The 142,768-nt window shown below is 39.5% G+C and overlaps 11 protein-coding genes, 4 long non-coding RNA genes, 2 other non-coding genes and 1 pseudogene across 20 annotated transcripts in view; 7 read left to right on the forward strand and 11 right to left on the reverse strand.

Annotated features, from left to right (window-relative positions):
- The first annotated feature begins 30 nt into the window (after positions 1-30).
- On the forward strand, positions 31-918 carry LOC133712971 (uncharacterized). Its single transcript, XR_009847685.1, has 2 exons — positions 31-153; positions 291-918. It is a non-coding gene; the product is annotated as an uncharacterized LOC133712971 (long non-coding RNA).
- Positions 919-27,914: 26,996 nt separating this feature from the next.
- On the forward strand, positions 27,915-28,615 carry LOC133708170 (uncharacterized). The gene is made up of 2 exons (XR_009845619.1): positions 27,915-27,950; positions 28,099-28,615. It is a non-coding gene; the product is annotated as an uncharacterized LOC133708170 (long non-coding RNA).
- A 12,287-nt stretch (positions 28,616-40,902) lies between these two features.
- On the reverse strand, positions 40,903-57,584 carry LOC133711241 (mogroside IE synthase-like). Its single transcript, XM_062137396.1, has 3 exons — positions 56,886-57,584; positions 45,813-46,175; positions 40,903-41,277 (listed from the first exon to the last, which is right to left on the reverse strand). The coding sequence occupies exons 1-3, from the start codon at positions 57,582-57,584 to the stop codon at positions 40,903-40,905; spliced, it is 1,437 nt and encodes a 478-aa protein (XP_061993380.1).
- LOC133710956 (uncharacterized) lies at positions 41,551-44,146 on the forward strand. Of its 2 annotated transcripts, none has more exons than XR_009846976.1 (3): positions 41,551-43,362; positions 43,745-43,798; positions 43,968-44,146. It is a non-coding gene; the product is annotated as an uncharacterized LOC133710956 (long non-coding RNA). The 2 variants fall into 2 exon arrangements; XR_009846975.1 differs by having other exon boundaries at positions 41,551-41,886.
- A 3,105-nt stretch (positions 57,585-60,689) lies between the features above and the next one.
- Positions 60,690-63,579, forward strand: LOC133710611 (DNA replication complex GINS protein SLD5). Its single transcript, XM_062136720.1, has 6 exons — positions 60,690-61,245; positions 61,584-61,706; positions 61,988-62,070; positions 62,162-62,271; positions 62,982-63,081; positions 63,170-63,579. The coding sequence occupies exons 1-6, from the start codon at positions 61,078-61,080 to the stop codon at positions 63,282-63,284; spliced, it is 699 nt and encodes a 232-aa protein (XP_061992704.1). The 5' UTR covers positions 60,690-61,077; the 3' UTR covers positions 63,285-63,579.
- Positions 63,580-63,678: 99 nt separating this feature from the next.
- Positions 63,679-67,170, reverse strand: LOC133710610 (B3 domain-containing protein Os01g0723500-like). 3 transcript variants are annotated; one of them, XM_062136718.1, is made up of 6 exons: positions 67,031-67,170; positions 65,468-65,609; positions 64,670-65,003; positions 64,522-64,581; positions 64,275-64,363; positions 63,679-64,084 (listed from the first exon to the last, which is right to left on the reverse strand). In XM_062136718.1, the coding sequence occupies exons 2-6, from the start codon at positions 65,576-65,578 to the stop codon at positions 63,851-63,853; spliced, it is 828 nt and encodes a 275-aa protein (XP_061992702.1). In that variant the 5' UTR covers positions 65,579-65,609; positions 67,031-67,170; the 3' UTR covers positions 63,679-63,850. The 3 variants fall into 3 exon arrangements, with proteins under 3 accessions (XP_061992702.1, XP_061992703.1, XP_061992701.1); XM_062136719.1 differs by lacking the exon at positions 67,031-67,170 and adding an exon at positions 65,693-65,833 and having other exon boundaries at positions 64,522-64,575; XM_062136717.1 differs by lacking the exon at positions 67,031-67,170 and adding an exon at positions 65,693-65,833.
- Positions 65,856-67,082, reverse strand: LOC133710609 (uncharacterized). The gene is made up of 2 exons (XM_062136716.1): positions 66,100-67,082; positions 65,856-65,990 (listed from the first exon to the last, which is right to left on the reverse strand). The coding sequence occupies exon 1, from the start codon at positions 67,080-67,082 to the stop codon at positions 66,105-66,107; it is 978 nt and encodes a 325-aa protein (XP_061992700.1). The 3' UTR covers positions 65,856-65,990; positions 66,100-66,104.
- Positions 67,171-71,307: 4,137 nt separating the features above from the next.
- LOC133710583 (uncharacterized) lies at positions 71,308-73,013 on the reverse strand. The gene is made up of 4 exons (XM_062136689.1): positions 72,438-73,013; positions 72,286-72,367; positions 72,063-72,179; positions 71,308-71,630 (listed from the first exon to the last, which is right to left on the reverse strand). The coding sequence occupies exons 1-4, from the start codon at positions 72,557-72,559 to the stop codon at positions 71,580-71,582; spliced, it is 372 nt and encodes a 123-aa protein (XP_061992673.1). The 5' UTR covers positions 72,560-73,013; the 3' UTR covers positions 71,308-71,579.
- Positions 73,014-73,579: 566 nt separating this feature from the next.
- On the reverse strand, positions 73,580-75,508 carry LOC133711242 (aldehyde dehydrogenase family 3 member H1-like). The gene is made up of 2 exons (XM_062137397.1): positions 75,421-75,508; positions 73,580-75,190 (listed from the first exon to the last, which is right to left on the reverse strand). The coding sequence occupies exons 1-2, from the start codon at positions 75,506-75,508 to the stop codon at positions 73,641-73,643; spliced, it is 1,638 nt and encodes a 545-aa protein (XP_061993381.1). The 3' UTR covers positions 73,580-73,640.
- A 1,163-nt stretch (positions 75,509-76,671) lies between these two features.
- On the reverse strand, positions 76,672-79,215 carry LOC133710989 (uncharacterized). Its single transcript, XR_009846991.1, has 3 exons — positions 78,627-79,215; positions 77,876-77,951; positions 76,672-76,950 (listed from the first exon to the last, which is right to left on the reverse strand). It is a non-coding gene; the product is annotated as an uncharacterized LOC133710989 (long non-coding RNA).
- A 7,311-nt stretch (positions 79,216-86,526) lies between these two features.
- On the reverse strand, positions 86,527-87,332 carry LOC133710571 (calcium-binding protein CP1). The gene has a single exon (XM_062136676.1). The coding sequence runs from the start codon at positions 87,259-87,261 to the stop codon at positions 86,776-86,778; it is 486 nt and encodes a 161-aa protein (XP_061992660.1). The 5' UTR covers positions 87,262-87,332; the 3' UTR covers positions 86,527-86,775.
- Positions 87,333-91,080: 3,748 nt separating this feature from the next.
- LOC133711244 (GDSL esterase/lipase At4g16220-like) lies at positions 91,081-91,916 on the reverse strand. The gene is made up of 3 exons (XM_062137398.1): positions 91,682-91,916; positions 91,533-91,597; positions 91,081-91,182 (listed from the first exon to the last, which is right to left on the reverse strand). Exons 1-3 carry the CDS (start codon positions 91,914-91,916, stop codon positions 91,081-91,083), a joined length of 402 nt encoding a protein of 133 aa, XP_061993382.1.
- A 3,140-nt stretch (positions 91,917-95,056) lies between these two features.
- On the reverse strand, positions 95,057-97,236 carry LOC133712510 (GDSL esterase/lipase At4g16230-like). The gene is made up of 6 exons (XM_062138617.1): positions 97,168-97,236; positions 96,618-97,078; positions 96,403-96,533; positions 96,060-96,305; positions 95,631-95,886; positions 95,057-95,552 (listed from the first exon to the last, which is right to left on the reverse strand). Exons 2-6 carry the CDS (start codon positions 96,850-96,852, stop codon positions 95,323-95,325), a joined length of 1,098 nt encoding a protein of 365 aa, XP_061994601.1. The 5' UTR covers positions 96,853-97,078; positions 97,168-97,236; the 3' UTR covers positions 95,057-95,322.
- Positions 97,237-116,448: 19,212 nt separating this feature from the next.
- Positions 116,449-127,820, forward strand: LOC133711245 (uncharacterized; annotated as a pseudogene).
- Positions 127,821-130,657: 2,837 nt separating this feature from the next.
- LOC133713263 (small nucleolar RNA R66) lies at positions 130,658-130,730 on the forward strand. Its single transcript, XR_009847929.1, has one exon. It is a non-coding gene; the product is annotated as a small nucleolar RNA R66 (small nucleolar RNA).
- Positions 130,731-130,837: 107 nt separating this feature from the next.
- On the forward strand, positions 130,838-130,925 carry LOC133713216 (small nucleolar RNA snoR118). Its single transcript, XR_009847887.1, has one exon. It is a non-coding gene; the product is annotated as a small nucleolar RNA snoR118 (small nucleolar RNA).
- A 3,945-nt stretch (positions 130,926-134,870) lies between these two features.
- On the reverse strand, positions 134,871-141,008 carry LOC133710695 (uncharacterized). The gene is made up of 16 exons (XM_062136829.1): positions 140,658-141,008; positions 140,344-140,538; positions 140,177-140,251; positions 139,909-140,076; positions 139,569-139,732; positions 138,611-138,829; positions 138,321-138,447; positions 137,959-138,147; positions 137,527-137,613; positions 137,210-137,364; positions 136,776-136,895; positions 136,004-136,229; positions 135,781-135,840; positions 135,533-135,706; positions 135,338-135,447; positions 134,871-135,199 (listed from the first exon to the last, which is right to left on the reverse strand). The coding sequence occupies exons 1-16, from the start codon at positions 140,847-140,849 to the stop codon at positions 135,034-135,036; spliced, it is 2,427 nt and encodes an 808-aa protein (XP_061992813.1). The 5' UTR covers positions 140,850-141,008; the 3' UTR covers positions 134,871-135,033.
- A 932-nt stretch (positions 141,009-141,940) lies between these two features.
- The window catches only part of LOC133710458 (probable protein phosphatase 2C 42), a 2,905-nt gene continuing 2,077 nt past the window's right edge, over positions 141,941-142,768 (reverse strand). The window contains exon 3 of the mRNA XM_062136523.1: positions 141,941-142,455. Within this exon, the coding sequence (XP_061992507.1) occupies positions 142,243-142,455 (213 nt within the window). The 3' untranslated portion in view covers positions 141,941-142,242. The remainder of the gene's footprint in view (positions 142,456-142,768) is intronic.

Here is a 142,768-nt window from a genome sequence, read left to right on the forward strand (position 1 = left end):
ATATATGCATGATCTGTTCTAATTATAGTGCTCAGAGCTGGTCCTAATTATCTCAGTCTCCATTCTCCAATTCCCTATAAAATGCAAACTTTGGAATCCCTTCTGTCGTATAGTTGTTTCTTCAGACACTGGACATTTCTCGAAACCAGCACGGTTTGTTATATCCTGAAGAACCCTAGATCTTAGATTGCGATATTTTTGCTGATAATTGTATTTTAATTTCTTGATTAATACCAAATAATGTTATTCATTAATATTGATTTACTAACATGTACTTGTGATATGTGCAGATTCATTACGTACCATCATGAGGACCATACTTGTCATATGCGCTATTGGCTTTGTGTTGATGGTGTCATCTCTGCAAGCCGATGCTAAACGGTTTGTTTTGAATGACCGTCACTTGGTTCAAGTTAAGAATGAGCCAACTCTTGCTAGTGGCGGTGCAAAAGATCAGTCTCAGTCTCAACCCCGGACCACAAACAAGGGTAGCAGCAACAGCGATGCTAAATATGATGATCTTGCCGACGATGATGCAAACGAGACTTATGGTAAGCATGGACATGGCTCTTCCGAAAGTGACTCTCACCGTTATTTTACCGACGATACATTCAGGCCCCATTAATTATCCACTGATCTGGAGCCTTAATTCATAAATCAAGGTCGTGGTGCAATATGTAAAATATGTATAGCTTGTATCTGAAGTGTTTAATAAAGTGAACCTCAATAGCATGTAGCCAGATATCCAAATTATCTCAGAGGGCGCATGTTTGATTTCACCAGAATCTAATATCTGCTTTTTACTATGTATGTGTGTTTGAATTGTACCGTTTATGCTCATCTATTGATCACATCGTGTATCATATAATAAAAACGCTATGACTACATGCATGGCTAGTGTGCTTACCATTGTGTTTATGACATATCCATAGTTATATACAATATACATAACATTGCAAAGTTTGAGAAGATTGTTGAACTATTAGCTAGAGCAATTAACCAAACTAAATTTGAGCTTTTCATCCATAGTAAAGAAAATCTTAACTCCGACTCACTTACTTGGTATACTTACTAATCTATATATGCTTTGACATCTAATTTTATCCAATGCATGTATATGCCAAAGCTTTGTGAAAATTTTGTTGTTGTTGTTTTTCTTTTTTGGAACAAGTTGTGAATACTTTGCTGAACCCAACAAGTTTTCAACCTTTATGTGTTTGATAATAGAGTTATAGTTTTAAAAACAATTGTGTACCAAACAATTCAGGAAATCTGAGACCTTATTTATCCTTGTAATTTTTGAATTCCTATTTTACATTTCTCTAAATTTTATGAGGTATTTCTATAACACTGACTCTTTTAACTACTAAAAGTACTGATATCAATCAGTAGTACATATATTTGCATGAACGTCTGTATTCAGCTGAAATAACAACTGAATAGAAACTGAAAGAACTAATAATGCCTTTACTAAATGAAGTATCACTGATCCCTTGAAACTAAGAGTAGTAGAAGTACATGCCCCAAATTTCTCAACGTATTAATGAATCATGCAAGTTTGTTTTCCTGTCAAAAATATGAATCATGCAACTGGCCACGTTGCAAACATGGAATCGAAGTTGGCCAACTTCGATATTTTGAATGTTTATGGTGTTAATCAAAACCTTCCCAAGATAAATCTAAGCATGAACAAACACGCAGTTATATATAATATATAAATAATTAAATACGGTTTAGAAGAAGGAACCCTAAACAGTAACACTTGGTTTACATATGTATACAGTATACCCTAAACCCTAAAACGTAATCTCTGCTGAAGTTTTGATGGAAATGAAGAAAGGTAGAAGACGAAGAAGAAAGGTAAAGATGAAAGCAAAGAAGAGCTATTGGTATATTTCTCTGAATGTTTACAATGAGCTAGAACACACTAAAAAGGCTAATCGTACTTATTCTACTACTTATAGTGATTATGCCTTAACTAACTCCATACTGACCATTAGATCAATGACAAGTGTCATGAATCTGTGCATTATCACAACAACTCTAACAACTAATGAACAAACTTGTAACAAACACTGTACTCGAATCTTCTAACCCTTCCAGCTGTTAATTGGTTATTCTTTGCATCAATTACAGTCTGATCCTTCACTTTCACCTGAAGTAAATTGGTCTTGCAGTAATATTTGACTTTCACAGGTTTGAGAACTTCTTTGACCTTCATTGACCTGTACAACTTGATCTGCTTGATTTTGTACTATAGTCTCTATATCCCCCCTCAAACTAGTGCTGGGAGTCCCAAGCACTAGGTTGCAGCACAGGTATGAAAACTGAGCAGTACTAAGCCCCTTGGTAAATATATCAGCGAATTGATCAAGGGAAGGAACAAACTGTAATGTTAAATCTCCTTGTAGTACCTTTTCTCTGGTAAAATGCACATCCACTTCCACATGCTTGCATTTGGACTTATGGACTGGATTGGAGGCCAAGGCGAGAGCAGAAACGTTATCACAGTGAAGAATGGGAACATTAGAAAGCTGAATGTTGATATCTTGCAGTAAATGCCGAAGCCAAAAGATCTCAGAGGCAGTATCAGCCATGGCGCGATACTCGGCCTCAGTTGAGGACCGAGAAACGGAATGTTGCTTCTTAGAACACCATGAAATTGAACAATTACCAAAATAAATCACAAATCCGGTGGTTGACCTTGTAATACCCGGTTGTTTTCTTTAATCAAAATAAAAAAACATAATTATGGCATTGCTTTACTTTACATGATGGCAGCGCTTTACCTTTCATGATGTCAATGCTTTAACTTTCATGATTAAGCATAATTGTGTTTTACGGCTTTTTGACCCGTCCTTAGCTAGAGTGAAGCTCCGGTGCTTAAGCCTTAAGCAATTCATTTTCTCTCCAAAAAAAAAAAAGAAATACGTATCTTTCTCTCTCTCTCTCCCTTCCAAGCCACCGAAACAGAGCAAGTTTCTCCATCCTTGTTCTCCCTTCATCGACCATCTCTAGACGTCGGACCACTCCCCTTGGCTTCGCCTTGGGCCGCTTTACCTGCTGGACGTCGTCATTCCCTCCGGCACAGCCTCAAAGTCCGGCAAACCAGCTCGATCCGGTTGCACCCGAAAACGAACCAACTCATCCTCCTCGTGTTTCCGGCCACCAATTCCCCCCAAACTTCATCCTCGAGCTCGCCTCAACGTCCTGAGGCTCCCAGAAGTGGTCTTGCACGGCGGCGCTACTCGTGGTGGCGGCTGGAAGCCAGACCCGATCAAATCGAAAACCGAAGCTTCGATCGATATATCTCACACTACAGGACGTTGTTTTGAGTGTTTCTTGAACTGGTGAACTCAGAGTGAGGATCTGAACAACTTTCCAGAAGGTATCGAGGCCTGAAGTTGCAGTTTTTACGTCGAACTAGGAGCTCGCCGGTTTCTGGGTTTTTTTCCGGCCAACCGACTGGTTTGAGGTAATTTCTATTCCTTCCGGGCATTTTCAGCTTACATGCTAGTTAGGAAAATCATTAGGCATGATGAGATGAAGAAGGGCAGCCCGGCCCCGACACCATTGGCGGTGGTCGGCGGCGGCTCTGCCACTAACTCCGGCGGCCATTTCCGGCCACCTCCGGGGATCAAAAATATGGTTTCTGTACATTTTTAGATTCTATATTTCAATACGATCATTTTGATATATTATACACAATTTTTGGATATCATATGATTAAGTTATGAATTTTATGATTTCGATCGATTTCGATCGTTCGATTTGTGATATGTGAAGATCGGACCGTCCGATGGACTTGTAGTTTTGATATGTTGATCTTATGACTGTCCCAGTGGCTTTGTGTGGTCATGGGCGAAGATCCGACCGTTGGATCTTCGTATAATTGCTAAACAGTGATTAGGGAGGCGATTCGTGAGAATCCGTCCGTTGGATTTTCGTATAAATTAGCGGAGATGTTAGTAAGGACGATTCAGGAAGATCTGACCGTTGGATCTTCGTAATGATTTTTGGAGGATGATCCTAAAGGCGATCTGTGAGGATCCGACCGTTGGATCATCATTTAATTTCGATCCGACCGTTGGATTGTCGTTTGATTTTGTCTTTGAGTTATTGGCTAAGTTAAGGTCATGTTTGATTAGGTGATCGACGGTTGGATTTGGCGGACGATTCGTGAAATTGTATTTTGAGCTGTTAAGAAGACGCAGCGGGAATTTAGAGGTGAGTAAACCTCACGTGGTTCATATTACGAACCGAATAAATTTAATTACCTTATTTTGTCGTAATTGCGTGAAAATATTTATGGAATAAATATTTGTTTTAAAATCATATGGACTTGATCAACTACGGTCCATGGGTAAGTAAAATGATTTTTACTATACAAATGAATTTCTCGGTTTTATTGCATGTGAACTATAGTTGGTATTAGTGATTATCCCTGAGCGGATAATTACGTATATATATACTTACGTGATTATATGTGAATGGTGTGACATTGAAGAGTGTGGAATTGGGATGATTAAATTATTATGAATTGACATGTGACTTACCATAATTATATGTGATGAACATGATTGATGAGTTCTTGTTAATATTCATGATTTACATTGGAGGATGTATAGAGTTAGAGAATGTAGGGTTCTGAGGATGAGGTGTCCGAAGTTCGACGGTTAAGGATAACCGGAGTGTTTGTGTACTGAGGACGGGGATGTCCAAGGTGCGACGGTTTATTATTAACCGAAGTTGTGTGCTGAGGACGGGGATGTCCAAAGCGCGACGGTTTATTATTAACCGAAGTATGTCGCATTACTTGCACCTAGGCCAAGGTGACTGGTAGCGATGTGGTTAGAGCTCTAACGTGCTGTTGGGATGGACCAAAGTGGTGTTATGTGGGTTGGGTTTTTGCAGGACCAGTGTGGTGTATTGTGATTTGAGGATTGTGAAAATGTATTCCTTGTGGTTTTACATGAGTGGTTTGATGTCTCTTTGCAGACGTAATACTGTTGAATTTTACTTGAACTGAAATTTAATAAATCAACAGTTCTTTCTTTTTACTCATACGGGCTGTCAAAAGCATACCGGGTTTTGTGTTGTTGCAATCCCGGTACACTATTCAAACGGTGTAGCGGATAACCCTGCAGGTCAGGAGAACCAGGACGGTGATCGGGCAGCTTAGAGTAGTGTTATGTGAATTACAGCATTATATTGTGAGGTTTGTTATGCTCATTTAGAGCTTTACAATTTTACTTTGTAAGAGTGAATTGTAATAATTAACTCGAGGTTTTCGAGTTTTGTGTTGAGTGGCGAGTGGTGTGTTTGTTTCTGAGAAAAAAATTCAGAACGTTATTTGTATTAATTGTTTATTCATGTTTCGGATTTGAATTGGTTATTCAAAATTCGGGGCGTGACAGTTTGGTATCAGAGCGTAAGGTACATATTTGGTGATATGTCAATACTTACCGAGTGATGGCCCGTCTGCAGCGGATCCCCATCATGTGCTCTCCGGTATTGGCAAAGTCATTGGGTATGTGTGAGTGTTAGGAGTTGTTTAGGCCGCTAAGTCGTCTTAGGAACGTGAATACTTTTCTTGTAGTATCGACTTGGTTAATATGGACTAGTATTGACTTATACTATGTTGAGTGTTATACATGTATTAACCAAACATACTATGCTTCCTAGGTAATGGAAATTCCGAGGGGTGGGCCTAGACGTCGTGGTGGGGGTGTAAGAGAAGGTAGAACTGGTGATAGAAACAGGTTCCGTCCCATAGAGGAGCTTTATGACGATGATGTAGAGTCTTCTATCGGTGTGCAACCTACTCCGCCCATGGGTGAAATGGCTGACCCTGGTCGTCTGTTGAGATTGGCTAGAGACATTAATCATCTGGGAGCAGCCAAGTTTCATGGAAGCATGGATTACATGGTGGCTGACCAATGGGTCGAGGATATGGAGAATTATTTTGAGATGATGGACTGTAATGAGATCGAAAAGAGGAAGTTAGCCACTTTCATGCTAAAGGGTGAGGCTAGGGTGTGGTGGAATTGTATGCAAAAGACCATTGATGTGACCACCCTGACTTGGGATGGTTTTGTGAGACTATTCCGAGAGAAGTACTTTCCAGCTTCAGTGAGAGAAAAATTGGAACGGGAGTTCCTCTCACTAACACAAGGGAAGATGACGGTGACAAAGTATGAGGCAGAGTTCTCTAGGCTATATAGGTTTGTGAAATCAATGGATGCTGAGGATTTGGCCAAGAAGTTTCAGCGGGGGTTGAATGCTTCCATTGAGCGTGATGTGGCCATTTTGGAACTGAAGGTCATGAAGGAAATTCTAGCAAAGGCTCTGATCATTGAGCAGCAGAACTTGATTCATAAGGAGAAGGAAACAGCTGAGAGGGATTTTCAGGGAAAGGGAAAGGCAGTGGCAGGTAACAGTGGATCCAGAGACTTTAGGGGTGGATCCTGGAAGAGACAAAAGACTCAGTTCCACCATCAGGCCCCAGCTAGAGTAGCAGCAGCTCCTCTTCCTCCTATTCGGGCCGTACCTGTCAGACAAGTTGCAGCTGCAGCGCCTGTGAGATGTTATAACTGCGATGAGTTGGGTCATCTCTCTAGGGCTTGCACTAAACCCAGGGCTAAGGGATGCTTTCGTTGCGGACAGACTGGACACTTTGCCAAGGACTGTACTCGACCCCATATTGGAGGACGGGGTAATCAGCAAAGGCTCTTACCTCCAGTACCAGCTAGAGTCTTTGCAATCGGTCAGAGAGGCACTGGGGTGGAAGGTACCTTATCTGTTTATAACTATCTTGCTAGAGTATTGTTTGATACGGGAGCCTCCCACTCTTTCATATCTAGTTCAGTAGTGGATGTGTTGGGATTGATTGTCATGCCTCTTACTAGATCATTATGTGTTACATCACCTCTGGGTGTGTCTCTTGAGCTAGATATGTTTTGTGATGATTGCCCTATTGGGATAGGTGGTAGAGAGTTCTCTGCATCATTGATTGTGATTCCAGATCACACATATGATGTGATTTTGGGTATGGATTGGTTGAGCCCGAACCATGCATTGATTGATTGCTTTAGGATGATTGTGTCCTTCCGTATTCCTGGACAACCGGTGTTTCATTACCGTTGTCTGAGGTCCGACGTTGCCATGAGGGCAGGGATTTTGGCTCATATTGAGTCAGGGAGTAGTATTTCTGAGATTACAGGGATTCCTGTAGTTTCAGAATATGCTGATGTGTTTAAGGAGATACCAGGGTTGCCTCCAAAAAGGGTAATGGACTTCTCCATTGATGTGATACCAGGTACTGCTCCTGTATCGAAAGCACCCTATCGGATGGCTCCAGCTGAACTTCAGGAGTTGAAAGTTCAGATTGATGGATTACTGGCTCAGGGGTTCATACAGGCTAGTGTATCTCCTTGGGGTGCACCAGTGCTGTTTGTGAAGAAGAAGGATAATTCACTTCGATTATGTGTGGATTATCGACAGCTGAACAAGGTGACCATCAAGAACAGGTACCCTTTACCTAGGATTGATGACTTGTTCGATCAGCTTAGAGAGGCTACTGTGTTCTCAAAGATTGATTTGAGATCTGGATATCACCAGTTAAGGGTGAAGGATGAGGATATTCCGAAAACGGCGTTTAGGACCAGGTATGGACATTTTGAGTTCCTTGTCATGCCTTTTGGCCTAACTAATGCACCAGCAGCATTCATGGACTTAATGAACCGTACGTTCAGTCCTTATTTGGATCAATTTGTTGTAGTGTTCGTGGACGACATCTTGATTTATTCAAGGTCGTCTAATGAGCATGAGGAGCATTTGCGGATTGTACTACAGACGCTGAGAGAGAAGAAATTGTTTGCCAAGTTTGAGAAGTGCGACTTTTGGCAGAAGGAAGTCAAGTTCCTTGGTCATGTAGTTTCGAAGGATGGAGTTTCGGTAGATCCTTCGAAGGTGGAAGCGGTGATGAGTTGGAGTCGCCCTACCACCGTTACGGAAATCCGTAGCTTCCTTGGATTGGCAGGGTATTACAGGCGATTCATTGAGGGGTTTTCTGGTATTGCTTCAGCTTTGACCAAATTGACAAGGAAGGACGCTCAGTTCTTATGGACGGATGAATGTGAGAAGGCTTTCAACGAGCTGAAGACCAGGTTGACTACAGCACCAGTGTTGACTATTCCTACTAGCGGTGGTGGTTTAGTTATTTACAGTGATGCATCTCATCAGGGTTTGGGGTGTGTGTTGATGCAGAATGGTGGTGTTGTTGCTTATGGCTCTAGACAACTGAAGGTTCATGAGCGGAATTACCCCACTCATGATCTAGAGCTAGCTGCAGTGGTGTTTGCCTTGAAGATTTGGAGACACTATTTGTATGGTGAGAAGTTCGAACTCTTTTCTGATCATAAGAGTCTGAAATATCTATTCTCCCAAAAGGAGTTGAACATGAGGCAGAGGAGATGGATGGAGCTCATCAAAGACTATGATTTCACTTTGGAGTATCATCCTGGAAAGGCCAACGTAGTGGCAGATGCTTTGAGTAGGAAGCCCCGAGTAATCATGGCATCGCTTATGGTACAGGAGTGGCTCATGTTGGAAGCTGCATCCGAATTTGACCTTATGCCCACAAGAGGTGGACATGAAATCTTTCTCGGTAGTATGACCTTACAGTCTACCTTGATTTCCAGGATCATTCAGGGGCAGACACTTGATGAATTTGCCCAGGCGAGGATTGCAGAGATGACTGCTAATCCTAATGTGGAGGGCCCTTCTGAGTGGGCTACTAGAGCAGATGGGGGGTTGAGATTTCGAGGAAGATTGTATGTTCCAAGTGTTGATAACCTCAAGGAGGAGGTCATGCGGGAAGCTCATAGATCTCGATACACGATACATCCAGGTGGTACTAAAATGTATATGGACCTACGAAGACAATTTTGGTGGTATGGAATGAAGAGGGATGTGGCGGAACATGCATGTGTCGAAGTGTCTTACATGTCAGCGAGTGAAGGCAGAACATCAGAGGCCTGCAGGGATGCTACAACCATTACCAATTCCGGTGTGGAAATGGGAAGATATCTCCATGGACTTTGTGACTGGATTGCCTAGGTCCAGGCAAGGTTATGACTCAATTTGGGTGATTGTGGACCGATTGACGAAGTCTGCACACTTCCTTCCTGTGGCAAAAACTTACTCAGGGGATGCGTTGTGTAAGTTGTATGTGAATGAGATAGTAAGGCTGCATGGAGTGCCTGTTACAATTGTTTCTGATCGGGATGCTCGTTTCACTTCAGAATTTTGGCGTAGATTCCGTAAGGCATTGGGCACAGCTTTAGCTATGAGCACCGCATTTCATCCACAGACAGATGGGCAAACTGAGAGAGTGAATCAGGTGATGGAGGATATGCTTAGAGCTTGTGTGATGTACTTTAAGGGAAGTTGGGCGGATCATCTACCATTGATAGAGTTTGCCTACAACAACAGTTATCACGCCAGCATCGGCATGGCCCCGTATGAGGCTCTTTATGGTAGGCCATGTAGAACTCCTATCTGTTGGACAGAAGTAGGAGAGAAGGGACTCTTTGGTCCTGCACTTGTTCTGGAGACTACAGAGAAGATCACTACTATTCGGGATAGGATCCAAATAGCACAAAGTAGACAGAAGAGTTATGCAGACTTGAAGAGGAGACCGGTTGAGTTCGAGACGGGTGATTACGTATTCTTGAAGGTCTCACCTATGAAAGGCGTAGTGAGATTTGGCAAGAAGGGAAAACTCGCACCAAGGTATGTTGGACCCTTTGAGATTCTAGAAAGGGTTGGGAAAGTGGCATATCGTCTTGCCTTACCTGTTAGCATGTCTGGTGTACACAATGTCTTTCATGTGTCTATGCTCAGGAAGTACGTCCGAGATGAGTCCCATGTAATTGATCATGGTACGATTGAGGTAAACACGGATGTAACCTTTGTGGTTGAACCTGTTCGTATCTTAGATAGGTCTACGAAGAAGCTTCGTAGGAAGGAGGTTAATCTTGTGAAGGTGCTGTGGAGTCATCATGACGAGGGTGATGCATCATGGGAGTTAGAGTCTGACATGAGAGTGAAGTATCCACAGCTCTTTGTGGAATTGGGTGCTTGAATTTCGGGACGAAATTCCTTTAAGGGGGGTAGATTGTAATACCCGGTTGTTTTCTTTAATCAAAATAAAAAAACATAATTATGGCATTGCTTTACTTTACATGATGGCAGCGCTTTACCTTTCATGATGTCAATGCTTTAACTTTCATGATTAAGCATAATTGTGTTTTACGGCTTTTTGACCCGTCCTTAGCTAGAGTGAAGCTCCGGTGCTTAAGCCTTAAGCAATTCATTTTCTCTCCAAAAAAAAAAAAGAAATACGTATCTTTCTCTCTCTCTCTCCCTTCCAAGCCACCGAAACAGAGCAAGTTTCTCCATCCTTGTTCTCCCTTCATCGACCATCTCTAGACGTCGGACCACTCCCCTTGGCTTCGCCTTGGGCCGCTTTACCTGCTGGACGTCGTCATTCCCTCCGGCACAGCCTCAAAGTCCGGCAAACCAGCTCGATCCGGTTGCACCCGAAAACGAACCAACTCATCCTCCTCGTGTTTCCGGCCACCAATTCCCCCCAAACTTCATCCTCGAGCTCGCCTCAACGTCCTGAGGCTCCCAGAAGTGGTCTTGCACGGCGGCGCTACTCGTGGTGGCGGCTGGAAGCCAGACCCGATCAAATCGAAAACCGAAGCTTCGATCGATATATCTCACACTACAGGACGTTGTTTTGAGTGTTTCTTGAACTGGTGAACTCAGAGTGAGGATCTGAACAACTTTCCAGAAGGTATCGAGGCCTGAAGTTGCAGTTTTTACGTCGAACTAGGAGCTCGCCGGTTTCTGGGTTTTTTTCCGGCCAACCGACTGGTTTGAGGTAATTTCTATTCCTTCCGGGCATTTTCAGCTTACATGCTAGTTAGGAAAATCATTAGGCATGATGAGATGAAGAAGGGCAGCCCGGCCCCGACACCATTGGCGGTGGTAGGCGGCGGCTCTGCCACTAACTCCGGCGGCCATTTCCGGCCACCTCCGGGGATCAAAAATATGGTTTCTGTACATTTTCAGATTCTATATTTCAATACGATCATTTTGATATATTATACACAATTTTTGGATATCATATGATTAAGTTATGAATTTTACGATTTCGATCGATTTCAATCGTTCGATTTGTGATATGTGAAGATCGGACCGTCCGATGGACTTGTAGTTTTGATATGTTGATCTTATGACTGTCCCAGTGGCTTTGTGTGGTCATGGGCGAAGATCCGACCGTTGGATCTTCGTATAATTGCTAAACAGTGATTAGGGAGGCGATTCGTGAGAATCCGTCCGTTGGATTTTCGTATAAATTAGCGGAGATGTTAGTAAGGACGATTCAGGAAGATCTGACCGTTGGATCTTCGTAATGATTTTTGGAGGATGATCCTAAAGGCGATCTGTGAGGATCCGACCGTTGGATCATCATTTAATTTCGATCCGACCGTTGGATTGTCGTTTGATTTTGTCTTTGAGTTATTGGCTAAGTTAAGGTCATGTTTGATTAGGTGATCGACGGTTGGATTTGGCGGACGATTCGTGAAATTGTATTTTGAGCTGTTAAGAAGACGCAGCGGGAATTTAGAGGTGAGTAAACCTCACGTGGTTCATATTACGAACCGAATAAATTTAATTACCTTATTTTGTCGTAATTGCGTGAAAATATTTATGGAATAAATATTTGTTTTAAAATCATATGGACTTGATCAACTACGGTCCATGGGTAAGTAAAATGATTTTTACTATACAAATGAATTTCTCGGTTTTATTGCATGTGAACTATAGTTGGTATTAGTGATTATCCCTGAGCGGATAATTACGTATATATATACTTACGTGATTATATGTGAATGGTGTGACATTGAAGAGTGTGGAATTGGGATGATTAAATTATTATGAATTGACATGTGACTTACCATAATTATATGTGATGAACATGATTGATGAGTTCTTGTTAATATTCATGATTTACATTGGAGGATGTATAGAGTTAGAGAATGTAGGGTTCTGAGGATGAGGTGTCCGAAGTTCGACGGTTAAGGATAACCGGAGTGTTTGTGTACTGAGGACGGGGATGTCCAAGGTGCGACGGTTTATTATTAACCGAAGTTGTGTGCTGAGGACGGGGATGTCCAAAGCGCGACGGTTTATTATTAACCGAAGTATATGGTGCTGAGGACGGGGATGTCCAAAGCGCGACGGTTTATTATTAACCGAAGTATGTCGCATTACTTGCACCTAGGCCAAGGTGACTGGTAGCGATGTGGTTAGAGCTCTAACGTGCTGTTGGGATGGACCAAAGTGGTGTTATGTGGGTTGGGTTTTTGCAGGACCAGTGTGGTGTATTGTGATTTGAGGATTGTGAAAATGTATTCCTTGTGGTTTTACATGAGTGGTTTGATGTCTCTTTGCAGACGTAATACTGTTGAATTTTACTTGAACTGAAATTTAATAAATCAACAGTTCTTTCTTTTTACTCATACGGGCTGTCAAAAGCTTACCGGGTTTTGTGTTGTTGCAATCCCGGTACACTATTCAAACGGTGTAGCGGATAACCCTGCAGGTCAGGAGAACCAGGACGGTGATCGGGCAGCTTAGAGTAGTGTTATGTGAATTACAGCATTATATTGTGAGGTTTGTTATACTCATTTAGAGCTTTACAATTTTACTTTGTAAGAGTGAATTGTAATAATTAACTCGAGGTTTTCGAGTTTTGTGTTGAGTGGCGAGTGGTGTGTTTGTTTCTGAGAAAAAAATTCAGAACGTTATTTGTATTAATTGTTTATTCATGTTTCGGATTTGAATTGGTTATTCAAAATTCGGGGCGTGACAGACCTCCTATAATTTGGGTCCCCTGCCCAATCGACATCTGAAAAAGCCCGCAACTCAAGAGAGGCAGACCGATAAGTAAGACCAAAGTTGGTGGTACGAATGAGATACCTCAGAATCCTTTTCACAGCAGCATAATGAGCCTCAGTTGGAGCTTGCATAAACTGACACACTGTATTTACACTATAAGCCAAATCTGGTCTTGTAAAGGTCAAATATTGTAAACAACCAACAATGCTTCTGTAGTGTGTAATATCAGAATATGGAGGACCTTCATCTCGAAGCAATTTTGCATAAGGTAAGCAGGGTGTGGAGCAGGACTTGCTGCCATGCATACCTGCCTTCTCAATAATTTCCTTTGCATACTTAGACTGTGAGATAAAGATACCACCAGATGATATATATTGAATCTGCAGCCCAAGAAAATAATGCAGAAGCCCCAAATCCTTCATTTCAAACTCTTGTTGGAGAGAGTGCTTAACATATTGAATCTCATCTTCATTATTACCAGTTATGATTATATCGTCAACATAAAGCAGCAAATAAACCATTGTACCTTTCTCAGATCTTATAAACAAAGATGGGTCAGAATGAGAACTTCTAAACTGTAGAGAGGGAAGAAAAGTGGTAAACCTTTCATTCCAGGCCCTTGGTGCCTGTTTTAAACCATAGAGAGACTTAATGAGTTTGCGCACATGAGTGGGACATGACGAATCTTCAAAACCAGGAGGTTGGGACATATAAACCTCTTCTTTTAGTACGCCATGCAGAAATGCATTTTTCACGTCTAGCTGATGCAATTTCCAGTTAAACTGAGCAGCAAGAGCAAGAAAAAGTCGCACTGTAGTATGTCGAACTACTAGACTGAATGTTTCATCATAGTCGACACCCTCTTCTTGACTAAAGCCCCAGGCAACCAACCGAGCCTTGTGTCTGGCAATAGATCCATCTGCATTTTTCTTCAACTTGAAAACCCATTTGCAACGTACTAGATTCTTCTGTGGTGGAAGAGGTACCAAAATCCAAGTATGTTGATGCAGGAGAGCATCATACTCTTCTTGCATAGCCATTTTCCACTCAGGAACCTTCATACCTTGCTTATAGGAAACTGGTTCAATATCAGAAGAAGCTGGTTCTGAAGATGCAGCTGCAAAGAATACCTTTTTCTTGTAAATTCCATGCTTGCTTCTGGTGATCATGGGATGGTCATTCACAGTCAAGTTTGAAGGTGGAATAAAAGATCTCATTCTGTCAAAAGAAGCTAGACTCGGTGGATTAGTATCAATCACAATATCTGAGATAGGAATATAGGTGACAGGACCCGCCCCGGATTTCACCCTGAAATCCGAAGTGACCCTGCGGGGCCCACCTTAGAAGAAATTCTACCAAAAATTTGGCGGAACTTCCCCTAAAATGGGCAACCCAAACCTGTAGGGAACATTTACACTTCTCAATCGAATCATCCTTATGCTCCTGGAGCCACCCTGCTCCCCAAATCAACATCAATCTCCAATTCACAAAACACATATCTCAACTTGAATAACATAAATCCCATAGGTAATCAGAGCAATTCAAACAGAAAGGTATATGAGGAAAACCTAATTCAAAGGCAGATGCGGAAGCCATGCTGCTGACTATGCCTCAATTTCGTGTACGCCCGACCTCAACTAATTCGCCTGCAAACTGGGCATTTGAAACCGAAAGGCCCAGGGGAAAAGTATTGGAAACACGTTAGTGTGAGTGGACAAAAATAAACAATTCTAAACGAAAGAAATTTTATACTTTCCCCATTTATTTCCTTAAAAACTCTCGATGCATGCAACGATTTAGAAAACAAATCACGAGAAGCTCCGCTCAAGAAAAACCGACTAGCCCCGCTAGTCAGAAACAACTGAGAAAAAAGATCGAAACTCCAATACTCAACAGGATAAGACCAACCCCGCTGGTTACACGGAAATCAGACTAGGCCCCGCTAGTCGAGAAATGATAGGATATGGGGAAGAGATATCACCATACGGGAAATGGAGCCTCCCAGGCTCTACCTACCCTCAACTGCCACTCACACATAGATTGTGCGAGGAGGAGAACTAATAACCTCGACTGCCACCCACGTGAGGAGGAGAATAAATCACCTCTACTGCCACTCACCAACACAAAGTAGGTGAGGAGGAGAACAAGCTACCTCAACTGCCACTCACCAACACAAAGTCAGTGAGGAGGAGACCTAATCACATAACCCGCGTATGGTGAGGAAAAATCATCGAAAACCAGTAAATCCATGTAGCTTCCCCATATTTCTCACGAGATAGAAACCATGTATTCAACGACGTGACCCCGCACGCCAAGATTACTCTCAATCTCAAAATGGATAAGTGAGAAATAGGAATAAATCGACGGCATGTCCCACACGCCCAAATATTCTCAAATCCGTGACCAAAACCGGAAATTAGTATAGGTAAATCCCATTTCCAAAAAATCTCTCAAAATCTCCAAGAAACCAACCCAATCCAAAATCCTTAATTAGGCATTCCCAATGCTAAAACCGAAAGTCAGTAAACAATTGAGAATATCCAACCCCATTGAAACTCATCTTAAAAATCTTTCAGGAGCTTAACTCGGTGATTAGGGATATGCTTAATTCTGGAAATTTACCTCGGAAATTAGGGAATTCATCAAATAATAATATAAATCAAAACCAACCTTTGAAACTCATTATTGAAAGCAAATCCATGATATAATTCGAAATCAATTTCCTCAAAAAGTAATATGAATAATCACTAGAGCATTATTTTAAGAAAATAAATGCATGCATCGTTATTTAAAACAAAAGTCCACTCACAGTACTATTTAGTCGTTCACGCGTACGAGTTCTTTCACCAAATAATAATTCAATACGTCACCCTGAGCAATTAAAATCCGCAAACGAATGAATATTGAATGGAAATTCAATTTACGATAAATAGGAATTGAATCTAGATCCTCTCCTCTATGACCAAAACCTTCGATTCTCATTGGATTCTTTCCAAATTTCACCAAAATCACAAATACAAACTCTTCATCAATTATGTGATTAAACTAGCTAAAAACAGAAATTAAGTCACTGTTCACCCACCGACTATTCACTCGTCGGCACTGTTCACTCGTCGGCCAACTCCTCCGATGGTCACCAAATTTTGAAAGCGGCTTCATCTCAACATCCTTAACACTTCTTTCAACTACCATCAAGCCAGAAAACAACCAGAACTACCTCAACAATTAAGAAAACAGTAAATTCAGATTTGTGAATAGTACCCGGATTTCCAATCTCTAAAATCCTCTAATATATATGCAATATTACACTCAAAAGAAAGGTCATGAGGTAATGAACAACTTTATACCTTGGGGTTTCTCCAAAATGTCGATGGTTTGGACGGATCTCTCTCCCTTTCCTTCTTTCCTTCTTTCTCTCTCTCCCCCTCTCTCCCCCTCTCTCTTCCTTCCTTTCTGGCTCTGATCGTGAAAACAATAATAGTAGAAGAAGATGGCTGATTTAATTAAGTTAGGGACAAGGTGAAATGACTAAAATGCCATTAAAACGAAAATACCCATAACTTCTGCATACGAACTCCGATTTTAGCGTACCACCTATGCACACGCTCGGTTTAATGTCCTCTACAACTTTCATGAAGGAACTTTTCTCAAATTTTGGCCCGATCAAAAAGTCAACTTTTAGGGCCACTAAAAAAAACTGAATTAGGGTAAAAAGTGAAAGTAGTTGTCGTTTACCGTCCAAATAACTAGTAAACGGGTAAGTGAAAATACAGGATGTTACAATAGGGTTCATCTATGTACACAGTCCCAGATGATATATTAGTATTGGAAACATCATCAATATGTAGATTATGATTTGATGTATCTGAGATAGGATTCAGATTATCAGGGATGATAGGAATAACCTGAAATGAAATATCTGCACATTGTGTATTCAGATTCTCAAACTGAGATGATAAAGATGTGCTTGGTGTGGACATAGATGCAGTAGTTGTCGCTGCAGGCTCTTGTGGTTCTTGGACAAGGTGAGGCACTGTGGACTGTGTGTGACAAGGCAAAGAACACGAAGCTGAAACTGAAGGCACCACTGAAGCCGGAGAAGTCTGAGAGGAAGTACGCTTATAGTAGAACTGATCTTCATCAAAGATAACATTTCTGGAAATTATACACTTGCTGGTTACAGGGTTATAACATATGAAGCCTTTATATCCCAATGCATATCCAATAAACACACAAGGAGTAGTCTTCGCTTGCAGTTTGTTATCATTGTAAGATTTCAGTAATGGGTAGCAAAGACAACCAAAAACTCTGATATGTTCAATTGCAGGTATCTTAATTATGAAACAATAACTCAAATGGAGATTTCATATCCAAAGTGGCACATGGCATTCTGTTTATAAGATAAACTGAAACTGCACAGGCATGGTACCAAAAGCTAGGTGGTAAGGAGGCATTATTGAGTAATGTTAAAGCAGTTTCTACAATATGCCTATTCTTTCTCTCAGCAAGTCCATTTTGCTGAGGTGTGTATGGGCAAGAAATCTGATGAACAATTCCATTTTTGTTCAAAAATTCTTTAAATGCATTGCTGGTCTATTCTCCTCCTTCATCAGTTTGGAAAATCTTAACAGATGCTGAATATTGATTCAAGATAAATGCACAAAAGACTTGAAACAAGAGAAGCACTTCTCTTTTATTACTCAATGGAAAAATCCATGTAAATCTGGTACATTCATCAATGAGAGTCAAATAGTACTTGAAACCCTCAAACGACATACTAGGTGAGGGACCCCAAAGATCAGAATGGATCACCTCAAATGGTATACTAGATTTTTTTGAACTACTATGAAAAGGTAACCTAGTGAACTTCCCAGCTAAGCATGACTCACAAACCAGTTTACATGAATCAGATGGTTCAGAAATCTTAGATTTTGACAAAATACTAGAAACTACTGCATTAGAAGGGTGACCAAGCCTTTGATGCCAGAGAGAGTGTGAAACCTTGCTTCCAAGAAATGCCTTGGGTGTTGATGTAGAAAGAAACTTTGATGCAACTGAAACTGGTATTGGATAGAGCCCCTTGTCACACACTCCTTCATATAGAACCTTGCCTGTCACCTTGTCCTGTATCAAGAATTCAAACGCATCAAAAATCATCCTAACATAGTTATCTTTGCATAGATTATACACAGATAGAAGATTCGCAGCTAAATCTGGTACATATAGAATATTTTGCAAAGAAAGAGAACCAGATTTAGTAAGAATGTTGTTTGAACCCTGTTTCACAATGGGAAGACTTGTACCATTACCAAACTGTACCCCATCATCAGAGGTATAAGTTGTGACATTTTGCAGATTCTGAATATTGGATGTCATATGATTGGTAGCCCCTGAGTCAGTGAGCCACACTTCATGCTGAACAGGTGTAGAATTGTTGTTACAACAAGCCACCATTGCTGTATTTCCATTGTGAGAATTGTTGTTGTTGTTACAATTCTGTTGCCTGTAGAAACAGTTTTTGGCTACATGTCCAGGCCTCTTGCATATCTGACAATTCACAGATGATAATGATGCACCATTTTGAGATTGCTGTGAGTTCCTTTGAAAGCACTTCCAAGCACCATGCCCTGGCTTCTCACAGATTTGACAAACAATGAGATTGTTGTAATTCCCTTTTCCATTGCTCCTGTTGTTGTAACTTGTATCCCTATTTGTTGGAAAGTTTGGGTATCCTCCATTGTCATCTGAGTAACCCCCATCGTTGTTCCCTGAGTATCCATTTGAACCACTGTAGTTGCCTGCATTTCCATTTCTGCCACTATTGTTTTGAGAATAGCCATTGTGTTGTCCACCTGTGGAGTTGAAGTTATGCTGAGAGGGTCCTTGTTGAGAAAAGCCACCATTATTGTTAGCCAGAAAGCCAACAGAAGATGTTGGATAACCACCATTATTGAACTGAGATGTCTCAGAGGCAAATCCATTGTTGAACTGAGAATTGAAGTCGTTGCCAAGATTTGTACCACTTGAAAAGCCAACTGTCGTACTCATTGTGTTTGAAGGAGGTACAAGTTGAGTAGTAGCAGAGCTGGGAGTAGCATTGAAATGGTTCATGGTAGTCATATTAGGCATCATTGCAGAAATACCATTCATATTAGGCATTACTCCAGTATACATGCTTTGATTCTGAGCAAGATTAGGTATATAAGATGGTACATAACACCCATTCATATAGGCAGAGTTGTATAACCCTTGATTCTGATTAAAAGGCATGCTCAGTTGACCATACTGTGATGAGTTATTGACTGATCCACTCTGAGCAACTATTGTAGTTAGAGATGATAATGGTGCAACCTTATGCTCTAATTCAATCTCAATTTCAGCAGACAACAATAAGGATCTAACTTCTTCCATATCTATATGACTTTTGCCTCTGATAATTTGTCTAGTATGACCATATTCACTAGGTAACCCTGCTAGGATTAACACCTTAACATCTTGATCTGACATCCTAACACCAACAGCAGCCAATTGATCTCTAATATGCTTAAACTTCAACAGGTATTTTTCAATAGAATCTGACCCTTTCTGTATATTTTGCATAGCTGATTTCAACTGCATCACATGTGATTCTGAAACTGAAGCATATCTATTCTTGAGTGTAAACCATACCTCCATTGCAGATTGGCAGCCAATTACCAGAGTTAAAGCTTCAGATGAAAGAGTGTTTGAGATCATGGAGATTAGGGCACTATCTTTCTCTAGCCACTTTTCATAGGCACCTGAGTTGTTGGTAGGACCAGACCCATCTTCAGTGATGATGAACTGCGGTGGACAAGGATGGGATCCATCCACAAACTTGAGCAAACCATGGCCTCGGAGATGATGTTGCATTTGGAACAACCAGGTTGGATAGTTAGACTCATCGAGCCTCACTGATACAACATTGCAGATCTAAGAGTTAGAGACCGCCATTGTTGATAAAGATTGGATCTTGAAAAAAATCTTGAAGAACACAGAAAAAGAAATTCTTGAAGAAATGAATAGAGAGGACAAAGACACTCTCAGTTTTCTATAGTAATGAGTAGAGAGGACAAAGACACTCTCAGATTTTGACGATTTTGTTTTTTCTAGGGTTTTGATTTGGGTTTCTGGATTTTGACTGATTTTTGTGATTTTTGACAATTCTAATAGAAACTAGAACAAGATTTGCAGCGGAGAAATAGTGGTGAAGCAATGGTCAGGCCACCATGGGCTCTGATACCATGCTGAAGTTTTGATGGAAATGAAGAAAGGTAGAAGACGAAGAAGAAAGGTAAAGATGAAAGCAAAGAAGAGCTACTGGTATATTTCTCTGAATGTTTACAATGAGCTAGAACACACTAAAAAGACTAATCGTACTTATTCTACTACTTATAGTGATTATGCCTTAACTAACTCCATACTGACCATTAGATCAATGACAAGTGTCATGAATATGTGCATTATCACAACAACTCTAACAACTAATGAACAAACTTGTAACAAACACTGTACTCGAATCTTCTAACCCTTCCAGCTGTTAATTGGTTATTCTTTGCATCAATTACAGTCTGATCCTTCACTTTCATCTGAAGTAAATTGGTCTTGCAGTAATATTTGACTTTCACAGGTCTGAGAACTTCTTTGACCTTCATTGACCTGTACAACTTGATCTGCTTGATTTTGTACTATAGTCTCTACAATCTCCTACACTATCCCCAATATAGCTAGTCCCATGTTGGGTTTATACAAGGACATGTCCAGTATAGTGTTCATACAGGCCTCCCTTAATTGTATAGTAATGTCTGAAGAAGCAATTATGGGTGTGTTTGTTACAGGGATATATTGGATGGAATTAGACATCTTTATCTAGTGAAACACAAGTTAGCCCGTGTTTGATAACAATAGGGGGACTCTCTTAAATGAGACTCTAGAATCCTAAAACAGGTCAGCACCTTCTTCCACAATGGTCGCTGGCCAAAAACCATCAGACTGTGGAAGTCAAAATCTCACTCTTCTACTCTTTGCTCTAGCTTCATGATTTTCTCTCACTTTGCTACTCGTTCAATTCGGTCCTTCCATCTCTTCTTCAGGTTCAATTTCTCTCCATCAACCCATCATCATTATTTCACTAATGAGTGAATTAAAGCACTAAACTTTGATTCATTTGCGATAAGTCGTTGGGTTTTGGGAGGTTGAGAAAGACCCAATTGATATTTGGTTGTTGGCTGCGAGAATTGAAGAGTTTGAGACAGACTCGATTAAGTTCCAGATCTGGGAGTAGGAGTGAAATCATTTGATCCTCTTTATTGAAAAAAAAAAAAAAAAAGTTCCAGATCTGGGAGAGAGTTTTGCAGTCATTTGTGTTTATTGATTTACTTGCTTTTGCTTCATTTATGAGATTCAGAATTGTGTGTTGTGAATTCGGATTGTGCATAGACATTTGTCATAGAAAAACATTAGGGTATGTTTAACTTCCGAAACCCTAAACGATAGGCTATGTCATACTTCCAAAATTCCTACTATATATGGCTCAGTTGGCTAAGTTGGTATATCGTTAACGGTGGAAAGTTAGTAAGTCAATACCACCGTTTCATACTTCCAAAGTTCAACAGTGAAATAAATTAAAAAACCTAAACGATAGGCTATGTTATACTTCCACAGTATAAAATGCGATCTTTGAGTTCTTCATCTTATAGATGCTGCTTCAGATCCATTAAATATTTCTAGAATTGCAGGGTATTATATATCTTCCACAACCGTGATTGATCTTAGTTTCAATCTTTTCTTAGTTTTGATCTTTCATTAGTATTGACTTACTAACTTTTACTCGTCATATATACGTGTAGATCGATTACCATCATGAGGACCATACTTACCATATGCTTCGTTGGCTTTGTGTTGATGGTGGCATCTCTACAAGCCGATGGTAAACGGTTTGTTTTGCACGATCGTCACTTGGCTCAAGTTACAAATTATCCATACATGGATGAAGCCCCTGAGGTTCTTGCTAGTGTGATGCAAAAGATTAGTCTCAGCCCCAGTCCCAGACCACAAGCAAGGGTAGCAGCAACAGCGATACTAAGCATGATGATCATCATGAAGATGATATGAACGAGAGTTATGGCAAGTACGGACATGGCTCTTTTGAAAGTAACGGTCACAGTGGATATGGACCCGAATGCAAACCAGATAATGAGATAAGATGGGGCGCATTGTTAATTATCTACTGATCCTAAAGCCTTCATGAATCAATGACGTTGTGTAATATGTATAAGGGTTAATTTCATTAACAGAAGTTATCAAACTTACCAAAGAATCAAGTACTAGATCAGAGTTAAATAGCAGTACATCATTAGTGTGATACCCGCAATTGATTATTAAATAATTAAGTTTAACAGTGAAATTAATTAAAATTATTGTAATCATAATTACTTCTTTGATGCTTAAGCCTGTCGATTGACATGCATGGTGCCGGTCACAGCGTTCTGAATGTGATCCCACCATTTCATCCATGCTCTATCAGATCCCACCATTTCATACATGATCCATGTAGACTATGACAATAATCGAAGTCAAGGTCAAGGTCAAGGTCAAGGTCAAACATCTGAGTCAACAAACTCAACTAGTCTTACACTTGCCAGATGTCCAAAGGTGATTGGTGACCAAGAAATGGATGTTAGAGAAATTGGTTAAGTCTAACAGAAGGTTGGTTTAGTATGGCTTATGCCTTAAGCAAGTAGTTACGGTTAGCTCTATATAAATCAATGTAATGAAAGCTCTGTAATGGATCCCAGCACAACTCTTAATGAGAAATACCATCATCTTCTTCCTCTAGCTTTCTGCTCTCAATTTCTCTTTCTCAAATCCCTAGATCTTTGATTTCAGCAGATCCCACATGTTATACTTCTAAAACCCTAAAATGTTATACTTCCAAAACTGTAAAAGCTAGTGTATGTAATACTTCCAAAGCCCTAAATTAACCTGAGTTAATTTGGAACACAGTGTATATAATTTACTATTTAACTGGCTAATATAGATTCTCTCTACTTGATCCATACTATTCCAAAACTGTGGCAAAACTTGTTGGGTTGTTTCTAAAAATAAGCATCAAATTGTTTGGTGCCAACTTAGCTATAGGCTACTTTATTAAACAGATTATATAAATAAAAAAAAACACCCATTCAATAAAAAAAAAGAGGTAATTATAATGAAAATAATGTACATCCATTTAGAGATAAATATTAGCAGAGTCAAAATGATTTCAATATGTACTCTTTATTTAATATACATCATAACAGAACACGAACTTCAGAGTCCAAATCTATCTAAATAACCAAAACTTCTTAAATTAATACGTAAACTACCTATACAACCTGTTGAGAAAGACTGTGTAATTGTAAAATGTCTATAATGATGCACCTCTGATTTGATGGATTGTAGTCTGGATTGGTGGGATATTGGTGACGACAATAATCGCAAAATTCTAAGCAAAAATCAAATAAATCAGTTCATTTTTAAATATATCAAATCAACAAGTTCTGAGATGATTATGGAGAAAGCAGGAGGAGAAAGAATCATTTTCCCTCTACAATTGACAGTCCAACATACACAAAGTTGCAATATTGAGAATCCGACAAGTCCAAAGGTGCATTATTTCTTAACTTGACTTTATTACCACACTTATCAACCACCAAAATAAATTCCATTCCTGTAAAATTGTGTATTAACTTTCATGTATCAGCAAGTTTTACTTCTAATATCAATTGCTACAGGTCTCACAACATACATCGGACATGATAAAATTGGAGTTGTTAAGGGCATTATTCACTATATCAACACTCAATAGTTTGCATCATACCTCTTTTTAAGTAATGTAAGGTGGTTTTCCTAGGCCTGGGATCTGGAACCGTAAAACCGGCTAAACCGCACCGAACAGGACCAAAAAATCCGGTTCGGTTCGGTTCTTCAAAATATTAACATGCATGTTTTTCGGTTCGGTTCTTTATATGGTAATAACGGTTCGGTTCCGGTTTTCATTTTTTAAACTTGTGCGGAACCGAACTACTAGATATCAAATAATAGGTATATATTATTATCCACCAGACCACCACTCAAAATCCTATCTTTTATCCACTCAAGACCTTCTTCTTTTTTGTCTGCTCCACTCAGCCTTGTCCCCTCCAAATGATCTATTAAAAATATGAATCCTAAAAAACTGACACTCTCTCTCCCCCCTCTCCTCTCGATGAAAACCCACATATTCACCTACCTATTGTTTATTAATCTCTTCTTTTCTTCTCATCTTTTTGAGAAAACTATTCTTTTTCTTTCTTTCTTTTCTTCGTTCTCTACAAAGAAAACATTAAAGCAGATTGGTTTTGTCGGTGGGTGGACAAAAGGTGCAGCAGCTGGCAGATTATATGTGGAAGAGGTCTAGGCGGCAGCTTCTTCTTCAACTCTCTTCTTCAAATCCGATGGCGCCGCCAGTGGTTCTCCTTGGCAATAAGCAGTCCGGCGTCTGAGGTCCGAGCTGCTGTGGTTCCAAGGTTCAAGCTGCAGTTCGGTCTGGGTCGAAGGAGAATCTGAGGGTCGAAGTAGCAGTTTGGTCACTGATAGGATCTCTAATTCTTCAATCTCCTCTCTCAATCTCGAGCTTCTTTTGGCTTGATTTCTAATTCTAATTCTGTTTGGGTTTGCTTGATTTCTTTCGGATAAGCATCGAAGGGTTGGAGCTGAGAAATTGGGGCCTAGAAAAGAGACGGTTCCCAGCAAGTATTAGATTGTTTAGGAACCGAGAAAAAGGCACAAACCGAACCGATTAGAAACGGTTCGGTTCTAGTTCGGTTTTGAATTTTTTTTCTTTAAACCCGAACCGTTTGTGGTATGTAGTTTTCGGTGTCGGTTCCTAAGTTTTTTAACAGGAACCGACCCGGTCCCAGGCCTAGGTTTTCCTGCCAACCCACATAAAAAGCAATGGTTTGTTGACAGCGGATGTGACATAGTGGCTGGATTGTAAATATTAATCAAAACTACATTTGGGCCACTGATGATCGGTGCTATCTCTGCTCAAACTCACCGATCTAAGTCATCTAACATAACGGAGATATATCGAAAGAACAGCGAAACAAATTGGTGGGCTGTGTCGGTGCCCTATGGCCCTAATTGTAGAAGTGGTGTCATATAATAAAACATTATGACTTCGTGCATGGCTGGTGTGTTGTGTCGAATGTTTTAATGAAATATCTGCAGTTATATACATAGCATTGCTGTGAATTCTTAATCAACCACCTAAATTGAGAAAGGACCAAAATTAATGCCCCAGAAAAAAAGCCACGTGATAGCTCAAGTGATTTTAATTGACATGTTATCAACGTGGGGTATAAAAACTGATAAGTGAAAGTAATGAGTTGAGGTATCAAAATGATATTTTACAAATTTGAGGTACTAATATAAAGTGTGAAATTGTCTTAAGTTGGACTGTTGGAGTATTCTTTGTGACATTTTCTCTAATATATATTTAGTATTTAGAAGAAAGAACCCTCTTGGTTTACTTATGTATACCTTAAACCCTATGTGTATGTTTGTTTTCTGGGACTAAGAAGTATTGTGTTAGATAAGGAGTGTAGATTAGTTTGGTGGGAAAGGGTACAAAGATACAAGCATGGGACAAGATACCACCTGTTTTTGCTTTCAATCTCCTTAGATATAGTGTACGTTATCTTGAGTACTCATATTTGGTATCTCTAGATAACACATAATTCTCTCTCATCTTCACTTATGCTCGCCCGGGTCATGATTCTCTTCTACCTCCTCATCGCTACCCATGGCTGTGACTCAACAGATCGATGTCCTCATTTCTCTTCCTCAGTCCTTAAGTGATTACAAATTCTCCACCTAATTAAGGAGACCCAAACCGTAATTCACTCTTGTGATTTCTGTGATTCAATCCCTAAGCTGATTATTAGTTGGGAATTGCAAGAACTCTTGCAGCAACCCAACCTTTGTTTGGTTAAATATGAGATTGTTGATGGTTGAGATATTCCTTTCATTCTATTTTGCAGCAACCTAATTCTAGGCTTCTCACTCATGTTTTATTCTCAATCTTTTCTCTAAAATTTACTGGGTTTCTATTCTTATTCATCAATTTACTCTTCCCTTTTATATATGGATTTATTTTCTTTCAACTAGATCAATCAATGATGTCACAATAATTAAAAAAAAAAAAGTACTTCTGAATTGATCTCACCCCTTCTTTAATAATTTCAATTCTTCTTTGTTGAGTAATAACTTAATTCTTCAATAAAATATAAGATGCATATTTGTGTAGCAAAGGATGTATGTTTCATAGCCGAGATGTCTTGCATACCAACAGCATACTAGTACAGGTTGGTTTGTTTTAATTATATACGCAGCTTCTTAGTCCCCGCATGAGTAAACATGCATAATTGCTTATGACTAACTTGGCCCCAGTTTAATTTAGCTTACTTTAGCTTAAGCCAACTCAAGAGAGGCCAGGACAGTGAGGACCTAAAGAGGTCTAGTGGAATCCAGCGTAACAAACGACCCCTATAACTCTCCAGCACGGCTGACTATTCCCAGTGTAGCTAGTCCCATGTTGGTCTTATACAAGGACATGCGCCTAAATTTATATACGGCAGCTGTTCATACAGCCCTCTCTTAATTATATAGCTGTAACTACAAATGGACCTTTTAAGTAACTTCATTGCGTTTATTATGACAACATATTAATTTGATCGTCTGGTTCTTTGTGTTGAACGCAATATTGCAGTATTCGTAAGAACCCTAACACGTACAGATGCGGTTTTTACACTTCTCTCTTTAGGGTTGATCAAATTTTTCATTAACAGAAGTAATCAAACTCACCAGAGAATCAAGTACTAGATCAGAGTTGAATAGTAGTCATTAGTGTGATAACCGCAATTGATTATTAAATAATTAAGTTTAACAGTGAAATTAATTAAATACCCTAATTATTGATCATAATCATAATTACTTCTTTGATTCCTAAGCCTATCGATTGACAGGTATGGTGCCACAGTGTTCTGGATGGGATACCACCATTTCATACATGCTCTATCTTATCTATCAGTTAGGGATGTTCATTATCTTAGCCTCCTGTTAATAATCTGATCCTGAGACTAACCGAAAATTGTCTATATAATGCCACCTTTCGAAACCGTTAATTGTGCAATATATAATTGCTTTTTCAGACAGACATTTCCCATAGAAAACCGCTAGGGTATGTTATACTTCTAAAACCCTAAAATGTTATACTTCCAAAACTTTAAAAGCTAGGGTATGTAATACTTCCAAGCCCTAAATTAACCTGAGTTAATTTGGAACACAGTGAATATAATTTACTATTTAACTGGCTAATATAGATTCTAAACTTGATCCATACTATCCCATTTGCCCATACATGGGCGCAACTTTCCTTCTACAATTCTACTGCAAACGGACCTTCTATCTCTAGCTATTTTTAGGGTTATCTCTTAAGCGTTTATGAAATTCTAAGAACAATCGTGCAGAAATAATTAAACCTAATATAGTAATAAGTACTGGAGCAGTCAATATTGTTATACCCATTTATACCCATAATTCATGATCAAGTGATTAAAGTCAAGAACGAAATTCATTGGGTACATTAATTATCAGTCCGTAGTCAAATTTACTTCTTTGGTGGCCTTGCATCCTCTCGACAGACATGGTGCCACAGCATTCTGAATGTGATACCACCACCTTCACTTCTTTGGTGGCCTTGTATACTCTCGATAGACATGGTGCCACAGTATTTTGAAAGTGATACCACCACCTTCACATATGCATGATCTAATGAAATAGTGCATATCAATTGGCTATAAATTGCAACTTTTCCGTTCTTCACATTATAAATTCTGCTTCAGATAGATATTAAAAATACCTAAAAGTGCAGGGTATTATTCTATACTCCCACAACCCTAATTGATCTTAGTTTCAACCTTTTCTTAGGTTTGATCTTTTTGTTGATGATTGGCTTGTGTTGATAATAGCAATTATTTTCATTAAAATTGACTTACTTACCTTTACTTTTCATACGTGTAGATTGATTACCATCATGAGGACCATACTTACCCTTTGCGTCGTTGGCTTGGTGTTGACGGTGGCATCTCTAGAAGCCGATGCTAAACGGTTTGTTTTGGTTCAAGTTAAAACTGATCCAAATATGGATCAAAACCCTGAGGTTCTTGCTAGTGGTGGTGCAAAAGATCAATCTCAGTCTCTGTCCCATACCGCAAGTAAGGGTAGCAGCAGCAGCGACGCAAAGCATGATGATCATGATGACGATATTCTTGGTAAGTACAGTAATGGCGCTACAACCCAATGCATGGCAGATAAAAAGAGGCCTCATTGTCGTTAACTACTGAGCCTAAAAGCCTTCATACATGAATCAATGATGTTGTGTAATATGTATAGTATGTTTAGCTTGTATGTACTTTTGGTAATAAGTAAAGGGAAACTCAATAGCATGTGGCCAAAGTATCCAAAATAATTATAAGGCAGATGTTTGTTTTACCCAGAATCTTAATAATATATTAGATGGTAATCAGCTTTTACTATATATGTGTTTGTCTGTTTGAAACTTTGAATTGTAACGTTTAGGCTGTATCATATAATAAAACGTACGTTATGACTTCGTGTCTTCGTGCATGGTGTTAAGAATCATGGTGAGGTAGAAAGCATGAAGAAAATGGCTATGGTGATGTGAATCAAGAACCCTAGAACCAGTGGAGGTGAGGAAGAAGACGAAGAAAGAGAGAGCTAAACAAACTTGGATATTTCTCTGAGAATTTGTTACAATTGCCTAGCTGAACTAATTACAAAATGCTAATTGGGTTTTATACTATTCATGCATAACAGGTTGCCTATAATTTCCACTAACTAATTCTTAACAGAACGGTTGGATTAATGACACGTGTTTACTGGCTCGTTGATGCAAATAGTATCAGTAGCTGACTTTCATAATTTGAGTCATGTCTTGAACGTGTAACACGTGTAATCTCTTGATCAGATTGCAAAGTTGTACGTTGATCTGGTTGACCTTGAGTCTGACTGGCTGCACTCTTCATCTTAACACATGGCTGGTGTGCTCTGTCGAATGTTTTTATGAAATATCTGCAGTTATATCCATAGCATTGCTGCGAATGATTAATCAACCGCCTAAATCATTTTGCAGGTTAGAGAATGAGTTATATATTATTATATTAGAGAAAAACCAACAAAATTTGAGATTTTCATCCATTGCAAAGAAATATTAACTTTGTTATATGCTTCATGTCACCTCAAATTAATTAATTAATTAATATTATATATATATATATATATAGATTGCTGAGAATCTCAAACTCTAGTTTCAAGATGTGATACTTTGCAGAACCCAATTATTTCCAGCAACCTTACCGTGTGTGATAATTCACTTTGAATACAGGTTTAAATAGAAAATTCACTTCGACGGAAATTATCCGTCGTCTGATATGTAAAAAATCTATTGTCTAGGTGGCTGCCGTCTCTCAGCTACTCAGACGACGGAGAAACCCTGTTGTTGGATAAAGTTCAAACGATAGAAACAATATAAGAAACCGTCGTCTGAATCACCCAATATTGGAGAAATGGGGACTATATGTCGTCTGAAACAAAGTACAACGACATATGAATGTTTTTACAATGACATTTCAACCACTTATATGGTTAAATCACCGTCATTTTCATTACTCTCAGATGACACATATGTGTAACAAAAGTTTGTTGTCTGATTCATTATTCATGACAGTTTTATGTTGACATAGTTTGTACAGAACAACATTACTATAATGAGTTTTGTTGTTTGAGAGCGCTTGGACTATAGAAAGTTATATTTTTTGTGGTTGGATAGGATTTCCAACTACTGAGTTACTTGTTTTCCATTATTTGAAGTGCAATCGAAGTATGATCAGAACTGTAACTTATGTTGTCTGATGTTGTATTCAATGTGGCTTTAATGTATTTTCTTTGGACTTTCAGCCATTGTTTTAACTATTTTCTGGTGTGTAGATATTAGCAATACATGTAACCAAGTACTTTTGTTGTTAATTTAAGAGTGATTTCAACTCCATTTTTTGTTGTCCGATAGTGTTTTCAATGGAACTTTTGTCTTTTGTTTTGACTTTTATGTTGTTTCAATTTGCAATATTTCAATTTGGTTTATTTGTTCCTTTTCCAGTTGAGACAACAAATATTGGTAATTATGTTCATAGTATAGCTTTTGTCAAAATCAATTGTACATTGCATTTCAAAGTTGATACAAATCAAGAAGGTGTCTTTTATAGATAATTACAATGCATCAGACATTATTTCACATTGCAACTATACAGTGCTTAGAACTATCAAGGATGGGACGATTCTAGTATACAAATCCCATTATTATATCATCATCTCATCATGATTAGGATGGAGTCTCTATGCAATTAGCAATCTCGGCTTGAAGCAACAATATATATGTACCTAAAAACTTGGGTTGGTGTGATCTGAAGTAAATGAAAGGCCAGAGGAACAAAAAGTGTCCTTTGAAGATGATCTGCCTTGATGTTTTACACCAAGCATATATCGCCTAAGTTCGTTTATAATTAGCAACAATAAAATTTTTTAAAGATTGAAGTGAATCAAATCCAATCAGAGGATAATGTAGAGGACTTATTCAGTAAGTCGTTACCTAAATCTATCTTCGAGAAACTTGTGCAAAGTATTGGAATGAGGAAATTATCCGAACTCCCATGATTGTAGCAATCAAGGAGAGATGTCGATATCAGAGGGAGGTATGATGTCTGTATGTTTTGATCTCGAAAAGTGAATGACGTATTGTACTCTTTTTCTTCTCCTCGAGGTTGTTTTTGTCCCACGTGGTTTTTATTACTCGAGCAAAGTTTTTAATGAGGCAACATTTGAAGCGTCATCACCAAGTTTGAGCGGCACAAGGGGGAATGTTGAAGAATGTTAACTTTTAGTGTGCTTGTCAAACTAAGATTACTTTATATTGTTGTAATATGAGAGAAGAGGTTCTAGATTCCCAATTTAAGTTAGAATAGGAATCCTTGTACTCCAAGATATTGTACTTTGTAATCCCTATATGTAGGGCTCTTATTATCAATGAAATATAGACCAATTCTGTCTACAATTATCTCCAAATCTCATATCCTAAAACAGCAGTTTAATAGACTCTAACTAAATAAGTGATATGAGAAGGGTCTAGACAGTGATATCAAGATAATCACTTATAAGTAGAAAATACAAGTATGGTAATGCCTTTTTTGGACAAAAACATTATATATGTCTCTGTCTCTACGATCCCCTCAGGATGCTATCTCACTTGCAGCTTGCAATAAGGAATATACTGAAGCTTGAAAAATTCATGACTTTCAAATAGCCAGGTATATATCATTCTTCAGCCTAAAATATATCCACCGCTTTCTCTCTCTAGAAACTTTTCCTCTGCCTTCTCTCTAGAAAACCCTCCAGTATAGTTTTCCTCCTCCTCCCCCCTCTTTGGCTCGATCTAGATCTTTTTGATCTGGATCTTGGCCTGAGAGTTGGGGGAGTCTTTAATTTCCAGCTTTTCTCGGTTTTTTTCTTTCCGTTTAGTTCCAACCAGCGGGTTTTGCCCGGAGTCTATCTCCGTTCTGGCCCTATCTGGTCTTATCCTTCCTCTATGAAAGCCTCTGAATCAATCTTGGCAAGCTTTGTCGAAACCTCTCGTTTCCATCCTTGGATCGACGCCCTTGGGTATTTTCCTGAGGTTGATTCTCTCTGCTGCAGTTCAATGCATTGCGATGCACTTTGTGAAATGGAGGTGTACAGAGCAATGTCTCCGGTGCATGCACCGACACTTCTGTCCCGTTACTTCGTGCTCTCTGATGGTTCCTTTGATGTTCGTCTTGCGGCGGTGATTTTCGATGTCGTTCTCTTCTTGGTTGTCTGTAATTTGGTTTCGATTTTGCTTGGTTTGTTTGATTTTGTGGCTTTCTGGAGTGGGTATTTCGGATCGGGATCGGTTTTTTGTCATCGGTACAAATTTTCTCCTCTGCCGGGGTGGCAGGAGCTGCGGCTTTGGCTCGTGGCGGCGCTGTCTTCTCTGGCTTGTCGTAGGTTCAGCAGGGTTTGTCTTGCTTTGGGCCGGTTGTTGGGCTTTTCTGTTTGCTTGTTTAGTTTGGGCCTACCTTTGGGCTAGTTTGCTTTGTATTTCCTGCCCTTTTGGGTGTTCAATGAAATGTCATTGTGTCCAAAAAAAAAAAATAGCCAGGTATATAAATACAGATATACTTATCATTTACTAATCAAATCCTAACATCTGCAACACCAACTTAGCACATTATGACCATGTATTGATGACATAAAATTAGCTACTTTCATAAGTTCTAGTAATAGTAATAGTAATAGTAATAGTAATAGTAATGACAAATGGAAGACATACTACCTTGTAGGAAACATAGGCTTTTTCGTAATACTTTTTTGCAACCTCAACACTTCTGGCATCTCTTTCACAAGCTACTAACCTACCTAATTTTCTGGAAGGACAAAATGCAATAGCCAATGATGAATAACCCTGAAATAACCATCTTACACCCCTCTACTTCAACCCATAAATTCTCTTTCACAAGCTACTAACCTTCCTCCTCTTACCACGTCTGGCCTGATAGTTTTGTAAATGGAAAAGATATTTTGAGAGAGAAAATATATTGAATCTATTACTGAGGGAGCAAATCGTTACAGAATGAGAAGGAGAGGTTCCTATTTATACACCATGTGAGCTACTGAAAGACAAACACGTGTATGTGAGCTGTAAAGCATGAGCAACCTAATCATGCAGCTAATGTAGATTAGTTGCTAATTAACTAGAAATTGACAGATAGAAGTAATTAACCCTGATGTGACAGGGAAAGACCAAATTGAGCCCCCATATACTATTCTAATATTCTAACAACAGATTATCCCCATTGGTAGTAACAAAGATTGGGAGATGATCTGACGGTCCAAAATCCACATGGAACACCTGCAACCTGTTATAGAACCTGAAGGCTACATCGTTACCAAAAGCACGATTAGTCCTCTCCAATATTGATCCATTACTCCAAGTGTAGGCCGGTCCTTCAAAGGTCACCTCTGTAAGATTGCATTGACCAATTACCTCCCTGAACCGATCGATCTAAGCAGACGATCTCTCCCCTCCCTCAACTTTCTCATTCACCTGCATAATCTCGTTGAAATCACCAAACACCCGTAGCGGACCCGAGACCATACTAGAAATCCTCTGAAGCAAATCCCAAGAAAACCGGCGCTGGCTCGCCCCCACCTCCGTATTATTTTCCAAGAGTAATGCATCAATATGTCCAGTTGAAAACCCTATTATGCTTATGTTTAAATGGGACTTCCAGGCCAAAGCCAGACCCCCACTATGGTGCTTCTGTCTCTCAACCACATAACACTTAGGAAAGCCCAAGTCATTGCAAATTCGAGCCATTTCCATCTCCTTTTTCTTAGTTTCCATAATAAACATCACGTCAGGGTTACGGGCTTCTAGTAGATTGCTTAACGCATGGAACTTGTGCAGGTCCCCCAATCCCCGCACTTTCTAACTCAAGGTGATCATTTTTTGAGATGGGCCCTAGCACCGGATCCCATCATGGTTTTCTTAAAATGTGACACCTTGCTTTTAGATTGAGCCAAATAAGCAACCTTCGAGCTTCTAGTACCTCCCACAGGGAAGCCCCTTCGCTTCTCCACCGATTTCAAGCTAGTTCCATCCCCTTTTTTCCCCCTTTTTGCACCTTTTTTACCTTTAAAACCCCATCAACTGACTTGAATTCTCTTTACCCTCAATCCTCGACGGCCCCAACCTAACATCCAAGAGGTCTGGCCTAAGAGCAACTCCAACAGCTTCTCTATAATTTTTGTATTATAGGGAAGCAAAAGTCAAAGCTTTAAGCAATTTTTCTTCTTCAACTCCAACAGATTCCCTAGTTTACAGCAATCTTTAAAATCTCCAAATTCTTCCTTAAAATTTTAGAGATTGCTGTAAATTTAGGGAATTTTGTTTTCTCTCTCCTCACTTTCCCTAAAATGGAGAAAGTTATAGGGAATCTGTTGGAGCAAAAGAGGCTCATTTTTCCCTAAAATAGAGAAAAACTAAAATATGGGGAAGCTGTTGGAGTTGCTCTAATACCATCATATAACCGACATCCCTTCTGACCCAATAGATGGGCCAAAAATACTAATTATTTCTTTCCCTTTCGAACCAGAATCTCCCCCTCTAATCCTGCCTAATTTGAAATTCCCCAAATCCCGCCAAACTCCGTCGAATCCTCCATCAACGCTTCATCAGCGGCCATCTCATTACTCTCCGATAAAACAATACCTTTTCAGGAACCTTCCAAAATTTGCGTCTCTATCCCCGTCGAAGTCCTCTGATACCAATCCCGCCTTACCGCCGCCGAGATCCTCCATGGCCTCGGAAATTCCAGCTTCCTTCCTTCATTTTCGTTAATTTAAAACATTCCTTTTAAGCTATTTTGTTTAATTTATAAATACATTTAAACTAGTTTTTATTTATTAAAAAATAACATAAATTCATAACTAGTTAAAATAGATATAACTGATGAAGAAGTATATTAAAATTGGCTTTGACGAAGTGGTGTTAGCTCAGCGGTTAGAGCACCCACTACCTATGTACGAAGTCATGAGTTCGAGTCACCATGGAGGCAGGAGTGAAACCCTTTGATCATCTTCTGTGAAAAAAAAAAATTAAAATTGGCTTTTCAAAATGACTTTTTAACTACTTTGGTTAAAATTTGACTAAAAAATGGCTAGTATTGCTAAAGATAAGCATTTTTAGCAGACTCTCTATTTTCACTCTTTAGCTATTTTGAAGAGCATGTTTAGAACATCTTTAGCAGACTCTCTATTGTGGTTCCTTAGCTATTTTGGAGAGCATGTTTAGCTTTTTATCTATTTTAGCAGCTGCACCAGTCTCCTAAGTGGTTCTCCATTATAGCTTCTAACTATCACTCTCCTAAATATAGAGAGCGAGATGAGGCTCTCTATAATTTAAAACATTTATTTTGAGTTATTCTATATAATTTATAAATACATTTAAACTATTTAATATTCATTCAAAAAATAATAAAAATTCAAAAATAGCTAAAATAGAGAGCATTGATGCAAGCGTAATTTTAAAGTGGCTAGTCAGAATGACTTTTTAGCTACTTTAGCTAAAATTTAACTCAAAAATGGCTAGTATTGCTAAAGATGCTCTAAATGGTGAAAGTTTAATTTATTTTTTTATGAAAAAAAATAATTATATGCACATCCCTAAATGTGTAGTATACACCGCTTGCTTAATACATCACCGATTGATTTCTTATTCTATCATTTTATTAAATACAACACTCAAACTAAAATACCCTTAAATTTCATAAGTACAAATCAATATCAAAATTATAGAGTTTTCATTTTTTCTATATATATATATATATAAAGGCCCGATCACAGGCGGACGTCCGCAACTGATGCAAAAGTGTGGATGCCGCTCACATAGGCTCGGGGCGGTGACGATGGCGGCTCTGGTTCTGTCCTCAGGGCTGTGCAAAAGTGCGGACGCCACTCACTGAGTTAATTGCCTACCTAGAGCAGACATGTTATTACCACTAAGAGGTTGCGACCTTCTGCAAAAGCAATGAACTCGCCTCCTACCTAGAGCAGACAAGGCACATAATAGATCGGGACCAAGCCCACATCCAAACCATAAAGTGGTTGGAAGTTATTAAAAACGATAAACAAAAAACAACTAAAAGCACAAAGTAAATAAAAACTAAAATCAACACAGCCCAGATCCAAGGTGTGAACCCAGGCCCAAATCCGAGCACCTGCCAAAGGAGTCAAACGATCGCAACCCACTAGCAAAGTCCGACTCAAACCCAACTCAGCCACCTCCAAACAGCCACCCTCTCCGTTGCACGGCCAGCTCTACCGGACCACCGCCATCCCCACTCTGACATCATCCTCACGCGAGTGAGAAGAACCGCACCACCCCCTCCCTAGATAGGACCTTTTTGACCCAAAACAGATCGGAACCATCCGACCAGAGTGAAGAAACTTAGCAACCAATCTCGCAGCCATATGGTCGTCAGAATCCGGCGATCTCCGAACCAGTACCACCCAATCATCCTGCCCACCAGGCCTGTCAGGAATGAATCAGGGTCCGCCAGCCACAACGGTCTCCTCCTACCTTAACCAACCAACACCCACCACGGTCTCTCCAACCAGCTTCAGGTTGGGCAGATTGAGCCACCCACCCCACACAGAATCAGAAACGACAAAACGTCGTACGAGCGTGTCGCCGGACAGGGAGTGAAAAGCCTCTTTTTTTCTCAAGCGCGTGTAAGTGCGTTCTAACCTAACTCTAAATATAAATCCACAAGGTGAGGATTTTTTCGATGAAAATAGGTCAGCACATTATATATATATTTAACAAGGAGTACAAAAATGAAACACCCCTATGGGGTCAACAGAAAGAATTGTTCCTTAGGGAACCCTAAAAACCTATTCTACAAAAGAATAAGACTCAGGAAACCCCTAGTACACCCACCTTTTAAGGAAAATTACGCATCATTATTCCCAACAAAGATCATAAACCTTCGAAGCAAATAGTAAAATGAATCCTCAGAGGAATTGATCCTTGTGACCTGTAAATAAAATTAAATAACATGTGAAATAAGAGGAGGAGACTCCCCTTCCATGACACCTTCCTTCTCTATACCATCCACCTCAGAAATCTCCGTGTCAATGGCCTTCTCTAAAGCTCCAATATCACCAATTTTGTCCCCCTAACACTTCCATTTTCGAGGTTTCTTCACTTACTTCCACGAGGTCGTCCAAGTTTCTTTTTCTTGGGAGAAACTATAATTTTTCCATTCTTATGCTGCAGCATCAAAGTTGTGTTTTCATCAACTTGCAACTCAGAAGAGGGAAGAGCAAGATATCTTTTCCCAACCTTGGCAAGTTCAAAGGCAGCCTTACGTTTCGAGCCCACAGGAACTAAAGCCAAATCCGACAAACCCAATGCCATTTTCTTCTCTATCTTCTTAGCAGCCGAACCATTTTGCAAATGTATCATTTTAGGCATTGAAGATGATGGCACCATGGAAGCCCAATTCTTGAAGCAATCAACCCCACCCAGTTCTGGAAGAAAATTTTCAACACATATAAGAACACCCGAGATCGGGGACGGAGTCAACCCTACATCACGCAATGATGCATGGGCTTCCACGACCTCATGCAAACCACGCTGCACTTTTGTATTCACGTGCATCCCTACCAGCTCTGGAGACACCACCAACTCTATACCTGCATCAATCCTATCATTCTATAACAGAACATCCCCCGAAGCAGATCCAGAGCCCGAGTCTGCATGGTGTCCCTCCAACGACAAACTGGTCATCGCCACAGCCGGTGGCCTTCGAAGCAACTCCTCCTTCTCATTCATGAGGAAGCCATCACAACCCATGGCATCATGCTCAAACAAGCCACAATCTCTGCAGAAACCCTTCACTTTCTCATAAATCAATATGATCTCAGGTTCAACTGTGGAGGAGAATTCAAACAACATCCAAGTACGAATCTGAGGTCGTGGATCCAACGTCAGGCGAATTCTTTGTCCTCCTCCTTCCTGCGAAGATCCGTTTGATCAAACCGGATCACCTAACCAATAGTTGAACCAATTAGGGTTAGGGTAGCCTTGTTACGGAGGCCTACCGGCAGACCTTTTACAGCCACCCATGTCTTCAAACTCCACAGAGAGACAGCCTCCACCGAGCCAACCCCATCATAAACACCTAGTATAAGCATCGTGTTCCTATAGAACCACGGTGTTAACATTGAAGCCACCCTCAAGTGCAAGAGGTACAAGTTATAGAATAGGGGATTAAGTAAGGATGTTGAACCCACGAGGATTGGTAAATCCTTTCCTAACTAGGGAAAACCTAAGGAAAAACTAGAAGAATATGCAAATGTACAATCACAAACAAAGGCTCACAAGTGAACCAAAGTTCATGGTGAGTATGTGCAAGATGGTGTGTAGAGATTTGATTTTGATTTTGAGATTGGTTTCTATTTAAATTGAAACAATGAAAGCAAGTAATATAAACTAAGCTAAACTAAACAAGTTGTTATCAAATGGATGGGAGTTAGGGCATCGGGTTTCACCTTTTGCCTCCCTTGCAAACATTAAAGCAATTGAATATGAATGATGCAAAGCTAATTGTCCAACTACTCTCTTAGCATCCGGATAGGACTGCTAAGGCTTAAACCCCTTTCATTTTATTAACTCTAACCGGATAAGTCTAGAGCTAACTACCTAGAGACAAATTCAATTACCGGATAGGTCTCAATCCTTTGCCTCTAAATGCATAAAGCTTAGAGTTTAGGTAACCAAGCAAGTAAACCAATCCTATCTCTATGTGATTTTAGCTCACTACCCTCACATGCACACATGGTGTGCTTTCATGCTCCCTTTTTGCCTCAAGGTAATCAATCTCTAGGAAAAATTTCATGTCATGGCAAACACATAACTCAAATTGATTAGGTCTAAGTAATGCATTCAACTATTGACTTAGCATGTGAGAATGACAACATGAATTTGCATCAATTTATAAACAAAAGCATCAATACAAGCAAGTTTGGCTAGGGCTTTCAACCCTAGCCCCAACTAGTTCACTACTCACACATAGCTAGATACACAAGCTTTAACATTCTATTAAACATCAAATACATAAAGAGATAGGGAGTAAAGGGTGACTATTGATGATGCCGGAAGAGGTGGTGGAGATAGGTCTCCAAGAACATGATGTGGTGGTAGTCACCTCCTTCTCCTTGCTCCAAGCTCTTGATATTGGTAAGAATAGTGAAATTTGGAATCTCTAAGGTGAGTTGTGGTGTTGAGTGGTGGAGGAAACGGAGGTTGTAGTGGTGGAAATGGTGGTTTTAGTGGTGGAAATGGTGGTGTCTTCTCTAGAGAGAAAATGGATCTTGGATAGGATGAAGATGATTGAATGGAGTCAAGAATGCTGAAGAATGAGTCTTTGGCCTCTATTTGATCAGGTATGTATGTCCTCTTTGGTCCCAAAGTGTGCAAGAGATGTCCTTACACCATTGTCCCCCAAATGGTCCCAAATTGGCAAGGTGACAAAAGGACAAGGTGTAGGGAGATATTTGAATTTTAAGTAATGGGAGATTCTCACAACCATGGTCCTCCTTTGCTAGCCGGAGAAAGGACCCTCCATGAGTGGCGGCTCGCCGGAAAAGTCGCTGGAAAAGTCAATTTGCAATTTTCTTCCAATCTCCTTGTCTTCTTCTCCTAGCTTCAAATCTCCGCATTTCAAGCCTCAAATGGTCATTTTATTCTCAATGCAAGGTTTCCTACAAATAAAAGGAAATGAATTAAAAAGGGTAAAATAGCATGGAAGACAAATCAATTTTCATAGTTATGGGGCACAATTGCATAAGTAATTTGTGACTCAACACATGGTCCACCATGGAGAGCACGGTTACGATCCACTTCGCGATCAAACTGGAACAAGAAACGATCCCCTGCATCTTGGATCATGAGCCCCGACTTGATTCACCAAATGGAAGATATGGTGCCTTTAAAGCCAGGAAACCGAGCTTTTGGACCGAGCAGACGACCCACTATGTACCAGTAGTCATCTTGCAAAGCTGCCGACCGTAAGACAGGTAGAGGAGTTCGCCATGACCTCCTAGGTTAAGTTTGGGGAATTTTGTCGAAGAAGAAAACTTCTGCGAGAAACCCTAGCAGAGAGAGACGGCTAGGTCATTTGATAAACTTAATTAGCACATAAAAATTCATAATACCCTTTTAAAAAAAAATCGTAATACATATTAAGAAACTTTTAACCACAAGGTGAGGATTAATGAAATTTCTTTGAAATCAAAAAATTGTTGATTTAAATGTAAATTAAATTAGAGATATAATGTCCGAGACTCCCTAAAAAAAGATGCATGGATGCACCTGAAGCACTAAAATCATTCTCCACTTGGATAAGTAATCACATCACAACATAGTGTTACTAAGGGTCAATTATCCTTCATTTAAAAAAAAAGAGTCAATTATCCTTAATTGTCATCCAAATTACATCAAAATTTACACATAGAACTTGCCAATTAATATCAAAATAAACATAAAGAAAGACTTTATAGCGGACAATTACTCAGAAACATCATCATTTTACTTAAGAAAAAACTTTGAAACATCATTTAGACTCTATACAAGTAGTCATTTACTGAGGCACAATAAACAATATCAAATAACTGTTAACATAAGTTCCTACAACGAAATACCATCAAGTCAATTAGTTAAGTTCAATTACTCAGTTGATTATTAACTCAGTTTTACTCAACTACTATTATATCTAACTCCAACATTTGAAAATAACCAACAGTTGAAAATAATAAAGCAGTTTAAAAGAGTTTATTTTCCTCATTAATCTCTAAAATTGGATTTAGGTCCGGTGATAACTGAGTAGGTTAACCGTGAACATGACAGTGAATTCATAATCTATTTAGTACATATTAGGTTTTTGCATTTTTTTTTTGGATCAAAATTCTTAGAAAAAAAAATCAATTTTATTCTTCCCCAATAAAAATATAAGAAAAAAAAAATTAGATGCAAAAACAAATGTTTTTTCAACAACTCTTTTTATTGTAATATATTTGTTTTCAAGAGAAATTACTTGCAGGTGGTAGCTTTATTGTTGTCCAGGGCAGAACGCAAGATACATAACAAAAGTATTTCTGGGACCCACCAAATTAAATTAACTGAAGTGCAGCCACAAATTCCTCAATGTTCTTATCAGAGCTTCCTCCTTCATACATCGCCTCTTTAGCCAATTCCTTCCAAACAAGTGAAGCATTTCTAACCTCCATCCCTTTCTCTTTATCCATCACGTGCCTAATACACATGGCTATTTCTCCTCTGGTTGCAAAGCCGACTTTTTCATTTACCTTCACCCTAACCCTCGCTTTCCACACATCCGCAACGTATTTAGCAATAGTCGGATGATCGAATTGGTCTGGCACTGCCACCAATCCCACCATTGGTACTCCCAAGCTTAATGCTTCGAGAGTTGAATTCCATCCACAGTGAGTAACAAAGCATCCCACAGCCTTGTGAGCTAATACACTACTAGAAAACAGGGCTAAGGGGACACATATGAGCTATGTGTCCCCAAAGCTGATAAAAAGGCACAGATATGTTCATGTGTGCCTATTGAAAAATTAAGACACACATAAGACTCATAAGTGTCCCCATTCCCACAATGCAGACCACTTCATACGAATACATCCTTTGTTTTTCTAGAAAGCCTGCGAATACGTCCTCTCTCTCTACGGTGGTGGTTCACTACGGTCTACGCAATATTGGCTCTTTGTTGAATATACCTAATTTCATATCACATACACACTCTCTCTCTCTCTCTCAATATCTCAGATCTGCCGCTACCCTCTCCAGCAAAGACTGACGGTAGTCCCGGCGACGGCCACCATGACTCCTCCTCCAAATTCGTATCACCATCGATGGTAGTTGCACTCTCTCGCTCTGTCAATTTCTTTTGAAACTAGAACACCCATATGGAGACTTGTCCCCAAAGTGTCTCGATTTGCCATATCTTTATCGAATCACTGTCCCACTCTGTTCTTCTGGTTTATCAAAGCGTTTCGGTAGGGTATTTGGTGCTGGGCAATGGCTATGGTTAAGAATGAAAGAGACTGCTCCGGCGCCATCGACCACTTCAGGTACTTCAATCTCTTCCTCAATTAGTGTTTGTGTGAAATTGAAGGTCTGGGTTTCAGTTTAATTGTCAAGGGTAGGTAGTTTGTGCATTGAAATGAGTAATTGGTGATTTTAGGGTTTTCAATTGAGTAAAATTAATTCTCATGTTTAATGGGTTTACTGGGTTTGAATTATTGATGAAAATCTTGAATTAGAATTGAGAGTTTGGGATATTTCAGTTCAAACTTTTGCTTCAGTTCTTCGAAAGTTTGATATCTCTTCTTTATGCCCACCAGCTCTATATTTAAGTTTATCAGTGTTTCTTTGAGGTAGTTCATTGAAAGTAATAGTTGCCTTGTTCATATATAATTGGACTTGTCCAAGTGGAATACTTATTTTAGCTCCAAATTTGGGTTCTATTATCAATTGTCAATTCATACATTGTTTCCTATGAGGTTTGGAAATGGTTTTGGATGGATATTTGTGTTTTCAATACTATTGTGAATTTGAAATGTGAGTTCAATGCAATGAAATTTGAATGTTGAATAAAGCTTTGGTAATGTGTTTTATGATTCAGATTAGGTTGTCAACAAGTTTCTGTCTTAAGTTTGAGGCATATCAGTTGTTGAGCTAGTTTCTTTTCTCATTTATGTTTGTGATTTGATCAGATTCATATTCAGTAATGCTTTTGAAGAACTAGGGTTCATGACAACGACATAATCTGAATCTTTGTTTCCTATGTTTTGTAATCGTTTCTTGAACCTTAAACTTTTGTGATTGTCTGTGTTTGGACTGATGAGGAAATTGTAAAAGCAGATAGAAGACTATAACTTCTTGCTGCTAAAATATCAAATGTGTCCTTCTTTAAGGCAGATTACTGCTACAGGTATTTTAGTTTTTGTTGGGTTTTGCTCACAAGTTCCAAGGTGATTTCTTTTCTCTTGGTTAAGCCTAGGGAGGTGTTAATGGTGATCCTCATACTTTAAATCTTAAATTCAGTAGTGTATTTATTTGGTTAGCTATAAGTCCATAAGATGTTCCTTAGAGTTTCAGAGTTTGATTTTGATGTCGAAATTTAGGAGCATTCTTTGTCCATACAAGATATATCTGGGATTTGAAGCCACTTAACTTCAAGCAGAACCATGATTGCAGTAGATTGGACGTTGGTTTACAATTGGTTTCCTAAATTTTTTTTTTTTTTCTAATAGCACATGTTAAACTGCATATTTCTTTGTAAATTTTTCTTGGGTTTTTGTTGGAATAGAACATATTAAGACTGCAAGTATTAGGATTACAAGTGTTTTATCTTTGAAAATTGATGGTCAGGAATTCAAAAGCTTATAAGAATTGAAGCTGCAAATAAGGAAAGGATATGTACCTGTTCATATAATTCAAAGTTGAATATTAATATCCTTATCTGGATTTCTTGTTAACACTTAAGCAGAGTTTTTGAGAAAACATCAACCATGGCTCTAGAAGAATGTTATTCACATCGATATGTAAGTCTAATATCATGAGTGTAATGTAATTGGTGGAGATGTGGACCAAGTTTTGTTCCTTTGTGGGTATTTCAGTCTTGTCTGATAAGGCTCTTTATCTGAAGATGTTATTTGTTATTCTTTAGATTAGCTCTTTGTATATGTGTTGTGCTTGTTTATCTGTTTTCATGTTTTTTCAGCATGATTGATACGATCCTTTCACATCGCGAGTATGGCCTTTGATACATATCCATATCTATACATATTTGCTTGTTAGCTTATATGATGATTTTGATATGAAATCATACAGTTTTGAGTGGTCGAGGAATAGCAATGTCTATAATGAAATAATGCATTTCATTTTTTTTTTGTTGGGTGACTAACTGTATTTTTCTTGATACAGGTTGTTGATGATGTACATCATTTAACAATATATGCTGCCTGAAGATTGTCTGAGGTTGTCTCTTATCATTTTTTTTACTATATTCATTATTAACACTTAGAAATATTTTGACTTTGAAGACAATACTTTAGGCTTATGAAATAGCAGTGCATGTTGCCTCTTATTTAGCATTACTTCTAACATTGACAAGTTCTGTAATTCTCCTCTTTTATCGTTTCTGCAGTTCAGAGAATGACTTGCATGCAGCCATGATGGAATTGATATAGATCATAACTTAGTTGATAGGAATTTGTAGCTTGAACTTCTAGAAACAGTTTTGGGGTTTGTTTATGTATTGCTGGATATTGGAACCTTAGAGATTGTTTAATGAAAAAGCTATATTGACAGTGTGATGACTGTGATGTATTCTCTTCTCTTATTTAGTGTATTCGGTTTGATTTTTTGATTTTTTGCCTGGGCACTGAATTTGTTATGTTAAATAACAAGAAAAGAAGAAGATAAAAATAGACAAAAAATAAAAGATAAACCATGGGCACAGGTGCAGAAAGTGTCCCCAATTGGTGTATTGTATTTGTAGAAGTGTGTAGTATTTGTAGGCATTATTTGTACTCTATTTGTAGTTTGAGAAATCATGGGACCTACTCTTTTATTTGGGGACACAAGTTCATAACTTATGTGTGCCATTTAGCAATAGGAACACAAGCAATATGCACACATAAGATCCGCCTCGTAGTTGCATTCCTACTAAGAGGAGGATCGTTTGGTGTGGCCTTGGGTTAGGAATGGGTCGTATACTGTTAGAAGTGGCTATCATTGGCATCATGGTCAAAAGATTAGAGCTATCCCAGTTTCTACTCACACTTCTCATCAAGTGGATACTGCATGTTGGAAAGCAATTTGGAGTATTAAAACACTTCCGAAGATTAGTAATTTCTTGTGGAGAATTATCATGAATGCTGTCCCTACATTTAAGAATTTGCACAGAAGGAAGTTGAAAAAGTCAGCCTTATGTCCTATTTGCAATCAAGAGGCTGAAACAATTGAACATGTCTTACTTTTGTGCCCGTGGGTGGAGTGTGTCTGGAAGATTCTTACTGTCATCAGCTTCTTCCTTGGGCAATTTGGAAATCCAGATGTGCTTTTATCTACAGAGGCACTTCAATCTCCCCTGCTGCGACAATCCAAGCTGCAATGAAGCTTGTTCTTGATTTTTGTGGAGTCTCTTCTCCCTTGGCGTGCAATCGTTTGCTTCCTGAGTTGATATCATCTTGGTCTCCCCCACTAGTTCATTTTGTCAAAATCAACTGTGATGCTTCTTGGATTGAAGGATCAAATATCTCTAGCATAGGATGTGTTTTGCGTGACTCTCGGGGTCGGTTCCGTGTCGGGTGTAGTAGGAGCAAATTCTGTAATTCAGTGATAGAAGCAGAAGCAACAGCTGTTATTGATGGATTGAACTTCGCTATTGATCTGAATATCCGTAAAGTGATCATGGAGAGTGATTCTTTAGAGGTAATTAGCTGCATCAACAATCCAATCTTGAAATGTAATTGGAAGATTTTTCCTCTGTTGAAAGAAATCAGACAAAAGGCTCTTCTTTTTGCTGATGCTCGGTGGGAATGGATTCCCCGTAAAGCGAATGCCGCTGCACACTTGGCGGCTTCTCTTGCAAAGAAGGAGGTGGGTCTGCAAAGATGGGTCGATCGACCACCACCTTCACTCTTACGTGTTCTCAGAAGTGATGGGTTGCCTGGTCCTCCATGAGTTATTTGTTCATTTCTTTTGTCTTTTTGAGGGTCTCCTTCCTTGTCCTGTTCATGTCGAACCGGCCGGTGGGAGGGTTGATTTTTCCTCTCTTTTGTTGCTATGTACTTGGTCTGTTTTGGGCCTTCCCCTTGGGCTTTTCCTTGGGTGTTTTATTGATTGAAGTCTATTCACCAAAAAAAAATATGCACACATATGATATATGTCTCTATAGCTCAATGGGGACACATATTTGTCCCTATAGGTATCAATAGGCACACATGTAATGTGTCCCCTTAGGCCATTTTTCTAGTAGTGATACTTGTAATTGCTTACACCAGCTCACCACGAGACCCTTCCTTGTTATCTCATCTAGAAATTTTTCAGGGAGTTTTTCTTTTTCTGTTTCTCTGACTACCCATAAGAAGTAGTAGCTACAGTTAGTTAGACATGATGCCAGTTCCTCAACTTCCTCTTTGCTCAGATTGGACAAGCTTCCAAATGATGCATAAACAACTGACCCGGTTTCCTTGGAGTCTAACCACTTCATGCAATTCTCCTCATCAGGCTTTAAAAGGTTGAGACCATAGTCTTTGTCATCCTCCAACCTTTTGTCCAAAAACATTGATGGAACTGTTGGTCCGATCGCCCTGACAGGCAAGCCATGGCTTGCCATTGATTCTAGTACCTATTGAAATTTTCAAAAAAAAAAAAAATTTAAATTAATGACATGAAATAATAATGAAATAAATTAGGAGAAATGATACAATGTCAGCTTAATTAGTAACAAAAATGAAAAAAGACACTAATATTCCTTACTAATTTCTCTCAACTAACTAGTTAGAATATTTTTAGCAGACTCTTTATTTTGGCTTCTTAGCTATTTTGAAGAGCATGTTTAGCATTTTATCATTTTTAGCAGCTGCATCATTTTAACTTTTAGGCCCCGTTTGGATGGCAGGAAATCATGGTATGGAATGGGAATTAATTTCATTTTCCATTCAGATGTGTTGTTTGGTTGTAAATAGAGATTGGAAATGAAATAAAAAATGAGATTTGACTGGAAATTGACTCCCTCATAAAGCCTGAATTGAATTACCTAGTTAGGGGTGGTATTCTAATTCCATTTCTCCCTGTCAAAGGCAAAATTACATAAATTGCCCCTCTAAAAAAATTAAATCCCCCCGCCATTATTCTTTTCGGGATCATAGTTCCCACTATTGGATCAACATATAAGATATCGCATAACCCTTCTTCTTCCTACAACTGCCGTCGTCTTCTTTAAGCAATTTGTCGAAGTCTTCTACTAACAAAGGTAATCTTCTACAGAATTATTTTTGTTATTTTTTATTTTTTAATATATTCTCTTCGAATTCCTTTCTTCTGCTCCTGAAGGAAAAAGATGATACATCAAGAATATGATTATCTTCTTCTTCAGATCTGAGCAAACAAGATACAAGTTTTTCATTTATGATTATCTATTGTTTTATGTATGTTTCGATCAATTTTGTGGGATTGTTATTGGATTACGAATGATAGAATACTTGTTTCAGTGAATATGAGTTCTTATTGGTTGTTGTGTCTGGTGAAAAGTGAGTTCAAAGGTCGATCTTCTCTCTATTTTATCTGTTCATCTGGAATAATTGTACCTATTTTTTTTGTTCTTTATCATTTGAGTTTGACGTTCATTTGATTACAAGATTAGAAACACTATTATGTTTATATAACATGAATCATCTACAATTGGGTCAAGTCCCTATATACAATATGATAGACGTAAGCAATTTCTGTGGTTTTTTTGTTTTGATGTTATATTTGTACTTTAAATTAGTAAAAGGGTGTTATTAGAAATTACAATTTTCTATTTCATTCTTATGACTTACCAAACACTACGATAGGAATGGAAAAATTAATTCCAGAATTTAATTTCCAATATGTTCCAAATACCCACATGGAAATTCCAAAACCTATTCCATTCCATATCAGTTTGGAAAGGAAAATAAATCCTTTTCCTGTTTCGACATTCCGGCCAACCAAACGGGGCCTTAGTTATCTCGCTCCTAAAAGATAGTGAGATGAGGCTCTCTGTTATTTTTGTTAATTTAAATCATTAATTTCAAGTTATTCTATGTAATTTATAAATGAATTTAAACTATTTTTTATTATATTAATAAATAATATAATTCAAAACTAGCTAAATAGATAGAACTGATGCAGATGTATTTTAAAAGTGGCTAGCCAAAATGATTTTTTAGCTACTTTAGCTAAAATTTAACTAGGAAATGACTAGCATTGCTGAAGAGCATATTTAACAGACTCTCTAACTTGGCTCCTTAGCCATTTTGGAGAGTGTGTTTAGTTTTTTATTCATTTTAATTAGCAGCTGCACCAAACACCTAAATATAGAGAGCGAGATGCTCTCTATAATTTAAAACATTCATTTCGAGTTATTTTATGTAGTTTATAAATAGATTTGAACTATTCAATCTTCATTTAATAATATAAATTCAAAACTAGCTAAAATAGATAGCACTGATGCAGACATATTTCTAAAGTGGCTAGTCAAAATGACTTTTTAGCTAGTTTGGCTAAAATTTGACTAAAAATGGCTAGTATTGCTGAAGATGTTTTAAAAGGGTGCAAGTTTAATTTAATTTTTTATAACAGAAAATTTTATCTACACATCCCTACATGTTTAATATACACCGCTTACTTAATACACCACCCATTAATTTCTTATTCTATCATTTTATTAAATACAACACTCAAACTATAATTATGGAAAAATGCTTGGCTATGTTTTAGTCGCTCCAACTTTTTTGGAGCTGAGTATACCAAAACCCTAGGGTTCTTGGTAGCAGGGCGGCGGCATCTGGTTCGCTCCTTGCCTGTCAAGGGGTGTCTTCCGGCGCCGTTCGTATCTGGTGTGCGACGCAGGCGTGTGCAGCGGAGGGGAGTATTCTCGGATTTGGGAGCTGGGACGAACGGCATCTCTAGTCAAGAAGTGGGTGTGAGGCGGCGGCGGATCTGGTTTCTCTTTGTCGGCGGTGCACCCATATCGGCATCTCTTCAAAGACAGTTCTGATTTTCGCAGCAGGGCGGGCTTCTTCTGGCTGCGAGGCTATCTTCCAAGTCGGACCCAGGTCCCTTGAGGCGGTGGGGATGTTTGAAGATCGAGGTCGTTCGCCTGAAGGGCAGTGGCGGCTTGCTTGCTTGGTGTGGTAGTAGTGCCTCCGGCAAGCTTCCTGGAGTTCCGATGATCGATGGTCTAGGTTGCAGATTGAGGGCAGTGGGTGTGGGCTGGGCTTCTGGCTTCAGTCCATTCTCCCTCCTCTCTCTTGGTCGGGCCGGATGTTGGGCCGGGGCTCTTGTCGGGCTTGTTTTGGGCTGGACTTCAATATGACTCTAATTTAAGGCTATTCACTGCTTTGAAGGGTGGAGGGGTACACCATGATGGTCTTAGGCCCCAAGCCATTCACGGTAGATGCGGAGAATCAGGGTTGTATTTTGGAATAAACGTAGTTGTTAGTTGTTTTTTCTTCGTAGTTTCCTTTTGGTTAGTAGTTTTGCATTTTTCTTTTTGGATTTTAGTTTTCGCATTCCCTTATGGGTATTAGTCTGACTATTTGTGTAGTCAGTTGAGCAGTGATTGTAATGGGTGATCTTTTGATCTCCTAGATTGACCTTGTATGGTCGTTATGATCTTTTTGATCATTGGAATATATTCCATTTCCCTCAAAAAATACAACACTCAAACTAAAATACCCTCAAATTTCATAACACAAATCATTATCAAAATTTTTGAGTTTTAATTTTTTCTGTCAAGTGTCATAATCACAAAATTACACACACACACACACACATCATAACGAAATTAAATGCGTTTATTAGAATAATCATAATAATTTTTATTTTATTTCAGTTAATTACCATGAAACAATATGTAAAAATATAAGAATTTTGTAATGCAGAATTTTCGATAGTCAAGATTGCAAACGATTATAAATGCAGAAGATTTCAATTATGGTTTATAACAACTTGATTTTTTTTCTCTCCCATAGGCCATAGTTATCATAAAACACTATGTACAATCATAAGGATTTTGTAAATGCATATATAGTTGCTAGTAGTCAAGTTTGTAAAAAAAGATTCCAATTATGGTAACAATCATAAGAACTTTGTAATGCATAATTTTTTATAATCAACTTGTAGAAGATTATAAAGAAAACATGAAGAAGATTTCAATATATATTTTTCTGTTAATCAAGAAAACATGTAGAAAATTTCAACTTGGATTTATAACAAAGTTAAAAGTGTTCAAGTAAAACCCTAATTTGTGTTTGGCCCAAACTCTAGGTTACTTGACCTAGTGGTAATAGGGTTTAATTAGAAGAATCTAGAGATTATCTTTCCTTGTATGATTCAGACTCTATGCATTGTAATCCTCTATATAAAGAGGCCCCTATTAATCAATGAGAATACACAGCGATTTCCTCTCAATTTCAGTTTCTCTACAACACGTTATCAGCACGAAGCCCTAACCCTGAAACCCTAAATTCGTAGCCTTCAAATTCCAGATACCACCGCCGCCCACCTTGAAGATCCAAATTCCAGGAAGCTAGAACCGGCAGTGCCACCTTCAGAACCGGTCGGAAAATACTCTAACCGGCCCCCGGAAATACCGAAATCCTCTCTGCCCGGTTCGAAGACTTCCTCACCACCTCCTGCAGCCATACTCCACCACCTGCAGCGTCTCCACCCCCGAAACCCGGAACCGGAAATTTCACCACCGGAATCGGCCAAAAGGTCACTGAACCGCTCACCAGAAGTCCACCTGCCCTGAACCGCCGCCTCACCTTCAGCTTGCAGATTCTCTCTCTGCCCTGTCCCTGTAAGCCCAGCCCAGAAGGATCGACGAGGCCCAGAAGCGCAGCGCAGCCCAGAAGCCCAGCAACGTGGCCCACTGACGTCATCCACCTCAGGCGCCACATCAGCACTGCCACGTCAGCGCCTGCATCAACGTCCAGTCAGCACCAGTGTCCACGTCAGCACCAGTCAACTTCGGTCAACGCCGGTTGACAGTCTCCGGTCAATTTTCCGGCCACCGGCGGTGACTTTTCCGGCGACTTTTTCTAGCCACTTTTTCCGGCCAAATTTTCCGGCGACCTATTTCAAGGTATTTTTTACTAAACGTTCCTGTTTTTTTAGAGTTTTTTTAATTCAATTTCTCTTCTTTTCGGGGACTTGCAACCTCCCTTCTTCTACCCCATTTCTTCATCATAGGGGAGACTTAATTAAGCCGAACTGTGGGGGTTCGTGCTCACTCCAAGCTTAGAGCTTGTAGAGTCCTTCAAACTTAGAGTTTGTTGAGAAGTTATGATCGACCACAAACACATCATTGTTTCAATCTAATCCAACCCCACTTGGAATCGAATTTCTTGGAAGCGACTAAGCTCGGAAATTCCTAATTTCTTGGAAGCGACTACGCTCAGAAATTTTATATGTTTTCGTGGTAGCCTTTTACTCTCCGAAACTAACCTTTTTTTCTTGTTCTCTTTCAGGATGAGTAACCTGAACAAATTGGACTTTGCTCCATTGGGAACAACTGGCTCTGGATATCACAGGTGGGTTCGTGATGTCCGCCAGCATCTCAAGGCTGATGGAATCCTGGATATGATTCTCGAGCCTAGCTAGGACGTGTTAACTGTTGAGCAAGCTCAAGCTTTGGAAGCAAATAGAGCAGCCTTAGAGGCAAATAAGGCGAAAGCCATCATCCTAATGACTCGTCATATGGATGATTCGCTCCAGTACGAGTGTATGAATGAAGAAGACCCCAGAAGGCTGTGGGTCTCACTCGAAGAAAGATTTGGCAACGTCCGTGACTCCCTGCTTCCTGACCTAGAAGTGAGATGGCATAGCCTCCGCTTCTGTGATTTCAAGTCAGTTCTTGACTACAACTCGGAAGCACTTCGCATTAAATCCTTAATGGAATTCTGTGGTAAAGAGATCATAGATGCGATGTTGATTAAGAAGACTCTCTCTACTTTCCCCGTCTCTGCATTGATGGTTGCTAAGAACTATCGAATCGATGTTACTGCAAGACGAATCACAAGGTTTCATGAGCTCATTGGAGCTATGAGTGTCGCTGAAAAGCATGACAACATCCTTGTGAAGAACTATAATTCGAGATCCGTGGGAACATAGCATATTCCGAAATCCAATTATAGTCGCGCCCCAAAGAGAGGGCGCCAAGAGCAAAACCCTAACATTAGGGATACTTCTGGACTTTCTGGTCCATATAATCGCTCTACTTGGGAAGGTAATCGCCAAAATAGGCAAACACGGAACCGAAGAGGTCAACGTGGAAAGAGAGAGGGAGGCAACGCCTCTGGCCATGTTGGTGGCGCCACCAACACTAAGAGCCATCTAAATGACGCTTTCAAAGCGCCTCAATCAATGGAGTCTGAGCAAAGAGATGTATGTTCTCGATGTGGAGTATCTGGTCATTGGGCACACATTTGTAGAGCTCGTGAAGAAATTGTCACCGCCTACAAAGCATATTGTGAAGCAAGAGAAGCTCACGATGTGGAACAAGAAGATCAAGAAGATGATCTAGAGTGAAGGGTTGAAGACTACAAATCTGGCTGGGATCAATAGATCGCCAATTCTGTTTAAGTCTTTATTTTTCCAAGAGATGTAACAGGCAATTGCCATATATTTTTGTAGTAAATGCTAATGGTTTAGTTATTCTTCAAAGTAGGCTCACCCAAAGTAAGTGTGATGTCTAGGAAGGTTCTGAGATTAGTGGTACTTAAGCGAGCCTTGCTCCACCGACATCTCTCTACTCACCTGGTCACATTTATTTTGGAATTACCGAAAGAAGTTAGACGACTACCATTGTTTTGCATTAGCTAGCATTTTGGATTAGATTTTCTTTGGTCAAAGAGACAATGATGTAACTCCGTTGGCTTATGAATAAAACTTCGAGTTCTTTTCATTATGACTCAATTTTGATTCTGAGCATATTACTTTGTGACTACGATGGCTGGGCCATCAGTATTAATTCAAGGACATGGAATAGCCCAAGTTCCACTTGCCAAATGGCACCTTGATTACTGTCACAGAAACTCTACGCTCTTAGGGAAAATCGTACCCTATGAATAGCCAACGGATTCCATGCGAAAACGCATGTAGAGAACGGAAATGAGTTCCTTTGCAATACCTCTAATGATTGCGAACAAATGCGCATCTTAGAAAAGTTTATGTGTCTCTCTAGTGGACTCTATGTCACTATTCGAGTTATTAATCCAATAAAAGTTATGAGAGAAGATCTCTTGGATTTAGACACATATTGGATTTGTCACGACAGGATAGATCATCATAGTCACGATATGATGATCCGTCTACTAAAGACTTCACATGGACATCCTTTCTTTCTAGCGAAAAGAAGCATGAATCAAAAGTTGATTCCTGGACTAAGTGTGACCAACGCTGCTGCCTAGGGCACCGCCTCTGTCCACCACCAGCCTAGGGCAAGCACCGTCCCTATCCATGACGCCATGGATGGCGTCCATCATGGTGATGGCGCCTCAGGTGATGCTGCAATCACCAAATTGCTTCAAATAGAGTTTCAGACGCTCAGGCCCAACCAAAATCCTCATTGGTTGCTTCTAAAGCCTTTCGCTCGTTTTACAAAGCCGGTTCCTTAGGGAAGTTAGGACTGAGACCGTCCTAAGCAAAGGATATGAAAATACTCATTCTGTTCTTACATAGAATTCGTAGGGATTCTGTGGACTAGTTCAACCAACTTGCGGACGTTTAAATATCTCGTGATGTTGGTTGACACGCAAACACGCTGGTCACGTGTTGTGCCATTGCCCACTTGTAATGCTGCTTATGCTACACTCCTAGCAAATATCACATGACAACGGGCTCACTCCCCGGATCATCCTATTCCGTCAATTGGACTTGACGATGCTAGAGAGTTTACATCGAAGACTTTCAATGGTTATTGCATTGGGACTGATGTTGGACATCACATTCCCATGAACACACCCGAATGGTCTCGCAGAAATGTCTACGATGGTAGTCAGGAAATTGGTAATGCGCACCAATCTCCTTATATCCGCTTGTGGTAATGCAATATCGCATGTAGCTATGCTAATTCGTCTACGACCCACTACCACTCAATCTACATCTGCATTACAGCTAGTGACTGGGTACAAATATCGTACTTACGCATATTTGAGTGTGCCATTTATGTGCCAATTGCGCCGCCACAGCGTACTATGATGGGTCCTTACAAACGAATGGGCAACTACGTTGGATTTGAGACTCCAACAATCGTCCGCCACTTAATGCCCTTGCAAGGCGATCTCCTTGCCGCTAAATTTGCGGATGTCACTTTGATGAGACAGTCTTCCCGTCGTTAGGGGGAGATAAGAACACAGATGTTCAGTAGGAACGACAGGAATTGTCGTGGCCTATCCCCACTATGTCTCATCTCGATCCCTACTAAAGTGACGAGATCACACAAATATGCTGCAAACATGCTTGCAAGGAAGTACGTCCCTACGAGAGGACGTAGAGCCACCCTACACGGAGGTAGGTATGGCGCCAACGCCAAAGAGAGTGGCACTCTGGCGTTATAGGCCATGGCCCCAGCTAGGATGCTTGGGAGGCCCGTGGGTTCGAAGGATACTTTGGCACATTCCAATCCTTTGATCATCAAGACTCAAAATCTGTCTCATGAGTATCTTTCGGGTTATGGTTATCGTTAGGGGACGCCTTAACGTCAGAACCTATTCCTGAGAATATAGAGCTCTATGAAAATTACACTAGTGTACATGAGATGTGGGATAGAAACTCCATAATAATTGATGATGTAGTTGCGCATTTCGTTGCGCATGAGTTTGTTGAGTCAGATGATATCGAACCACGCTCCGTTGATGAATGAATGCCAACGTAGAGAAATCTGGCCTAAATGGAAATATGTGATCCAGGTTAAGTTGGATTCTCTAACGAAGAGGAAGGTTTTTGAGCCAGTGATGCCAACACCTCCTGACATAAAACCTATTGACTAATGGGTCATCGTTAGAAAGCGTGATGAGAAAAAAAGATGGCAATCTCGCCTTATGGCGCAAGGCTTCTCGCAAAACGCCCTGGAATCGACTACGATGAGACATATTCTCTCGTAATGGATGTCATTGCACTCCACTACCCTGTCAGTTTGGTAGTTTCCGAATAACTGATCATGCAGCTTACAAATGTGGTCACTACGTATCTGTATGGGGATCTAGATATGGAATGTACATGAAGGTTCATGGTGAACTTCATTTACCTAAGTCAAGTGGCTCTAGACCACGGAGCGCGTTTACAATAAGTTTGAAATGCTCACTAAGATGACTACTTGATTGGGAGGGGATATGCCCACGCGTTTTCATAACAAGTTCCGGATTCTATCGCGGTTCATGTTGGACATGATCTTCATTGGAAGCCCTTAAAGAGTTAAGGGAAACCGCTGAACACTTGAAATCCGATTTTGAGATGAAGGATTATGGGAGAACACGATTATGTCTCGGTTTGGAACTTGAGCATCGTGTTGATAGATACTTAGGCATTTTGACAAGGTCAAGCCTTCAAGCACCCCCATGATCGTCTGTAGTCTTGATCCTGTAAAGGATCCTCTTCGTTCGAAGGATGATGACGAAGATGCGCTAGGGGCAGAAATGCCCTAGTTAAGTACAATAGGCGCATTATTGTACTTAGCTCAATGCACAAGACCAGACATCTCATTTGTCATGAACTTGTTAGCTAAGGTATAGCTCTGCGCCAACGCAACGCCATTAGGATTGGTGTAAAAGATATCTTTCAGTACTTGAGATGTACGATTGATATGGGCTTGTTTTATCCCTACAGAGAGATGATGGATTCAGACCCATCACACACCAGGAACGCCGCCAACACTGGCTTGCATCCATTATCCCCATCCCAAAACAACATGTGTTTTGGAAGGTTTTGTTGATATTGGGTATATCTCTGACCCATACAAAGGTCATTCCCAAAATGGTTAAGTGTTCACCATGGGTAAAGACCATGATATCTTGGAGGTCTACAGAACAAACCCTAGTCGCTATGTCTTCGAACAATACAGAGATCATTTCTCTTCACGAAGAGGTTCGTGAATGTATATGGATTGGATCCATAATTACGCATGTTCGAACAATTGTGGTTTGAAGTCTACCACAGATGAGCCTACGAGCATATAGGATAATGTTGCTTGTTTTGAAGCAAGGCTGCATCAAAAGCGACAACACCAAGGATAATCAGCAACAACAAACTCTCCTCAAGATCAAAGTGAACTAGGTTCAATATGAGGACATTGTGGCAGGCTTGCTCACTAAGTCATTGCCTAAATTCCACTTTCGAGGAACATGTTGGTAGCATCATTTACGGAAGTTATCCGAACTCCCATGACCGTTGTCATCAGGGGGAGATGCAGACATCAGGGGGAGATGTTTACATGTATGGTCTCGAAACTTGAAGGGTGTGTTGTGCTCTTTTTCCCCTTCGACCGAGGTTATTTTTGTCCCACTGGGTTTTTGTTACTCGGCAAGGTTTTAGTTGAGGCAACGAGAGAAGCACCGCGTTTGGGTAACACAATGGGGAGTGTTCAAGTAAAACCCTAATTTGTGTTTGGCCCAAACTCTAGGTTACTTGACCTAGTGGTGATAGAGTTTAATTAGAAGAATCTAGAGATTATCTTTCCTTGTATGATTCAGACTCTATGCATTGTAATCCTCTATATAAAGAGGCCCCTATTATCAATGAGAATACACAGCGATTTCTTCTCAATTTCAGTTTCTCTACAACAAAAAGCTATTAACTCTATTTGCTTTTTCAATATATATATATATATATATATATATATATATATATATATATATATATATGTCTTTTAATTCATTTTATTTACACATACATTATAAATATAAAATAATTGGGGTGCATAGTAAATATTTAGGGATGTGTGGATTACATTACATTTAAAAAGAAATGACTTCTCACTTAACCTCTCAATAATTAGGTTTAATTAATACATTATATCCCACTAGCTTCATACATGTGCGATACCCATGATATCATTGAAAAGAGAAAAAAAATCAAATTTTTATTGCACCAACTTCTTCAATCTTTTATATCTATAATTTTGGTTTTTCGGTTTTACCATAATTTGACCCTAAAACTCTTACCATGGCTCTATAGTATAGATAGATAGATAAATACAAGTTAAAGTCTATCCTAAAAATAAATCACATAAAACAAATAGTAACAAAAGATATATTGTTGAAAAATGTGTGATATATGCACGTCAGAAAGATATATTGAATTTAATTACCTCGCTTTCCAATTTATCGAACGTTGTATGAAAAATCCATTTTACTTCTCTCAAATTGGGGATGTGAGCCGTGAGTTTGAGGAGAAGTGGGTATAAGTCAAGATCTGAGAGGAAAGTTGGTAAATCATTGAGCTCTAGTGGTGGCATGGAAGGCAATGTTGCTGGCTGCCCTTCCCTTAAGGGAAGCTTTAGTGTTCCTTCAAGGAATTGATAATAAAGAGCTGCAACTCCGCTTGAAGTTGGATAAAATGGAGCTCCATCCATGCCGTGTTGTCGCGCTACATCCAGAGCCCAAGGCATGATATAGTCATAAACCAGGAACTTGAGTGGGTATTTCTCAGTTGCATCATTACTGTTCTTGATGTTAGTGATGAGCTTGGCTAACGATTTAGTAGTTGCACTTTTTAAAAGCTCGAAGAGATCCTTACTGGCACCAGATCCTTGATCAGCTTGTTCAGTGCCATCTGATATAAATTCCACCTTAAGGTTACATCCGAATGAGGTAATTGGATCGCCGACTTGCAAGGACTTACTAGCTTTGGTGGTTGTGACTAGAGTGACCCTCTGACCTTTAGAGGCCAGGCGCTTGGAGAACTCCAGCATTGGGTTTATATGACCTTGAACTGGGAAAGAGAAAACGAGGATGTGACTTTGCTTAGCACCCGTTTGTTCTTCCTTCTCCGTATTCATTTCTTCCATCTATTTTCTCAAAATAAGAAAGAAACTAGAAGAAATGAAATGCATGTGTTTACTAATGGAATGCGGAAGATGGTGTTATTTATGTTGAAATCAGGGCTAGGGTTTTGAAGAAGAGCAGAAAGAGAAATATCAGAGGATGAGAAAATGAAGAAGATGATGTTACTGTGTTGATAAGCTTGAGATCGTACAGCTAATTACATGAGTATTATATAGGAAAGATTGCAACTAACTGTGCTTAATCCCAACTAATTTATCTCACAATATTTTCTTGCTGACTAAATGTTGACTTGCTCGTACAGCTAATTACATGAGTATTATATAGGAAAGATTGCAACTAACTGTGCTTAATCCCAACTAATTTCTCTCACAATATTTTCTTGCTGACTTGCTGACTTGTTGACTTACCGGCTGACTCATCTCATATAGCTTACCATATAGAGTGGCTCTTAATTTGGGAAAAAAATACAAACAGTACCCAACTTAAGGTCCACTCGTAATTTATATACCCAAGGTTTCGAAACTATCACTTTGGTACCCCAAATACGGACCCCGACCCAACTTTAGTACTTGGAGCCGTTATCTCAGTAACGGCGTCTGATAGGTGGCATATATTGAAGGATAAATTCGTCCTTTCATATTTAATTCATTATTTTTTATATATATCCTATATATATATATATTTTTTACCTCTGTTCTCTCTCTCTCTCTCTCTCTTCCCTTAACCATCATCAACGACTACCCACCACCACCATCAGAACCGTCATTCCTCTTGCCGGCGCTTCTGCCCCGCGCCTCCTCCTCTTCAGACCCACCCGCCTTGCAGCAGCCCTTGCCTTGAAGCCCCACAGCCAGCCAGACCAGCACACCAGGTCGAGCGCTGCCCAGCCACGCCCAGTCGCCTGCCTTGCCTGGTCGCTGCCCAACCTCGCCTAGCCCCCCCCCTCTGCACGCACATCGCCCTCCGTGCTGCTGCCCCGCTTCCCTAGCCTGCGCAGCCCACCCAGCGCAGCAAGCCTGCAACCTGCCCACACTCGCCCACCCTCGATCACGTACATGGGTGATGCAATAAGGGCGCATCCAAGAAGTGAAATTAATTTGCCCCAATTCTGGGTTTCATTCTTTCGGCAATGGTCTGGAGAAGATGATGGGAGAGTTGGGAGGAAGAAGAAAACGAAGAGAGCTTGAGGAAGAAGAAGAAATCTAGTGAAATGACGAGAATACCCCTCAAAGTTTGACAGTTGACTAAGACTGTAACGGCCAACAGTGTTTTAGGTACTAAAGTTGGGTCGGGCAAGGTATTTGGGGTACCAAAGTGATAGTTTCGAAACCTTGGGTATAGAAATTCGGAGTGGGCCTTAGGTTGGATACTGTTTGTATTTTTTTCCCTTTGATTATATTCGTTTTTGCCTATTAAGGTAAATAATAAAGCAAATTAATGTGAATACATCTCCTTTTATGCATTTATTACTTTTTTCTTTGAAATTTTGAATTTTGAATTATTTCCTCCACTTGCCTTACTAACCAAAAATCTGGTTGGCCAACCCGGTACCATTTCGTTAGTGGCGTTAGTCTTTGGGAATTTTTGAGCATGTATCCAAATTTCTCTAATGGAAAATTTCAAATACGTAGATGAACAAATCTCATTTTTTCGGGTGATTGGATTAAAATGCCCTCAAGTTTAATGGTGTTTGTGACAAATTTGGCGGCAATAAAGTGTGTCGCAAACTTAAATTTGAGTATCTAAAGTGACATTTTTGAAAAGTCATTGACCAAAGTGTCAAATGAGCTATTGAGTTATAGTTCAGTGACTATTGATGTAGTTCTCCCTTAATAAAATGATATTTTTGAGCATTGAGTAAAGTGACTGCAATGACTAATTAAAGTGTATCGCAAACTTATATTTGAGTATCTAAAATGATATTTTTGAAAAGTCAATGACTAAAGTGTCGAATGAGTTATAATTTAGTGACCATTTGTGTAATTCTTTTCTCCCTTAATAAAATGACAGAATAAAAAATTAAATGGATGGTGTATTGAGTAACAAATGTATATTAAATATTTAGAAATGTGTGAATAAATTTTCCCTTAAGGTAATAAATGAATCGAATTTATGCATTTATTACTCCTAATTTGAAATTTGAAATTTTGAATAATAATAAAAAAAGAATACATAGCAAGTAACTGTTTTGAAATTACAATTGTAGTGCCTCCTCGTAAAAAAATAATATTTTTCAAATTATCGAAAAGCATTAGTAGACATTTCAACAGCAATTCCAAATACGTCCTTCTTTTGATCATGGTTGCCAACAAATCAAATGCTTATGGTCGTTATATAGACCAAAATAGTGTTCAATTTTTTCATTTTTATTGTATATATATATTGAAAAGAATACAACTTAAAAAAAAAAATCTGGAGCGCTTAAGGCAACTAGAGTTGAGGAAATTGAAACTACTAGCATGAGATATTGCATTAGGATTTAGGAACTCTTTGGGTCCAGAATTTTCTCGAAGCAAGAGAATTTCATACTTTAAATAGGTACACAGTCAGAAGTGACATATCTCTGATGACTTTCAATATTTTTTTAAGTTTTGATACTCTAAAAAATGTCAAAATTATCAATGACAAGCACTTTCGAGTCTCTCCTTCAACTTGACATTCTCTAAGACCTTTAGTAATCCTTCTTATACCACTAACCTTTCAACTAGAAGGACATAAAAAAATTTGATTTTTAATTGATTTTATTTCTTATAAAGTTGTGTATAATTAAACTTATATTCATCATAGAGGGAAAACATAATGGTACAAGAATCCTACAAGGAATAGCACAATGAGCTAATGAAGTAGAGTCAATATATGTGATTTCCATTTTTAGATTACTAGAGAACAATAAGATGTGTAGACATGCATCTCCATTACTTTGATGCTCTCTATTCTCATAAATCTTAATTCATACACAAAACAAATCCAGGTGGCATTTCCCACACACATGAAAACCGACAAACAAATCCAAGCGCACGCACCGTCCATATCGTACGGTGGGCGACACTATAAATAGCTAACAACATCCCCCCCTCTCTGAACCCCTCCCCAGTCCCCACTTTCTCGTCCTCTCTTCAAACCCAGAAGAGAGAGAGAGAGAGACGTAGATTAGATGGGACGCATCCCCAGTTTGTGTGTGAATCAAACCCCATCCAATCCTGGCCGTCCGTCTTCATGACGTCACTGCCTGTCCCTCCAATGGTGTTAGATTCACGCACAAACTCGCGATCCGTCTCCTCTGCAACACTTTATCCCAACTCTGTTTTTTTTTTTTTAACAACAACTTTCCGGAGAAAAAAAAAAAAAAAAGATCAACTTTTTTTTTTTTTTTTTTGGCGCCAATTCGATTCTGTTTTCCCTCTCAATCTATTTGCTTTGGTTAACAGCCGAGGAAAACGAAGTAGGGAGTAGAAAGGAGAAAGCTTTGAAGGGAAAATTTGGTAATCGGATCGGATGGACGCGAGAGACGGAGACGGGTCAACGGAGGAATACGAGACGTTGATTCAGACGACCGACGTCGAGCTTCTGAAGAGGGCGTGGCGGCAAGAGAAGGCGGCTCCGGAGATTTTGAAATTCGAGACTGATTTGATTGCCAGGCTCACTGGACAGATCGAATTGGTGGTGGGTTCCCTTCAATTTTTAATAAGAACCCTAATTTTGTTGTTTGGTTCATCTAAAGTTCAACCTTGCTGGAAATTTCTGATACAATTTGAGTGGTTTTATGTTTTTTTATTTATTTATTTGGTTTTGGGGCTCAATTAGGTTGAACTGGATTCTGGGTGAATTGATGTGACAAATTTTTGCTAGTTTAATGAGAAATTGGTGTGAATTTCAGTTCTTTTTAGTTATGGATTGAATTGGATTTTGGGTGATTTCAATTCTTACAAAGTACATGAATTTTGGGTACTCTTTGTGGTTGTGTTATTGTTTGACCCCAATTGGGTATGTATAATTTACAGGAAGAAAATGTGGAGCAAGATGCTCAATCTGGTATTGATCCACTTACTGTATCACTCTACCAGATGGATTTGGACAGGTCTCAGTTCTTGTTGAGATCTTATCTTCGAATTCGGCTGCAGAAGGTGGGTACCTGCTCTCTTCTTGTGTTTTGATGTGTTTCTTATTGCATTTGAAAGCAATTCTTCACTTTTGTGCGGATTTCTTGGTATTAGAGAAACAATAGCACTCACCCCATGCTTGATATCATTTGATAAAAATAAAGTGGCCTAGAGAATTCTGGCTGTGATAGTGTGATGTAAATGAATAAGCAGTAGTAATCGCATAAATGCTACCGAAAACATCTTCTACGGGTTTAGATGTTTATCATTCTTGTTATTTATTTTCGAGGAACTTTCTTTTGCAGATTGAGAAATACATCTTTCACATCTTAGCTACTGCTGAACTCTACAACCATCTCTCTAAACAGGAGAAGGCATTTGCAAAAACGTGAGGACTCTAGCTGCTTTATTAGTTTGTATTCTTTTGGTAAAAGCTCATGCTTGAGGTTCATTATGGTTTGGTGTCTCTGTGGTAACAGGTGTCTTGTTGATTTGGAGAAGCATCTTGAAGAGAGTGTTCTGTCGAAATTGCCTAATAACTATCAGTCTATATTCAAGCAATCTATGATCAGTGAAGAGAATGACATGGGTACTCATATTATCTTCTTTCCAGATTTCATGCAGCTCTGTGTTTTCCGTTTTGCATGTGTGTGTGTGTGTGTTTTGGTATTTATCAACTTCGTTTTCTAAAAATATTGTAGCCAGTGCTCTAGTCAATGCTTAGATTCATTTTTCTCTGAGATATCTGGTTCTGTGGTAGCTTCTCTTAGACTTCACCTTACAGACTTAGATTCATGATCAGTTCAGGATATCCATGTTACTGCAGTTCCGACTTATTAGGTAACTATAATAATCAAATCAGTGGTGGAGATTGTGCCAAGGAAAAATCTGCCGTAGTTGATACTTTGCAATTAGCATGAGGTGAGGGAAACCAGTTACAAGCTACTGTGTGGGACAAGATATTTGAACTAAATCCTTATTTGACCTGTTCATTAAACTATACCTAAAGTGCTTTTATTTCAATGCTTTTGGTTTGTATTTAATAACTTTATCAGAGGAACAATGCAAGAGTTGTTTGAAAACTTTGTATGCCCAACTCATTTAATATAACTGAGTTTATATTCTCTTGGCATCTGGAATATATAGACTTTTCTTTAAAGTCACTCCCACTGCTGAACTAGCACCATACACCTCACTGAAGAACAGCTATAACTTTTTTCTTTTTGTATAGTATATAGTTGAAATTTTTACAGTTTGGACTTCTGGATTTGATACGTTCTCTATATCTTTGGCTTACAGTGGCAAAACCCCAATTAGACACGTTTGTTGTATGCAAAACCAATTACTATCTTGGACATATCCAGCTCGAGGACAATGAAGATGGGCCATCAGATGACAGGCAAGTGATAATTCATGAACATATACTTTCATATTGGAACGTGCTATTTCTTTTCTTGCACTTACTGGTTTTAATTTCCATATGACAGGGCGAACCAGAGACCATTGGAGGAACCTTTCGAAATGGAGCCTGATGTTTTATACTTTGTGCGTTACAAAGCAATAAAGAAATTCGTAGAGGAAGGGAGGATTGATTTATTCTGAGCACCTAAGGGGAATAGAGCTTTGTGCCCTCCTCGTTAAAATATGATCTTACAGTATCTCCAGTTTTCCACCTTATTGCTTTGCAAGTTTGTTCTGAAACTAGCGATTTGTAATCCATGGCAGTGTGCTTCTGAGCAATATTCTTGTAGTTGTATTTAACATTGAGAATGTTAAAATTTGAAATCCTCAAAATATGATGCCATGGCATATATATCATTTGTGGGAGTTCATGATTCATCCTGGCTTTGCTAGTTTGATAAAATAATGGTTAAGCAGGCATGTATTGCACCCTTAATTGCAGCTCTTAATACTCCATTCTATGCCAAATTGTCCACAGTTTTTATTTTTACATTATATATCTGATGTCTTGCCTGTTTCGAAGATAACATCCATATAAATAATGGTGAACTAGTTAATGTTAAACTATTGATACTGCATAATGCATACTCCTAAATACAATACTTCTTAAAGCCAGTACTATAGTACTGGCATGTCTCAGTCAAATGAGAAAGAAATCCTTAATGCTTACAGCTTAAATTATTCTGTTAACAGTAGCTTAAAGCTAATCAGTTTCGGAAAATGTGAACCACCATGGTGTTTTCTTTCACAAGCTCAAAGATGCAAATATCATCTTCCTGGAGTTGGTTGTCATTTCTAAAGGAAGACCACCCTCCAGACAACATCACTGTATCAGTGCATGGGAGAAGCGTCACTGTGAATTTTCCCTTCGAAGTCACCAGGAAAAGTTCATCATATTTGCTTGAAGAAAATATCTCCCTATAGAAGTGTGTGGGAATTGCCTGCATCAGTGACAACCAATGAACAGATATGTGAGAGAGAGAGAAGCTGAAAAGTTTTAACACCAGCAATGAACCCGAGTATGATATACCTAAGCTAAGTTCCCACTAAGATGTTGCGGCAGTTCTATTTGCAGCTTAAGGTTTATACTAAGAAAATCAAATACAGAATATAAGAGGCTTGCTTGCTTACCACCATCTTCGATCCTGCAAGAACTTTTGCAAAGTAAGGAAATTTGGATTTGAAAGCTGCAGCAGCTGCATAACTTGGAAGGTGCTCGCCTGCAGTTTCAGGTACAAAATAAAGCATAGCAGAGGTGAGTTATGGGTTCTAGTAGTAATATGTTTTAAAAAAAAATTAAACCAACAGCTTAAGCTATTAGCTATCACGCCAACAATGTCTATGAACCCAACAGTGTTTTAATGCCTGAATTAATTACCTTTGGATTTAAGCACATGAGCAGCTTCCACAGCCGAGTCATATCGATGATCACCTGGAGCTTCACATACATACATATATTAGCAGAGACATGAGGGATTAAGATATGTTTTTAACAACATAACATCACGTTACACTAGAGTAAGTACCTGTAGGTGGTCTTGCCAAAGGCCCTTTAGTATTGTCTGGAAAGGTGGATGCTTTATGTGTTCTGAGGTCGGTGATATTCACTCTCTCAACGCAATTCTTGTCAAAAATATTAATGATGAAATGCATATTTTTGTCATACCTAAACACTAAGAACTCGGAATCACCTAGGGAGTTTTCTCTTAAAAACTCCTGCCAGCCATCCTTCAAATATATATCCCTTCCTGTTATACTTACTTTAACAGTCCAGGAAGTATCTGATGAATTCTTCAATTTCAAGGTTGCCCTCTTAGTGGATTCATGTAATATATGCTTCCGAAATGCAGGTGGGATTCTCTTCATAATTAACAAAAAGATAAAGAAGTCACTTTCATCATCAATAAGCAAAACCAACAAACAAAAATAATAGAGCCTCAATGTGTTTTGATTCTATCATTTCACCCCAGATTTCTTTATAGTCAAACAGACAATATGCTGCACATTTTACTGGAAAAATCAAATGCCAAGTACCTCCATGACATGCTAGAAATTAAGCATGCTTACAACATCACCCATAAACATTAGCAAAAGCCTGTAATTGACCTCAGCTGAAGTTAATTTGTAGGGATTTCTGATAGTGTGTCCTAAATCCTAATCTAATATGTTTTTGCACAACACCCAAAACAGAGAGACCAAGACACACACACACATATATATGTACATAAATGATCTGGTGATATCCCTATTTGCAGAGAAACGGCAATAACATTCAAAACAAAATTCATGAAAACGAAGAGATGGTAGGGCATGAAATTACTTACCAAATGCTCAGTGTTGAATCCAGGCCTTATGATCTTGAAGAAGGTAGGCCCCTTCTCCTCCTCAACACTACCATCATGAAATGGAAGAGATGTGCATGCTCTTCTCGCCATTGTTTCTTCCAACTAGCTAGCTAGTGCTTCTCTGAAATGGGGCAGCAAAGAAATGGCTCAAAGACTAAAACTTAACTGTATTCAAACTTGCACAAAGTAAAGAGGGAGCAATACACTATAAAGGCTGAGTACTACTCTCTTGGGCCAAATCAACGGTCCAGATTGCAACAAATGCAGAGCAGGAGGCAATGAATGTGGGTTGTAAAGAAAAGCTGTATAACGCCATTTTCAGCTAAACAAGCTCTTCAGAGATATCAGAAGAGTAGTAAAAGCAATTAAAGCAACAAGCTGAGCTCATCAGCATCGTCAGAGCTTCTGTAATGAAGAAAATGAAGCAGATAATAGAGAAATGGTCCCCATTGTTGGCCTTTCTTGTTGAAGAGTAAAGACTAAAGCTTGGTTCAAACTGCCACTACATGTTTTTTTTTTTTTTTTTTTGACAAGATGAGAATTCATTAAACAACCAAACCAGATTACAGCAAAAGGAAAAGACGAACAGCAGAAGGGAAACAAACTACTACCTAAACTAAACTGAAATGAAATCTGGAGTAGAAACAGCATCTAAGAGAAGGAAGTAAGATAAGGAGGAAGGAGGATGAATCCACCAATCATCCGGACACATTCTCCTACGAGCCAAACAAGCTAAGTGATCTGCCGCTTGATTAGCCAACCTGCTAGACCAAGTCCAGCTATAAGAAGGGAGAGCAACTGTACGATCTCGAATATAATCTATCAGGGGCATCACAGCCCAATCTGAAGATGGACCTGAATTATTAAGGAGATCAACTAGTTGAAAGGAATCAGATTCAAACAGAAACGAATCTACTTGAATATGCTGATCAATAAGGCTATGAGCAAGATTAGTAGCCGCCAAAAGGGCTAGAGCTTCAGCATAGAGAGGAGTTGGGGCTGAACTGAATGAGTGAACACCCCCCACCACGTGTCCTGTACTATCTCTAGCGATAGCAGCCACACCTACAGACTGAGAAGTCCAAGAAGCATCACTATTTATCTTCAGTTGTTGAGGCAGAGGAGGAATCCATTTTGGTTTTGGTGGTGGTCTGGATCGTAGAGAGGATTTGACTGATTGAGTAACCATCTTCTTCTTTGAGGACAGGAATTCTAGAGAGGCATCAAAAGCTGTAGATGCAACCAATCTAGAATCTGGAGTACTATAATTAAATACACAATGACACCTATGTTTCCATATGTACCAAAGTAAGAAACTAATATGAGACATAACCTCTTGTTGCTGAGATTTTTCTGTGGAAACTGGGAAAGAGAGCTGATAGAACCAAGTATCAAAAGTTGTAAGTTGTTGAAGCTGGGGACGGTAACCAATTGGATGAAACATCCAAGTCTTTCTCGCCCATGGACAAGCAAAAAGAATGTGTTCCAAAGTTTCAGGGAAACATTGGCATAGAGAACAGATTGGATCCAAAGATAACTTACGAGCAAATAAAGCAGCCTTTGTTGCAAGAGTACTTGACAAACCTCTCCACATGAAATTCCTAATTTTCGGAAGAGTTTGGATGGACCAAAGGCGCTTCCAAATTGATGAATCAGGAATATGTGAAGTATGTGAATGAGGCACAGTTGGTTGAGAAGAGGCCTATGTGAACTGCAAAATACCCTGACTTAACCGTGTAAATCCCGGATTTGTTGAGAGGCCAGACAAGAGTATCCGGAATGGGTCCGAGTCTCATTCAGCCCCTAACATCGGATAGGATTAAAAACTCTCTCTAGGTTGAGAGCAGCTTGCTCACTTTTCGAGCATCTGCACTGTAGCTAGTGCTACTGTTTTCTGTTTTTCTAGATCCAATTTTCCATCCCCTTATTCCAATCCCGTTTTTTCTTCACTTTTCTTGATCTCGAGTTTTCCTTTCATCTCATCGTACTTCCCCCTTCTTCACCATAATCATTACTTACTTTATTACTTGGCTTCACCCTATTACGCCCCAGGTACACTTGTTCTTCATGTAACACACCTGTTCTTCATGCAAAACCTCTCAAGAATTTGAAGGCTACCTTATTAACACCTGTTCAGGTTTTCTTCGCTTCTCCGTAATCCTACCAGTCATACCTCCCTGTTCTTCGTTCCGCGTGTCTTCATATGTCGGCCTGCATGCATATAAATCCCCCTGGCCATGCAACGCAATCTCCCATCCAAAACTACAAACCCTACCTATCTTCTATGGAGTACTCACCACCAACATCTCCAACTTCTACTTTATCTCCGCCCCCATCCCCCACAAAAAACTCTACCTCTACTTTCTCTCCACCACTATCACCCAAGAAATCCTTCCCCGTTAGTCCTCCTCATACCTCTGATGGCATTCCTGAGGGTGAACTCTTTATCCAGCTACCTCCACCTACTCAACCTACTCAGGGCCGTGACACCCAACTGGTTGGTGCGATCATTGCTGATCGCACTCTCCATGCCCCTTCGGTCATCCGGATTCTTACTACTGCTTGGTCTGAGATTGGTCGTTTTCGGGTAGATTTGCTGGGCGGAACCTCTATCTTTTCTATCACAGCTCCCTCTGAGGCGGCTCGGATTCCCTCATGTAGTCATCAAGAGTGACCGCAGCGAGAAGGCTTTTGTTCATATCAGTAGTAATTACCGGATCAATCAACTGAATTATATCTGCCCAATCTCTTGGTCCAGAGGAAGTAAACAACTTCTGATAAAACTGAAGAAAAGTATTGGCAATGTCTACTTCGGAATCCAACCACTGACCCTGAGCATTACGAAGTCTATGAATCTTGTTTTTCTGATTTCGTTGAGTGGCAGTCTGATGAAAAAACTTGGAGTTCTGATCTCCCAATTTCAACCAAGCAACCCTGGATCTCTGATGCCAAAATTTTTCCTCCAGAATCCAAAGCTCCTCAATTTTTAGGGTAAGGACTCGAATCTGGTCAGCGGAGTGCAACCCAGAGGTATTATGAAGATGATTTAGTTGAGTTAGATATTCCTCCACCTGTTTATGAGAATTCGGGAAAGTTTGCTTGCTCCAGACCAACAAAGATTGTTTGCAGGACTTCAAATTGGCTATCCAAGTAGGCATTGCTATTGAGGAGGAGGCATTCAGCCAAGCTTGTGCAATAACCTGTTCACAGGAATCTACAGAAGTCCATATGTGCTCAAACCGAAAGCATTTCCGGAAAGGTAACACCTTTGGATTAGAATCCATAAGAAGTGGACGATGGTCCGAACCAATAATCGGAAGATTGATCACCTGGGAATTAGGACAAGAAGAGCACCATTCTGAGTTAGCTAAACAGCGATCAAGGCGCTCCTTCATATTTACTTGCCCATGCTGATAACGGTACCAAGTATGAAGAGGACCCTGAGCATGAAGGTCTCTCAGGGCACAATGATTAAGAAAATTGCGAAACAGATTCATTCTCCACAGAGAGGGAGAACAGCCACCCCATTTTTCAGTAGTGTATAAGACATCATTAAAATCTCCAAGACAAATCCAAGGAATAGATTGAATTGAGAAATAATGACACATATAACACCAAAAGGAGTTCTTTTTATTTTCAACAGGATTGCCATACACCCAGGATATTTTACATCTGAAATCTTCAGTAGCAAAATACACATCCATGTCAATAACATTAGAGTTATATTCGACTATTGACACCTGAACAGAAGATTTCCAAAAAACGGCAAGACCCCCACTACTAGTATTTACAGGATTGACAACAAAATACTGATCAAACTGAAGCTGACGTTGCCAGGACGAGATTATGTTTTCTTTCTGATGAGTCTCCATTAAAAACATAATCTCCGGGTCGTATTTTCTCCACAATCTTCGAAGAGACTTTGCTGTCAAGGACGACCCTAAACCTTGACAGTTCCAGGAGATCAATCTCATTCACAACCCGTAGCTGCACCTGGCCAGCTACCAATGCCATTGTTAACTTCCGCTTGACCTGATGGAGCTGAAGTGATAACCAGAGGTGAAGATACAGTTGGAGCAGTGGAGAAAGGGGTCGAGGTAGTGATCGGAGACACCCTACCTTGACCCGAACCCGAAACCTGAGGAGAGGCAAAGGAACCAGAGCTTTCAGAAGGCCTGATCTTTCTTGGTCTTCCCCGACGGCCTGAACCCTTACTTTTACCGGAACCTGAACCAGAAGGAGGTCGGCCTCGACGAGGTTTAGTTGCCTGATCTGAGAGAATTGGTTGAGACATGCCTACATCATCAACCGAAATGGAGCAGCAGCATGGCTATTCATCCTTGGCCACTGACCAGTAGATTGGAGGATATTCCTCTCCACCACATCACTTTTTGGATTCAGATTCATGGGCTACAGAGGGGTCACATGACTGAAGATATTGCGCGAATGATCGGTGCTCAAATGGGGACTGTTATCTCTGTCGATGATCCTACCTCCCCTTCTGGCAATCCTGGCTATCTCCATGTTCGGGTTCAGGTAGATTCTCGAGCCCCTCTTTCTCCTGGGTTCTGGTTTAGCAGTAGTGATACGGAAGCGACTTGGGCTGAAATCCGATATGAGCGATTGTCAGATTTCTGTTATCGTTGTGGTCGATTGGGCCATACCATCAGTACTTGTACTTTCCGAAGACATGCATCCGCTGACAAGCTGGGCCCTTGGATGGCAGTTCCTACTCCTCGCCGTCCTCCTCCTGACAATCACCAAAGATGGGATCGTTTCAATCATCAGGATTTTGAGAATAGGCAAAGCAGGTATGTTGAACGTAGGTATCAGCAAAATGGCACCTATGTTTCCCGCCCAAGAAACACCCTGCCTGTTACTACCGCCGGTTACGGTGCCTTTTCAGGCAACCCTTTGCCGCAGACGGGTGCCCTAATTCTTGCCCATCCACAACAGGGCAGGTGGCAACCAGTTTCAGAGGATACGTCTGATGCGCCATCACAGGCAGGTCCATCTGGCACCAAGCCCGTTGATAAGGGTAAGGAAAAATTGGATGAGTGGCCAGCCCCATCATCTCCTGAAACGCCACCTCACCCAATTTCACCTGACGTGGAGGACATGCAATTGGCAATTTCTTTGTCTCTCGCTGACCTGGCTCTTCCTCCTCCACCTCAGCATGTTCCCTCCCTAATCCTCATCTCTCATGCTACTGATCCACTTCTCTTTTTGGGCCATCATTCTGACCCAAGAGCTATGCAGGAACTCTTAGCCCACCATGAAATGCTTTTGGACCCAACTTTCTTGGATCAAAACCCAATAGACCCTCTACCAGAAGTATCTATCCCTTCTTTTCCTCCGTTTATGGACCCATATCTGTTTCAACCCAATCCCTCTACCCCTTACCCTCTCCACATCCCGACTCTTCCATCACCCACTCCTTTCCTTCCTTTATTCTCCCATGTGTTGCCAACAGAGCCGATTGCGGCTGTTCCGCCGTTTCCCCCGATGGGTCGTGTTTGATAGAAGTCCCAGAGGAGATGATGGATATTAGTTTGTTGGAGAATTGTTTATGTGGCAACTTGGGGTCCAATTAAGCAAAGTCGGAGAGTGTTTACATTGGAGCATTATATATATATATATATATAACCAGATATTTTTATCTCTTCAAAGTATTTTACCTACACTATTATGAGATGATGATGCCTCTTTGACGTTACTATCCCAAATTTTACTTGCTCATATTACTCTCAAGAATGAAATGCCGATGACAACTTCGTTTTCATAGGCTACAAATGGCTTAAATTGTATGCACAGGTAAGTGATGGATTAAAAGACCATAACAATTGAATTTTATGAGTAACATAATTTCCTTTGGTCTGAAACTAGGAAACTGGCTAATGGCTACAGATTATGAGGGCAGCAAAACCCATTGTTTAGCAATTCACTCATTCAACAATAGGTATACTGAGCACAATGGAAAATGTATACAAAATGAATTATAGGAAGTTTGTACATCAGTTATTCATCTGCTAGTTCATAGAGATACTGGTATGAGATCTCCTACTCATCTTCTGGAGAACGGAAAACCCTTCTAGCCACTTCCATCAAGTTGTCCAAGAGACAGAAGATGTGCCATGTATTGCTGCAAACATATCAGTAAAAATGCCGAAGTTAAAGAGCAACGTAAGAGCAAACTCTTTCTATTTGACCTAATAAAACAATGTTTAATTCTAAACTCCATGGAATTTTTAGAGTAACTTTGAGGAATAATATGAAATTCATTTGACAAAAATCATCACTATTGTGGAGGAAGCGGCTTAAGAAGCATATAAAGGGACAGGAACATATGAATAGTTAAACAAAGAGCACATAAACTTGTAACCCATATGAATGCTTAAGCAATTTTTTCATGAATAATGAATCATGAGAGGTAACATTTCTGAAATGCTGAGGCAGATAGTTACATACGAACATGAATTCAAAATAGCAAGTATCATTACCAAAGAACCAAACATTTCAAACCATTTAATTGGAAAACTGGACGAATGCTTTAGTGAAGTATAGAATAACTTACGGCATGGTAAGCATAAGGCCCTTTCCCTTGGCGCTCAAAGTGTTTAGCCATGATGCAGTACTCGATAGGACCCCATTCTTCGGTTTCAAAACAATTACCAAGGGCAGCTTTATACAACTGGAAACAAAACCAAAGATTCAAGTATCACATCCAACACTAACCCAATACCAATCAAATCAAACACATTTAAACCCAAAAAGTAACAATCACAGTAGTCACAAACCTTAGCTTGGTCCGTCAAGAGCTCAGTTCCAGCCGGGTAAGACGCATAGAATTGGTCACCTCTGGAAAACCCAGCTCTAGTTCTGCAAAACCCAGATGGAGATTGTTAAGTATTGTCACTTTTATACGTGGTAAGGCTTCAAAATGACTTACGTGTTGCTTGTGTAAGCGTAGCTCAAGACCGCTGTGAAGCAGTAGAACCCAGTATATGACACGATTCTCCGAAACTTCTGAATCTTTAGAATGTCAAGGAAGCCATTGTAGAGCCTCATCATAGTTGGGGACTACAAAATTTGTACCAGAAAGCAAAAACCGGTGAAGCAATGTTCAGCTAGACGTTTCGTCGAACAGCTGGCGTGCGTTCAACAATGCTGGGTGCCTAATGATTATTGTGGAACACTGAAAGATGTTGGAGAGGAAACCCTTAAACTGGTGTTTGGGTGGGTAAGATTTACAATAAACTGGAACACTGAAACGGGCGGGAATCGATCGGCATAGCCCGCGTGGTTATCAAGAACTGGTACCTGGGCCTTTTATTTTCTTTTTATGAGAGAATTTCTTTGAAATTACATTCAACATAAGTACACGCAACCTAAGGTAAAAGTCACGATAAAAACAGTTACCTATTAATTAGGAATTAGGACGGCTGTCTACAACAATCGCAAAAACAAACTTATAAATCAATCAGAAGAATTGAAACCCCAAATCTATTCTAAAGGTAGAATTTTAGGGATTTTTTTTTTCTTTTTTTTTACAAATTCGTCAACATTAACTTTTCATTCCTCTTATTTTATTTTTATGAAGACTTTTCATGACCAAATGTGCGATGTAATTTATTTTTCTGTAAATGCCAACATTCCTTTTACGTACTTTATCTTTTCATGCAAACTGACAAAATATTCATTAATTGATATTTATCTCTCTTCTAATGGAGATGAATGAGTCGTCCAATGGTTTTAGGGAACAAAAATTGTTTTTTTTTTTTTTTGGCTGAAGCTCAGATGAGACACTTTACTTGTAACGTTTATCAACAACTTTTACATCTTTCACTCTAACCTTTCCCTTTTTATTTATAACCAAACCTGGTTCAAATTGTAATCAGAACCAAATTGCCACCAAGATTGGTCCTGACTCCTGAGATTTCATAGATGTAAGGCGAAAAATCAAAATCAACTACTTTTTAACTAGGTAACTATACGAATTGAAATCTTTTATATATTGTGTCTAACAAATAAGAAAAAAGCTATGGTATAAGAAAAGAAAAGAAAAAAAACAGCTAACAAATCAGGAAAAAAAAAAAACAACAGTGAATGGCACACAAACAGAACCCTATTTTAAATTTTAAGCCTCACACCATCAGAACAGAGAGAGGATTATGTCCACTATACTATCACCACCGACCAGAGCCTTTAGAACACTTAGCTTCCCCTCTGTGTATGGAGGGTACCTCAAAGAAGCATCTCCAAAAAAACCTCGACAAACAACTGCTTTCTTATGGCTGAAGGCTTCAAAAGAGAATTTCCCATGGTATGCACCCATTCCACTTTCCCCAACTCCTCCAAATGGCAAGGAGGGAACAGCGAGATGAATGGTAGTGTCATTGATAACCATACCTCCTGCAGAGATATTCCTTACAAACTGATCCTTCAGCTTCTGGTTGTTGGTAAACAAATATGCAGCAAGCGGCTTTGTTCCTGAGTTTATCAAATCAAAGCTGTCTTCTATCTTGTCAACCGTGATAATAGGTAGCAAGGGACCAAAGATCTCCTCCTGCATCATCAGGGAGTCCTGTGGGACATCGAGTAAGACGGTGGGAGCTATCCTCAAGTTGCTCGTGTCCCTTTCACCTCCATGGATGACCTTCCCAGAAACCTTATCCTCATCCAACAGATTTGTCAAGCGAGCATAGTGATTATAATTCACTATACGAGACAGATCTTTTGACTGTAGCGGATTCTTCCCATAAAAGCCATCCAATTCACTTTTCATGGCATCCACCAATTTAGAAGCAAAATCTTTTGTTGTTATAATGTAATCAGGGGAAATACAAGCCTGTCCATTATTACACCCCCACTTTCCTACAATTATCCGCCTACTTGCGACTTGTAAGTTAATGCCAGAATCAACAACAACAGGAGATTTGCCTCCAAGCTCCAAAAGATCAGGTGTAAGGTGCTTTGCAGCACTAGCCATCACAATCCTTCCCACTCTTGCGTTGCCTGTGTAACATATTTTGTCCCACTTCTGCTCCAATAGGGCAGATGTTTCAGCAACAGCCCCCTCAACAACTCTCACAGAAGAACTATCCATATACTTTCCTAATAGTTTTGCAAGCAATGACGATGTGGCAGGAGCAAGTTCTGATGGTTTTAGAACCACAGCATTACCAGCTGCAATGGCTCCAACGACTGGATCAAGGGACAACAAGAAAGGATAATTCCATGCTGAAATTACTAGTACAACACCAAGAGGCTCAGACACTATTTTAGCTGACGAAGGGAAAGTGGTCATTGAAGGTTTAGCCTTCTTTGGCTTCATCCATGACTTGAGTTGTTTGATTGCCAATTTACACGAGCTCTTTACCATGCATATCTCGTAGATTAGGGACTCGAATTCAGGCTTGGAGAGGTCGGAGTTGAGAGCGTAGACGATCTCGGCCTCGTGATCGGTGGTGAGCTTGAGGAGGCCGTTGAGCTGCGACACTCTCCATTCGTAGCTCCGAGTCTTGGAAGATGCGAAGCTGGCTCGGAGCTCCTTCGCCAGCGCCGCTGCTGCTTCTCCTTCGAACCTACCTTCGCCGCCATTGCAAGTACGGAAGAACGAGTAGGGGAAGAAGAAGGATACGTACGTGTGTGGGTTTTGTGTGAAGGCAAAGCAGAATGGTGGTGAGTCGTAATGGGGTGCGTCTATTTATAGTGAAAATCTGACTTGTGAAGAAAGCCAAAAAAGCAAAACAGATTTGGAGACAGAGAAGTGTGACTATGATAGACTCGGACTCCTGGGTCACGAATCGGATTTGGATACGGTTACAGTATTCGAGTAATATTTGGATCTAACCTGTAATTGAGCAAAATTGTGCTAATTGTTGCTCAGTTCAAGTGAAATTACTATTACTAGGATGGATATTCGTTCAAGCCTGGGGTGGGGTTGAATAAGCTTAAGTGCTTAACAATATGTCCAGCTTTTAATCGTGTGACAGGGATTGCAAAGTGGTTATAAGCCATCCCAGAACTCCTGATTCTTTAATCTTTCATATTAAACTCTATAAAAATCACACACCACTCAATAGCGGTTAGCGGTAGCAGAAAAAGATATAAAAGGCGCGAACGCAAATATAATGTTGATGCGGTGAAACCTAGGGCTGGATTCGGTTTTGAAAATGCAAAAATTCGCCGGAACCGAAACCGGAACCGACAACTAATTATCGGTTCGGGTTTTCTGTTTTTTGGAGCAAGAACCGATCTAGAACCGAACCGACCATGCTCGGGTCGGTTCCTCGGTTTTTCGGTTCCAATCTCAGTTCGGTTCCATTCTCGGTTTCTCGGTTCCAAACTCGGATCGGTTCCCAAATCGGTTCCTCGATTTTTCGACATAGAAACACTGCTTTTCAGCCGTTTCTAGTTTCCAGTTTTCAGTTTTCCTGATTTCCATACATACATTCAAATGATTCAATATATCACAATCTATTCACTCATTCAAACTCAAAACAATATCTACAATCTACATATTCATTATTCAACATCAACATAGCAAATTATCAATTTCCTGCAAACTCCCAAACTGTCAAAGCATGAAAGTGATGAAAGCATTAAACTATCAAACAATCAAAACTGAAAACTCTCAAACTGTCAAACACAAACACTCAAGCACTTTCCAGCAATACAATTATACAACTACAAACTCAAGTCTGCAAACTGCAGAACTGCAATAAATTCAATAATACACATTCCCAGCAATTAAATTGCAAACTCAAAGTCTCACATGCAGCAAATAAAAATAAACAATAAATTGAATCATTTTTTCTGCTTTTTCTTCTTGGTTGTAGGGGCTGAAGCCGAAGCCTCAGAACTCTTGGTTGCTCTGCCACTTGGTGCAGATGCAGATGCAGCAACAATAGTGTTCTTGCCCTTCTTATCATTCTCTCTAGCCTTTTTTTCATGGTCTGCACAATGTCAAAACTCAAAACAGTAAATCACATAGATTTTAAAACTAGTTTCTTGTACCATATTAAAAAATAGTAAACTAAAAACATCAAAAACACATACCAGCTTCAATCTGTTCATATGACTCCATTTCCTCTATAGTTGGAATGTACTCCAACCCCATAATGGCATCAGCCTTCAACCAATTTTGAAGACATATCAGTTTTTCAACTGTTTTTGTCACGCCCCGAATTTTAAATACAATTAAAAATCCGAAACATGAATTAATACAACTCACATAAATACAACCTGAATTTTTTTCTCAAAACAACCACACTTCACATCGCTCGATATTACATAAACCAAATCTCAAATTTGTTTATTACAGCACACTCTCACCAAATTATATTGTAAGGCTCAAATGAGCATAACTCACCTCACAATTACAATTGCTGTAAAACTAAAACAAATTCTCTAACCCGCACGATCACCGTCCTGATTCTCCTGACCTGCAGGATTACCCGCTACACCGTTTGAATAGTGTACCGGGATTGCAACAATACAAACCCGGTAAGCTTTTTGCAAAGCTCGTATGAGTAAATGAAAGGATTGCACGATTTAAAGTAACACAATCAACTCAAGCACATTTTAATTTTGTTTTGCATAAGAATTGAAGTGTACAACATCACTTCAAGCATCAATCAACTCACATCTCATCATGACTACTCAATAATAAACAACTTCTTACTCAATATATACTCACAGGCTTATGATTTATTTATATAAATCATCCCATGCAGTATATTATACTTACAGGCTTATGATTAATTATATTAATCACCCCATTCAGTATATCATACTTACAGGCTTATGATTAATTATATTAATCACCCCATTCAGTATGTCATGTCATACCCAAGGGCATATGATAACTCGTTTATCCCCCAAGCAGTATGACGGCAGACAGACTAGAGCTCTAACTGTATCGTAAAGTGTCACCTGGGCCAAGGTTCACCTTACGAATGACTGCTTTTCTCAATTCACTCGACTCTTCATTTAATTCATCTCAACGACTCAACTATCGCACTTTACTCAATTACCCATTATCATAGACAACACAACATCTAAGATAAATCACATATTCCAAGGGTAATGCTCAAAATATAACTCAGTAAATCACACCATCCAATATATATTCCACGTAAATATATATATACGTAGTCACCCACACAAGAGTGACCACTAATACCAACTATAGTTCACATGCAATAAAATCTAGAAATTCATTTTTATAGTTTAAATACATTTTACTTACCTATGGACCGTAGTCGATCAAGTCCATATAATTTAAAACAAATATTTATTTTAGTAAAACAATTTCCACAATTTCTCAATTAAATAAAATCACCGAATTTCGGTTCGTGAATGAACCATGTGCGATTTACTCACCTCGATATTCCCGCTGCGTCTTCAATTCAACACAATACACACCGAAATCGTTCACCCAAGGGAGACCGTCAATCACCTAATCACACATGACCTTAACTTAGCCAATAGCTCAAAAACATACTCAAACGACAATCCAACGGTCGGATCGAAATTAAATGATGATCCAACGGTCGGATCCTCACGGATCGCCTTTAGGATCACCCCCCAAAAATCATCACGAAGATCCAACGGTCAGATCTTCCTGAATCGTCCTTACTAACATCTTCACAAATTTATACAAAAATCCGACGGACGGATTCTCACGAATCGCCTCCCTAATCACCGTTTTGCATTTATACGAAGATCCAACGGTCGGATCTTCGCCCATGACCACACAAAGCCACTGGGACAGTCATAAGATCATCGTATCAAAACTACAAGTCCATCTGACGGTCCTAACTTCACATATCACAAATCTAACGATCGAAATCGATCGAAACTTAAAAATTCATAACTTCATCATACGATATCCAAAAATTATGAATTATATATGCAAACGATCGTATCGACACGTAGAACACAAAAATGGACAGAAACTGTCCTTGGGGTGTCCGGAGGTCGCCGGAAACCACCATCACAGTGGCGGCACCGCCACTCATCCTAAGTCAAAATTAGACAAAACTCCCAACATCAAAGTCCTTCAACTCAACTCCAATTTCACTTTTCATAACTACACCAAAGTCAGATTATAAGCCAAAAAGTAGAATTTTACCTCGCAAGTTTTGAAACCCGAAGAACCCTAGTTTCCCAATCTTCAAAATTCGATCACCCCGGATTAAATCGCTGCAAGCCTTCTTGGGGATAGCTTCTACTTCCTCTGGGCTAGAAAAGCCCTCAAAGAACTCGAGCTATAGTGGCCGGAGCTGGGAGAACCAAGGTGGCGAAGGAAGACGATTTCCAGCTCGGCTGTGCGGCTTCTCGGTCTTCTAGCGGCCACCACGATGGTTATCTCAAGTCGATGTCTTCTGGAAAGTTGTAGAAAACTTCACGGTGAGAAAAATTGCTTTTGGAATCAGGTCGATCGGAGGCCTGTAGAGGAAGATATGGCCAGACAAAGTAGAGCCCAGAAAAAGTGGGGAAGAGCGATTTCGTCTCCGACGAGGCTCTCTTCTCGACCTTGTAGAGCCTCATACAGCTCGTATTTCACTTCGATTTCTTCTACAAACTCGTAAAGGGGGTCGAGACCAGAAAAACCCACTTTGTTTCACATCAATCGGTGGCCGGATGAGGAAGAACGAAGGTGACGAAGGGAGGGGGTCGCGGCTGGGCTCGGGAGAGAAATGGGGAGAAATTTCTGGAGTTCCAGAAATTCTGTCCTCATTTGCAATATTCGGATTTTTTTTCATATTTATAGAAAATCCCAATTTTCAAATATTCGTAACTTATTCATACGAACTCCGAATATTACGTTCCATATGTTCACGAACTCGTATCGACGCGCTCTACAACTTTCATGAAGGAAGTTTTCCCAATTTCCCAATGTATAAAAAGTCAACTCCTTTGACCCCCCTAAAACGTTCAGTTTTCAAAATAAAATCGTTCGAACTAATTCCACACTCCTCTAAGCTTCGTACTCGTGTCCACGACCACGAAATCATTTCCAAAACGTCATCGGAAATTAACTTGAATTTTTCGGGTATTACAGTTTTTGGGTTTAAAGAGCTTCTGTATGGATCTATTACCCTTTTCCCAGTGCTGAAACTTGACTCACTTGCAACTGTAGACACTTGTATGGCTAATATATCTCTAGCCAATGATTGCAAGTTGGGATATTTACCTCCATTAAGCTTCCACCAATCCAAAATCTTCCAATCATCATTTTCGGTGCGGTTCGGTGCGGTTTTACGGTTCCAAATCCCAGCCCTAGTGAAACCTTCAAATTGAGGTAAAAAAATTGCGGGTCTTAATTGTTGAGGCCTAATACACAGCAACTTATTCACTTAGTGATTAGTAGTGAATATGAACAAGTATAACCAACCCAAATAGTTCGGCTATTTCTCACTAGACTCCTCTAGATGATTGCACAAGCAGTACCTAGCTAACTTGTTCACCACAGTTAAAATTGCTTCCATTTGTCTCTCTAGACAGACTAGCACTGACCTATCAATCTCTTTGACACACAAATTGTGCACACCACTTCCTCCCAATTGACATTGTGGGGTTGTCAAACATGCAAATAATATTAATTAATGAGACTTGCTAATTTACTTCAATATGAAATAAGTAAATTAGCAATTCTTAAATTTCTTTTTTATTGAAAAAAAAAATCATTCCAATAAACTACAATTACAAATCGACAACCACCACAACACCTACTAAGACATTACAACCAACGACATACATCAATGAACTAAAATAAATATCTTCAATTGAAAGAGAAGAGACTGACATGTCAAAATATTCAATGACGATGACAAGATTGGGCAACTAATTGAGCCAAATTGACCAAAATAGTCAACAATAAATGGGACAAGTAACAACAATATAGAACTATTGGGTGAGTATCCTAGAATCTCCCGATCACATCAACGCAAACTAGTAATGAAACACACAACCTTAAGCCAGTAGAAAATTGAGTTTCATTGACAACAGATCAGCTATCCAAATCCAGCCGCCCAGTGGAATTCATGACGACAATCCTAACTCGAAAGATTAAGGACTTATTTGAGATACGAAGACAAATCCAAGAACTAAAGACAACTAAAAATCTCGAACAAACAATAACTATAAACTTAAAAGAAGCCATCGGATTGTCTTGGCCTACCGCATGGCCTTCTGGTTTGAATTTCATGTTTTCCAGAATTGGTGAGACCATCCCAACCCGAATTTTTGCAGCCTTTGTTGAAGTAGATACCTATTTCAGTTTCATGGACTCTTACATTCCATGAACAATCTCAAGGGTCCTTTAGTTTTAACTTTTAAATTAGCCCTCTCAGACAATTCATTCAACATAGCTTAAGGAATTTTGGATGGATTGTCTTAACAACAAAAAGGGGAGGAGACAACTTCAGATTATGACATTGATGGATTTGTCTTTGAAATATAACAATAAAAGCTATTTTGAAAGTGCAGATTTAAGTAGGGGTGGGCGCGGTGCGGTTCGGTTTAAGGCCCAAACCGCAACCAAACCGCTTTCTTTTGGTTGGCCTATATATCAAACCGCAACCGCATTACAAAAGGGATGAACCAATTATTTCGGTTACACCATTTTTCGGTGCGGTGCGGGTCGGTTTCGGTTTGGACCGATTTATTAATTTCAACTAAAAAGAAAAGGCCAAAATCATGCTTATTTTTACCTAACAGTTTCAATAAGGCATAAATAAATTTTGAATGCATTTAGAGTCCACACAAATTGGCAAATGTCATCCAAATATCAAGCAACTTGCAGAAAGACCATATTTGAACACTTAACAAACCCATATATATATATATCAATGATCAAGCAAACATAGCAACTTATTACAAACTGAAAACCTAAACAAAAATGGATTTCTTATATATTAAAAACCAACATTTCTATCAATAGAGAAATAATAAATAAATAAAATGTAATTAAAACAAATTCGGTGCGGGTCGGTTTAAATCGGGCGGTTTATGACCCGAAACCGCAACCGAACTGCTTTTATGCGGTTCGGTGCGGTGTGATCATGAAACGACACCGTTTTAGTTCGGTGCGGTTACCGAACCCCTTTTTTCGGTGCGGTTCGGGTCGGTAACCGCATTTTCGGTATAAAGTGCCCACCCCTAGATTTAAGCAATGTCAACAATGTTATCCAACTTATCACTCTATGAAGCTAAGCCTTCAATATCAATTTATCATTTATGCCACAACCAGCCTATATATCATGATAAAAAAGTATGTTATGTACTTAGGTTACAAAGTAGATTAGTGAGTTTTAACCATAGATTCTCAACAGTTCAGCCTCCATTGAGCTTTAACTCAAATAAGAGATTAATGAAATACAATCAAATACTGAAACACACATCGATTTGACAAAACCCCAGGGTGCCAGCCAACTTGAACTGAAAAAGAGTTGTACAGGCATCATCACTTCATAAGCCTATTAGCTAACTCATGCATTTCAGTGATTTCAAAATTGTGTGAGGTATCATTTCTTAACAAGCAAACTCTAAAAACCCATAAGGCCGAAAAATACAAGCACAAACATAACTTCCAATAGACAAGCCAATTCCGAGGAATAAAACATAGGAAATTTAACCTGCTACCCGTGCTGAAGAAAAGAGCCAGCATAAAGAAATTAAACCTAAAATAACTACTTGAACTAGCACAATGGTCAATAGGAAGCCTAACCCAACACCAAACAAAGTAGGTCGATCTGCCGCGATGAAATACCCTTAGAAAGAGGGCATAAGGAACATTATATATGCGGTCCCACACCTTGGATCAACCTAGCACAATGGCCAATTAATAGAAATCCTACTCCAATACCAAACACAATAGATGATTTACCCCTATGAATGGGGCAAAAGGAATATCATAAGCCAGCGGCACCTTGCTTCAACCCAAAATATTCTACTTAATTTGCACAGCTCCACCACAAGCCACTCGACCATTGCTGGAAGCAGGAGGACAAGGAGGTCAAAGGAGATGCGCATGGCTGATAGATTTAGAGAGGACGGGAAGGCTTCGGTTGACTCTCCCTAACATTTTCAGATGTTCTTCTCGATTGCCATTTTCCAAAATTGGACTCAATATTTGATAGCTCTCATAGACTCAAAACAAAAAAAATTGCTTCACATTAATATTTCAGAGAAACAAGAGAAGCAAATAGAGAGAGAAGTACTTGAATGCAAACTTGAATGCAAACTTTACCAAGTACTGATTCTCAAATAACTTGCAACTGTGATAGCACATTAAATCCTTCATTGTCAGAGTTTTTGCACTCTGATATATTTCTGCACTCTCTGATAGCATTAAATCCTTCATTGTGATAGCATGTGAATTGAGAAACCCAAAACACAAAGCCACACACTTTCTCATCATCTAGTCAAGTGACTTGTGACCTATGCAACACTAGTGTAGTACAGTAGAACAGCTACTGTAAACAAAAAAATGGAACCCAAATTTGATGGTCATTGATTCATCCTGGCTTTGCTAGTTTGATATTGATATATCAGTCATGAAATCCTCAAGTATTGAAAATTTGAAACCCGCCTAGGAATGGGCAAATGGGGGCGGGGGCGGGGTTCCCCCATCACAGGTGCGTGAGCGGGGGCGGGGTTTCCCATTACCCATGAGGGTTCCCCAATTTTATTATTATTTTTTTTTTCAACCAAGGCATTTTTATAATTTTTCTTATTCTAAAAAAAAAAAACAAAAAGCCTATACACGGGGTGTTTTTCTTGCCCACCTTCAAGTCTTCAAGTCTTAAACGAGACGAGCCACCATGGCTGGAGGTGTTGTGCAGCCAAAAGGCGATCCGTGAGGATCCGATCGTTGTAATGACCGAGATTTTTGGTATTAATTCTTGTTTGGCGTAAATTTAATAAAGTCTTAGTTGTTACGAAATGTAGTTTCAATATATTGGCGTAAATGGGTTTTGATCCGTGAGGATCAGGCCGTCCGATCGACTTTTACTTTTGATATATTGATCGTAGAAGTGTTCCGATGACTATGTGTGGTCCCGGATGAGGATCCGACCGTTGGATCATCGAATAATTTTGTGAGGAATATTCTAAAGGCAACCTGGGACGATCCAACCGTTGGATCTTCGTATAATTTTGAGAGGATGATCCTAAGGGCGATCCGTGAGGATTCAATCGTTGGATCATCGTATAAATTGGTAAAGATGATCCTCTAGGCGATCCGTGAGGATCCGACCGTTAGATCGTCGTATAATTGTGATTTGTGAATTGTATGCTGAGTTAAGATCGTATGTGATTAGGTGCTTGACGGAATTACATTGACCGATCATTTGTGATTTTGTGATCGTATGCTATTTTGAAATTTTCTATTTTCTAAAAAGATAGCAAATAGAAAATTTCAAAATAGAAAAACAAAAAAGTTCATATAGAGAAAATGGCAAATGCAGGGGCGGGGGCAGGACGGGGAATGCTCCATTTGAAAATATCCCCAAATGGGGAACGGGGGCGTGGGGGAAATTTGGGGCAGGGGCGGGGGTGGGGGAATCCCCCGTTTGCCCATTCCTAAACCCGCCTTATTGCATTTAAGCATTGTCTTTTGAAATGTTGACAAAATTTAATTACATATGTATTCTGTAGCGAGCATGCAGTGATTCTTGTTTAAGATGGTCTCTATATTTTCTTACATTCAGATTCTTCTACCCGTAATTTTACAATTAAACAAAAAATATTAATGATCCGTTCTGTCGTTACAGCCCAAAGAGCTGTCCGTTGATAATAAAAATGGGTAGAGAGACGTAGTTTTTTTTTTTTTGAAATTAATGAAAACTTCATTAATAATTACCAAAGGGAGAAAACCCAATGGGAGGAGCCCAAAACAAGGCCCAATTACAAATAAACCCAACAAGGAAAATTACAACTCAACCATAATCCACATGGATAGGGCAAAAGAGTGTAACCCTAAAAATTAAATAAAACATCATCTCCTACAATAATAACACAGCCGCAGTCGCCCAAGCTATCCCGCACAGCCGCCGCCAGGGGCCAAGAGGTCACGAGAAGTGCCAAATCGAAGGGATGATAACCGAAAAGCTGCTGCCAGTAAAATCCCAAAACGCAGATCCATACAAAACCAAAGTTTAAGGGGATGAGAGAATGGAACCAACACCAAACAATAACTATCTCTAATCCACCAAAGAGACTCAAACCAGGGAGGAAACGAAACCACCGAAATAGGACATAAGCCAATAGCAAAGAAAAAATCCAATGGTTAATGGGGGGTGAAACACCCATGCGTGAGCACCCATACACCTCTAGGTAAGTGTTTCTCACTTTTAAGAGGTAGTGACGACAACCTTCAAGGAGTAGGCCTTTGGTAGAAGGAGGGGAGCTAATGTGAGGTACTGGATGAGGGGAATCATGGAGGTTTATGGATCTGAAAAGTTTTTGGAATGGTCGGCACAGAAATGAGGAACCAGGTCCTCTGGAACTGAACATATGCTAGCAAAATCACCACAAAATGGGTGTAATCACCACAGAGAGTGTAAGAGAATCAAGGAAAAACGATTAAGAACAAGGGAAAAAGAAAAGAGAGGCCAAAGAGAAGCCGTCGATCTAGATCCGGAGGAATCCAGATTTGGGCAAGAGAGAAGGGGGAGGGAGATTGGTGTTTTCAGATCTGTTTTCTCTCTCTAGTTTTAGAGAGAGAAGCTCTCGAAAGAAAAGACCTATAGAGATGTAGTTTAATTGGGTTGTAGAAGCACGTTTTAATACATTTTGGAGAAGAATGTGAGTATGTGACAGCTGCTTCTTTGGTAATCACTTATCACATCTAAAGAGCTTAGATTATAGCTTAAACATCTAAGTTTATTTTAATATTCAATTGACCCCTCAGCTTACTCTAACATATTGATGTCTTAAGAGAATTGCTCAATGGATAAAATATCTTTCTGAGTTTGATCAGTGTCCCTATAGGCCTATATATGTTATATATAAAGCCAATTTGTGTTTAGTCTATTTCATATTAACTCCATCTTCATGTGTTACGAAATTGGACAAAATTCAGCATGAGTTGTGAAATTGGACAAAATTTAACACGTGTTACGAAATTGAATATTTCAAAAATACGAATTTACTTTTATAAGTTGTGCACATGTTCATCTTTAGACCTCGTTTGGTTCACAGAATTGAGACTCAGGAAAGGAAAGTCATTACTTTCTTTTGTTTGGTAACCACAAACTCTAGAAATACTTTCATGACGGAGGGGAAAGTAGGGGAAAATCATTCCACTCAGACCCCATGGGATTGATTTTCCCTTCCCATTTCCCAACATTTATTATAAAAGTTTTTGGATAACAATACCCTCTCTTGCATAAAAATTGGTGTACTTTCAAATTTTTATGATGTTGTTTTTATTTTAAAATACAAGGGTATTATTGAAACATTTATATTTTTACTTTCCTTACCTGCACCAACCAAACACCGGAAGGGAAATCAAATGGTATTTCTTGAATACTTTCCCTGCTTTACCAAACAGAGGAAAGGAAACCTGACAAGAACTTTAGTTTCTCTTCCTCATAGGAAAGACATGCAAGGGAATTGATTTCCCTTCCGTAAACCAAACGAGACCTTAAAGTAGAGAAATTGATAGTAAACCTCACGAAAACACCAAAGCGCATGTTTATTGTTCATAAACTATCAATATGTTAGTCAATGAAACATTATTCCAAGCAAAATCCGATAGTTCTATGTTAAATTTGTCCCAATCACGTTTTCATTCAACACGCTTCGTGTTTCAAACAAAACTTCGTAGTAAAAGCTATACTAAGCAACACGCCTCAACCATCCTCATCACTTCGAACTCAAAATTTCACATCTCCAAATTGAGGTCCTATGTCTTCTTGTCTAATGTCTAGCTGGACAGATCTACACCAATACAACTTTTGAGGTCGAAATTGAAACACTGTTTGAGGCCAGAACCTATTAATTTGCAGACACAAAATCGAATATGACGAGGTAAAGGAAACATCCAAAAAGATACCCTCCTTTTTTCTACAATATAATTGGAGCCAGCCAAGAAGCATTAGCTAACAAACAAATTCAACAAACCGACCCAAGATTAAACACGGCCAGAAACTTTGTTTTGTTTTGGCATCAGATTCAGATTCAAACAAGAACAATAATTTTGTTTCCCACTTTACCTCAAAAATATCCTCATAGCTGGAAATTACATTATTGAACAAAGACTCTAACCTAGTCTAGCTGACTTGATCAACGGCCAGGATCTTCAGCAACCCGGCGTAGTCGACGCCTTGAGTTTCATCGCCGCCGCCCAATCTGATCATGGCCGCAATGTCGTCGTCGGTGGCCGGAAACCCAGCCAAGTTCATGTAGCTCTTTAAATCTTCGTGGCTGAGCCTGCCGTCGCCGTCGCGGTCCATGAACTTGAACACGTCCTCCATGACGCCGCCAGCGGCCGAGGGTTTCTGACAGGCGAGCACGCGCTCGAACTCATCGTACTCGACGAAGCCGTCGGAGTTGGAGTCGGCGGCGGACATCATCGCCCGGATGAGGCTCTCGTCGGCGCCGGAGCTGGAGAATCCGGCGTAGAAGGTGCGGAGATCGTCCTTGCTGATCTTGCCGTCGCGGTCGGCGTCGAGGACGTCGAATGCGGGGCGGAGGTCGGAGGACGAGGACGAAGAGGTCAACGTCGTCGACGCTAGGGTTCGGCCGGTGGGACACATACTTTGATCGGGAAACGGGGAAGCGCGGAAATATCGAAGAGGACGTCGTGAATGAGAAAATGAATTGACTAGAGGAGAGGAGGGGTTGTGGGGTATTTATAGAGAGTTTAGAGAGAGAGAGAGAGAGAGAGAGAGAGAGAGAGAGATGGGCTTATGGCTTGGTGCGCAAGATTGTTGGGGGTGGGCCCGGGAGGATGTGGGCTGGAAATTTCGACGTGGGAGTTTGGGGGTTGATTACGTAGCGGGTGATGTCACGAGGCTTTAGGGAGGGGTGTATGTATCATTTCGGGATTCTGTTGAAGTGGACTGGTCGGTTTGTCTTTGGCAAGAATTATAGAGGGTATGGTCAACAAATGTGTGTGTTCCTGGATTTTTTGGAACGCTCCGGTGCGATATTTTGGGGGCATGAGTCGGCGTGAAACAGACCGACCGATTGTTTCAGTTCGATCAGTTTGGTTTGGTTTGAGTCATTTTGATCACTGCGTAGTTTGGCTAAAATAAAACTCATCAGTCCAAATGTGGTTGACAATAGTTTTCGAATTGTTAATAGAATTAGTATTAAGAGCATCTTTAGCAATGCTAGCCATTTTTTAGTTAAATTTTAGCTAAAGTAGCTAAAAAAGTTATTTTTAAGAACTCAAAATGAATGTTTTAAATTATAGAGAGTCTCATCTCGCTCTCTATATTTAGGAGCGAGATAGCTAAAAGTTATAATAGAGAGTCACTTAGGAGTCTGGTGCAGCTGCTAAAATAGATAAAAAGCTAAACATACTCTCTAAAATAGCTAAGGAGTAAAAATAGAAAGTCTGTTAAAGATGCTCTAAAATGAAAGAATTCATATTGGAAGTTCCAAATTTTTTTGAAATACAATACTATTATTTAACCTTAGCATGTGAGCACGGGCTTAATCTCTGATTCTCTATTATGTAACTAAGCATTTGGGCCACAAAATGACCTTTCAAAGTTTCAATAATGCATGTAACCAAGAAAAAAAAAAGTTTCAATAATGCAAAATGGTGAATGGCATCAAATTCTGTCCACCACTTTCAATTCGGAGCACATACTTGGCATATGCTAATGTTGTCATCATCTGAAATTTATATTTTGTTGAATTATACTAATCAAGTAAAGAGTCACAACCATTTCTATTCTCCACCTCAATTTTTGCTAGCTGCAGTTGCAGCTGAACATTGTATTATGTAATTCTTCTAAATCTCAATAAGGCTGACATCGTTTTATCTCAAAAAAAGCTTCATTGTGTTACTTTTGAACATCCATACAATTAACTATCCTTATATATTTTCTCATAGATATATATTATTTGAAGAGATCGTCCAAAATTAATTATGTAACTATGAGATCGAATGCACTCTTTAAAATCTGCGTCTGGTTAAGGCGCATGGTTCACAATGGCATTAGCTAATGATGCACATGATGAAAAGAAAAAATTAACTAAGGCCTAATATGAGCCATTTTGGAAAACATAACACTAATAAGTAATAACTAATGAGGAATCAGAAAATTCATAGTAAAGGAAGGAACTCCTAAATAGCTTTTTTCTTTTGGTTAACGAAGAAGCTTGATATATGTTTACCTTCATGCAGCTTTTGCAGTCTTTCTTCTTCACATCTCTCTGATAGTATATTTTTTTTGGGGAATTTGATTCTACACCCAAATTCACACACACCTTTTAGATTAAACTCATCTATAAGATTGTTTTAATATACACCCAAACCTATTAATTAGGTTTATCTAAAAAAAAAACTATTAAATAAGATAAATATTAAAACTCATTGTTGTTAAGAAATACTAAAGCTGCCACCATCCCCAAACTTTCTGCAGATGCTAATTTTGAAACGGTTGGGCAAAGACATCGCCCAGAATTAATCAACTCTTGATTCCAGCAATTGAAATCAATACCTGGGTTGGAGATTATGTAATCTCCACATTCAAAAGCCTAATCTAAATCAATACCTGGGTTGGAGGTTATGTAATCTCCACATTCAAAAGCTGGAATTATAGGTGCCTAAGTCATTCTCTGAATGATTTAGGTACAAATTGTGAACTCCCTAAATGATAGGTACCTAAATCATTTGCTTATGTTAAAACCCACACGATGTTTAACACCTGAATGATAGACAAAATTATGCAATTTTACCTATGGTTCATTCTACCTAAGTTATTCCCTGATTGATAGGTACCTAAATCATTTGCTTATGTTAAAACTCACATGATATTTAACACATGTACGTATGATAGGAAAAATTATACAGTTAGGCCTATGGTTCATCTAGAAATACCAAAATTAGCAAGTGAAAGTTAATGACAAGGGTGTTGGATTATTCTATTTCATTTCCGGTAAATGAGGTGAAATGAATATTTTACTAAAAAGTCAACAGCTATAGTTGATGAATATTTTACCTATTCAATCATAAGGGTAAAAATTTTCAAAAAAAAAATCATAAGGGTAAAATAGTTAAACTAAAAAAACATGAAAAAAATCATAATTACAAACTTAAAACCTATAAGGAATGTTTAATTATGTAAATGGGTGTATCAAGTGCATATTAAATAGTAATAGACAATACAATGAACCCTAGCCGCTATGGCTTGGGATTCCATTATCGGCGTCCATCTCCGAAGCAAAGCGAATTTCTCCTCTCCGCCGCTCGAAGCTGTTTTGCAGCCTTCCAACATCAACCATGGGTGACAAATACCCAAGCGAACCTGCACTCCACGGGCATGTCCTCTAGTCGGGATGAGTTCAAGGAGGATGTTGTGGGAATTGGTTGGAGGATGCGACCAGCAAGAGGGCGTCTCAAGGCCCTGAAAGACTGTGACAGACTCAAGGAGGAAGATCAAAATTGGTGTCACCGATCTTTGGCGTGGAATAGGGTGGACTGGATCTCGGCCTCTGAGGCTTGTAGGCAACGCAGTGCTTTTAATATTCTTATGGAGGTGAGAGCGGTGAAGAGAAGAGCACCGCTGGGTCGATTTTGGATGGGTGTTGAAAGTGGCGGAAGGGCGCTCAGAGTTAAGGTTTTCCGGTCTGTCGGGGCTCGATGTACAACGATGATTGATTTCATGCTTCGATCTGCCGGAATGATGGTGATAGGCGGCGCACACCGATTGAAGGCGGTGAACATGGCGGCCATCGCTGATGAGGCAGGATGGGTGCCCATATCAGTTGGGAGGCCCAACTCTAATTGGGTGCCCAAACTGACCCTAAAGCCCATATCACTTCTGAGGCCCAAACCAATGCTGATGGCCAATTGGGTGTCCTCAGTTTTTGGGAATGTTGCTTGGATTTGGGCTCATTCGTGGACTAGAATCACGAGCTCTTATTCCCTAGGATTTCGTATTTGGGACCCCGGTGGCTTCATTCAACAATCTACGTCTATGTTTGACTTTGTTAGCCTACAGATTATGATGTTTTCTCTTTACATCCTGATAATGTAAGCTTCTGGCGCACCGCAATTGAGCGCATTGACAAATGAAGTTTTCTCGCAAAATTATCTCTTTGTAGGGAAGTGTTGTAGCTTGTTAGGCTCCTTGTTTAAGTGAGCTTTAATGTCTTAAGTGAATGGTGCATGATTCCCGTTTCTGGGAAATTTGTAAGTGCCGTTCTGGCTTGCGATTATCAATGAAATCTTCATTTACTCAAAAAAAAAAATTTATGTAAATGGGTGTAGATTAAAAGAAAATATAGGAATGAGTTTTTCCTAATAGGAGCTTCATTTTTTGGGTTTTTTTTTTTCTTCTAATTTTCTCTATTTTCTTCCTCATTGCATGCCTCCCTCTCTTGTTTCCTGGCCTCAATCATTGGAGTAATTTGTTCCTTCCTCTCTGCCTTCCGTCTCTCAAATTCTGCCCTTCTACGATCCACATCTTTTCCTTGAAGATTGTCAGTTTAATTGTTATCTGCAACAAAAAGCATATGGTATAAGGCCAGAAATATAAAATAAATGCAATATGAATTGTAAAGGAAAGAGTGAGACAGGAGTCACATGACAATGCAGTCATTAAGGAGTCGAAAGCAACGGAAAACAGAAGCTGAAAAAAGGGCAAAGGCCCAACTTTGAAAGGTCTCAAAGTTATTTAGCACGTAAAAAGGAAACAACGAAAAAAAAAAAAAAAAACACCAAAATTGCGCATATGTATGGGGTTTTACACATAAAAAGTTGATAAACTTGACCTTCCATGCAAAATTGCAATAGTCATAACTAAATGAGACCAAAATTGTCCTTAACTCCTTACCCCTTCAGAATTACTGGTCCAGCTGTTGTGGGAGCTAAGTAAGGAGGAGTGAACTCCTTCAAACCCAGAGCACTCTGAGCTGTTGATTAGAATGTGTCAAAAGAATGATCAAGGACTAGAGACATAGGAAGAACTGAATGTAGGACCAGAACTTGTTACTTGCCTATAATGTCAATGACGGTTCTTCCATTTGTGTATCGCCCGGTAGGCTTTCCGAAATCGATGCCATTGGGAGGATAATCAGCCTTGGAGAGTGAGGGAATGTAGTTGTTGTCTCCAACTTCAACCAGAGAATCCCCAAACACAAAATTAGCAGTTGTTTCTTTTGCCAAACAAATTCTCCACAGTGCAAAAATTATGCCAAGAACGAATTTTCCATCAAAAAATATGCTACCCATTATAAAGATCTTGCAAAAGGGTATCTCAAATTTCTCAAAACAAATACTATACTTCAGATGAAGTTTGAAAGGAGCAACAGCCCTCTTTATGTAGATATATTTACAATCACTTCAGCGAAACACATTATTAAGAGCATGAAAAACAGTTAAACGGGACCAGAGTAGAGCAACCTCTTCTTGTCAATATCTAAATTCAATCATAGGCCTAAAATGGTAAGAGTTAGAAGTTAGCAACAGCATTGAATTAAATGCAGTGAAAATGTAGCAACTAACCCGTTTGAGAAGAACTGTTGAGGGAGTTTCCAAGTGAAAGAAGTAGATTCAAGTATCTAACCCACCGTGGAGTCCGAGAGTGTAACTGTAAGAAAGTTTCAAAGTCAGAGCAGTAAAATACTAAAAATGCGATATTCCATGTGAAATTTAATACAATAATTCAGATTCTGCACTGGTATTGAGGTTTTTTGTTACCCTAAAGCTTGAGCTACATTCGTTCTTGCAATTGCAGAATTGCAGGTTACCATTAATTTCATCCTTGTCGTGAAGTGGAGGCAGCGGCCAATCTGTATGCATTTACAGAATACAGATGCCTTTGATTTATGGAGTTTGCAGCTGTGCCTCTGTAACTGTAAGCTTGACAACATCTAGACGATCATTACCTTCTTTAAGGTCTTTTAGTTTCTTGTTATAGTACTTCATATTTATGATGAGGTTGTCCCAACCAATAAACTAACTTCAATCTATGTTTTTATCGTTTATGTATGGATTTTTTTTTTATATTTTTTTTGAGAATATGGATGAAATACTTAAATACCTCAATTTCTGATTTTAATTAACTCTAACAAGTTATAGGTCCATTTGCTTCATTATTGGTCACATTTTCTGACGTTCTGAAACTCCAATTACCTCAACAGTAAATTTTTGAGAAAAATCCTCAAATGGTACATGAATTAAGGTTCAATGCACATTTTGGTACCTATATCATTAAAACTACCCTCGTAATATCTGAAATATTGCCCCGTTAGTTATTTTAGTACCTCTGTCTACTTTACCATTAAATTGCTTATGTGGCACACTTTTTTAGTAATAAAGACAGGGGCAAAACAGTTATTTCACAAAATTTGAAAATTAGATAAAATAAAATTCTTAAAATAATTAAAAGAAACCAAAATATGAAAGAATAAAAATAAAACCCACTCGAGAAATCGTATTCAGTTTTCAACTACATGGTTGAAATCTAGGTATAAAATAATTTTTTTTTTCCAGCTTTTATTTTTGGGTACATAATTAAAGAAAATTAATGACAAAAAAAAACCAAAAAAATTAACAAATACGTGTAAATATTATATTGACTCAAAGATAACATATTTGTTTTGTGAAAAAAAAAAAAACAAATAATATATATGTTATAAATAAAATTTGATTTGACAGTTTTACCCCTATTTTAAATAGCAAACTAGACGGAAGTACTAAATTGGCTAAAAGAGAAATAGTCCAAGTAATACAAAAATAGTTTTAAAGATTTAAGTACCATTTGAAGATTTTTCCCAATTAAGTTTTCATTCGTGATATTTTAGTGTGTAGGAAAGAGAGCCATAATAAACCTATTTCAAAATAGTGCAATGCCATGTACTAATCTGGAAGTAAGGGAGGAATATTGTCATATTGGATATGTGTGTGACTACCATATATGTTTTACTATAACACATGGTCTTAGAGCCTATATAACTCTTTGAATTGGTGTCTCTTGCCGCCATCGATGCTTTTGCAAGACATTCTGGTGATTCTTTCGAACAATGTTAATTATGATCATTTTTTTATTTTACTAGAACGTATATTCTACCTTTTGAATAGAAGGTAGCACATAAATAAACAAATAGAGTATGGAGTCAATACCATCTAATTAATTATGTTGCCTTAAGGGGAAGATAGATTATTGTGCTGGTTATCCGTGTTAACACGCTATGCTAGCATTTAATTATTCTTACCTAATAGTTTACGTGTCTATTTAATTTATTTAATTTTCTCTCTTTTTTTTTTTTTTGAAAGAGAATTGTCCGTTCATTGATAGAGCCACATAACGATCCACTTTAGTGAGGTTGTCAAAAAGAGTCATTACCTAAGTAAACCCACATTTTCAAGTTATTAAGCCTGACTAGAAAACCCTTGCTACTCTCATGGAAGACTACAAATAGATTTTCAAGGTTAATGTTACAAATTGAACAATTGATGAACTTATGTGATCAATGCATACAACCATACGACACATTACACGGGCCTAAAAAGAACACACACATTGAAACTAGAAAACTCATCCACCACCGCCATCCTGTGCTAGCTAGGGAAAACCCTTCACCCAACTAGGCCCGAACATGAGATTTTAAAGTCCAAGGCAAAAACTGTAAAATGGTCCCATATTTTTACATACATATAAGGAAAAAATTACATACCACACACATGGTGCTACATAAGATTCAAACACTCAACCACAAATGTAAAAATTACATGTTTTACCGTTGGAACATAGAACATATTACATGATGCATATTTACACTAGATAATGTTTGTATAGGAGTCAACTTTAAATTGAACCTATTTTCCGATACAAAACGGTCGAAGGCTTGAGGCGGCCGCCTCTTTTGGCTCACCTCAGCTCCAGCCTCGCCCAACCAAGTGGACACTGATATGGCCCCCAACCAATTACAAAACCAAAGGGAAAAGAAGGAAAAAGATGTGTGTTTTTAAATAATAGTAGTAAAGAATAAAGATATTTAGCAAAATTGAGTCAAATTTTTTTTTTGTTTTTTTTTTTGATGAAATTTTTTTTTTTGTTGAATATAGATGTAAATACCTGAAGAACTATGTTGTCGTGGCCGGTTGTTTCTAGGTCATCTTCAAAAAATGTTGATCGGCCATGATCTCTAATAGGAAGAAAAAATCCTCATAGCTTTCGGTTAGTTTGAACAGGTCTCTTATAGTACAAAATTGATTGAACATGAACGTTTTACTTAGTGAGTGTAAAAAGTAGGGTTAAAATCAAAACTGGCCTAGTTTTTGATTCCTTCATATACAATCAAGTGATGAAATGAATCAAAGCTCTAATAAAGCATTTAATCCCAGGCTCCCGGCCTGTTGGTCACATTTATTTTGGGTTAAACTTCAGAACATGTAAAGTTGAATGAACCAGACTTTACACCAAAAAAAAAAAAAGTTGAACCAGACCTGTTAAAAAGAAAAAATTTCGAACAGAGAGATAATGTGGCTTATTACAACAAATAGTCGAACCATAATTAGACCCTTTTAGGCATTTCTTACACTTGCAACTTTCCATTCTCTCCAGCTGCAACGTTGCTACTACTCTATAAACAACGCTCTATGTTTTATGAACCAACCACCATTTGAGTGCAGATCAAGAAGCTTGGAGAAGTTGCACTACATTCATGGGTGAAATATCACAGGAGTTCCCATACAAGAGACGCCTTGCTATGATCATATTAGAAGCATCAGAAGGATGGTAAGCATCCCAAAACACATACTTCGACCGGTCCACGCAAACTTTTGATGGCTGAGGACCGCATGGAATTAGACCCCCGTAGCGCCCTGCTACTCTGCAGCATGCAGAGTTTGCATTCTCGAAACCTGTTAATGGAACAAGACTAGTCAGTCTCGTTATCTTCAAGCAAATTATCAGTGAAAACTCACAGCACTAAGTCTCACCATATGATATGTAGTTCTCAATAATGTCTTCCACAATACTATAAACATCTGCATAAACAAAATTGGCCGTAGGAAGGTTCTTGTTTAGCTCGGTGACAAGGGTCCTGAGCTTGGCATTGAATGACCGTGCTAGTTGATTCGAAAATTCCACACAGCTCTCTGGATCAGCTTGATTTACTTCCCTCTGATAAGGTATACACCCAATAGGTCCTACATTTACCACAACCATCTTCCTTGCACCCAAATTGTACAGTCTCTGCATTTCATAACAAATCTATGTTAATAAAACTGAAACATACAACCATAGTACAATATGAATGACTAGGTATTTCTCATCATAACAGGCAATTAATAGCTTAATGTATCCTAAACTCAAAGTACAATATATGGGGAAGCATTATTAGAGTTATGATAAAGAAAAATGTTTACTGTAATTTGTAGTCTGAGTCTTGCGATCAAAATGCCAACAAAGGTTTCCGGAGGTATCGACTTCCTCTCCGTCTCAGATATAATTGGCGCCAAGTAGTTATTGATGAAATCATTCGAGCCGATTGTTACTGAGAACAGAGCTCTTCTAAGTAACTTTAGAGCTGCAGGAAGATCGATTCTTGAGATAATGTCTTGCCTGGTATTTGCAAAGTTATCTATCTGTGCATCCAAGTTTATTCTACCAACCTACCAAAGATTACATATGATTTATATTTCATTAGCTTAATGTATACGTTTAATATGATCAAATGAAATTGATTGAAAAGCAGAGAAGAATCCTTACAAATATTTTTCCTGTTTCATTAAGAATTCCACCTCCACCTGAAGCATAGTTAACACCACTCAGAATTACTGGTCCAGCTGTTGTGGGAGCTAAGTAAGGAGGAGTGAACCCCTTAAAACCAAGAGTCTGACCTGTTGATTAGAATGTGTCAAAAGAATGATGAAGGACTAGAGACAAAGGATGAACTGAATGTAGGACCAGAACTTGTTACTTGCCTATAATGTCAATGATGGTTCTTCCATTTGTGTATCTCCCGGTAGGCTTTCCAAAATCGATTCCATTGGGAGGATAATCAGCCTTGGAGAGAGTCACAATATAGTTGTTGTTCCCCACTTCAACTAGAGAATCGCCAAACACAAAATTAGCAGGAGTTTCTTTTGCTGAACACATTCTCCAGAGTGCAAAAACAATGCCAAGAATGAATTTTCCATTTGAAAATAGGCCACCCATTACAGAGATCTTGCAAAAGGGTATCTCAAATTTCTCAAAACCAATACTATTCTTCAGATGAAGCTTGAAAGGAGCAACAGCCCGGCCTCTTTATGTAGATAAAATCATACAATCATTTCATCGAACACGTTATTGAGAGCATGAAATACAGTTAAACTGGACCAGAGTTAGGCTTATGAACCTATACTTTTTAGGTCTTTGTAGAGAAACTTGTGCCTGTCAATATCTACATTCATAGGCCTAACATGGTGAGATTTAGAACTTAGAAGTTAGCAGAAGCAATGAATTGAATGCAGTGCAAACTTAGCAACTTACCCCGTGAGAACAGAGCTGTTCTGAGAGTTTCGAAGTGATCGAAAAAGGAAGTATCTTCAAGTTGCAATCCCACAGTGGAGTCCGTGAGTGTAATTGTATAGAAGTTTCAAAGTCAGAAAATAAAGAATTCTTAGAATGTGAAGAAGTGTTTTTTTTAATACAAATTGATGAATGATTACAACATTTTATACAGCTAATCCCCTCTAACTATAGTAATACATATCTAGTTAATAACTACTTGATACAGCAAATCACCTAACAATAAGTATTCTAGATCATGTAGGATTTGATTCCTCAATACTCCCCCTCAAGATAGAGTGTATGTTGATTACACCTATCTTGCTCAAGAGAATAGTGAACTGTTTAGAACTCAGCGGCTTGGTGAACAAGTCGGCTAGCTGCTCCTGTGTTTTGACATGAACGGTCTGAACCAATCCTCTTTGTACCTTTTCCCGGACAACGTGACAATCGATTTCAATGTGCTTCGTCCGCTCATGAAAAAATGGATTTGATGCTATATGAATTGCAGCCTGATTGTCACATAATAATCTGATTGCACGTGTGTAGTTAACATTCAAGTCCTTCAACAGATTTCTAATCCATGTAATTTCGCAGCATGTTGTTGCCATAGACCTGTACTCCGCCTTTGCACTGGAACGAGATACAGTTCCTTGCTTCTTAGTCTTCCATGAAATTGGTGCATTGCCTAAGAAAATACAATACTCGGTAGTAGATCTTCGAGTGTCCTTGCAACGCGCCCAATCTGCATCACAGTAAGCTTTTATTTCTAATTGTCCGGTGGAAGGCAGTAATATCCCTAGCTTGACCTGGGGTCTGTTTCAAATATCTCAACACTCTGTAAGCTGAATCCAAGTGAGGTTGGTGAGGCTTGTCCATGAATTGACTCAAAATGTGCACTACATACACAAGGTCTGGTCTAGTGATTGTAAGATAAATGAGTCTTCCAACCAATCGCCAATATTGAGACGCATCCTTTAACAATATTCCCTCACCTTGCAGTAACACCAAGTTTTGATCAATGGGAAATCGTGATGGTTTAGCTCCTAGAAAACCAACATCCTCAAGAACTTCAAGTGCATATTTGCGCTGACTCAAAACAATACCTTGTTTAGACCGTGCTACCTCAATGCCGAGAAAATATTTCAACTGCCCCATGTCTTTGAGCTTGAACTTGCTTGCCAGAAATTGCTTCGTCTTCAAGATGTCCTCCAAGTTGTTCCCGGTTACTATGACATCGTCAACATATACTAACAAGACTTTAAATCTTCCTTGGTAATTTCGGATGAAAAGTGAATAGTCTGACCAGGATTGACTAAACCCACCAGCCTTAAGAGCAGCAGAAAGCTTCAAAAACCATTGTCGGGATGCTTGTTTCAATCCATACAGTGATTTGTGAAGTTGACAAACTCTATGCTCCCCCTTTCGTCCGAAACCAGGAGATAGCTTCATGAAAACCTCCTCATATAAGTCACCATTGAGAAAGGCATTGTTTACATCCAATTGGTGGAGATGCCAACCCTGCAAAGCTACTGAACTGAGAAGGATACGAACTGTGGTCAGCTTGGCTACAGGAGCAAAGGTTTCTAGATAATCAATTCCGGCAACTTGACTGTAACCTTTGGCAACTAAACGGGCCTTGTAACGTTCCACGGTGCCATCAAGATTATGTTTGATCTTAAAGACCCACTTACAGCCAATTGGTTTCTTGTTGGGAGGAAGTGGTACCAAACTCCATGTCTTATTTTCTTGCAGGCTGTATTTCTTGATTCATGGCTTCTCTCCACTTTGGTGCAAGTACGGCCTGAGAAAAAGATTGTGGTTCCTTTTCTAGACTAAGATTGACAGTAAAAGCTTTGTGTGTGGGAGAAAGTCTGTCATAGGATAAGACATGAGCAATGGAATGAGGAGTACCTGAAGGCTGAACTTCGCTCGTGGAGGACGACGGTGTAGGGCGAGAAGGAAGGGTTGCCTCAATGTGAAAGCCTTGCAATGTGGTTGGCATTCTGGTGGCTCTTGTGGACCGTCGTGGTTGTGGAGCGACTTCTTGGGAAGTGAAAGAGTCTGAGATGATTGGAGAATGAGTGGTAGGTGATACAGTTGAGTTAGGATTGGAATCAGATTGTGATCCTGGAGGATTTGGAAAGTTAGGATTGGAATCAGATTGTGATCCTAGAAGATTTGGAGAGTGAAGATTGGAATCAGAATCAGATTGTGATCCTGGAAGATTTGGAGAGTTAGGATTGGAATTAGATTGTGATCCTGGAAGATTTGGAGAGTTAGGATTAGAATCAGATTGTGATCCTGGAAGATCTGGTGAGTTAGGATTGGAATCAAACTCATATTCGAAAAGATTTGGTGAGAGGTGGTGATCTTTTTGGGACGAATTAAATGAGGAAGGAAATAAGTGACTTAATGGCCGAGAGTTATCAGGAGTCAAAGATGTGGGAGTCCTAGCCTGATAAGGAAATTCAGTTTCGAAAAAGATCACATCCCGAGATACTAATATTTTCTTGTCTTGTAAGCTATAAACCTTGTAACCCTTTTGACCGTGAGGATAACCCAGAAAAACACATTCAGTAGAACAAGGGTCAAATTTACTAGGTCGCAGCGGATGGGTGGAAACAAAACACCTACAACCAAAGACACGAAGCTGGGAATAGGTCGGTGGTTTGTGAAACAACTTCTCAAATGGTGTTTTCCCTTGTAAGAGTGGTGTTGGTGTCCTATTTATTAAGTAAGCAGCCGTCAATATGGCATCCCCCCAAAAAGGTTTAGGCAAGTGTGACTGAAAGAGAAGTGCACGAGCAACATTTAACAAGTGTCTGTGTTTACGCTCAGCGATGCCATTTTGCTGAGGCGTATTAATGCAACTCGTTTGGTGTAAAATACCCTTAGAAGAATAGAATTCAACGCACTTAAACTCGGAACCATTATCACTTCTAACAACCTTGACTCTTTTCCCAAACTGTGTTTCGACTAAAGTGATAAAATGAATGAGTAAATTTCTTGCTTCGGACTTATGATGCATGAAGAAACCCAAGTACTCCTGGAATGATCATCAACAATTGTTAAGAAATACTGAGCTCCAGAAAGGAATGGGACATGATAGCCACCCCATATGTCCACATGAATTAAATCAAAACAAGAAGTACTAGTCAAAAAACTTAAGGGAAAAGGCTGTCTAGTTTGCTTAGCCAGAGGACAAACGGAACAGTGACTAAAATCACAAGTTTTATTTTTCATAAAAGAGAATAAAGAAGTTGCCTTACTAGAGGGATGGCCAAGTCGCTGATGCCACAAGTCTTGAGTTTTGGTCTTCACCACATTGCACGATCCTTTCTTGGGCATATTGAGGCAGTAGAGTCCCTCACTTTCAGCTCCCGTCCCAATCATCCTCCCCGATTGAAGATCCTATATAAAACAAACTTGTTTGATGAATATGGTGACATAAAAGGAATCCAACGCAAGCTTGCTAATAGATATGAGGTTTAAGTAGAACAATGGGACGCAGAGGACATTATGCAGCATAAAATGTGAGGAAAAGACTACAGTCCCAATATGGGAGACTTGCAACATGGTACCATCAGGTAATTTGACTATACGATTATGGACAGGCCGAGATGATGTAAGATGGATAGGATCACATACAATATGGTCACTAGCTCCACTGTCTAATATCCAGATCACATCTTTATTGTGTTGTGTGAGAGCAAATGCTTTACCTGACATATCTTCAAAATTAGGAACGTTACCAACAAAATTTGTAGAGGATGGCTGTGTAGTGTTCAACATCTCTAGCAACTGATGGCCGTCATTGGTCTTGCTAGCTGCGGCCTTAATCTTGCTCAAAAATCCCATCATCTGCTTGCATTCACGCTCTGAGAAAGGAAGAACAGTAAGGTCTTCATTGCCTTCATTAGACATTCCCACAAAGTTTGCTTTCGAGCTCCCTTCTTCTCTTGCCAATGTTTTCTTTCTCTTGCGGCAGTAGTCATATGTATGGCCTTTGAGGCCACAATACGTACACTTGAGGTGTGCCCTGCAGCTTTTGGTATTGTGGTTGTCCATTTTGCATTTTTCGCACCACTTGGTATCTCCTCCTGTAAACTGAACTTCACGAGAAGACTTCCTTACAGCAAATGCCGAAGCTTCTGAGGCCTGTGTGTTTTTCCCAGTGGATACCTCTGCCTGTTTCTCCTGACGAAGGACCATAGCATAAGCCTTGTTAAGAGTTGGTAAAGGATCCATACTAATAATGTTATTCCTGGTCTGCGCATAGCTAGCCTTCATTCAGCCCCATAAAAAACTTCATGGTTTTCTGCATCTCGATGTAATCTTTGACCTTAGAAGCAGCCTCGCAACTACAAGGAGGGAAAGCACAAAGTGCATCTCTCTCATCTCATAAGCTTTTAAGCTTTGTAAAGAATGATGTGATTGTTGTTGTGCCTTGTTCGCAGCCATGGATGGCGCTTTCAATTTGAAAAAGTGCAATTGTATTGATCTGAGAAAATCTTTCTTTCAATTCTAACCACATACCTCGCGCATCCTTACAGTGGATTACACTGCTTGCAACCTCCTTCGACATAGCTCCTAGTAACCAGGTTTTCACAAGGGTGTTGCATCGTTCCCACTATAGCTGCTCAGAAGAGTTGTGAGTTGGCTTGGTGAGGGTTCCATAAATAAAACCCTTTTTGTTTTTAATGGTGAGCGCCAGTCATCGACTGCTCTCATGTCGTGTAGTTATCTTCCATCAGAGGTTGTGCAACTAGGACAGCTCCTGGTTGATCTGAATGATGGAGAAAGAGAGGGTGATTGGCATTCTCCCATGGTGCCGAGGCTTTGGAAGAATTCTGTTGCTGAACTTCAGCCTTCTGTTCTTCTTCTCCGCCCATGAGGTAAGTTGTGTTTTAGGTTTTGTGTTTTTGGGTTTCTAGGTTCTCAAGAGCGTATGCTCTGATACCATAAAGAATTCTTAGAATGTGAAGAAGTGTTTTTCTTAATACAAATTGATGAATGATTACAACATTTTATACAGCTAATCCCCTCTAACTATAGTAATACATATCTAGTTAATAACTACTTGATACAGCAAATCACCTAACAATAAGTATTCTAGATCATGTAGGATTTGATTCCTCAATAGAAAATACTAAAAATGTGATATCCCATGTGTAGTTTGATACAGTAATTTAGATTCTGCAGTGGTAATTAATATATTCTGGTTTATTGTTTTTTTTTTTTTTGATACGTATTCTGGTTTATTGTTACCCTAAAGCTGAGAGTAGTATACATTTTTTCTTGCAGTTGCAGACTTGCAGGCATTAAGTTTGCATGTTACAATTAATTTTGCCTGAGGTATTTCATCCATACATAAATGATTAAAACATAGCTCGAAATTAGTATATTGGTTGGGATTTGGGAACAACCTCATCATCAATATGAACTTATGAAGTATACTATGATCAACAAGATAAAGAAAGTTTGCTTGTGACCGACTAGATGTCAAGCTCACAGTTACAGAGGCAGCTGCAAACTCCACAAATCAAACGCATCTGTATTCTGTAAAAGCTGCAGATTGGCTTTTGCCACGACAAGATATAGGTCCATTGCTTCATTAGTGGTCACACTTTCTGAGGTTCTGAAACTCCAACCATTATCCTCTACCTCAGCAATAAGTATTCTTTACTGTTATTTTAGCCACAATAATCCCAAATTGAAATGCTGCAGAGCCATTTATTGATATAGAAGAAGGAAAACATACTAATTTGAGAGATTTTGGTAAAATATTGTACTCATTTAACCTCCCAGGTGACTAAAGTAGAGGAATATCCTCATGTTTTATGGATAATTCTAGGGGGTACATGTTTGGATTTTTTTTTAATTTTTTTATCCCCACACATCCCACTTTAAAATCCTATCGATCTCATTCATGATGTCTATGAGATTTAGATATGTGACCCCTATGATATATGTTATTATGAATGACTAACATGCTAGCTCATTGGCGTACATATTTAGATGTCATACATATAGTTACCATTTCAAGGACATAATTATTTAAACTATAACTTACTTCTCCAATAAGAACACATTATTTACTTTAATGAAAGTTTTTTTCTAAGTTACCATATAACCTGGCACTTTTTTTTTCCAACGTGAAAATATTTGCATTGAGGCCCAGAGAGCACAAAGCAGACTGGACCGAAAGTAACTAAGCCCAGCGAACAGAAAAACCAAGCTTTCATAGTTACAAGACAAGCCCAGTAGAGGCAAGACTAGATAAGCCTAACCAAATAGAAAGAAAAAAGAGAAACAATAGAACGAGAAAAAACACTGCAGTGCAGTGACTTCGTCAAAACATTTTATATTAGTAAGCATATCTTAACAGATAGAATCACATATGTTGTCTAAATGGGTGAAAAGGATTATTGTGCAGATTATAATTGTACAGTCGTACTTGCAATTCTCTACTCCTTAGCTTAAAGCTAAATTTTCACATGGAAGTGAGTACATATTACAATGGTTAAATTTAGTCAAGCAAACTCAAATTGAGTCAAATCATACTTAATTTGTGCCTTATGAACATATATTCTTTTCTTTTTATTCTAGTGCAACTACACATTCTTACGGTATCTCACAGAAGATAAACAACAAGTAGTCCTTCACAATCTGTCAAATGGAATACTATTATTGTTTAGAAGATACAGAGACCATGATAATCTTCAAAATTCACAGATTGGAGAATGCACTATCATGTTTTCATTTTTCACTATTGACAGAGGACTACATGCCCCTCGGTGCCGACGAAAGCACACAGCGGGGATGAACTGCATTATCAGAGCCTTACCAAACACATTTAAAACAGTGGCATATATAGTTGCTGATTAGAAGAAAGGTTAATTGTTACGATCTGAATACTTGATGAACTTATGTGATCGATATATACAAAGTTACAAATCATACGAGTTCAGAGTTATACCATTCAAAAGGTAGGAGGAATACTTGGAGAGGGTTCGGGGGGATCCAAAAGAAGCTGAAATCCAAAGGCTCCTTGGGCAATCTGCAATCCCAATAGTAAATGAAGATCAAATGCTCAAATAAATGCCGAAACAGAACACAAACATTGCAACGAGAAAACCCATCACCACTTCTACCAACCTGTGCTAGGTAGGAAAAGCCCTCTGCCCAACCATGTAACATTGATATGGCCCAACCAATTAAAAAACCAAAGGGAAAAAGAAGGAAAAGATGTGTGTTTTAAAAAATAATAGTAGTGATTTGAAGACATATTGTTGCTTCTTCTTCGGAGTGTCACATTTGTCTACAACCAGATGAATCTATTGAGCATGCCCTTCTTACTTGTCCATGGACGCTTAAAGATGGTTGCTCATCCCTTTTCTTATAAAGTACCCCTCCAAGCTATTACCTCTTTTGATGAATGGTTGTTTTCTGATACTCAAATGGATACACATGCTGATTTTGGTACTCATATTTCCTTCTTCCTTTGGCGGATTTAGAAACATAGGTGCATGTGATTGCTTCTTCAAGAAATTTCCTCCAAATCCAATAGGGATTGCTTTGTCTGCTTATCAAGCTGCTAATGAGTTCCTTGCAGCAAACAAAATTACTCATTCTCCTTGTGATCAAGCTCTTCAACCGCGCTCGAATAGTCACAGATCAAAATGGATCCCTTCTTTTGGTACTGTTATTTGTATCAATCCGGATGCTTCATGGCATCATGATTCCCTCTCTTGTGGCGTGGCAGCATTAGCTAAGGATTGTACAGGTTCTTTGGTTGCTAGAAGAGTAGTGAAATTGCTAGCCCCTTCCCCAATGGCAACTGAGGCCTTGGCAATCAGGGAGGCAATGTACCTAGCAAGCTCTTTTCCTAACGTAGATATTGTCATATCCTCAGATTCTCATGGTCTCATTGATGCTATTAACAAGCACTTATTTGTTCCAGATTGGAAAGCCTCAACATTCCTCACTCAAGTCCGGTACCTCTCTTCAATCGGGAATGTTTTTTTTTTTTTTGGTAAAACGGAAAATTCCATTAAAAGAGGGCAATGCCCAGAGGCCCAACAGAGGCAAAATACAACCAGAGAATAAAGTTTTACCCACCTCTACCTAGATACATACAATATCAGGTACTAGAGTGATAAAACAGAACCATACTATAACAAAAACCAGAGAGCTAAGCAGTCCCCATAGGAGGACATGGTAGTCCATCCGTCTTCAGAACTCCGAGAAGAGATGGTGGTGGCACATTTGCCCATCTGTGAAGACCCACCATCTCCTTGGCAAGCGCAGCTGCAAAATGAGCAACTGAATTCGCTTCACGAGGGATCCATTCCCAGTAGATTTCATTGAAGGGAAGACTCCTCCTTCGAATTTCTTCAATCAAAGGGTAAGTCATCCAATCTCTGCTCAAATTATAAGACTTGATGTCAGTAATGACCTGTTGAGCATCAGATTCTACCATCACCATTGACAAATTGAGATCCAATGCAGCATTAATCCCGTCCAAGATGGCAAATGCTTCAACCATCGCTGCCGACCTACAAATGCCCGATCTAGCAGAGCCACCAATGACATTACCCAGATTGTCACGTATCATGACTCCATAGCCACTTGTAGAAGACGGATCAGACCATGAGGCATCGCTGGTCATGGATCAGTAGAAAAGCTAACAAGGCAGCTCACCTTGTTGCTTCGTTGGTTCATAGCTGGAAGTGTCCTACGGATTGAGTTCTCCAACCACCTTCCCCCTTAGTTGACATTTTACTGTTTGATGGTTTGCCATTTTACTGTCTGTTTAGGAGTTGCCATTTTACTGTCTGTTTAGGAGTGGATCTGGTGTCGTATGTTTTGTTGTTCTGCTTGGGTTTTTGCCCTTTTTTTTTTTTTTTTGAATAATGGAAATCCATTTATAATAACTCATGCCAAGAAGGTCATTACATACCCATCTGCTGACACATAACAATGGCCAGACAAGAATTCGTGGAGGAGCCACAGTGGTACATAGGATAGACTTACTCTATTCGAACTTATCGCTCACTTATTGAAAAGCGAGCCTATAACTATGCCAGACATTTACATAGTTTATGGGCTTAACAAAAGAAAAAACCCTATATCTTCTCCTTGCCCTTGAAGCTAGGGCTTGGAGGCTTGCCTGAATACAGAACACTCAGGACATCTTCAGCAGGAACCTTTTTTGCTTTTGGTGGATTTTTGTTCTTTGCTCCCAAAGGCCGACCTCTCTTCTTCTTGCCACCAGGAAGCTCAAGTTGTAAAGGTTTAGGCATCATACCCTCTGCAGGCACAAGCATACCACCTGGTGTTTCCACCAAACCCAGAGATTTTGCATTGAATTGTGTAGGGAATTCAAGCAGTTTTACCTTCTTTGAGGGAGCAATAGGGCTTGTTTTACCCTCTAGCAAATCAGACATCATACACTGCAATTTTTTTGGAGATGGAAAGGGCCGATTTCTCTAAGTAGGCTGGTCGGTATCCACAGGTACCAAAGCCAATTCATTGTCGTCATTAGTATGTGTCTTTCCTGCATGACGAAGAACAATGGGTTTGCGTACCTTACTAGTCTCAGCACCTCCAAAAAGAGACCTTCCCACAGGTGGGAGAATGGGGGTGGAAATCCCATGGAAGCGAAACAATCCATCCTTGAACTGATTGTCGTGAAACCCTAAGAAGGGGCCAGTGAGATGCAATTTTCTTGCCACCGGTGTGGGAGCTTCCTTGACCACCGGCGCAGTGGTTGCAGCCTGACACGCTTCCCCCTTATGATACACACAAAGGCATATACTGCATTTGCCCACAAGATTCTCAAAAAAGAAGTGAACCTCTTGTTCTACCCCTTTGCCAAATTTTAGGGTTTTGTGCATGAAGAAGGGTTTCGAAATTGCATGAGAAACCCTAACCCTAATTTCCCGAGTTGTATCAAATAACTTTTGATCCAGATGAAGAAATTTACCCGCAATGGAGGCAACATTGGCAATAGTGTTCCTTTGCTCATATGCGGGCGGCATGTCAGTGATGCGAACCCAAAAGAAAAGGTCCTCCATCTCCACAGATTGCAGAGGTGCTACTCCATCATATAGCTGCATGACAACCAAAGCACGATTGAAACTCCACGGTCCACCCATCAAAACTTTATTTCTATCTCCCCGGAGATCAAAGGAGAAGAGGAATCTATCCGGAGCTTTCGGCTGAACACTGAAACCCTTGTTTAGCACCCATATTCGACGAAAATGCCGCCGCAGATCAGAAGCATTTGTTGGCTTTGAAGACAGAGGCCTTGCCAAGAGGTAGGACTGTGCATTCCGTTGCGCCCCCCACCCCCAATTCTCCATGGAGGAGATATCAACAACCTCATTGGTAACGATAGCTAGCGAGGTAGCAAAGCTTTTGGTGACAGAATCAATACTAGCCATTGAGAGATCTGGATGTAGTGATGCAAGGATTCAAGAATGGTAGAGAGCGCCGGCAAAGAAGGCCGACTGTTGCTTGGGTTTTTTCCCCTTACTTTCCTGTTTATGGTTCTTATTGCCAAAATAATAATATAAGGGAAAATGATCATTTACCCAATTTTAGCTTAAAAATTGCCAACTTACCCAAACACTCGAAGAGATTATTTCCCTAATACCCAATTAAGTATTTTTTTATTCTTTTTTATTTATTTTTGGGACAATTTTGCCCTCTCCTTCTTTGTCACTTAGTAAGAGAAGTCATCGGATACCTTGCCGGACTTCGGTGACCAATGGCCGGCCGCGGACTCCGGCGACCGGTCACCGGAATCCGGATACCGGACTGGTGACCGGATTCCGGCGTCTGATTTTATTGCCCCCTAGTAATACCTAATAATCATATTATTGCTCCCCAATAAACATATTACTGCCCCCTAATAAACATATTATTGCCCTCCAATAACAAGTTTATTAGGGACCAATAATTAGGGAAAAATGAAGATGTTTTTAATTTTGAAAGTTTTAGTAGGTTTATCTAAATAAATAATCTTATTACTGCCCCCCAATAATCTTATTATTACCCCGTAATAATCGTATTATTGCCCAATAAATATTTTATTGCCCCTCAATAATCTTTTTATTGCCCCTAATAATCTCATTATTATCTTCTAATAATCGTTGGTCTACTATAGTGCAATCAGTTGTAGCACTCTCATTGAGCTTGGGTTGTAACAAGTGTCAATTCCTAACCTGTTCCATTTGCAGGTTACCAGATCCCAACTTTTGTGCAGAATAAACATGAAAAAATAACCAAAAACAAAAGTGACTAGATCCCTTTTCTTCATACTATCAAACACCCTCCTTGCCGAACACAAATCACCACCTTTCCATACATACCAATCAACGCAGACCCCAAATAAGAATTTAGCTGCAACTTTTTCTCAACAACAAAATCCTCCACCCACCTCCCCAAACTCAAATCCCTAAGGTCCCTACACGCCCCGAGAACACTCACCAGCGTCATCTCATTCGGCTCAAATCCAGCTTCCCTCATCTCCCCAAACAACCCAACAGCATCCCCTGCATGCCCCATCTTCGTATACCCGGAAATCATCGAGTTCCACGACACCGAATCTCTCTGGGGAATTTCATCGAACACCTTCCGTGCATAACCTAGTTCACCACACATCACCATCATCATCGTCGCGGTTACATTCCTAGATCTGTCGTCATTCTCGGGCCGGCGGTCCCACCGACCGCCTTGTCTGCCTACATGGAGCCCGGCGACGCCATCATCGATGGCGGCAACGAGTGGTACGAGAACCTTATCTCGATTGATGACCGGGTCGCAAGATCTACTTGGAGATGGCGAAATGGACGAGGACGAACCAATCCGATCAATGACGGGGAGTGAAAGAAGTCATGGCCTGAATGGAGATCCGATGAGGCCGACGGAGGAGATAGCCGGAAAGAGAGAGAGAGATGGTGGTCACTCGCTCAGTCGACGCGACAGGGGAAGAGAGAGAGAGAGAGAGAGAGAGAGAGAGAGAGAGAGGTTTGTAGTTTATTAATTAGATTGGGGTAAAAATGTTACTTGCGTTTAAATTGGGTAAATGGGAGTAAAAAACTCTTAGTAGAGTAAGTGGACAATTTTTAGGCTAAAATTGGGTAAGTGGTCACGGCCCCTAATAATAATAATAATAATAATAATAATAATAATAATAATAATAATAATAATAATAATAATAATAGTAGTAGTAGTAGTAGTGGTGGTGGACAATCTATTTGAGTTAGAAAAATAAATTTGTTTTAAATTAAAATCTATGTAAAAACTTCAAGAGTTATTTGGTCGTGGTCAATTCTAAGTTATATTCAAATAGTAATGGTGGCCCAAAAGGGATTGAGTGCAAATTCAAAGCAACCGAAACGGGCAACATCAAAGGCACGCATCTTTATATAGTTACTTAGTTTTGATATGTTAAGGTGAAGGAAATGAGGATTTCGATTGCTAATTTTGTGATAGCAGTAAATATTAAGGGTGAATGATTTAGATGTTTCACTATGACTTTGAATTGACAAATTGGTTGATATGCAGCAGGTTACAAAGCTTCTGATAGTTCAGGGGGGTGGCGCTGTTTGGCTCCAAAACCAGTCTGGCGTGCAAACAGTCTCTTTTGAGTGCGCAGGCGTGCCAGAACCGTGGGGTGCAGTCGTCGGGGAGTCCCTTGACCTGACTTCTTTTCAAACGCTGTGGACGAGGAGAGCACCAACCTCGTCACAAGGTTCTTTTCTATGCCTTTCGGAAAAGGACTTTTTGCCTTACGGATAAGGGCTTGTGATGTGATCGCTTGCGTCACCGAGTCGATACTTAAAGTTGTAGGTTAAGCAGAGCAATCACCGGGAAGTAGGAGAAAGCACAGGTTTGCTAAAGCATGACTTTAGCTTCGCTGGGTTGCGAGGGCGTTACCCTGCTTGCTTCGCTAGTTTCAACTAGGTTGAAGGTAGGTTGCTCCGGAGAGACTTTGATAATCTGAGAGATTAGTTGATTGAGAGGTGTTGTCTTTTCTTATTCTGTTTAGCCTCTATATATATAGGCTGCTGCAGATTCTCCTTCCTAATAGGAATGAAATACTATATTTTAGGCCACAGTTATTGGCCTTTGAATCAAATCAAAACTCTTAATAGTTTTGATATTATCGTAAGCAATAATTAATAATTGTTCGCCTCTGTCGTAGCTAGAATATAGGCAAAGTAATCGCCTCTTGGAGTCCTAAACGTAATCATCTTGGATGCGAACTGTTCGCTATGCACGTCTTAATTGCATATATATCTTCGCCAAGCATAATAATCTCTTAATTTGCATGCAAGCTGTTTATATAACCCACGTAATCTAACTTGTATATATACCTTCCTGTAATCCTGTTGACTGTCGCGAGCAAGACTTGATCGATTGCATAGCACCATGATTCCTTGCATCTTTATTGGCAGCGAATAGGCATCAACATGCTATTTCTTCCTTAATTGTCTCACCATGCATGAGCAATTATACATACATGAATTAACATGATATATATATATATATATATATATATATATATATATATATATATATATATATATATATATATATATATATATTCCTTTGATTCCTTAATAAATAAGAGCCCATGTAATACATAAAAATTCTCTCACAGTGCTCCGCAAAACCCGGACTAGTCGGCGTCTAGGGTTTGCAAACTTGTTCTCGTCCGGTGGCGCTCTTTGTCGGCGGTGGTTCACCTCGCCGGTGAGGGCGGCTGCCGGACGGGGATTCTAAATATGCCTGGGAGCTTCTTGGAGAAGGTTTTGGCTTGGGATTTGGACCTGGATGGCTTGGTGGCGAGTCCGAACGACGGAGCCTCAGGCCGGTGGTTGTGTGTACAGGGGTGGGGCACCTCATCAAGGGATTTCCAGATCCGGCGAGTCGAAGGTGACTGGGCGGCGGTGGAGGTTTCCTGGATCGGGGAGCACGACGTGGTGCAGTGGTTTCTGTGGCGGCGTAGCTTGGTGTGGGGCTTTTGCCACTCCGGGTGTGGCGGCTGGGGTTGTCGAGGCGTGGGTCGTTGGGACGACGTTGGGGTGCGGCGGAGGAGACCACTGGAACTACGCCGAAGTTGTACGCATGGCCGGTCGGCTGAGGAAGATGAAGTTTGGGCTTGGGCCAAACCAATCTTTGCCGGCCCCGAGTTTTGATCCCTTTCCATGGGGTTGTGGGCTACTATGGTGGGCTGGGGTTCTGCCCTAGTCCATTGCTATGTTGGGCTAGGGTTTAGGCCTTTGGCCCAACCCTAATGTTTTTAGCTTTTGTCTAATTACGATAGTTTTTCTTTTGTTGGGATTTGCCTATTTACTATGCTCTAGTTTTCATAGTTATAGGCTTGCTTTGAATAAGTGAGCATTGGTTGTCTAATGGGTGGTGCTAGCATACCACGTCCTTAACTTGTCTAGAGATGGCAAGGGAAGGTATGTATCCGTGCCATTCTGGCTTGAGTTGAATGAAATGATTGATTTGGTTCAAAAAAAAAAAATAAAATTAAGAGCCCATGTTTTCACGTCCACCTTAATTGCATGGGAAACCATAATTGCTTGCATACATAGGACAATGGAGGATAATTGAGTCCTTCCTGAATTGTTCCACGTCTACCACGCTCCTTAATTGCATGGGAGACTTGATTGCTTGCACACCATTGGTAGCGAATGATGGCCCACCATGCAAAGGAGGCTGCTTATATATGTGTATTCGCATGGTGCACGTCCATCGCCATATATGAGTGCAGCTTGATAATTAACTTGTATAGCCCATGTCCATTACGGACCTTCAATGTAAACCAATTATTCCTAATTAATTTATAGTGCCAGCTTGCACGTCAACCTCCTTCCCTCTTGGACAATACTTGGTAATCAAGCAAACAAGTATTTGATAATTAACAATAAATCAAGAAATATCCAGATTCGCCTCAAGATTGCTTAGTCTTCAAGTAGGCTTTATTTAGCCTCTAAACAATATATTTCGAACTTGTCGAAAATATATGCTTGGGCCACGGTTCTTGGCCCGGGTTCCAGCTCGCTCTTCTTTGATATAGTAACAACACTATTATTATTACGTGTAATTATTCTATGGTTCTGGACTACCGTGTGGCATTGCCATGTGGTGGTCCGAGCCACTATATAATAGAGAGAGACTTGCGTGGGGGCACCCGCACCACGTGGATATAGGGCTGACCAATCAACCTCCAGCAGGGGGGTCTTTTGGGTATTGCATTTTTAAAAAGCAGTGGCAGTTTCAGAACAAAGAAAAAAAATTCTGATGTCTGATTGGCTTGCCCTATATTTACGTAGTGGGGAAGCCCCTACCTAAGAATTCTTCTATATAATATCACTAGAATTTGGTTAGGACCTTGTAGGGGGTGAAAAAAAAATTAAATTAAGAGACCAATCAGAAATAAATACAAGTTATATAGATCAATAACATCAACCTATACTATTATCTGTACCTTAATTCGGGACCATATTGTAATTTTCCTATTATTACATGTTTCTCATCGACAAAATGGTGATCTGAAAAAACCATTGTGGATCAAAGCAAAATAAATCAATCTGCACTCTATCTCTTTAACTTTCTTAATCCACCAACACTTGGTATTGTTTGATGTCACAAACTCTTTTTTTTTTTTTTTTTGAAGGGAAGGACGACCAATTGTATTAACCAATCAATGGGTACAATGGGAAATTACAAAGCTTCTAATATCCGGAGGACATTCCCACTCCATGTCACAAACCCATTAACTAAACATCATCTGTTAGTAATTTTGCGTATAACATGCAAATACTTTACCGTCCATGATGTTTTTTCTTAAAATATTTTTGTACTTCGTAATTCTCAAGATGACTCATTAAATTTCCTGTAATTTTGAACCTAAAAGTATTATACGTAATTTTTTTATGTTTTTTATTTTATTTTTCCATATTTTACACATATTGAATAAAACTTAGGGTCCTTGACCAAAAGCCCCAAAATAAGCCAAAGTTATCCACTTACCCCAGCAACCGATTTTTATTCCCACTAACCCCATTTAAAGTAAAATGACAACTTTACCCTTAGCTTAATTAACAAACTACAACATTGCCACTCAACTCCTCTCTCCAGCTGCATGATGCATTGTCTCTCTCCTCCCTTTCTCTCTTCACTCCAGCAGCACTCTCTCTCTCTCCTCCCTCTCTCACTTCACTGGCAGCGCTCTCTCTCTCTCTCTTCACTCCGGCACCGCTTTCTCTCTCTTCCCTCTCTCTACCGGCGACTTCTTCTTCTCTCTCTCTCCCGGCGCCGACGCCGACTTCTTCTTCTCTCTCTCTCTCTCTCTCTCTCTCTCTCTCTCCTCCCTCTCTCTGCGGGCTTGCCTGAAGATGACGAAGAAGCTCCGGTCGGAGCTACCTCGCCGGTGGAGAACTCGGATCTCGATGCAAGGCCGGAAGTCATGGGCCCTACTCTCCGCCGTCCAATCCCAGTCGCCGTTGATCCATGCTCCACGGCCTCGAAGAAATCCCGGTCTTTTAAGCCTTGCTGGTCCGAGTTCGACTCCGACTACCGGGTTTGAGATCAACTGCAACCGGAAAGGAGAAGAGGACATGGGTGCAGAAATCAGATTTTTTTTTTTTTTTTAAATACACACCCCTCACTACTTAATACACATCCCTATTATTTTATATTTCAAATTAGATTTTATAAATAGGTTAAATGACCAAAATAGACATCTATGTATTAGAAGAAGAAAAAATTGAATCGCGTATTTCTATGTCTCTTTTTCTAAACCCTATACGTTACAATACATCTTTCTTCTCCGCACTTCATCACCTAAATTTCGACTATGGACATGAATTTGAAGACCTCGTTCAACAATCTTCAGTTGAGATATGTATTCTTCATCTTGTATTGAATACAATTCAATGTGATCTCGAGAGCTATCTCATTGAAATCCACCGTCGTTTTGGAGGTGGTAGCTAGTAAGTTATGAGAGTGAGTAGAGTACGAAAGCAAAGCATTTGGGTTTTTTTTTTCCATCAGTTTTTAGTTTCATCTTGCGTAACATATTGAACATGTAGTGCATGAAAGTGTAAATTTTGCAGACCATATTAAAAAATTTAATTTTGAAGTACTTGCAAATGTTCGAAATTTTATATTTTCAAATTTCAATCGATTGATGTCGCAACGGAGTTGAAATAGGCCAAAATTTCCAGCAAAAAATAGAAGAAAATATGTAAAACAAAATTATGAAATCTCAATATACTTATATATAATAATCATATTAAATAATAATCTTAATATAGTCAATAATAGGATATTTCATGGTTTCAGAGATTAAGGGTATTTTAGGTCATTTGGGTTGTGTATTTAGTCTAATATTAGAATGAAAAATTAAATAGGTGGTGCATTGAGTATGGGGTGTGTATTAAGAAAATAGGAGTGTGTATTTAAAACTCCTCTTTAAGTAATGGGACAGAAGGAAAGAAAAAAAATTTTGAATGTATATTGGGGGGAAATAGACGTCTATTGGAGGGCAATAGACGTTTTAAAATTTATATAATCTTTTTTTTTTCTTTAATCAAAGTTCTATTTGTCTAATTTTAGGAACATTAGTTCCAATTAATTCCAGCTACCAAAAGTTCTATTCGGAAGCAATAGACGTTTATTGGGGTGGGGGGCAATAGACGTTTATTGGGGGACAATACATGGCTGATAGACGTCTATTGGAGGGCAATAGACGTTTATTAGGGGGCAATAAACTATTGGGGCAATACACGTTTATTGGGGGGCCATACACGTCTCTTGGGGGGCAATACATGGCTGATAGACGTCTATTGGGGGGCAATAGACGTCTATTAGGGGGAATAGACTATTGGGGCAATACACGTCTATTGCCCTTCTATTGGGGGGCAATAGATGTCTATTGGGGGCAATAAACCTTTCCGGTGAGGTTTTCAGAAAAGTCCGATAGGCGGCGGCCGGTGAACGGATTTCGGCAGCCGGTGACCGGGCTCCGGCGAAGTCTCATATGGTTTATCTCTCTTCCATTTTCTCTCTCTCTCTCTCTCTAAGTAACAAAGGGGTGAGGGTAAAATGGTATTAAAAAAAAATTTTTAAAAAAATCTTAATAGGGTATTAGGGAAGAGCTCCTTAGAGTGTTTTGGGTAAGAGGGAATTAAAAAAACTTAATGGGGTAAGTGGGAAAAAAATCCCTAGAAATGGGGTAAATGGACAAAAACCCTAAAACTTAATATAAGGGCTAAATATTGGTTACTACCCTGTGGTTTAGGTCCAAAATTAATTCAGTCTCTGGACTTCTAATTTCATCAAAAACACCCCTGTACTTTCAATTTTGATCTAATAGGTCCAATTCATTAATATTCTGTTATGAGTTCAAGTTATAGTTTGATTATTTGTTGAAAAACTATTTATTTGATAGATTTCTAATAGTGGGACTCACTCCAAAATTGACTATGCAGGCCACCTCAACACCACATCATAAAACATAGGCCATATATGAGCCACGTCAACAAGTTAAATGACTAAATTGTCAGAAGACTAACAAATTGGACCAATTAGATCAAAGTTGAAAGTGCAGGGGTGTTCTTGATGAAATTAGAAGTTTAGGGACTGAATTGATTTTAGACCCAAACTACAGGGTAGTAGTCAGTATTTAGCCCTTAATATAAATTAAATATTAATTTATTAAAACTAACTAACTAACTAATTAATTAATTAAAAATACTTTTCCGAAATTTTCAACAAACTATTATATGCAATTGTCTGAATAATTTTCTTCATATTATACACCCTTCCGAAATCTGCTTCTTGAGTGCTTTTGCTTCTTCAAGTTTTCTCTCCTCCATTTCCTTTAGGATCCTATGATGTTCACTGGCAACCCGCTTATGCTTTGCCTCTTCAGTTATTTTCTGTAGCTCGAGTCTCTTCAACTCTTCCTCACGGTCCTTAGAAATTTAAAAAAAATTCAAAGTTAGTCCAAGTCCTGGACGTTTTATTATTGAAATTATAAACTGGAATAATTTGTACATTATAAAATATAAATTCCAAAAACCTAGGAAAAGGTTCGTCCACCAGAAAGAGAGTGTGGAACGCGCCCCACGCGCGGAAAAAAAGAAAAAACTTCAAAGAGTGCGGTTCTCTCCCGGCCGAACGCGGACGGCGTTTCGCCGCTGTGTTCTGGCCCGGGAGGGGATTCCGATGAGTAGTAGTGGCGGGCCTTCATGGCAGAGGTGCGGTCCAGGGAAGAGTGGGAGACCTTCGACCTCGGCTAGGGAAGACAGATCCAGATCTGGTTTTCTCGATTGGTGGTCGACGGCGGCGGTGGGTTCTGGCGGCCCCGACTCGGCGGTCTGGGAGGTGGCAGAGGTGTGGTCCAAGGCTGGAGGTGGTGGCTCGATCTCGGAGTGGACGGATCGGTCTCGATCTCTTCTTCTAGAATCGGGGAGGAAGGCGGCCGTGGTGCAGCGCTTGGAGGGTGCTTTCCGTCTGGGGCATCCGGGTCCTTTTAGACGGTGGAGATCTCTTTCTCATGGCGGTGCTCAGCCCGATGAGGGTTTTGATCGTGGTTGGATCGTGTTTCTCACGTTTCTCAGGTTATGGGGTGTCCTGCGGTGGGATGTGGTGGGCTGTCTGGTGTCCGACGGTGGGTTGCGGTCTGGTGTCGGCGCAGGTCATTGGCTGCAGGCGTGGTTGGCTGCTGGGTTAGGTATTTGGGTGAGATGGTGGTTGGGCCGGGCTTTGGCTGTTGGGCCTTGCTGGTTGTTGTTGCTTTTAAGTTGTTTTAGACCTAGTTGGTTGTTTTTGTTTTTGTTTTATTTAGTGTCCGTGTGTTTGTCGCGGGAGTTATGTCTATATTGTAGCTTAGTCGGAGGTGGTGGGCTTGATGCCTGTTTGTGCACCCTGTGTGCCTGGTCTGCCCTGGTTTGGCGGCGAGTTCCTTGCTTCTGCAAATGGTCGCTGCCTTCCAGTGGCGGTAATGTGTCGGCCCTAGGTAGGCGGCGAGTTCCTTGCTTCGTCAAATGGTCGCTGCCTCCTAGTGGTCGGGAGAAACTATGTGTCACTGGATGTATTTTCCAGGGGCATCATAATGGGAAAGCTGTGCGTATGATAATTATGCTTTGCTGTAATCGGGTTGCAGATCAAGTTATCTTTCTATTGTGTCACCGCTGCGTTAATGCAGTTAAAGCAAATAGAGTCGCCAGTAGAGCGCTCTTTGCTAGTTGGTGCTTTGTTGAGTACAAGCGCTTAGTAGAGACTCAGGATAGTATTTCAGGATGCTCTACTCATTGTAATCAGGGGTTTAGGCTCAATGTCCCCCCCTTGTATTCGACAGTTTCTTTTATCAAGGCTATCAAGGCTTAGGGCTGCAGCACCGCCCTTTTCTCAAAAAAAAAAAATATAAATTCCAAACAACCAACTCATGGTAGAAGTCCAAGCCATGAGCCTGAGAAGCTTCCTTTCGTCCTCCCCGCCGTCTTCACCATCGGTCCACGCGACGATGTGGAGGCCCTCCAGAACTACACCAAGCTCATTTCCAACCACGACGAGAACTCCAACCATGTCAAGGAGCTCATCCAGGGCATCATCGAGGGCGAGACACGTGTGCTCACAGCCTCGATGACGATGGAAGAGGTCTTCAAAGGGACCAAAGAGTTCAAGAAGGAGGTGTTTGAGAAGGTTCAGCTGGAGTTGGATCAGTTCGGGCTTTTGATATACAATGCCAATGTTAAACAATTGGTGGACGTTAGGGGACATGAGTATTTCGGTTACTTGGGACAGATGATTCAGATGGAGGCTGCCAACCAGGCCAAGGTTGATGTGGCCGAGGCCAAAATGAAGGGAGAGGTTGGCTCTAAGATGAGGGAGGGGCAGACATTGCAAAACGGAGGCAAGATCGACTCCTAGACGAAGATCATTTTGACTCAGAGGCAAGGGGAGGGGAAGAAGGAGGAGATTAAGGTGAAAACAGAGGTCAAGGTTTATGAGAATATCATAGAGAAGCTGAGGTGGCTAAAGTGAATGCTGAGTTGGCAATGAAGAAGGCAGGGTGGGCTAAGAAGGCGCAGGTGGCCGAGGTTGAGGCGGAGAAGGCGGTGGCGATGAAGGATGCCGAGTTGCAGAAGGAGGTGGAGAGGATGAATGCATTGACTATGACTGAGAAGCTCAAGGCTGACTTCTTGAGCAAGGGTACTGTCGAATATGAAACCAAGGTAACCTTATATGGATTTGTCTTTGGTACATTCATATATAGATACACTAAGTAACTACTGCGATAAGGAGTAGGTCTATCTTGATGTACTAACGGGTGAATGTACCGTAAAGTTAATTTTCAACCTTATATTTGTTCATTTATTGAATCATTTTAATTAGCTTCTTATTTTATTTAACTTTTAACCTAACACTAGCTAGCATTTGTTTTGATCATTGATATATATATTCACAAAGGTACAAGAGGCAAATTGGGGGTTGTACAAGCAACAAAAAGAGGCGGAAGCAATTCTTTACCGGAGGGAGCAAAGTCACCAGAAATGCTCTACCTGCCGGCGACCCGCGTTCCGGATCGCACGAACCCAATCGCAGGGCGTTCGCGATGCGGATCGGCAAACATAGCGATCCCATATATGCCGCTTGCGTTCAATCAACGCCAAACATAGCCCAGTATCAATCAATGCCAAACATAGCGATCCCACTTGAAGAACGAAGAGATTCGGCGATCCGGCGACCACTTCTTCTTGGCGGCGGTTCCTTCTTGAAGGGTGAAGACTGAGTCGGCGCCTCAGCCATGTTCTTGAATCTAGGATTCTTGATTTTTCCTCCATATTTGCGATCGAGATTCGAGAATTCTAGATTTTAGTATGTGAAACTCTGAATAGATGAAGAGAATCAATAGATTACGTTTTCTTTTCGATTTGCTGGGAAGATTACAAAATCTCCAATGAATCTCTGGGATTTTGGCGACGACTTTCTTAGCATCTTCTCTAATAAGCGTTGTGGACCTGTGGTTGTCCACGACGTGAATTGAGATTTTTTTTTTTTTTAGTCAAAAGCATAGATGATTAAGCTGATGATGATTATCTACACAAAAAAAAAAAAAAAAAGAATTAAAGGCAGCTATGCAGCCTTGAGGGACTTCTTGATGATCAATGGTGGGATGTTTCAAGAAATTGCTAAGATTAATGCAGAGGCTGTGCGAGGGCTTGTGCCGAAGATTAGTATCTGGACTAATGGCGTGGAGGGCGCGGATGGTGGTGGCAACAATGAAAATGCAGCTATAAAGGAGGTTGCTGGAGTTTACAAGATGTTACCGCCGTTGTTCAAGACAGTGCATGAACAAACTGGAGTGCTGCCTCCCAGTTGGATGGGTACTTTGCTTGATAAATCTCCGTCAGGCAGCTCTAGCGACTTGACTTCAAATTGAAATGTGCACATGCATAGTCCCAGTGTCGTCTTTCTCATTTTTGTGTGCTAAATTGGTTTGTCGTTATCATTAAATTTTTTTTTTTTTGAAACGTGTCGTTATCATTAATTTGTTCTGTCAAGTATTGGAACTTTTGGCGGTTTATTTCTAATATTGGTTCTATGTAGTGAACAGATTAATTCGAAATTGTCGTCTGACAAAAGTCACGATGGAAGTTATGCCCCTTAATAAATATTTTATTTTGTTCATTTAATTTCAGTTTCTGCATGAGTATGGTAAAAAAAATTGATACGGTTTGTATGCTCGGTGGTCAAGTCAGATAAATTTCGAAAAATTTCTCAATCATTTGATAAATATCGTACACTACAACAATATAACTTGTTCAACACATAAAAACTATTCAATAACTTCCCCTTAATTCTCAACTTCCAATATAGTTCCTGCACCTCATTTAGTAGCACGAGAGGACTGACTAAGAGTTGGAAATTGAACTTTTTGTGAAATTAACATGAAATAAAATAAAATTAATACAACACTTTTTGTGATGAATTGTTCATTGGAAATTTAACTTCTTTATTTTTAGGGCTAAATACTGTTTAGTCCCTGAATTTTTGCTGAAAAAACACTTCAGTCCCTCACCTTTTAATTTGACATGTTTACCTCCCTGTTTTTTCAGTTTTGCACCCAATAAGTCCATTCCGTTAGACTCCGTTAAATTGTGCCGTTAATTCCCTATTTTTAGAATAAAATTACTATTATAGCCCTGACTTTCTCTTTCTTTAAATTTTTTTAATTGTTTTTATTCTTCTCTTTTATTTTTTTTTTCTGATTCGCACCAATAAAATTACTATTTTTTTTTATTCTTCTCTTTTATTTTTGGTTTCTTTAATTTTTTTTATTCTTCTCTTATATATTTTTGGATTAAATACTCGTTACTTCTCATACTTTTTCCTGAAAAACAGTTTGGTTCCTCGCCTTTTAAATTAAACTGAATAGTCCTTATTCTCTCTAATATATTCTCATATAACAGGTCCAAAATTATCTGAAATGACTATTATGCCCTTCATTTTCTCTATTTTTAAAATTTTCTCCCCTTTTTTTATACTCTCTCCCCCCCCCCCCACTCTCTCTCTACCCCAAGCGGAGGCAATCCAATCCCTCTCCGCCATCCTCCTCTCCCTCATCTACGGCCTCTGCCGCCGCTCGATCGACGCCGCCGCCGTCTGCATCCCCGAGATCTTCCGATCCGAGCCGGCGCTCGCCCAGACGGAATTGGCTCTGGTGCTGTTCGAGGAGCTCTTCCTCATCCACCTCCTCCTGGTTCTCTAGTGGTACAATCGCCGGCGATCGCAGATTCTGTCGTCGCTGTCCCCAAATGTCAGCTACGAAAACGACGACGTTTCAATCAACGACATGTCGGTGGCTTTTTCGGCGGGGTCGAATTCGCTGTCGAAGATGAGTGGGAACCAGACAGCGGGGCTGAAGGAGATGGAGAGCAGCTATGAGAGGGTTTTGGATGAAAATTGTAGGGTTTTCAGTGAGTATTTCAGGGAGGTTTTGGAGAATAAAGATGGAGGAAGAGTGATTGATCCACCGGCCGTGGTGTTGGAATTGAGTGAAGGAAGTGATGAGTTCTGGTATGATGATCGGAGCACTGGAGAAGATGAAGGGTGAAGAGCAGTGGCGCTGGAGCTTGCGGTGTGCGTATGGGGACCGGGATCGACGTATGGTCGTGATTGGCTCGGGTTTCGGTCTGGATTCGACTGGTGATGGTGGCCGGAAGTGGTGGTCTTTGATGATGGCAGAGGAAGAGAAGAAGAAGAGAGGTTGAGGGAGAGAGAGAGGAGACCGTGCGGCCAGGAGAAAGGGATAGAAATCCCGGGTTGCCAGTCGAGTTGGGGAGGTTGGGGTGGAGCCGATTTCAGGAGCAGCTTGTCGAGATTAGAGAGAGAGAGAGAGAGAGAGAGAGAGAGAGAGAGAGAGAGAGAGAGAGAGAGAGAGAGAGAGAGAGAGAGAGAGAGAGAGAGAGAGAGAGAGGGAGAGGGAGAGAGAGAGTGTATTAAAAAAAAAGGGAGAAAAATTTAAAAAAATAGAGAAAAAAATAAAAATAATAATAAAAAAAGAAAATGAGGGGCATAATAGTCATTTCGGATCATTTTGGACTTATTATAAGAGAATTAGAGAGAATAAGGACTATTCAGTTTAATTTAAAAGGTGAGGGACCAAACTGTTTTTCAAAGAAAAGTATGAGGAGTAACGAGTATTTAATCCTATATTTTTTTTCTTCTAGTTCGCACCAATAAAATTACTAAAATATTTAAATTGTTTTTATTCTTCTCTTTTATTTTTTTCTTCTAATTCACACCAATAAAATTACTAATTTTTTAATTTTTTTTATTCTTCTCTTTAATTATTTTTAATTATTTTTATTCTTCTCTTTTAAGGATAAAAATTACTATTATATTCCCTCCCTTGTTTCTTTTGCTATGACTAATTTTATTGGGTGCTAATTTAGGTGAGCCGGAGAAGAAAAAAATAGTCATAACTTTTAATACGACTTTTATAAAAGAATTGGTGTGAATCAGAAGAAAAAAAATAAAAGAGAATAATAAAAACAATTTAAAATAATTAAAGAAAAAGAAAGTCAGGGCTATAATAGTAATTTTATCCTTAAAATAGAGAGTTAACGGCATAATTTAACGGAATGGACCTATTGGTTATGATTATTTTTTTGGGTCCTTGACCCAAAGCACCAAAATGAGACAAAGTTATCTCACTTACTCCAGCAACAGATTTTTATTCCCACTCACCCAATATAAAGTAAAATCACTATTCTACCCTCAACATAATTAAATAACTACAGCCACGGCCGCTCCTCTCCTCTCTCTCTCTCCAGCACGATCCGGTAGACTCTCTCTCTCTTCTCTCTTTCTCATCCCTCTCCGATACAGATCTCTCTCTCTCTCTCTCTCTCTCTCTCCCCCTCCCCTCCACGTCGTCTCTCTCTCCCCCTCCTCCTCGTTTTTCTCCACTTTCATGGTGCTTAAACGGCGTCGTCGTCTCGCTTAGGATGGGCGCCGACGGTCACGAGATCGGCCGGAGTGTTCGTCGTCGTCGTCTTCCGTCTGACTCGCTAAAGGTGGATCTGCTCCAGCGCCTCACCGTTCTCAACCTTATCTTCGGCACAACCTCATATCAATTCCGGCGATCATGTGTGTCTGGGAGTAGTGAAGACTGTGAAGAGATTGTGGAGAGGGGATCCTCTAAGAGTGAGTCTTCATTAGAGTAAGAGGTGGATCTGGCCATAGTACAACACTTTTCTACAGCGATGATAGAGAGCCTACGTTGTTTCTTCTCGGTCAAATATATATGCCACGTGGTGGCATGTGATGGAAGAGCCAAGGTACTCCTATTAATTAATGAAGAATCGTGCAGCAATATAATCTTCACTTGCCTATTAGCCTATTAATCAATAGAAGAAAGGTCCAACAATATGATCTTCATTTTAATAGAAGAAGCAAGAAGCTGAGGAATTGGGTGAGAATGGTTCGAAGGTCTCAAGTGTAAACAATATGAATAGATTTGAGATTGCAAGGTCACTGCGCCGACCTAGAAAAATGAGAAAAGAAAAAGAAAAAGGTTCTATTGGGGCAATAGAGGCCTGTTAAAGGTCTATTGGAGGGCAATAGACGTTTTGAATTAATGTAATCTCCTCTTTTTTTTCTTTAATCAAAGGTCTATTGGAGGGCAATAGACGTTTTGAATTCATGTAATCTCCTCTCTTTTTTCTTTAATCAAAGTTATATTTGTGTAATTTTAGAAAAATTAGTTCTCATTTCGGTAATCGAAACGTCTATTGGGGGGTAATCCCAATAGACGTTTTAAAATTGATATAATTTCTTCATTTTTTTCTTTAATCAAAGTTTTATCTGTCTAATTTTAGGAAGATTAGTTCTTATTCCGGCTACTGAAAGTTCTATTGGGGGGCAATACATGGCTGATAGTCGTCTATTGGGGGGCAATAGATGTCTATTGGGTGCAAAAAAACTTTCCGGTGAGATTTTCAACAAATTCCGGTGGGCGGTAGCCGGTGACCGGAATCCGGCAAAAGTTGACCGGACTCCGGCGAAGTCTCCCATGGTTTCTCTCTCTTCCATTTTATCTCTCTCTCTCTAAGTAATAAAGGGGTAAGGGTAAAATGATATTTAAAAAAAATAAAAAACAAAAAAAAAATCTTAATGGGGTATTAGGGAAGACCTCCTTAGAGTGTTTTGGGTAAGAGAGAATTAAAAAAACTTAATGGGGTAAGTGGGAGTGGGAAAAAATTCTCTAAAAATGGGGTAAATAGACAAAAACCCTATTTTTTTCTTCTCCGGCTCACCCAAACACCCAATAAAATTAGTCATAACAGAAGAAACAAGGGGTGGAATGTAATAGTAATTTTTATCCTTAAAAGAGAAGAAAAAAATAAAAGAGAAGAATAAAAACAACTAAAAAAACTAAAGAGAAGAATAAAAACAATTGAAAAAATTAGTAATTTATTGGTGCGAATCAAAAGAAAAAAATAAAAGAGAAAAAAAAATTAAAGAAAGCAAAAATAAAAGAGCAGAATAAAAATAATTAAAAAAATTAGTAATTTTATTGGTGCGAATCACAAGAAAAAAAAATAAGAGAGAAGAATAAAAATAATTAAAAAAATTAAAGAAAAAGAAAGTCACGGCTATAATAGTAATTTTATCCTTAAAATATGGAGTTAACGGTACAATTTAACGGAGTCTAACGGAATGGACCTATTGGGTATAAAACTGAAAGAACAAGGAGTAAACGTACATGTCAAATTAAAAGGCGAGGGACTGAAGTATTTTTTCAGCAAAAGTTTAGGGACTAAACAGTATTTAATTAGCCCTTATTTTTATTATCATCTTCAGCCGACGAATATTCATCGGTAAAGGCCATTACTTCTGTATTAGCAACTTCAATTCGTCGACAAAATTTCGTTGCCAGCAGAGAGTATATGCCATTTTCTATTATTATTAACATCTTTAGCCGACAAATATTTTGTTGTCATTAATACCTTTTGTCTACGAATTTTCGTTGCCAAAAGGGTTGTCTTTTTTTATGAATCCCTTCTAAATTAAAAATCTAAAGAAACAAAAGCTTTGAATAGAAAGACTAGAATTTCCGGCTATGTCCTTACGTCTCAAGACTAGAATTTCTTCTGATGGCAACTCTAACAATTTTCCTATAATTTATGTATCATAGCCTCATAGGGAAGCAAAAGTCAAAAACCTTATTAATGCTAGCTGCATGATTCGGGCTATGTACTTTATATTTGCCAAACCTCACGATTGCAATTTGACATTATAATAGTTTTTTTTTTTTTTTTTAAGAAGATCTTCTAGAGTATATGATTGTGATTGTTTTTGTAATAGAAACACTGAAATCTATTTGTTTGTTGAGAGAGGTATAAAAATCTGCATGAAGTTATATGCGAAAGGTTTAGCCTGTACTGAGAATTACCCATCTGGCCGGATTCGTTCTTCAGTTGAGAGGAATTTCATCTATTTGTGCAAGGTTCTTTTTCGTGCATGTTGATTAAGAATGAATTCAATCAAACTTGTTTCCCTTGGATTTCTCTATATGAGCTTAATTAGTTAATTTGGTCCTAGTTTTAATGGCTCAAGAAATTTGCAGCGAGAGGGAAAACAAACCGCGTAAAACACCAATATTATTCGGAAATGGAATCCTACTGTTACACTAATTAGAGGTGGAGCAAAACACCCTAATTAGTCTTTAATTTTGATTAGCTTCTTTCTAAATTAAGATTACTTCTGGTCAAGGGCGTAGCTAGCCTAGGGCGAGAAGCCTTCTCAATTTTTAGAAAATCCTTAATTAGTGTTAATGATCTATGAATCTTAATGGAATGAAATAAAATTGACCCTTCTCAATTTTTGAAAAATCCTTAATTAGTCTCAATTTTTAAAATTCAATACAAATTTATCTTAATTAGTTTTAATTATCCTTGAACTTTAATGGAATGAAATAATATTTTACACTATTAATACACAACATATATCTAATTAATACGAATCTTTTCAAGGTTTTCTTACCGTATTGATCAATATATGCCCATATGGGCATATTTACGATTCTTTATTAATATGCTAAATTGAAGTAACACATAAGTTTTTCTATATTTATCATTCATCTTAAATCCCAAAATTTATTCAACATGATTTAAGGATCTTTCAATTAATTTCAGCATTAGTACAAGAAATATTAGGCCTAAATTTTCTTAATTATACTAATATATATATATATATATATATATATATATATATATATATATATATATATATATATATTTGGGCAAAAGATTGTGTTATTTTTAGAAGACAATTAGAAATGAATATAATTTGTTAGTTAATAAAGTTTGACCCTCCTAAGAGATATTTTTGGCTACGAGTTCTGGTGCAATTTGAATTAATGCATAGTCATTTTCCTTTCTCGTAATTTAATCAGCATTCTAATTACTACATAGAGAAGAGAAAGGAAACAGAATCCATCAAGGACACGAAGGTTCTTCATACAGTAGTACCTGTATATATAGCCAAGCTCAAAGTTCAAATGACTCATAATCTCAAACTTTTGTTTTTGTATTGCTAAACAATCAAATACAGACATCATGTGTTTCCCATGCTGGTACAAAGTGGTCGGCGCTTCCGAGTATCTGGTGATCACCGGTGCATGGATTGATGACTTGAAGGTGAAAAAGAAGGCATGGATCCTTCCCGGCCAGACCTACACCATCATCGACCTCTCTCCGGTCAACTACACCTTCAATGTCCAAGCCATGAGCGCCGAGAAGCTTCCATTCATGCTCCCTGCCGTCTTCACAATCGGCCCCCGCATCGACGACATGGACTCCGTCAAGAAGTACGCCAAGCTGCTCTCGAACCACGACAAGAACTCCAACCACGTGAAGGAGCTGGTCCAGGGCGTCATCGAGGGCGAGACTCGTGTGCTTGCGGCCTCGATGACGATGGAGGAGGTGTTCAAGGGGACCAAAGAGTTTAAGAAGGAGGTTTGGGACAAGGTTCAGCTGGAGCTCAACCAGTTCGGGCTTATAATTTACAATGCGAATGTCAAACAGTTGGTGGACGTTCAAGGACATGAGTATTTCAGTTACTTGGGGCAGAAGACTCAGATGGAGGCGGCCAACCAGGCCAAGGTTGACGTGGCGGAGGCCAGGATGAAAGGGGAGGTTGGCGCTAAGTTGAGGGAGGGGCAGACCCTGCAGAACGCGGCCAAGATCAATGCAGAGACGAAGATCATATCGACTCAGAGGGAAGGAGAGGGGAAAAAGGAGGAGATTAGGGTGAAGACGGAGGTCAAGGTTTATGAGAATCAGAAGGAAGCTGAGGTGGCTCAGGCCAATGCTGAGCTGGCAATGAAGAAGGCCGGATGGGCCAAGGAGGCGCAGGTGGCGCAGGTGGAGTCGACCAAGGCTGTGGCGTTGAGGGAAGCCGAGTTGCAGAAGAAGGTGGAGACGATGAATGCCCAGACTACGACCGAAAAGCTCAAGGCTGAGCTCTTGAGCAAGGCCAGCGTTGAGGCTGAAACGAAGGCGCGGGAGGCAGAATGGAATCTCTACCAGAAGCAGAAGGCAGCGGATGCCATTCTTTACCAAAAGAAGAAAGAGGCTGAGGCTACGGAAACAGCTGCTCAAGCACAGTTGTTTGCTCGTCAAAAGGCTGCTGATGGAGAATTCTATGCAAAGAAGAAAGAGGCCGAGGGACTGGTGGCACTCGGACAAGCCCATGGCACTTATCTGCACACTCTTCTGGAGGCAAATGGAGGCGACTATCCAGCTGCGAGAGACTACATGATGATCAATGGTGGGATGTATTCAGCGATTGCTAGGATTAATGCTGACGCCGTGAAAGGACTTCAGCCTAGGATTAGCATCTGGACTAATGGGGGAGAGGCTGCAGACGGTGGTGCTGGTGCTGGCAATGCGGCTATGAAGGAGATTGCCGGCCTTTATAAGACTCTGCCACCATTGTTACAGACGGTTCAAGACCAAACTGGAATGCAGCCTCCCAGTTGGATGGGAACTTTGTCAGTCGAAGATTCTCAGCGTAGGAATTGAAGCTCGAGAATGTGGTTGATTAAGATGGCATTAGTGGGGAGCTAATTTTGTCAGCATCTAGCATTAAGGTTTTTTTATTTTTTGTTTTATATTTGGTCTTTTTTTAGTTTTTAAGTGATCAGTTAGTAACTCAGTATCAGATGTAAGACACCTTAAAACTTATTTGTTCTTTAAACTTATTTGTTCTTTATAAAACTAGTTTTTTTTTTTTGGCCAATTTATGAAGCTAGTTATATTATTTATTTTACTTCCTTTTGTGCCTATAAAGGTCTAATTTATTTTCGTGGAAGAAAATTGGTATGGTGCGGTGTGCAGTTGTGCACTTTAAACTGTTCATTCAAAGTCTCAAAGAGGCCAAAGAAAAAAAAAAACAAAACAAAACAAAAGACTGCTGCATTCATGATGCTGGATCAGTTTGTGCTTGAATACAAGGATTTACAATAATTTACATCGTCTCAATTCAAGTAGCGCCTGCAATTCTTTGAGTTACAAAAACATGGAATCTTCTTACCTTCATCCTCATGGTTAAAATGGTAGTCATATGTTATCTCTTCTCCCGGGAAAATGTCCCTCTCTGCAAGAAATACAACCTACCAATTGGGAAAACCAGTAAGGCATTACTGACTGTACAGAATGCGAATTCTGAATGTTGCAAATTGTACCCTTTTCATATGGACAAACAATGCTTCAAAAGAGAACAAAAAATTACCTTCTTTTCATTCCTCACTGATATCACTTTGGCAACGCAATTTGGCTGGTGAGGTACATCAACAACAGAACAAAGTGAGACTAAGACTGGTTTTTCTTTGAGAGAAAAAAGAAAAAGGAATCAAGAAACAAGCTTAGGATTGAAAAAGAAGCTGGAATCCAAGAAAACCAGCAAATGGCATGTAAGTAATAGAACCCTGGATATCATTTGATAATCTAGAGAATCTTGGAGAACACTTACTGAGTTGTTTTTAGTTTTTTACTGCCAGATAAAGGAAAGTACTAAAACCTTGGATAACACCTAGTAATCTAGACTCTAGACTAGGCCTAACCTAATCACCAAGCGTTATAAAAATTGATAGACAAATTTAAATATTGAGGAGCAGAACGAGCAAAACAATGAGTCAAAAATTTGTTGTGAAGAAGCATAGAGTAGTACGGCATAAAGAGCATCGAACTTTAAGTTGTTCCATAAGATGTCCAGCACCGTTCTGTAGGATTCCCACAGAAACTTGAACCAAGGAGTAGCCACTTCGTGGTCCTCTCCCTAAACATAGCCCAACATCATATCTTCGGGACTCTTATCTGCTTCGAGTTCATCAACATTAACTGCTTCTTCCAGAGTACCAGCCTGCTCAGCTTTCTGAGTAGATAGATTCATGAAGTGCTTGATGACCTCTTCCAAGGAGCTATCATTTACTTGTTGACATCTATTGCGGTACTTAATCAGACCATCCTTGGCAAAAATACCCTTGCGCAACTCAACGCAAAGCTCTACATATTTAAACATAAACCTTTCAAGTGGTTTTTGCCATCCTCTAGACCTCTTTGAGGTGATAACATTATGAAGAGATTGCAATGCCTCTTGCTTCTGCCCAACATTGATCAACTCTTCATCCATTCAAACATCACTACTGTCAATTCAAATTTCATAGCAGTAACCAGAAAATTGAATAAAACCTCAGTTCAAAGACTGAAGAGAAAAAGTCTTAACAATCAAGGGTTTATGAAATTATTTTGACTGAAATTATGCTTCAAAGATTGAAATCTTGTAATTAGTGATAAAAACTTCTCTAAAAAGCCCTAAACAATAAGAAACCATAGCTGACCTTCTGCTCGCTTCAACGCATTCTCGGGATTCACAAAATTCGCCATGTTTGAACCAAAATTTTAGCTGCTTCAAAGAATTCAACAGTATACCTGAAACACCACAAAACTTGTGAGTTGTGATAATTGCTACCGGCTAACAAATCATCAAAATCCAAATAAAAACAAACCATAACCTCTTACAAAGTAATCACACAAGCACAGAGAAAACATGCAAGTAATAATCTAATTCAAAACATTCTCAAATTCCGAAACAATCCAATTCCAAAAAGACACATTCAAATCAATCTCGATTTCCAAAATTTCAACGAACATGCAGAATCTACTATTTGATCTCAGAGAGAGAATATACCTTAATGTCGCTGAATGTGATGCACTGGGAGATTTGTAGGGTTTTTTTTATTTTCTCTTGCTCTGCTTAAACTCAACTACAGAAAATTTTTTACCGTAAGGAAAGTGTACCTTATATATATATATATATATTTTTTTTTTTTTTGAAATGGGAAAGTGTACCTTATATAGTTATAAGTCGGCGGGGCCTTTTCCTGACCAACGGAAATTTGAAATCCTATTGGGCTGGGTAAATGGTAATACCTGTAAATTAAGAAGGGCCCTTCTACATATCAAAAGCCCAAATATTTTGTTCTCTCTAAACCCTAATCCTAAATCTTCCACTATTTAAGCACAACCAAGCATTGCAAATCTCTCAAGTCGCAACCTCCTGTATCTCTGCTCTCCTTCCTCTCCTGCTCAATTTTTTTTTTATTCTTTCCAATTTCAATCTTTCTGTGTTTATGTTGATTTGTGTAGTGCCTCTTATAGATCCTTGGATCTAATTACTGTGGATTTAGGGTGCTATTTGATTCTTGTAATCAAAAGGAGGCAAATTCTTGCAGGAATGTTGAGTCACTTCGCCTTCGAGTTTTCACGGGCTCAGTGAATTACATCCTGTGACATCCCTTTTGATTCAATTGCAACTCTTTTCTTGAATGTTTTACTATTTTTTCGCGTTGTATGGGGGCTCCGATGATGGCATGAAATCTTTGAGACCTGATCATCCTGTTGATGACAACTATAAGCATAATTTCTGAGGATCCCTTACTATTAACCAATTCAAAATCTGTGTTTTTTTGTTTTATTGTTTCTGATTTTCTGTATAAACCCCAGATTAGATATGATTGTTGGGTTTTAAAGTGAGGTGTATAGGTGATGATCATGCACTGGGCTCTGAGCAGCTCAATAGAGCTGCTTTTTGATGGACAATGCCGCCTAGAAAGCTGTATCTGATATACTTCTTTGTTTCCAACTTTCTTCCCTTGGGTTGCATACCGAACTTTTCCAAGTAAATGGGTGGCATCTAAATCACAAAATTAGTGTTGGTTTCTTATGATGTTTGAATCATGAATTTGGTGAAATTGGCCATTGGTATCAAGGGTCTGGACCTGAAGGTATAAATTGGTGGAAGATATTAAGTAGCAAATGAAGATAGAATCAATAATAAAAGGAACTGGACCTGAAGGTAGGTAGTCCCTAATCCCTATAAGCTATAACATGTTTCATGAAGAACAGCAGAATGGCTATAACAAATAAGACAGGAGGACTTGGTAACATATGCCTGGGAGATGCCTGGATTTGCACCCAAGAGTGTTCCAAAATGAAAAGAAACCATATTGCAAATATGGAATAAATGCCTGATATTGGATGCTGGTGTACTCGGACTGATGAATACGAAGTACCTGGGGATCAAATTGGAGACATTGGAACTGATATTCATCTAGTGCCGATGCAGAAAGTTATGATATGGATCAAAGTAATATTACGAAGTACCTGGGGATCAAATTGGAGAGACATTGGAACTGATATTCATCTAGTGCCGATGCAGAAAGTAATGATATGGATCAAAGTTATGATATGGATCAAAGTAATAATAATTCAAAGTAATAAAACCATGTTGGGGTTCTATGGACAACCCGTCACAGAGCAAGAACTAATTGAGAAAACTCTCTCCACCTTCCCCGTCTCAGCAATTTTGCTCTCAAAGCAATATCGAACGGAATTCGATACTAGACGGATCACGAGATTTCATCAGCTCATTACTATTATGTCTGTAGCTGAAAAGCATGATAATATCCTCGTGAAGAATTATAATTCAAGGCCTATCGGAACTAAGAGCGTTCATGAGGCGAATTATAATAATGCACCCAAAGGAGGGCGCAAGGAGCGGAACCCTAAGAATAAGGGACACAACGGACATTCTGGTCCATATAACCGCCCTACAAAGGAAGGTACTCGTCAGAATGAAGGACGATCACGTGGCAATACATGGCAACGTGGGAGAGGAGGCCGTGGGGCTCCAGGACATGGAGGAACCTCCCAGGGCCGTGGGAATGGCGCCAACTCCTATGGGGGACGCCACCCAAGTGCAAAAAATGCACCTCAATTAAAGGGAGGAAATCACAATGACATGTGTCATCGATGTGGATCTAGTGAGCACTGGTTCAAACAATGCAAAGCAAGCAAACAATTGGCTGCGCATTACAAGGCATTTAGAGACTTCAGAGAGCATGAAGCCAATTTTGCCGAAAATATAGAAGAAGATGGTGATGATGCCAACGTCAATCTCACCATAGCGGACTTCAAATCTGACAAAGAATTGCACAAGGATGCTGCAGATTTTGATTAGTATAGTCCTTTACTTTTCCAAGAATTATGTAATGGCAATTATGCCTTAAATCAATAAAATGACTTATTGTATTAACTTTTTCCCTCTAGGCGTACTCAAGAGTACTTGTGATGTCTAGGCAAGGTTTGATCTGAGAGAACGGTTTTAAAAGTGAGCAACGCTCCACCAAAATCTCGCCTTACCTTACCTGGTCACAACCAAATTGAAATTACCGAACGGATTAAGTGACTACGATTCGTCTACTATTTGATTTTATATTGGATTAGATTTTAGTCAAGAAATTTTGATGTAATCATTGGCTATCATTAATAAAGTGTCGACTTATTTTATTCAAATGTCTTGGACATATTCTAAATTCGAACTTTATTATTTTTCAGTATGTTTCCCGGAGAGCTCGAATGCCTCGTGGATAGTGCCACTACACATACCATCCTTCGAAACAGGCAGCTATTCCTATGGATGGCGCCTACTCGATCTTCTGTGACTACGATGGCTGGACCATCTCAATTGATTCATGGTCGAGGACCAGCTCAATTTATGTTGCCTAATGGCACTACTTTGAATGTCACCGAAGCTCTTTATGCTCCTAGGGCAGGAAGAACCCTATTGAGCTTCAAAGATATAAGAGCCAATGGTTTTCATGTAGAAACACATTGTGAGAATGGACAAGAGTTCCTTTGCATCACCTCTAATGACTACGGACATAAACGAGTCTTAGAGAAACTTATGTGTCGCTCTAGTGGGTTGTATGCAACCACTATTCGAGTCATTGAATCCAACCATGTCATGAGAGATGATTTATGGGATTCCGACACATATAGGCTTTGGCACGACCGTTTGGGACACCCAGGTCGTGACATGATGATCCGTATATTAAAGACTTCACACGGACATCCCTTTTTTAGAACGAAAGGAAGTAAAACTCGAAATTTGGATCAAGGAGGAGCAACTGCACCTCACGGCGCCTTTCCCCCTCAAGTCCGGCCATCACCGGTCGGCGCCGCCATCCCCCTGCGGCCCAAGGGTGGCTTTGACGCCACCCCTGCTCCCTTGACTCCAATTTTTACTCCTAAGGTCCATTGTGACTTCATGGCTCAACCAAAATCCTCATTGGTTGTTTCCAAAGCCCATCATTCGTTCTGCAAAGCCTGCTCTTTAGCAAAATTAGGATCGAGACCATCCTATGCAAAGGACACTAAAGAAAATATACCATTCTTGCAAAGAATCCAATGTGATATTTGTGGACCTATTCAACCATCATGCGGACCATTTCGATATTTTATGGTATTGGTTGATGCATCGACACGCTGGTCACATGTCATGTTATTGTCCACAAGGAACGCTGCATTTGCTAAACTCCTAGCACAAATAATTAAGTTAAGGGCTCACCACCCTGATCATCCTATTAAGTCTATAAGATTAGACAATGCTGGAGAGTTTACATCAAAGACTTTTGATGATTATTGCATGTCCATTGGGATTGATGTTGAACATCCTGTTCCTCATGTTCATACCCAAAATGGTCTCGCAGAAGCCACCATTAAACGACTACAAATGGTTGCTCGAGCATTGGTGATGCGCACCAATCTCCCTATTTCTGCTTGGGGCTATGCAATATTGCATGCAGCTGTGCTTATTCGTCTGAGGCCCACTGCCACTCAACTCTTTTCTGCGTCCCAGATGGTGACTGGGTATGAGCCTAATGTCTCACACTTACGCATATTTGGGTGTGTAGTTTATGTGCCAATTGCGCCACCACAGCGCACCAAAATGGGTCCTCAAAGACGATTAGGCATTTATGTTGGATATGATTCTCCAACGATTATCCGCTACATAGAACCCTTGACAGGCGATCTCTTTACCGCTAGATTTGCGGATTGTCACTTCGATGAGACAGTCTTCCCGTCGTTAGGGGGAGATAAGAACATCAATGTTCAACAGAAACGACAGGAATTGTCGTGGTCTGTCCCCACTCTGTCTCATCTTGATCCCCGAACCGCACAGTCCGAAATTGAAGTGCGGAGAATTCTCGATCTTCAGAACGTAGCAGAATCGATGCCTGATGCGTTTTCTGATATCGCTAAAGTGACCAGATCACACATACCTGCTGCAAACGTGCCTGCAAGGATTGATGTCCCTAAAACTAGAGGACATGACGCCAACTCAAGAGGATATGAGCATGGCACCAACGTCCCCTCTCACAGTGATGGTGACGTTTTGGCTAGGCCCATGGCTCCTGCCAGGAAGCGCGGGAGGCCCATAGGTTCGATGGATTCTCGCCCAAGAAAGAAAGCGAGTTTGGCACAGAATAATCCATTAATCATCGATATAAATAATCCATCTCATGAGAATATTCCGGATTATGGTTATGTCCAAGAGACATCATTGGGGGACGCTCCAATGTCAGAACCAACTCCAGAGAATAGAGAGATCTCCATAAATTACACTAGTGTACATGAGATGATGGATAGAAATTCTATGGCGATTGATGATGCATTTGCATATCATATTGCGAAAGGGATTATAGAATATGATGATATCGAACCTCGCTCTGTTGAAGAATATTTCACTCAAATTATAACCAGGCAGAGAAATGTACTACTACAAAATTTCAGGGTATTCCTACTCAATGTCAACATTGTGTTTCTTCTACATTTCTTCTGTGTAAGAGTCTAAGAGACGTTCGTGTCTCATGGTACAAGATTTATCAAAGGGTTAGCGTACAGGGTTTGAAAAGAAAATGACAATAAAATATACAACGAATCCAGCAAGAAGAATCCCCCCATAGACATAAGTTTGAGATGACTGCACAGGATATTTGTACTCAATGTTGCAGCATTTCATCTTTTCCCTCTCGTTTGACAAAACATGATCTACGTACCTGCATCACCCACATGTACGTTTGAGAAAAAACCCTCAACAGTTGATCAATTCGGTTGAACAAACTGCTTTTCGGGGAGGACAGTTACAATAGAAAAAGGAACTAAAATATTGACAGAAATAGGACACAGAAACTTACTGCTGGGTAAATATGGAACTCTGGAGAATCTCAGAACTGTTGAAATGTGCATCTTGTAGCCGGTGACCATACAACGACGAAGACAAATCTACTAGCTGTTCCTCAAGGTTCTGTTGTGTAGTCATGTTTAAAACGCATTAATAATCTTCAAGATATTTCACAAACATGGGAAATCTAAAAGTAGGAAGGACTTACATTTAAGAAGTTCTCCAATCTATCAACTAATTCATGTGGGAAAGGTTCAGGCAAGTTAGTGGTCTTCTTGTAAAACTTCTCCACCCATAGCTCAGTGGTGGTTTTGTTCTTCTTGCCCTTCACTGGCTCACCAAGCGGAGTTTTAAGATACTCGGCAGCAAATGTTTGTACAGCCTGCAGATGACAGCTGGAAGCCATAAGCTTTGAATCATACGACTAAGAAATCGCCAACTTTAAGACAAAATTACCTCTGACGTATCACGGATTTTGTGGAGTGCAGAATCTACACGCGCATATATTGAGTTCCTCTGCCAGAAAGATACTTTAGATATCACAATCCTAAAGAAAGTGTCTATACGTTTTTCTGGCTATGTGGCACAAACTTATCAATGTGTATAAATCATAATGCAGCATATGCAGAATTCATATTTACTATTTGCAAAGAAATTGACATACTGAGACTAGCCTTACCAATGCAACATCTTGAAGCATTTGGCTGACTTTAGAAGTATTAGAGAATGGTCCAAATGGATGACACCCAGCTGCCCATAGCCAATTCACGACTGGCCTTTCATGTACATGAGAAGCCTTCTCATATGGTGCACTCAACCCTGCCACAGCAGAAGCAAGCCCTGCCAATATATGGCGCTGTACCTGAGATGGTTCGGCATGCCTTCTCTGTGTTTCTGACACATAACTGCCCATGAAGACATTTCAGCAAGATAGTAATAACGGTTGAATTTTTGTGCAAGAAATAAAATGCCATTGAAACCCACCATATATGGAAGCTAGAAAGACATGATGGTTTAGTCAATCAGATAACAGAAGGCAAAATAGCAACATGAATTTTGCAACAAGTCAAGTGATCTAGCTGCTTCTTGAAAAGAACAAAATGACACAGATGCTGATTTCACTAAAAAGATAATCAAATGATGCATATACTAAGCGGAGCAGACATTGCCCTCATTAAATGTGCTACAAATGAAGAGGATAGGTTAGTTAGAAAAGCCATGGTGTCAAGTGCAGAACCTGCCAAAGGCTTCCAACTAAAACATACTCAACCCAGTTCTCTTTTCTTTGATCTAAACCATCCACATGATCGAGGTCGCCACTAGGGAAAGTTAATAAGATAGCTTCCGACCTCTAGTATATGATGCTTGTAACAAGAACTAACGTATTCAATGATGCAAGAACGTGTGTAAACAAACTAACATATTCAGCGCTAACATTACTGTTCCCTCACCTAAGAGGTATCTGCTGATTTTGATGCTCAAGTACAATCACGACATCTTTGCTTGTCCATACAAGACTTTCGTCTTCCATCATAAGGTGTGGGTCCACATCAGCCAATGATAGCACAAAGCTGTGGAAAAAGATATGAGACAATTATATACAGCAATTATTGTGCATTAATATGATGGATAATACATATTATATTGTTATTATTATTGCAGTCAAACGCATCATACCCATTACCTCCAAACTTACAGTACCACAACGCTTGGTGACATTAAATGTCATTAACAGTTTAGAAGCAAGCTATGCATAATAAGGCATAAAGAACTATAGAGAACATACTCGACAAAAGTATGTTATGTGTGTATAAAATGAAGATACACTTTTCTGAGAATGATATCTTTATACATACTGCAATGCAACGCAAGGTGGAATACTCACACAGGAATTACTCTTGTTCCATAAGTTCGGTACAGATCTCCCTGTTTCCTTTCTTTTTTCTTTTTCTTCTTGCCAACTTTTTTGTCATAAGTAGACCAAAGAGGTTTATGTTTGAGTATAGAATCACTTGCACCAATAGATTCATCATTCCAATGCTGAGGAACAAAAAGTTACGATGATGGATACAACACAAGAAAACTGAAATACCCACCAGGGTTTATATTAAACAAGAAAAAGGTCACAAAAAAGAAAATTAATATTACATCCTTACTAATATCCCTCACAAATATGCTTTACTGTTTCAGATTTAGACGAACCTGGCGGAGGAAAAATTTACTCGAAAGAGATGGGTCAGCCACCTCAAGCAAACCAGCAGCAAGCACATCAGCAGAACGTTCCATCTCCTGGAATTAGCATTTCCAAGTTAAAAGAAATAAAGAGTGATGATATAGCTTGAGTGCTTGACTAACTCAAATGTCATCCCATTATGAAGAGGAAAGGAGCGAGAGTAACTGAAATATGGTGACACCTATATGTAGAGCCAAAAGTAAACTGATATGCCACTTGAAACACATTCATGAAATCTGGCAGATAGACAAGATGTCATGCTACCCTAATGAATAATATATATGAAAGCACCGATTCTTCTACGAGCATCGCACAGTTGGTATACAATGAATTAGTTAAAAATAGACAAACCCAAGTAATTGCAATTCAATCCACATTAAAATACTTAATAAACCACTCACTTCTTTAAGAAGAGCACCATCCAGATATGTCTTGGTATGAACATGAAAGCGTCCATCATTCCTAGTTTCTTGAAGGGAATGGCCTCGCATAGCTTTTGAAACGGCAATTGCCAACTTCTCATGGCGATGTAATGAATGTGAACCCCCAACAATCACAACTTCTTGCCCATCATGAATCATTTTCTTCACCTAAACAAGATTGATCAAACGATCTCATAAAAGTGGAAGTGGTATTGGTTATGTATCTTAAGCAGAACCATGGAAGTAATTCTAAAGGTGAAAGAACTTTTTCTTTTCTTTTCTCTGGCATTCATAAGTGGCAGGCAATCATTAAGATATGGAGTCCAGAGGAACCAACTCACCTGTGCCTCAATTGCTTCAATATTTATACTGTAGTTGTGGCCCTTCTCTATAATATTGTACCGATTATGATTTTGCAGCACAATTATTGGTAAAAGCAGCCTCGTTGTCAGATCAACAGTTTCAAATCTGAGTTAAGAGTATAGACACATCATTAACCATTAAAAAGTGTTTAGACACTATGATCAACCGCATGCTTCTAAAAAAAACAAAAGAAAAGAAAATCAAGTAACCATGGAAAGATTCATACAAGCCAGGTTCAAATCAACACGTCAAAATATAGGGCGAGTACCTAACATCTGGAGCTATAACATGCTCAATCGTGGTGGATACTAGAGAGGCAAGTTGTCCAACAAATACATCATGTGTAGAGTGATCACTAGCTGCACCCATTCCTCTTGGAAACATAATATTCCGTAGTCGTGGCAGGGTCCGAGAACTGACAGTTCCCTCTTCAGTTTCGATCTTTCCATAAGTACACGGGCCGGCCGAGAGATCGATCACTACATATCTGAACAGCATAGGCAGGAAGTTAGGTATCTATTCTTGAAAACATCACATACACACAGACAAGTGAATAGCGAGCATAAAGAAGTAACATAACTAGTCCTATAAAGAAGTAACATAACTAGTCCTTAATCAATGTGAAATTTCAAAAATAAGTAGAGTACCTAGAAAAATATAAAAAGAAAAAAAAAATTGGAACAAAACAGTGTTGCTAACAACCATTATTAAGCAATACAGTAATTGTCAAACGACTTTCTGGCTATATACATGAAGACTCTAACACTGGTATGTTTTGGCCCACACACCCACCCACACACATACACACACCACAAACAAGTTTTGATTGGGTTTGGCTTTTTAATCTGATCTTTATTTATTGGCCATCCTCAAAGTATTACAACTACCTCCTACATACTACTACCTCCTAAAAATAAGTATACCATTCTTACAAAAAACAAAGACAGCAGAAAACTAACCATCACTCAGAACAACTGTGATAGCAAATTACATATAGCTTAACATGTGCACTTATCTAAGTTATCCATGTACTTGAGGTTGGTCTCCCTCCCTGTTCTAGTCTAACAAAGAGTAGAATTGATATGTTCATGACAAAAATGGATTGCTTAACAAAATTATTATATGACTGATTCCAGTATCAGCACCATCTAAGCCACATTCAATCTATTCCAAGACCAAGTTTCTTCTATAAATTATTGTACAAGACTTGAGTTTGTTAACAGTACCTGCCATAGCCCAGCCAAACTTGAGAGGCACCTCCTCCATTGTACCGATAGCGATAAATATAGTCTCCCTCTTGTTTTTGCATATCATCCTCAGTTAGTTGTGTAATTTTTCCATACATCAAGTTGTCAAGATCAATTTCCTTATTCCTAGGATCCATTCTGACCTGTAAAACAAGTATAAAGACTGTAAAATAACAACTACAGCCGAAAGAAGCTACTTAACGACTGAGAAATTTCGGTTTCAGAATCATTTCATAGGAAATTTCAAGCAAAAACGATACTAAATGACTAACGTGACAACAAAGAGAAACAAACAATTTTGATTGCTTGCAGGCCGTACCTTATCAAAATTGACCACAAATATTGCACTTGGCACTTGGCGATCCAACTCCATAGCAGAAACAGCCGAATTGTCTGTGTCGAATATATAGGAATACAACCTCTGAAATACCGGCTCCACTACAGTTGCATCCACCTCAAATAGAGGCACTTCCCTTCCAAATTCAGTCTAAATATTGAACAGAAACTCAAAACTTTATTCAAAGACACAATGACACTCATAACTGTTCCAAAACACAGTGTATAACAGACGAACATTGCCAACTCACCTCTCTCGCATTTCCTGCAGGAACCATCGCCTCTTTCAAAGCCTTCTCGAGAGCTATAAGCTCCGGCTGCCCAGCCTATAATCCAAACAGATACAAAATCAGCAACCTACATCACCGATACTCACCTACATTCATATGCATACTCAGTCATATATCATGAAGCTTACAGGGAAGGCATTGTAGACAATTTGATGCTCGATATCAAGAGCCTCCCCGGTCTCAAGACACGCCGGACGGTGCGTCGGGAAGCTGATCTTGAGCAACTCCTCCAATTTGTGCGCGTCCACCGAGTACCTATAGCCTCCATCACCATTGAAACCAACAAGCACCACATTCACTTCCAGTGGAACCTGGAACGGCACCTATATATATACACACACAAATTGAATTGCTCCAAAGTTAAACCCTAAACCATTTCTAAGCAAAGCAGACGGAATTTCAATTCCGGTGAAGACAGAAACGAATTAGAGAGTAGAATCACCTCGGCGCGAGAATGGAGCATGCGGCGGACATCGGAGCGAATGGTGTCACGGACGTCGTGGAAGGCGCCGTGGTGCCACTGAGGGTGACCTGGATCTCTCCGGAAAGCTTGAGGCGCCGACTCGGATTGAAACGCGAACAGGCTCAGTGCGAGAACAAGAGCATATAGTATTGGAAGTGAATTTGCAGCCATGGCCGGAGCTCAGTCGCGAAATTCAAATGAAATGAATCGTATGAGGAAATTGGAGTTAAGGACGGTTGGACTTTGGCATAGTTTGGGTCCTCGTCTGGTCTGCGTTAGTGAGTCTCAGACCAAGAAGCATGAGAGAAGAGAATAAGGAAATTTCCAATACCAAAATGACCCCCTAGAACTTCCTCAAAAAAAAAATGACCCCCTAGAAATTTACCCCCGAAGTGTAAAAAAGTGACCCCTAGAATTTTACCCCAAAATAAAACTAACCCCTACAATTTTTCACTTTATTACAGTTGTATTTCGTGATGGCGGGTTAACTTCCAAGTTCCAACCCGCTATTTCTGTTAGAAAGTCTAAAATTCAAAAATAAACAAAATATCGTGTGATCGGAGAGAGCGTCTTTGACGAACAGACTTGTTCGACTATCCAATCTCATAATGTTCCGTAGACAATTCTAAAATTTTCATAATATATTGATTTAAGCATGACAAACAGAGTTATTTTCGATATTGGGTTTTCTGTATTTGAGATTGACAGCTATGTCTCGTGATTGGATCGTTAACATTGTTATCTTGTAGAATTGGCAAATTTCATTAATGTCACAGTCCTAAGTTATTCAACAAGCGCATGCTTTACCCAATCCATGCATAAATTCATTTTCATTCATTCAGCTTTTGAAGCTCAAAAAGGTTCCTCAAGTTCACAACATTAAAGTGTAGGAAATCTTTTCGAAAATTTGTATCAATCAGAGCATTGGGACTCCCAAATTCAAGAACAAAGGTCCTATTCCTTCTTTCGCTTTCGCTGATTTGTAAGGATCATAATTCACATAGCTTGTTTGTTGTACATCAGAGATTTAGAATAATTTTAGAGTAGCAAAATCTGTGTCTGAGCTACCTCCCCAAACATTAAGGGTCGATTTGGGTGCCTTCACTCTAACAAGCAAGCGAGTAAACTACAGTAAAGCTATGGTTTTGACTGGCCTTGCTTCAACTTCAAAGCATCTCTCTTGCCTTCAATTCAGATTTCATAAAGAAACTGGTTAGAACACACTACGTACAAAAGATTTGGGTATAGGCAACAAGGGACGCTTGGTTAATTTCAGAAATTATATAAACAAAGTAAAACTTCAGCTCTCACTTTTAGTATTTGAGAGGCAAACATCATGCATTTAACAATTTATAGCAGGGTATTACATGAATCTGTAAAGCAATTTTCTAGCACTTAAAGCTTAAGCCTCTTATAACCAACAAAGCTTTCAAGCCTCTTCACTCATGAACTTTGTCCCAGGATCCTGGCAGTTTATCAGTGCTACTCTTGCATCATGAGAATTCTTTATCGGAGGAATCAACCAAAATCAAGGGTAGCGGAGACATGTCTGGTTATATAATTATTAGTGATCAAGACCACTTCTTATTGAGACTGGGGGTTCTTGCGCTGTGCCTCTGGAGATTAGGTCATGGTTCAAGAATAAAACAATAACAGTTATATCATCATGAAAATGGCGCCGCACTTTCTTGTCTATTTTCCGAAGATCTGAATAACGCATTTCTCGTTTTCTTGCAGCTTCTTGGAGCGCTGTCTTAACAAGCCTTTTGGCACTTCCCTGCATTGAAAGAAGAATTCAGCACCAGAAATACAAACTGGGACAATAATCACACATGAAAAAACAAAAACAGATGTATATTGTTATTCCCATAGTCAATTTACATACGCTTTTATTTCAACTGTCCATATAACTCTTCCAATGAGGGGAAGTATAAATTATGGACAAAGGAATATAAAAGAATAGATGGGGGAGTGTTAATCACAAACAGTATCCTATAATAAGAATCATATATTGGCAGATGTTTCAAAACAGATATCCATTTAGAGGCAATTTCTGTGAGCGAGCACAAAGTCTTCAAAAAGAACTTTCT

The sequence above is a fragment of the Rosa rugosa genome, chromosome 5 (assembly GCF_958449725.1).
Source record: "Rosa rugosa chromosome 5, drRosRugo1.1, whole genome shotgun sequence".
NCBI classification, from domain to species: Eukaryota; Viridiplantae; Streptophyta; class Magnoliopsida; order Rosales; family Rosaceae; genus Rosa; species Rosa rugosa.

Coding starts and splice junctions, on each gene's coding strand:
- LOC133710609 (XM_062136716.1), bottom strand. CDS start 67,082: ATGTGGAGAGGTTTGTCAAGTACTCTTGCAACAAAGGCTGCTTTATTT.
- LOC133710695 (XM_062136829.1), bottom strand. CDS start 140,849: ATGGCTGCAAATTCACTTCCAATACTATATGCTCTTGTTCTCGCACTG. Junction 136,896..137,209: donor GGAACAAGAGTAATTCCTGT/GTGAGTATTCCA, acceptor CTTTTTCCACAG/CTTTGTGCTATCATTGGCTG. Junction 135,841..136,003: donor TGCTTCAAGATGTTGCATTG/GTAAGGCTAGTC, acceptor TCTTTCTGGCAG/AGGAACTCAATATATGCGCG.
- LOC133711244 (XM_062137398.1), bottom strand. CDS start 91,916: ATGGGTAGCATATTTTTTGATGGAAAATTCGTTCTTGGCATAATTTTT. Junction 91,598..91,681: donor AACCGTCATTGACATTATAG/GCAAGTAACAAG, acceptor TCTAATCAACAG/CTCAGAGTGCTCTGGGTTTG. Junction 91,183..91,532: donor CTCCCACAACAGCTGGACCA/GTAATTCTGAAG, acceptor TTTTTGTTGCAG/ATAACAATTAAACTGACAAT.
- LOC133710583 (XM_062136689.1), bottom strand. CDS start 72,559: ATGATGAGGCTCTACAATGGCTTCCTTGACATTCTAAAGATTCAGAAG. Junction 72,180..72,285: donor TCTTGACGGACCAAGCTAAG/GTTTGTGACTAC, acceptor TTTTGTTTCCAG/TTGTATAAAGCTGCCCTTGG. Junction 71,631..72,062: donor GGCCTTATGCTTACCATGCC/GTAAGTTATTCT, acceptor ATATGTTTGCAG/CAATACATGGCACATCTTCT.
- LOC133710571 (XM_062136676.1), bottom strand. CDS start 87,261: ATGTGTCCCACCGGCCGAACCCTAGCGTCGACGACGTTGACCTCTTCG.
- LOC133710610 (XM_062136718.1), bottom strand. CDS start 65,578: ATGGCGAGAAGAGCATGCACATCTCTTCCATTTCATGATGGTAGTGTT. Junction 64,582..64,669: donor TTTGGCAAGACCACCTACAG/GTACTTACTCTA, acceptor ATGTATGTGAAG/CTCCAGGTGATCATCGATAT. Junction 64,085..64,274: donor TTGCAGGATCGAAGATGGTG/GTAAGCAAGCAA, acceptor TCACTGATGCAG/GCAATTCCCACACACTTCTA.
- LOC133712510 (XM_062138617.1), bottom strand. CDS start 96,852: ATGGGTGGCCTATTTTCAAATGGAAAATTCATTCTTGGCATTGTTTTT. Junction 96,534..96,617: donor AACCATCATTGACATTATAG/GCAAGTAACAAG, acceptor TCTAATCAACAG/GTCAGACTCTTGGTTTTAAG. Junction 95,553..95,630: donor TGAGAACTACATATCATATG/GTGAGACTTAGT, acceptor TTCCATTAACAG/GTTTCGAGAATGCAAACTCT.
- LOC133710611 (XM_062136720.1), top strand. CDS start 61,078: ATGGACGCGAGAGACGGAGACGGGTCAACGGAGGAATACGAGACGTTG. Junction 61,707..61,987: donor TTCGAATTCGGCTGCAGAAG/GTGGGTACCTGC, acceptor TTTCTTTTGCAG/ATTGAGAAATACATCTTTCA. Junction 62,272..62,981: donor CAGTGAAGAGAATGACATGG/GTACTCATATTA, acceptor TTTGGCTTACAG/TGGCAAAACCCCAATTAGAC.
- LOC133711242 (XM_062137397.1), bottom strand. CDS start 75,508: ATGGCTTATAACCACTTTGCAATCCCTGTCACACGATTAAAAGCTGGA. Junction 75,191..75,420: donor CTTATTCAACCCCACCCCAG/GCTTGAACGAAT, acceptor CACTATAAATAG/ACGCACCCCATTACGACTCA.
- LOC133711241 (XM_062137396.1), bottom strand. CDS start 57,584: ATGGAAGAAATGAATACGGAGAAGGAAGAACAAACGGGTGCTAAGCAA. Junction 46,176..56,885: donor TCGATAAATTGGAAAGCGAG/GTAATTAAATTC, acceptor AAATTTCAATAG/GTACTAGAATCAATGGCAAG. Junction 41,278..45,812: donor TGAGCTGGTGTAAGCAATTA/CAAGTATCACTA, acceptor CTGTTTTCTAGT/AGTGTATTAGCTCACAAGGC.